Here is a 127,790-nt window from a genome sequence, read left to right on the forward strand (position 1 = left end):
AAATCATCAAAGAACCGTTTTTCCTTAAAAATTGCAAGTAGTACATGTTCGAAAATGTAGAAGTGAGGAAAATTCCAAAAGTCAAATCAGCCGGAGGGGATTTTTCCTTGATAAAAAAAAGTGAGTATGTGTGAAGGGAAGGAAAGCCGCTCTTAAAACTTCCCACTTACAGCTGTCTGTACTGGTTCATCATTTGTAATGCTCGTTAAAGCTTTCTTAATCATCTCATTCAAATGTCCTGAGTGCAGGAAAATTATTTGAGCAATCTCAAATTTTGAGGGTATGGCCAACTTTTGAGATGCTTAAAACTGTTCAAACTTCCAATCAATGACAATTCTGAACCTGTTGCAACAGCTTTGAAAGCCCTATCGTGCGTTTTACCAACCGTAGTCCCTTGTCTTTGGAAAATGCTGGGTTAGGTGTTAACTAAGCATGTATACGGCTGCTTTCCATTCGGGAAATGGGCTCTGTGTTGACTCCAGGTGGCTCATAAATCCCTGAGCGTGCTGCGCGCTATTCCTGCACTTCACATCTGGCAATGTAAGCAGTACATGTGCAACTCCCTCCAGCCGGGACAGCTTGCCTACTTTCTTCCTCCGTGGCAGCGATGCCCCGTGTACCACCTGGGTGTAGTATCTTCTGGGTGGGGTGTAGGAAGAAAGCTGTGCACTTGGCGTTATGTCTGCTACCAAGCTCTCGCTAAAATAACTCTGTGAGTCAGACGGACAGAATGACTGTCCGGCATCTTTTGTTCTTTGCCTGCCTGCTCTTGGGAAGTGTATGTATCCCAGGAGTCGTCTCGTATTCTGTGATCATCTGAAGAGCTGCTATTTGTAGAGGTTTCTGCACATTCATGGGGAATCCTCCTTTAGACTTGTTAGTTAGGAGGTTTCAGATTGCTAACGTAAGGCACTGCTGATATGGGTTGCCGAATTACCGCTGGGTACATAAGCCGGGGGAGCCAGGCAGGCATGCTGATGGTACAATTTGTTTTCTGAAAACCTTAGTTCAATAGAACATTTCCCTTATTACAAAAACGCACCAGCCAAATACACGTACATCTTTTGAGCTTCAGCATTACGCTTGTGTATCCTGCAGGAGATTAAAACATCAGTCATATTCTCCATATTTCATAGTCCTCTAGAAGCCCCCGGGAAGGTGCCCATGTCTGGTGACACTTATGTCCTGCCAATAAAACAACCCTCTAGAAGAAAGTCTGTGTGGGCCATGCAGCAAGATGTCAAATTAATTGTACTGAAATAATGAGTTAGCACCAAATGCTAATTAAATATTGATGAAAGTCATACTTTCAATTATCTTCATTATGGTGCAATGTTTTATGTAGACATGAAATGCTGGGAATGCGGGCATATATTATCGTTAGACTTGTCATATAAAAAATATTAGTTATGTCTCTTCTCTAAAATCCATTTTAGATGCACTGGAGGTCCATGTATAGTATCTTTCTGACATAGTAGATTTTTATTAGGGTTTTTTGTGTTTATCCTTTTGCTCTCCCCTTCCATTAAAAACCCTGCGAAGCAATCATCTTTAATGGAGAGGCTTTGTAAATACGGGCTGTGCCGCTGCTAGCTGTGGTCTGCCCCCACAGCTCCTCGCCAGCCAGCACGCTAACATGTGGCCACTGAGATGGGTCTTGCTATGATATTTTTTAACAAGTTTTTGAACTTTACTAGCTAAAGTCCTTTCAGTCTTTTTGGTTCCCGAGGAAGTAAGGGATTAGTTTCATCTTATGGATGGAAGGTTTCTGAGCATTTATTCTAATTTATACGGTCCTTCTCTGTTATCTTCTTCTTTACAAGGTTTTCTTTGCTCGCCTGAAGTGAGGTGGTGGAGGCTGCAGGAGCTCGTGACGGGTATCTCACCGCAGTCAGGCTACAGGAGCAGAGCTGGAAGGGACAACCTCGAGCTCAGAGAGGACAGCAGCTGTAGGGCACCACAGCAGAGAGAGGGATCCGAGAGCGTGAGCCTTACAGCAGGAGGTTGAGTTGAGGCAGAGGGGCATGGGTAGGTAAGATGTAACCCAGGGTGCTGTGCTTTCAGGAAAGGGGATGGGCAAGAGCTGTTCCTCTCCTCGTGTGCGTTAGCGCAGGGGAAAAGGCTTTTAAGCTTAAGAAATTAGAGGACTTTTTTTGGAAGAACTTCATTACGCAAAAACAGAAGTCCAGGACTACATGTTGCTAGGACCTAATTGCCTGGAGAGTAGAGACTAATTAGACGACAAGAGTCCCAGGAACAGTCCTAGCAGTATATTGTTTTATATGCAGTTGCCTTTGGGGAAGATGGAAAAACTTAGCACAGGATGCACAGGTCAAACATGCACAGTCGCATGCAGTCTTGTTACTCTCAAGTTCCTTTGAGCTCTTCTAGAAAGACAAAAACTTACTTCCAGAATCTGCCTCGAAAATGCTGTCCTAGAAGTTTTCTAAGCAGCAGTAGGGATTTCTTTTTGATCAGGAGACAGAGGGTATGAACCGAGGTGAAAACAAATACTTTCTGGAGACTTTGTGGAAGGGAGAAAGCTTGTACAAGGTGCTTGGGTGGGCCGGCCGCCTTTCCCAGCTGGGCTGGAGGAGAGGTCTGCTTGCTGTCTTTGAGAGTCACGTAATGGTAAATCTGTGCTGGTCGGGGGGGGAAAGCCCCCCCACCCTTTTAGTGCTGTTCTATTGTCTCTTGGCAGTAGCTGGCAATCTTTGCAGCAGGTGAAGGTTAAGGATGCTTACAGCAATGCCAGCATGAGGGGCTGGTGTGTGCCTGTGTCTGGCAAAATACACCCAGTCCCCAAGAGCGTGAATGCTCCTTGTCACTTCTAAGAGGACTGGCTTTGAGCAGGGGGTGGGTGGGTGACGTAAGATTAGAAAGGAGGGTGCAGCCTTAGTGCCACTGTCTAAGTATAAATTGTTCCTAAAAGATAACTCTGATATTATTCACTGCAGACTATATGTGAATATCCAGGGAGAGGCATTTTAAAATGATGGGTGGTGAAGCGTGGCAGAGCAAAAGGCGCACTTGAGCTGAAGAATAGCTATTACCCAGCAGAGCAGAACCACAGTACCAGCTGCCGAGAGGGTAATTCAGTGCTCATCGTGATTTTCAACCTCACTCTAAACCTATTGCTTTGGAAGCATCCCTCATCTAAGGACAAAGTTTCCCCAGACCATCAGAATAGAATCTCTCCACATCCCGAGCATGTGAAATTAATGACTGAATATTATGCTGAGAGCCATTTAATTAAAAACACTTTCATTAATAATGCAGTTGGAGAGTGTATGTGTGTTATGTAATTAAAGATAGTACATCAGTAAATGATACTATGCAAAACCAATTCAAAAAATTTAAATGAGTCATTGTAACATAAGGAACTTAATTCAAGTGGGAATAAAAGTCAACGTGAAATAAGCTCGGTTTTTCCTGGAAGCTGCAATTAATCTGCTTCTGGCAACACAATTCTATACTTGTATTTCAAATAAGGGGCTCTGCTTGTTTTAAAGCTAACTGGAGTGGTGAATCAAAATATCTTTCTCCACTCCTTTTCCAAATAAAGTAAGTATGTCTTGACGCACCGACGAGCTTGGCTGACCCGGTGGGTCTGGGCTGCCTTGCATGCTGTTCGTCTGTGGTGCCCGTTTCCCTTTGAGCAACCAGGTTGGGCTTGGCTGTGGCAAAACACTGTGCATCTGGTATTTATGGTATATTTACTTTAAAGCCAGGAGAAGGAAGTGGAAGAGGGGAGGGTATTCCCTTAGGACAGAGCGACCGCCCTGTATGGCATCTCCTCCAGGAGACTGGTGGGCATGGAAACCTCTTGTTTTCCCCGAGTACTTCAGCTAATCCAAATCTTCAGTGATTGAAGTCAGAAACGCTACAGTTAAATATATCTGACATGAGAAGTGGATTGGAATTAAGTAGTCTTAAGCACTATATAATAAATAGGCTTGCTTGTCATCTTCAGTACGGCAACTTGAAATATTTTTAATCCTTTGGTTTACCTGCTCAAAAATCTGTATTGAATATTCCATACTGGGAGCCCTGGTTAGCAGCGCCAGCCTGCTCGGCATCACCTGCCGGTGCGGCGCATGCTTCAGGTACTCCTTAAAAGCAAATGTGGATGGAGGTGTGTGACTGTGGGATTAGAACAGAGTGAAGGCTCCTCGCTGAGCAGTTCTCATACTAAGCTGAAGCACGCGTGCCCATGTTCAAGTTAAATCAGCTTGACACATTTTGAAAACATGAACTGATTTTTTTTTTTTTTTTTTTTTTTAAAGAACAGACTACAAGGAAACAATGTGAATTGTTGTTGGGCAAGTAGTAGATGACGCTGCTGTTGCTGTGCCCCTGGGGAAATGCCCGGAGCTGGCTCCTGCAGCAGGCTTTCCTGGTCCACACCAGCACCCCGTCCCTGCACCTGTGGGAGTCAGCGGGTGCTGTGGGGAGCAGCACCCACGTACCACCCCGTGTGTGAGCAGGGGCGTTTTGTCTGGCTTGGAGAGCCCCAAATCCTTTCCTGTGAGGAGGTACCCTAGAAGAGCTCAGGGTGGGTTGCGTTTCACCAGGGGCTTTTGAAATGTGGACGGAATTTGCTGCCCACCCATCTAAAAACCTCATAATTGGGGTGTTTATCTAGACCTGGCTGTCATGGCTGCTTAGGTGTTTACCACTTTAATCACAGGGACAAAACCTAGGCTCGGAGCAACGCAAGATACCTATGGTGATGTTTCTGAGTCCCAGCTGGAGGCAAGGGAGAGTGGTTTGCTTTGGGCTTGCCTGGGACTGTCTGAGCTCTAGACTCTGAAAAATTGATGTATACGAGGGACATATATAGAGTCTGGGCACCTGAAATGCGCCCTGTGTCAGGTTCTGTACCCATCACCCTCTCCCCTGATGTGGCTGGGTGCTAGCACTGTGGATCCATTTAATCACCTAGATCTCAAGTCTTGTTTCCTGGGAAGTAACGTCAGCTATAACAGAAGATACAAACCTGACCAATACTAGAAGATCTAAGCAAACATCTTAGTGACTTTAAGTGGTGGTGGTGGGGTTTGGCCATTTTTTATTTCAGGGCTAATTTAAATAACCTCCAAGTCTCATATTTCACTATTCTCTTTCTTGCCGATTTGGAACCAATTATAATGTATCACCTTCCAGGAAGATCACCAGCTTATGTGGAGCTGTTAAGATAAGGTAGCCAAAGCTTAATTGACTGCATAATGATGAAAGAGCCATGTACTGTCTGGGAATGAGGCAAGAGAATAGAGAAAACGGGATTTGCATCCGAGGGGGCTAAAATGTAGAGCTGCCAAGGGCAGATGCGCAGGGTGATGACTGAAGCACGAGATGCTAGTCTGGGATCAGGCTGCTAAGAAAACTGCCTTGTTTCCCAATGACAGTTCAAGGTTAGAGGGGCAGGGTGAGCGGTGGAATGTCTGAGACGTTTCAGAGGCACCTTTTGCACAGTTGTGGCCAAACGGCGTTGTGGCAGTGCTTGCCTGCCGCGGTCAGCTTGAGTCCCGTGGTGTCCTGGGCTCAACCTCTGGCCAGCCCTGCCTGCTGCCGAGCCAAGGGACCGTGGTCCTCCTGTGTGCCGGCCCGGCGTTTCCCACATCACTCCTTTCCCTGTGGCTGGGAAAGGCAGCTGAGCCTTTTGGCTTAAGTAGAGAAATGCTTAGCGTAGTTCAGCTTCCTGTGGCTGGGTGAGGAATCATGGATATGTGTTTTTCATGGGACTCTTTAATGTATTTTCTTCACCCTAACTAGTGTTGTTTTTTTCTCTCTGCTTTAACCTGAGGGCAGAACCAGGGAGAAGTGTCAGAAATGCAGCCAACTGTGTCAAACAGTTTCAGTACCATCGAACGGGAAGGTGCTGATACCTTTTGTGGTCTTGTTTTAGAGTTCTGCCACTCTTTATGTAGGTAGAAATTTTTTTCTTTGCAGTAAACTGTTTCACCCTGAATGTAATTGCTTTTTAATTGAGCTGCAGCTGGTGCTGGGTTTGTGCTGAGTTGGAGACTTAATTACATCTTTGGAAAAGCATTTTTTTTTTTTGTCATTTACACCCCGCGCCCCCCCCCCCCCCCCCCCCCCCCCCCCTTTAAAATTTAGTCTGAGTGAGGTTCTTCCTTGAGAGTACCAGCAACTGGAGGCTTGCTGCTGGCTGAAAACCCGCAGATATTTTGGAGAGCTGGGATGTGGCGGATGGCAGCAGTCCTGGTAGGCAGGTGCTGCCACACCGTGCCGCTGGCAGCATCCCGTGCAGTATCCGTCACTTCTGATGGCACATCTGAGCAGGCTTTGCAGACCCGTGCTCAGTGACCCTCCAAGTGAGGCATGGCCTGATGGAAGTGGGATGTTTCATGACAACTCAACTCTTCTGTAAAACCAGTCCCTTGGATCCCTCTGTTGTGGAGCCAGCGTGTTCCTTGCACGTGCGCTGAGCTGGGCTACGTAGGCAATAGGGAGCTGCCTGGTGAGATGTGGTTTAACTTCACTGGCTCCAGAGACCTGAATCCACCAGGGTTGTGACATAAATCTGCGATGTTTGTTTTTGTAGACCTGTTGAGGGGGTTACGCTAGCTCCTGGACTTTTGTCTAACACGGTACAGGTGATACCCTGTAAGTACAGCTTAGTGCCAGTTGCCAATATGTGAGAACTGTCACTTTATTTGCTAGTTTTAAAACAAAAAAGGAAGCAGCTTCCAACGGATGCTTGCAAGAGAGATGGAATGGTAAAGTCTAGTTTTTCAGATGAGACACGCTGCAGCTAAAAATCTACTTGATTGATGTGTGTTTTATTGAGCTACTTAGTATATTGTGACTTGTTACCATCTCTTCAACTGTGCATATTTGAATAGGGACAGTGGTAATGACAAATCATTATTATACTATAAATAAAACATTACCCAGATTATGCTGGTCAACAGAGCATAAAACAAATAGCAAATTCTAATGTCCTTGAATTACAATTAAAAAAAAAAAAAAAAGGCAGCACAGGATGCAGATTTGCATTGAACACCTTTGCCCAGTTGCTATGAGAGTTTTTCCAGTTGCAACAAGATTATTCAGGGCTTTTCTCTTCCAGTACTGCCTAGAAAACTTCCCCTAAAAAGAAAATGTGGCACCCCGAGGGAGCTCAGAGCAAACAATGCTCAGCTTTTGGCTTTTTTCGGTCTTGCTAGCTGCTGTAGTACAGCATGGCTGGTTGATGTAAGAGCTTGGGAATTGCCGGGCGGGCGGGGAGCCCCGGGTCCCAGTGCAATATCATCAGCACCATGATGATGGAGAGGCTGCGGAGCTCATGGCAGGATCTGACCACCGGCTAGCGTTACGAGATGGAAAGGCTGAGGGTCCAAAGGATGAAATTCTTGAGGGGAAAAGGAAAAAAACCAAACGGAGTTACTTCCCTGTTCAAGTTGAAATGATGACAAGAGAAAAATACTGACTGTGTGTGGTTCCCGCAGCACCACGGTGTGCTGTCTGGAGGAGAAAATCTGATGCTTATTTGTATAATGGATTAGCTTTTTATTGGGATTTTTTTAATATGTATATCCATGGGATGGGGAGAACAACGGCAAGCGTATTTAAGGAGCTTAAATACATATTTGCATTGATATAAATGCATACGAAACTATAATGTTGAGATTTGGATTGAAGTATGTCTATTTTAGATTAAGGTGCTGTGGTCATAAGTCATTATTGCCCATTTGGGGCACTTTCAAGAAACAGTATTTCATATTCAAAATTTTTTATTTTAAAATCTTTTGAATAAGAGTCCTGAGAGGAAACCCCATGGAAATTTGAAATTTGTCTAAAAATAGTCAGCTTTTACACAGGATTTTTTTTTTAAATATGGCCTGTTCTGTGTGAAATTATATCAAATTTAGTTCTCTTTACATGGCCAGTGTGAAATTTGACCTAACAAAGTGTGTCACTTTGGGTCATTGAATTGTATTTGGCTTACCTTGCTAGGTGTAAATAACTTATTAATCTGTTTTTTGATTGTGCTAAGACTGTAAACACTTTTTTTTTTTGCAGTGACTTTCTCAAAACTGATCTGAGAAAAGCCCAGCATAATGCTTTCAAGCTAATTTTTAAAGTATTGTGACTGGAACAAGCACGGCGGCAAGTTCTGTGGCATGGTGGGTTTGGGTACCGAGCGTCCCTCCTGCTCCGGGGGGTGGGCAGGAGGAGGGTGCTGCGAACTTCTCCCATCGCCCCGGCATCAAAGCATGGGAACGCTGGTCAGACGCTGGTGCCAGGGGTTAGCTTCCCCCTGGGAAAACACTCGGACCATGTTAAAGCAGCCGCTGAGTCTCCTTGGGCTTTCGCTGAGCTGTCCCGTGTCGGCCAGGCATGGAGTGAGCCAGGCGGCTTCTCCATTGTTAGGTTTGGGGGCAGGGAAGCTCCTTGGTGGGACTTACTGGTGAGAGATGGCAGCTCTTCCCACTGCTCTGCCAGTTGGAGCTGTGTCCAGGGCAGGATGGGTATGGTCTGGCTTAACCCTCTCCTCCTCCTGCCGTCACAGGCTCCGTTCCTCCGCTGCTCCCCGTACCCAGCGCTGCAGCCATGGCGTGGTGGCACCAGCCCCAGCATCACTCAAAGAGCCCGAGTGTTGTTTTAAGCCAAAAGCTGCCGGCTGGATGAATGTCTTCGCAGTGTCCAAGAAGCTCAGGCACTAAACCTGTTAAAATACTTGTCCCTTGATTCATAACAGCTTTTCCATCTGAATCCCCAGGTGGCCCAGGCTCCGAGTGTTTCCAGAGCAACGTTTGGTAGCTCAAGGCCCTGGTTTGTCTTCCTGAGGTCTGGAAACCTCAGCCTGGGCCCTGGCTGGGCCTGGCACCCGTTGTGCTGAGGAACTGAGCGAAGGCAGGATTGGCAGTGGCCTGCGTGTCTCCCAGCATCTTCCTGCTTGGAAACGTTTTCTAATTTGGAGTAACCTCTTTACTTTAAATGCACCTTGCATAATTATTAAACAGTTCATGATTCTCAAAACATGTACTTCATTTCTCAGATATCGTGAAACTCCCTTGAACCTGTCCTGCCTGGGCTTGTAGCACAGCTCAACATGGTGCGTGCTTAAATATCTCCTAGAAAAAACAAATTCCAGCTGGGGAAAAATGTTCAGTGGTGTGTTGCAGTGCCTTCGTTTTACTTTGTGTCTTTATATAGACAACATTTAAAAAAACCAACCAATATGCTACAAGCAAGTGCCAGATTTAGCAAACTCTCTTTATTTACATACAAATACATGTACACATATATTCTGTATATGTACACATATTTAAGTGTATATACATACATGATTTCCACATACTCTACAATAAATAGCATGTAGGGTTTTCTTTTAGTTGCCTACAGTGCTGAGTAAAAATACATGGCAATAAAATCATGGCTTACAGCTAAGTTACAAAAGCACCAACCACTGAACTCATAGCAATAAATCCAAGCTTATATACAGCCAGAACGAGGACACGCTATACAGAATACAAAGTAGACCATCTTGTAGGAATCAACAGTAATAGACAAACTAAAAAACATCATTTAGACCAGGAGAGACTCTGTGTAAAATAAGATGAGGGAAAATATTTAGATTATTGATCAAACTAAACCACACATTAGAATTTGTCACCTAAAAAGAAAAACAAATTAGCCAGTTACTTGTATATTTTTAACAAGAGTAATTTTTTTGTATGACTCTTCACCAAGGAAATCAGAATTAATCTCATGAGTGAGTCCTTCTGAGCAATCATGGTCATTTGTCTGGGTGCACACCCCTGGAACAGAGTATTTTAATAGTACTTTGCTTAAGCTGTAACTTCCTGGACCCTGCACGTAAGTTTGATCGGAGGCAATATAAAGCACTTCCTCAGCCAGCTTCTCCCATGGGACCTGCGACATCAAACTGTCACAAAGGACTATGACAGTAAATGGGTGGCAGCAGCAGCAGAATCAATACCCAACGAAAGCGTGGGGCGTTGATGCTTGAAGCGGTGGTGCTGAAGCCAACCACCATGGGCTGCGGTGGGAGCGGCATCTGCCCTCTCAAAGCCAAACCCCAGCTGGACCCTCTGTTGTTACAAGTAAGGGTGGTGGAGGGTTCCTATTCTGTGCCTAGGGGAGAGGCTGGCTGAATATTTTAATACTGATAGTAGTTGTTGAAATCTGCTTTATGAGGCGAAGCTGCATAGATTTGTAGATTTTTGTTCTCTTTATCATTGCTTCTGTTTTGACTTAAAGTTGCAATGCAGTACTGAGGAGGACAACTGGGTGCCGTTAAGCAGAAAGCCTGTTGTTCAGGTAGCATCCTTATGCTGGCACGTGTTTTCCTTGCTGCAATACAGTGCTAAGAGGGCTAGATAGCAAAATAATTACTTGCTTTTGCTGAAGCCAGACCGTGCTAAAATTCTCAGACTTAAACAGAGATTATCTTTTTTCCAAGGTACATATATTCTCTATCACTGTAAAACTAGTACCAGTGTATACGTAAACATTTGAGAAAAATAAAAACCAGTGGTGACCACAGAAGGAAGAAACGTACACCAAACCTGCTCACCTGGTGGGGCTAATGAACTAAAGCTCATCAATGTCTAATTACATCATTGCATATCCACGGGTAAGAAGTCTGAAGGAAGAACTACTCACTCCTCACTTCAATGAATACGTACAACTACTACAAGTCAAAAATGCAGATTCCTTTTTTTATTTCTGTCCTAGATATAGCACTTTCTCTTCGTGTTTGGACTTGATTCCTTGAGCCCTGTGTGTCTAACATTTTTTAGGAAACTAGTGGAAGAGCTGTTTTATTTGGATTTTGTATATAAGCACCTGGGAGTCCACTTCATCATTTGTTCTTTAGATTGTCATCTAAAGTTCCCAGTAAGAAATAGGATCCTGCTAAGTGCTGCCGAATTCAAGTAACAGACAACCTCTCTGCCATTGAGTCTAGTGTAAAAAAACCCTGATTTTCAAGATTGATGTTCATTACAGACATAATTTTGTTTGATTTTTGTTATGCATCTGCCTAGTAGTTCCCTTATTGATGACAAGAGCGCTAAAATGCAATGGTCTCAAATGAAAATGATCATTACAGAAATAGTTTGATTATTTACGATACAGCACAAACACAGCTACAGTTTTTAAAGACTTTTTAACCTGATAGGAAAACATATTCTTCTCCAAAAGGTTAATGGAAATGCTTATTTTTGTGACTGATGCTGTATCTCTACCATTACCCACGATCATATCAGCCAGAGGACAAGTATGGAGTCTCACTATGGTAATTATAATCAGGACAGACCTTTTGCACCAGTTTGTAATCTACACTGTAAAAAGCAATGTAAATGCAGATGACTTTAAATGGTTTGGAACACAACCAGGAGACATGGCTTTGGGTCTGCTCTTGATAGCAGATCTTTGAAGGGTCAAAATTGCACAAGGCAGTTTTTTTAGCGCGGTCTGTTTTTTCGTACTCGATTCGGCAATTAAAGGACTTGGATTCCTTGGTCTCCAGTGTTGACTGTGGGGATGATTCAAACTCAACCACCTTGGAAGGTGGCACCAGGCTTACAGAAACATTGCCCAGACCTGTGGAGTTATGTCGGAAATAAACACTGAAGGTCCCGTTGCCGTGATCAACGATTTTCCCTGTGATCAGGAGGTTCAGCTTAACAGTTTTGATGTTAGAGTGGAAGTCGCCCCATCCAAACATTTTCTTGAATTTCCCAGTTTTTACTATAGGTCTACGTTTAGTTCGTGCGAGAGATTCCTGAACCTCCGTGATGTTGGACAACCAATCCCAAAAGTTTTCTATGCTGTCTGAGTAGGACACTTGGCCGTGTTTCAGTACTGGAGATGGCTTAACAAACAGGCGTAAAGGATTGATGATCCTGGAATGGACCACGTTGTCAACCAGTGTCTCTGCAGCATCCTTGTCTTCCCAATCCAGCACGTCTGTGGCTTGTACGACTTGATTAGCGTCACAAAATACCTGTTTCAAAACAGAAGGAAAGAGTTGTATAAAGTGTGAAAATAAAACAGTCAAGATACAAAAGGAGCCATTAATATTTATTCTCACACCAATAAGGTCTGAACCAGTCCAGTCATGTGGACTACTCTAGTGAGTAATTGCTGCCCCACGAAAGCTCAAGGACTTTACTCAAAATGGCTTGTAGAGGATGCAAAAAGTTCAGTGGAAGCCATCCACTGGGACAAATGGGTAAACCTCTGGTCAAGGGCTGTGATGTGCGAGGGCAGACGGGCACCCTTTGCTCACGGGTGTGTTAGATGAAAACATGCTGAAGTAAGCTGGAAAACCTGAAGAGCAAAGTGGCACCACTGCTAAAAGACGGAGTGAAATAAAGTAGCAGAATTTTCCATTCCCCTTTGTTTTTTTGCCCCACTTAACCTCCCCACTGGTTTAGGCTTGAAAACCCTGTCTTACCTAGCTGCTTCTGGTGGTGTAATTGTGCACCAAAATGTTTATTACACATTCGCCTTTTCGGGTGTTGTCTTTTCCTTTTTTTCCACACTTGGCACGCCCATTTGTGCTGTTAGTTTGAGATGGATGACGAAAATGACCATATTTTTGGTGTGTTGGTTTCAGTAGCTAAACTGCCTTCCTAGAAGGCCCAGCCTTCAAGAAGTGCTGAGTGATCCCAGCTGCGCAGCCCATCTCATTTTTCAGAAACATGGCTAGGCTGAGCTAAGTCTAATGCAAAATTGGCTGTAATCAGAAAGCAAGTAACTACTTCTGGTAGTGACAGAATGGTGTTAGTTTCAGAATCAAACGCGCAGGTCTCAGTAAATAGCAATTTCCAATTTAATGTGGAGAAGCCCATGTGCATTCTAACTGTATGCTCAGAGATGTCCCGTTGAAAATGCAGAACTTGAGCGTATGCACAAGGTCAGAAGCAGGATCCCTGTTTCAACAGACTAGAAATGATCATCTAACTTTTTCTTGTTAGGTCCTTTAAAGCTTGAATGTAAGTTTTAGAGAACGTGTTTTTAGGGTTTGTTCTGTTCAGGACCGTCTTATGCTGTCATCCTAATGTACAAAGAAAAACTTTTCCAGCTGCAATTATTCTTATAAAATGTGTGAACAGAAAGGTGCTTAAAGTGGAAAGAATAATGAGTGGTGCTGTGCTGCCCTCCCACCCAGCAAAAACCAGCTGCTGCCTCTTCCTCCTGGCAAAATGCTGCTCCCGCTCCACCATCGAGCTTGCGGTGCCAGGACCCGGGTGTTCGGCTCCCAGCATTACTGCCACGCAGGATGATGTGTTGACTACCCAGGAGGCAACCGCAGCCAGGCTACGGGGAGGGAGTTTGCCTAAAGCAGCTGAAACACCAGGCACTGACACCGAATTCATGGGGTGGGATTCTGTGCTGCTTGTCTCACTAGGGAAACTGCAGCGCTGGGCTTGCTTTTCCCTCTGCTGCTGCTCCCAAAGGCGTCTTTCATGCCCTAGCAGTACTTAGTTTCTACAATATTCATTTGTTACTTCTGTAATTTTTGATTTTTCGTTTCATCATCTGGCAAAGATCAGAAACTCTAAAGCCTTTATCTTCCAGCGATAGGCTCCAAACGCGAACCCAAACCCACTCACCGCATCTTCTTCCTCATTAACCCTAATGTGGTAATTAAGATCCAATGTTGAAAGGTGGCCACCACGGCAACGGGCACAACTAAAATGTTGAAAGGCGGCCACGGCTATCGCTAAATCAATCGGCAGCTGGATGGGAATGTAGTGGTCAGGTGTGTCTCTGCAGAAACACGTTAGTTTCTTTTTCAGATTAGAAAGAGGGGGAAAAAAGACAGCAGTGATCAGTCTCAGCCCGAGACCTTGCACGTCAGCTCCCTGCCTCCACGCTACATTTTTTATGGCTGAGCTATGAACCCAGAAAAATAGGAGAATCTAATGGAAACAGTGACAGATGTTTATCTGTACCAGCACAAATAGCGCTGTCATAACGATGCTGGGGGAAGCATCGTTTCCGCTGTGATGGAAAGCTCCTGGTGAAGCAATGTCATGTTTATGCATGGTTCTTCAGCCACTTCTGAGCCTGCTCGCAAGCTCAAAATCAGCTGGGTGATGCTAGGAACAGCTGGCCATCACCACTGCCAGACATACAGCTCCCCTGCTGCCGAGAAGTCACTCTGTTCAGATGAAACAAGAACTGATGCACACATTCACCCATCCTTCACCCCAAAACTGACCTGAGGCCTTCAGAATCACAAAAAAAAGAGGCTTTGCTGCTGCGTTTCTAGATCCTAGCTGGGACCGGGGGCCTGGCAGTGCTGAAATAGCAGAAACTTTTCTCTGTGTTTGCATGGCTAAATGCTGTGCTGCTGGAAATGCCAAGGACCGTTCAAAACTGTGGGCACCTATAGTCAGTATTGCTGTTAGCCACTGAGCCGGGGCAAATGGCGACTGGAAATTTTAAGGAGAAATCCATAGAAATCAAGCTGGTTCACAGGGGGTTCTGACTTTTCTTGCGTCTGCACCCAGCTCTGCCTGTCCTCTGGCAAGGGCACAGGAGCGCACACACACACAATTGTCCTTCTGGGCTACTTTTCTTTTGCAATGTTTATTGAAATCCGTGCAATGGCTCTTTGGCTTTTCTCCCCTCTCCTTTTATGAAGAGATCTAGAGGGCATTGAGTCATGTGTTACTGGTAATACTCAATGTATGTCTCTTCAGGGGGCTCTCACTCCAAATGAGATAGCAGAGCATTGCATTCTGAACTGCTTTTTTCAGAAGGCTCTGATATAAAAAGAAGAAATATGTAGGTATAACGTTCGGGATGGCTGAAGGGTGGGAAACAAACGCACGCTGGAACTGGGTGGGCTGATTGCATTGATAAGGTATTAGGGCACAACTATTTCAAAACCACGATGGTGGAACTGCAGAGTTGCATCATGCTAAACTACTACTTTTAATTATCTATGTGTTATACCGAACGAGGTGTACTCACAAGATAATGAAATGTCCTGGAACTACAGTGATGTGAACTATTCGTGTGGTGACGAAACAACTTTCATAATATGGGAACATGAAATCATTAATATGTTGAATTATAAAGTTGTAATATTCCTGTTTATGGCTTTGACAGCAATCACTAGCCACTGTTGAAAGTTGTATCCTACGCTCAACCTGAGCAATTTTTTCCTCCTCCTCTTTGAAATGGTTTGCAGACTGTAGGATGCTCCAATCTTGTGCAGCCTTAATTCTTGACTCTGCTTCATCCTACCGCTGTCTTGTTTCACTGACTTCATTATAGGAACGGGATCCAGAGGCTGACAGCATTGCCAGCTCAGTCGGTTGCAGGGAAGGGGACTTTACAGGCTCCGGGTAGTACATTTGTTGTGTTTTGCAAATGTTCAGTAAAATGGTACCTAACAAAGAACCACCTGGTTCTGCTCAGTGCCCAGCGCAGGAGCAGGAATGAGGGTGCATTGTTCAGAAATGTGAATAATACTTGTGCTTTTTTAATGTAAAACCTTTTTTGTGCACGTGCAGATTTGATTTTTTTTTCTTTTTGTATTTTGAATAAAGCTGTCTGCAACATAAGAGAATTGAACTCCAATGCTTCATTTTTCTCTGTACCTTGCAAAGGCCCTTTCCTTGATGACAGCTTTTTGCTATTAGCAAGGATGGGCCGATGCTCTTTGTTCAGCTGTTTATTCATGTTGGTTAGCAATTTCCGGGCAATAAAAAAATCTGTATTAAAAGAATGCAGCACATGCTGGAAAAAAATTACTTCCTCAGCATCTTTCTATTTCACTATAATGCTTCTCTATAGTGGAAAATATTGCTAGCATGGTATTTGAAAAATACTAGCTTAGGGAAGTTAGTGTATACATTTAAATGGATGGCTATTGCTGTAGTTCTCCTCTGCTGCACCTGCATTTTCCCATCCCCTCCAAACCATCCATTTCCAAACAGAAGAAATCACCTAATCTTTTTGCATATTGCAGAGGCTGTAAAATGTCACCCAGTTACCCTAAAGTTTCCATTCGGCTGTAGATATTTTCCAGTAAAAAGCATAATCTTGGACCTGTGGAGAAGTACGGGATCCATGACCCGTAAATTGTTGTTTCCTTTTGCTACGTTAACCACAAGCACAGCTCAAACCAAGGATGCTGGCGTTTATGGAGTTTTAAACTTCAAACCATTGGTTCTTCCTGCACGCTCCTCTGAAAGATGCTGATGGCCCTTCAAAACCTTTCTCTTCCATGGGTAATCCTGACCGTGGTAGGACAGAATAAGCTTAAATAATGTTCCCTGTGAAGTATTTTTGAGAAATGAGCCTGCCTTGATGAGACACTGGTGTCACTAAATGTGATATTTTCTCTAATTGCCCAAATAAATTTGGGTTCATCTGGAAGTTGCTCCCGTGCCTTTCTCTGTGGGCAAGGCACTAAATAAAAGCAGGTGTAACTGTGCAAGAGTTAATTGTTTTGATGCTTTGAGAATTTTATCCAGGTTATTCATCAATCACCAGCAATCATTTCTATAGCTTCACCCCTGCCAGGAATCATTTAAAAACTCTCGGCAATTAGCTGAAATAAATAGGTCTGGTGGGATAAACAGCTCTGAAGCACCATGTAGCCACTCCCTGGTGCTGCTGTGAGCTTTTTATCCCACCAGTGGGGAGGAAGGGGTGACAGGAGCGAGGTAGTACCCAGTAACCTCCTCCAGCCCCCAGTTTCACCAGTGAAAAACTCATACTGGGGGAGGCTTCCAGTGGTCTCGCTTTCTGCTACTTCTATCCCTCAGGCTGTATCTCATGGGTTTATGTTTGTGTCACTGCTGCAGCAGCCCAGGATACTTCTCTGGCTTCCTTGTGCTAATTTCAGCTCCTTACAAGCTGTGTGCTGCACGGATAACGCAGCATCATTGAGCAGTTGCACAAAAACCTCAGTCTGAAGGGGGGGGGGGGGGGGCGGGGGGGGGCAAGAGAAATAGCTCTGCTTTGTCTGTTTGAAAATTCAACGATTTCAACACATTTATCAAATTTTAAATAATTTATGCCTTGACAGCCCTTACCAATTTTGCAAAGCACACACATTAACCGGATACAATGATCTCATATTAGCTTTTTCAGCATCTTACACTGGAGCTCAGAAAGATTAATAAAAACTCAGCCCATCATCAATTAAATGGAAAAACATAAAATTGTGTTCCATTATAGCCTTTTTTTTTTTTTTCCCCAGAAAATGATGACAGGTTCTAATAATTCATCACAACAAGCTGAGCTTGAACTTTACTGATTATTAAATACGTTTTTCCCAAAGGCAGAGGCCATGATGGGTTTTATGGCAGCAGATGTGATTGCTGTCAGGAATGCTTCAAGGAATTCAGGAATTAAGCAACATCTTCTTTCAGCAGGACTATATAAAAGAGCCGTGTTTGTTCCATCTAGTCACAGCCTTATTTTTCAGGATAAGCCCGTTTGCTTTCATAATTGTAAGGTGGATTAACTTTCATTAAGCACTGCAGCTTTTCCTGGGAATGAAAGCTGTGAATTAACAACTTAGGGTACCACACACAAAAATCCTTAAGGATGCCTCGATCTTCAGCTGCCCAAACACAAGCTCAGGTTTTTGCTTGGAAACTCTTGGGGTTTGATCCCTTCTCCCAAGCTTTTGGATTTCCCTTGAGGAAACAAAATGGTGCAGGTCAGCCTGCCCCAAGAAACAAGGCATTGCTTTGCACTGAATCAAAAAGGGTTTCATTTCCAGACAGGTCCTGGCACTTGCATTGATTCTGGCTCCCCCTGACCTTGCAGTCAGCTGCAGCCCCCAGCCCCCTCGTGCCAAGGTGAATTAGATGGCAGTAGCTGCAGCAGGTGAAAATGGGGTGTGCTCTGCTTTATAGGCAGCGTGCAACATCCTGCCACGGTCTGGAGTTTGTGGCTTTTCTCAGAAGGTGTATTTTAAATAAGATAAATACAGAGGAGTTGATATAAGCTACTTATGAGAAATTGTTTTTGTAAGGTAAAAAGTGTCTGTGAATACCTGAAGGCCTGACAGCAGGGTAGGTGGCTCTCATACTGGGAAAATAACGAGCTCCAAAGAAATACGACTTCTGTATTTTATTTCAGTTGTGAAGAAAGTGCAACAATGACTTGAGATATTTGAGATGAAGGTGCTGCTAAAACATATTTGGCTGTTTGCTTTACTTCCTGAGCTGAATTCTTCTGCCGTGGTTATGGTGCAGTTGATGAAGGACCCTGAGGTGCTCAGGGTGATTGTCCCCTTCCCAGTGGGTGGCCAACTCCCAGCCAGCCCAGGGGGCTGCAGGCTGCCGAGGGTGCTCCTGGTGATGCCACCTGCGTGGCAGCCCAGGCTGACCTGTGAGGGATCTGTGAGCCTTCCATGTGGCACTAAGCTGGTGGGAAGGAACAGGGATTTACTTTTGCCAAACTTCAAGAAATGAAAGAAATGACAAAAGACATCTAGACATCTCAGCTGGAGGTTGAGAGCGGAGTCTTTGTGTCCTACATGGCTCTGAAGCAGCGCTTGCAGTTTGCAGCCTGGAAGAAAGGAGAGGTGCGAGCAGCACATGGGCAAAAGCAGGACCTGAATATTACTGAAGGTCCTGCCCATTAGCTTGATTAGTTGAACAGCCCCAGTTTCATTATGCATTTGTCAAAAGCAGGGAATTAATTATTTCTCCATGTAAATGAAGAGGCTACACAGAAATTGCCGTCACCATTTACCCATGCTAATGGGGACAGTGGGATCTGAGTATTTGGAAGAGCGGCTGAACCTTGTAACGGAGAGTGCCCTTGCTCTCCAGGCACCCGAAACACTTTCCTACAGTTGTACAACCTCTCCCTTGATAAACTGTAAATAAATAAATACAGCTCGTTGTTGTGCCTGGCTTTCTCTCTCCTGTGGGTAATGACAGACACTTTGAAATACTCTGGTGCAAAGATAAAATTATATTGGAAACTCAGAGTTCACCTCCTTGATTTCTGTCTCATTTTAAAATGGATCCTCAAGAAAGGCTGTGGGGTTCTGCCTGCTGATCGCAGCAAAGATATCCTTTATGGGGGGAACTGCAGAGCAGGGAGTGTGTTGTCAGAAGCACTGCTGATCTCTAGCTGGACAGTGGCAGTGTACCCCGACTTCTCAAAATCCCTCTATCATGTGAGGGAGGCTGCAATTTGTAAAGTTTTAAAGGATCAAACAGCTATTGCTACTTTCTTTCACTCAGGAAAGGCGGACAGAAATCCCCTGTTCAATAGCTAATATAATTGAATTGCTTTAACAATTTTGTCCTGTCTCCTGTAGTTAAAACGAAAATGACAAGCTGCTTCAGCAGACAAAAAAAGCCTTCATGATCGAACCTTACAGCCCATTAAATTTTCTGCTTGTAAATGTATCCCACAAAGAAATTCACCCCCTGCAGAGGGATGCTGTACTAGAAAGGGAGTGATCGTTGCTGTACCGCTACATCCTGCCATCAGTGACTGGTGATGGGGCTTCCTCCAAAGCCATCGTGCTTCAGCATCACCGGGAAAGCGCCCAAGCGGTGCAAGTGGAAAATGACAGAAAGAAAATGAGGAATGGCAGACTAAAACTATTTATCAATATATTAATTGTGAATATTAATACTTTCTGACATATCATTGTCTGAAAGTCAACTAATCCTGCTAAACACAAGTACACACTTAAAATACCTGAAAAAGAAGTGACAATAAGGGTAAGGCTGAAGCTTTCACTGATGTTTTAGCCTTTCACCTTTCAGGAGTTTCAGACTGTCACAGAAGGCAAGTCAGAAAACACAAATTGGAAACATGAAAGCCAATATGCGACTCAGCACTATTTTTCCATCCTGTAACATGGCAAATTCCTCTTCTGCTCTCACGGCAGGTGCGCAGGAAGCTAATGAAGTGTGGTTCACGGCACACCGCTGAAAGGTGCTTTGCCATTTTTCCTCAAAAGATCTGAGAGAGGAAGATCTCTATCTACATCTGTACATACCTAAAGGCTAGGCAAGGTGACAGGTAGAAATCTTTAATGAGAGTATGAGATGATAACATCCAAATAATCCGCAGACAAAAATATGAATCTAAAATGCAGGGTATGTTGGGAGAAGTTCCAATTCAGGAGATGATTTCATTGCATATTTTTCAACAAAAGATACTTCAAACTCAGTAGAATATTTTACAGGGGGAAAAATCACTTTAAAATTCTCCAATTTGTGTGAGAAAGCGAAAAAGTATTTTACTAAAGCAGCACTTTAGTAAAGAAAAAAAATTGGGAGGAAGAAGAAGCAGACAAGAAAAGAGTGAAAATTTAAAATAAAGCCTGCAAAGATTTCCTTTTTTGAAAAATATATTTGTGGAAAGCATGTGCCATCTTTCCCACAAACCCGACAAGTAGTTTTAGCTTATCTGAAGTGTTCTCTCTCACCTCAATTGGATAAATTGCTTAGAGCATAGATAGTTTTTAAATTATATCCATGCATTGAATTGATCTACCTTTTTGCTGAGAGAACAGAAAATTTGTTCTGAGAAATGCTTCTTGCCAAAAAATGTACACCAGTTCTATTCTGGAAGACTTCACTTCTTTCTACCTGTTTGTTTTTTCCCCCCCTAAATTTAAAAAAGAGATCTTCCAGATGAAAAATAGGTATCTTATTTGTATGTTTGTAGAGGAACAACTCTTATAAACTTGTCTGATATTATCAAGTAGTTTTTCTCTTTGCTGTATGTGAGGCATCCGGCTGCTCTTGAAGGGTGGAGAAGTAACATGTATGTAAGCCATTCCGTGAATGATCTGAAAAAACCTGTTTTACAAAAATACCTAATTAAGTTATGATAGATATAAAATGCTTAGGATTATATATATATATATATATGAAAATGTATTAAATTTTAGAGAATATTTTTTGGTTCATAACAGAACAGGCAAGGAAATGCTGTTGTGGAGTGGGGCAGTGACCTATCTAACCGGCTAACCGTGTCTTGAACCGTGTTAGAGATCAACTGTCCTTCAGCAAGTACAATAAAAAGGTCATTGAGTCTGTGCCATACTAATGGAATAATCTCGATAGGGGGGACTTCTGAAGGACTTCTGCAGACAGATGGCTAAAAGCTGAAACTCTGACTTCAAAAATCAATGTGCATTTATTTCAAGAACAGTTTCTAAGCCCCGTAACTGGAAGGGGTAAGAGGAAACCTGAGCTGAGCCTGTGGGTTCCTGTTTGGCAATGGCTTGTGTCTTCTGGCTGTCCGAGCGCGTGTCAAGGCTGTGGTGTGAGGGACGTTGCTTTTGGCAGGGGTCTTCAAGCAGGTACCTCTAGGTTTTTGTTTCTGCTCTACACACAACCCTCTCCCTAGACCTGGTATGACCATGGTGCCCGACGCAAATGAGATCAAGGTAATTGTCCATCTTTAAGAAGAAAACGCAATTCATGTTCTGACAACACATATAAAGGATCTGATTTTCAGGTGGTTTTTGAGTCAATGGCTACATTTCCTTGACATTTAAGCTGCACCCTTGGTATCTATTTTGCACTAAGCTTCACTGGTGCTATGGACATGTATTGTCTTATGAGACTGAAAATGGTGCTTTTGGGATGAAGATCTGGCATTTAATTATTTTTAGAAGACATTCCTGTTCTCCTGGAAAGCTTGTGAGATGTCCCAGATGTTTTAAATCTCACCATCCCACTTGCAGACGCTGCTCATAGAATCATAGAATCATTTAGGTTGGAAAAGACCTTTGAGATCACCGAGTCCAACGATAAACCTAATGCTACGAAGTCCACCACTCAACCACGTCCCTAAGAACAGTAGCATCTTGCATGACCAAAATCTGAGCAAGCCTCCTTTTACTGCAAATTGAAACATGAGAACTCAACTCCTTCGCCAAGACAGCACCTGCTGACCATCCGTCTGTTGAACTTTACAGTTAATAATTTTCCCTTCTGCTTATTTCTTTAATGCCTGGGAGATTTCGCTTTACATTTGCTAAGATCAGTTCATTAAAATACTAATTTCAAGCTGTAATTATCTGTTGGTGAGCACTGCCGCTTGAACCAGCGGTAGCACTCTGTCGTGGCTTAACCCCAGCCGGCGTCTAAGTGCCATGCTCGCACACCCCTTGGTGAGATGGGGAGGAGAACTGGGAAAAAGGTAAAATTTGTCATTGAGATAAGAAGAGTTTAATAATTGTAATTAAATAAAATATACTACTATTACTACTACTACTACTAATGATGATAATACTAAAAGGAAAAGAGAGACCACAAAAAGAGAGAGAGAAATAAAACCTAAGGAAGAGGAGTGATGCACAGTGCAGTTGCTCACCGCCCGCTGACCGATGCCCAGCCAGTCCCCGAGCTGGCAGCCCCCGGCCAGCCCCCCCAGTTCATACCCTGGCCATGACGATCTGTGGGATGGAACATCCCTCTGGCTGGGTCGGGGCAGCTGTCCTGGCCACGCTCCCTCCCGGCTTCTCGTGCCCCTCCTGGCTGGCAGAGGTGGGACACTGAAGGTCCTTGACTCAGGGTGAGCACCGCTCAGCAACAGCTACAACCCAGCGTGGTGTTATCCCCATCCCAAACCCAAACACAGCCTGTGCCAGCCACTGGGAAGAAAATTAACTCTATCCCGGCTGAAACCAGGACACGCTGATACGGTCTCATGCCAGGAGAGTTCACAGTTGCTCGGGTCCCTTGGCATTCCTGGCAGGCGTCACTGTGCACTCGGCTAGAGGCAGGCTGGCAAGGATTTTTGGGGGGAAATGTTTTAAGAATCACAGTTAACCACTGAGACTATTTTATGTGGTAGGGAAAGCACATTAACAGAAAACTGCTGTATCCATTAGAAATGAACCTGATCTTACTGAAGTTGTCATCGAGGTTTTGTGTGCCTTGTAAATTTTAAATTAAAAATCAATTATGGAACAGCCCTTAATCTCCTCTTCAGAGTTGATTCATATTTGGATACCAGCTCTGAGACCCTGCGTGACCTCCCTCCCCGCTAAGTACGACACAGCAAAGGCTGATTTTTCTATCTTCCTACTCACGTGCCATTATTCAATTTTTTACTGCATTATGAAGAAGAGTTTTAATAATCGAGCCAGATTAAATGCATAAAAGGATGCTTCTGACAAGTTAGAAACAGAGAGAAGCTGTGCATTTCTAGCAGATTTCAAGCTCTGTATTATCACAAAGCATAAGAGATGATTAACAAAGAAAAATATTACAGTTATCTACTCCCTTTGAGAGTCTAACTAATGAACCTCTAACAGCTGCTGTTGAAAAATCAGCAACACTATCACTATCAATTTCAAGACAAAGCACAGCTGACAGATGTTTGAAGTGATAAATCAGGCTGCACAAGGATTAAAATAACAAGCCCCAAATGGCCTTTAAAAGACAAAGGTGCTGCAGCAAACTATTTTCAGCCACTTTGGATACTGTCAAAAGTTAGATCACTGATACAATTATCTTGCAAAACAGTAATGTTATGAAAAAATCTAACAATGGTGATACTTGAGCCAAGTTTTGAAAAGAACAGGTTTTATAGTCATTTGTGGTTTTAATGGCAGAACTGAGAATGCCGTGCTGCCCTGAATATTACTTCTGGGAACGAGTTATGAAAAGTATGCGCTGGGCTGAAGCATAAAATGTAACTGAATTGCATTCTTGTACATTTTAATTAATCCTATTTTAAAGCAAGAAGTTACATTTTAATAGGCAATGAACACCATTATTTAAATAAGGCGTAAGATTTTTACATTGCTTCACTGCAGGCTGCGTTTCCTAACAACCTGTCACTGATGGGATGGAGATAAAGAGCCCATTCCTGGGAGATACCGGGTGCTTGCAGACTCTGCTGCCTTTAATGGGAGACAATTGGAGCGAGGGGAGAGCGAGCCAAAACAAATTTCAAGTTTCTGAACTTTATCTCCGCTTTCACTGTTAAGTGCACCTTGTCAGAGCGTGCGTAACTCTCTGCTGGGGCAGAGAGGAAACGCTTAGTTCAAAAAATAGAAAAATGCAGATATTTTCCTGGCACGGCTCCTGGCTCAGGTGGGGTGCTGCGGGAGGGGTGGTAGGATGGGCGGCGATGCCATGCGGTGCCAAGCTGGCGGGAGGTGATACCCATGCGGAGCTGCCACCTCCCTGGCTGAGCATCACGCTCACACCACGGTTTAAGCACAGTTTAGGGACACCACAGAGATCAGCAGGCAGAGCTCCCAGTGCGAAAGAGCTGCCACAAGCGCTTTCTGTGTGCTGATACCTTGGGAGAGCTGTGGTCAGCCCACGTCCCTGGGCAGCAGCCCTCTGCTGAAGAACCTGTTAACTGGGGCTATTTGGTGACTCTTGGTGATTCTTCCTGAATCCTCCTAGTTGAAGAACGTGTGTGGATGTATCCAAGAGTCCATCAGCTGGGCAGGGATTTGAGGGTGTTGGCTGGTAATCTCAGGTTCAAAGCTTTCTTCCAGAAAAACACATTTTGTTGTTTACTTGAAGCATGACGTTCCTTCCAGGAATCCCTACTTCCCATGTGCACTGTTAGCGCTCGGGGAGGGGGACAGTCAGCCCCAAGCCAGCGCAAACTGTGGGAGCTGCTCGGTACATTCTTGGCACGTCCCTAAGAAAAATACTTCTGCTTAAAAGCTTTGCGATAGAAACACGTGGGAATTACAGGAATACACTGGATTGCTGCTGATACAGAGGAAAAAAGTGAGCTAGCGCTCTGCAAGAAGTGTGACGTGTTGGGGGTTAGGTGACACCTGGCAGGGATTTGGGATGAAGGCAGGGCTGAAGTCCCTCTTCCTCCTCACCAGGCAGCCGGGTGGAAGCTGGGGCTGTGCTGGGAGCTGCGTGCCCCGTGCCTGCCAGGGGAGCACGTGCTGCCGCACAGCTTCGCTCCTCCCCGCAGTATGCATGGAAGACCATGGCAGTTTTCTAAATTAAATTAAAATCTTTTTCCTTTTCAAACCACTTAGCATGAGGTAGCACACTGGGGCACTTTGAGATATTTTATTGCTGCCTACACACATGCATGCATGCTGCTTTCTTAAATGAATTACTCTTTTAAAGAAGGAAGAATCACTGACTGAGCTGCCTTATTATTAAGTTTTAAGGTGAAACAATATTAGCCTTTGCCTAGCAGCAGCCAGCCATGCCTGCAGCCATTGTGTGCTGTATAATGGTATAGTAACAGTGACATCATACTGTAAGGTCCTATAGAAACCCAATTTTAATCCCTTTTAATTTATTCAGCCATGTTTTCTGTCCCCAAGAAGAGGGAAACCAGAATTCCTTTCAGCCTGAACTTTTTTGCACTCTGAGGATTTGGAGAACAGTTTGAGATTAGTTGGTCACATCTTTGCTAAATTAAAAGCTTTCTAAAATAGAAACATTTTCCTTAGCATTTTTTTTTTTAGCTATTTATCAGTATAAAAACCAGGTTGCTTTGAGTCATTTTTAAAACAGACAAACAAACTGCAATTGGTCCCATTCGAGACCAGTGCTGGGTACATGAAATGTTAATTATAAAATGAAATTATTGATATGTTTGAGAACCTTTAAAAATTACAAGGTCTGAATCTGAAATCCAGTCACCATGTAAGTTTTAACAGGGCTTAATCAGAAGTTAGTTAGTCATCTGTCCTGATATAATAAATCCATGATTTGGTTTAAAAAAGGAGAAGCGGTGAGTTCAGTATCTAGTTCAACTAGAAGAGTGTCACATGTGCCTGGCTTGTTCCCTTTCAGTAATTTATGGAGATATTTAATATCTAAGATCTTTCAGAAAGAAAGGCTTACATCAGATGAAAACGCTACATTCTAGCACAATAGGAGTTAATACAAATTGCTGCCATTTGCATATAAAAATATAATTTCAAACCTATTTGCTCCACATATTCTGTATCTGTATCAAACAAAAAGGGAATGCGTTCAACACATCTTTACATCTTTCAATCTTTCTTTTACTGTGAATTACTGCGCACATAACCACAAGTATTAACTTGGTCTCATCCCATGATTTATTTGATGTATTTCAATTGGCATATAAAGAATAACATTTTCAGGTTATATAAAAGAACTGTACTAGCAGGGTGCTTGCAGTTGGTGGAACAAACATTAAAGGCAGATAAATCACCTGCGGGAGGACTGGGGGTGGGGGAAATAGGACTCTAGCACATTGCTTTCAAGGCATACGTCAAAAACATAACCCTAGAAAATGTACAGTCCTAGAAACAAGACAGTAGGAAGCGTTCTCTTCAGATGCATACTAAAGGTGTTTTGGAGGAAAAGCTGTATAAAAGCAGAACCTTAACAAGCCCTCCCTGTGTTAGCATGAATAGTGCAAAGTGAAATGCAAATATCAGTGGAGAAGTGCTGTAATAGCCAAAGGATCCCAAACCTTTGACTGCAAAACCTTGAAAAGTCTGAATATGAGGTCAGTTTAGACAAGCATTCAGTGAGAAATCTCAGCTCTGTTAACTTGTTTGTCTTCACTCACAGCAGACGTTCTTTTCCCCAGAAGTTTAGGTGATGTCTACGTTACCCACATTCCTCTAACGCCCCTTTGACTCTCTTCCCTGCTCCTGGACTTGACTATGCATGGTAACAAAACCAAAGTGTTCCTTTTGCACCTTGGTATTAAAATTTCTTTGGGGATTCTTCTTTTTTTCGTTCCCCACTGTCTTGACCTCCTTGGCAGATAATGAATTTGCTTCCAAAATGGATTTTGCCAATTTAAAATCTACTCTGAAAACAGCCATTCTGCAGTAATCAGTTTTCCCTACTTTTTAAAAAGGAGAACAAACCATTCAGAAGGATCCATAATTGCAAGGAAGACTTACAGGTCACTGCTTAATTCATGCACTGTCTGAAAAGGTTTAGTATAAAAAATTTTTTTTTCATTAAATAGCCAAATTCTGAGTCTGTATAATAAACTAACCACAATTTATAAGTGAGTTTGGGACTGAATGTTAACAAGTGCCATGAGTAATCTCGAACCCCGAAGAAATCAGGGTTAGGAAGAACAGGTTTTTAAAGCAAGAGATATGAGAAGTGAGCTGATAAGCAGAAGGTACAAGAACTGGTGATACGTAAGTGAAGCCAGGCTTCTTAAAAAGTCATGCATTCCTTCTTGTTTCTAATGCAGGTTTTCATACAGATTGTGGAGATCAAAGAAGGAAATAAATCCAAATGTAACTGCTGCCTAGACCGAAGTTGGTAATAAGCATATGACAGACAAAAAAGCAACTCTGCTGTAAATGTTTTAAACTGCCTCCTGTGGATACAAAAGGTGGTTCTACAGGGACAGGAAGAAATCCCTTGTATTAAAATTGAATGTGCTGCCCTACGTGATCAATTACAAAGATTTGCTGAAGTCTATAAATATGTATGTGCATGACTGAATCGGTAATAAAACTGCGATTTTATAAATCTCTGAGTCTCTACGATCAGGCCAATAAACTGTGTTACATCAAATAACATTACAACTTCTGATCTGTATGGAAGTGCCAGTTGCTCCTGATGAACCGTTTCAGGAAGGGCTTCTTGGTCTGCCCCACCTGCTCGCGATGCTGCAGGGATAAGGATGTGGGGACCACAGCCCCATGCCAGTTCCCCATGTGCCTGCACCACCCGCCATTAAACTTAATCGGGACCAGGCATGACCATCAAATTAGACAGAGTATATGCATGGTAGTGTGCTACAGATTTTAGTTCAGAAATCTGTAAATAAATCTGGTTTCCCTGTTCTTCTTGGCTGGGGTTGAAGCAGGGAACCTTCCAGCTCCTGTTTGAGGTGCAGCAGCTCCTTCTGCCCACAAGCCAGGCGCAGAGGAGAGCAGGACGGCTGGGCTCGCAGTGAGAAACAAGGATTATCACTTACACTCAGAGAACAGGAAGCCTGAATACATTACTTCACCGAACAGAGAGCTGATGTTTCCAAATCGTGTTCCAGAAAAGAAAATCTTGGCAGATCTCCTTCCAGTCAGCAAAGGGCAACACCTTATTAATGTAGATAAGATGTATGTGGCTCATGTTAGATGTTGCTTAGGGCTCTGCTGGCTTTCAGCAAAAAATCTGGGTAGTTGAATATGGATCAAAATGTTTAAACAATTCTGATGTGCACTTCATTGCTGCTCAGTACTTGGGAAGAGAGGTCTTCTCAAGGGTGCCAACAGCATGCTTCACTTAGCTGCTGCTTCTCCCTTTGCCTTCATGGTCACTACAAAGGATAAACGTAGCACAGATTGGAGGGAGGAGGAGAGGTCGTTACACTGCTGCATTGCTCCTCTCTCTGGTTTGGGATGCTGCTTGCCTGGCCCCGTAGCCAGACTGTGATGCTGCTACCACTGTTCCTCTATTCTTAAGGTGCGAGAGCTGCTCCTGCTTCCCTGGTCATTGTATTCCTCCCTGGTACCATCCTGCCGGCTGCTGTACGTTGGGAGCACGTCCCTAATTACTTTGCATTAAAGACAGCCAGTCTTCTCTTCTGTGCCCTGGCTTGTCCTGGAAACCCTCTCCTTCCCCGCTATCGGAGAATGGGCAGTCAGGCATGCACGCACAGAGCCAAGAGAAAGCATTGCATTTGGAAGAATGTTAGTACTGAAAGGTTAGATAAAGTCTGATGTTCTACATTGAAAGATGTACTTGATTTCCTACATGGTAAGTCCAAAGCTAAATGTACTATACATCTGGGTCATTCTTTGTAATAAATATGTTGCATTTTGCATGACTGTAGGAAGAAAAGATTCCCTACCACAAGTCAGCCCCATGCAGCCATCCACGAGTTTCAATAACAAGCAACTGCAAACCATGTTGGCTGCAGATTTAAATTCTCCTGTCTGATAGCTACAGGCTACATGCAAATAACTGATACGTGTGATTGTGACAAAACTGAGTTATAACACCAGGTAGTCCTGAGAGACTATGCTCTGTTGCAGGTCAGGAATGGCTAACCACTGCCTTTGGGTTTCAATATTTATATATATTACGTGATAAATGAACGAACAAGATACATGTGTTTTTTAATGCTCCACCCATGGCTTCAACCTCTCGAAGGACCAGCGTTCTGAATATAGCATCTCTTATTTTTTGCTGTGGCTAATACTACAGTTCTGCCTTGGTATACAGTCTGGGAATTTATAAAACAACCTTGTCAGCTGTGCTACACAAAATACTTCTTAGAGAACCATTCCTTTTCTGATTTCCTTCATGTCTACATTATTTACAGAGCAAACAGAGGGAATCAAATCACACAACCTACAAAAAGAGTGAAAAACAGGGCCTCACTTGCTCCCAGTAGTGAAGAAATGTAGCGTTAAGACTTGAAACTCATTTCCAATTTTCTGCGTTCCTAACACTGTCTCTAAACAGTGCATTATCTCACATACCAGATGTGCGGCAGTATCTAGGTACAACAGGGTGCGATAAGTATGGAATTTCAGCCCTATTTCTTCTTTTATGTTTTAAGTCAGATCCTTACTCTGATTTTAATTTAGTTTTTTGTCTTGTTTTCTGTGTGCTTTGGGGGGTGGGAGACAAGTGGGGAGTTTGGCATTCAATTATAGAAATGGAAAAAGAAATCATCTGGGACTCAAAATACCTTAAGTTAAGAACACAAGAGAAATCAACATCCAAACCTCTAATTTTATTTAAAATGGTGTAAAACCAGAGTATAGAAACAACTTATGCTGATTTGATTAACTCCTCTTAAGTGGAATTTGCCCCCAAGACAGCAGTCTCTTGGCTGACACAACAAGCTGCAGCTGGAACTGAAATAAAGCGAAGACGTCTTGAAAGTTATTTGAACTGCTGTCAAATGCTATTCTGAAAATACTATTTGGATATTAAGTAATTTGAACATATTTCAATAAATACCTCGGTTGCTTTTGTGTTACTATGAGGTTCACTACTACTACCACTACTACTACTGCTATGTTCTGTCTCAGCTGAGAGATGGTGACCTTGTAAAGCAGTTAGATGGTGTTGCAAGAGCATGTTTTTCATGTATAAGTAGTCCTCCTGAAAATAGAGGACATAAAACTTTGCAGCAGGATGAATATAAAACTTGGATTACAGCATGCTAATCTTCTGGTATGTTAGTAGTATTTGGGAGCTGGAAGGTGGGAGTTTGAGCTCAAGGGAAAAGAAACCACAGTGGGGGAACACGAGCTTTATTCTTCAAGGCACATTTTTGTCTTGCTGTTTCTCCAGGAAGATTCCTTTGCCTGCAAGGAGTCATCAAGTGGATTCAAAGGAAACTTCTTGCTGGTTTCCGTGGGCTTTGACTGGTCCTCTATGCCTGATCATCACCTTGGTGCTCATGGCCCTGTAGGTGCGAAGATGGTTTCTGTGGAAGTTGAAAAGGTTTGGTTCTTTGCAGGATCAAATGGCTGCACACCTTTAAAGAAGCTGAGCATGATGCGCAGTGCTTCCAGTCACCACAAATGAATGAGCTAATTAAATTATTTTTTTTGCTTGGTATACTGCATAGTCCAATTAAGAATGCTAAGCCAATCATCTTGAAATAAATCAACCATATTGTTACATAATTCTTTTTAATAAACAGAGATATCATCATATGAACTAGGTTCTAAGGGTGCCAGATGCTCCTAAAAAGGGAGTCTAATTTATTTCATTGATTTTAAGTAGCAACCCATTCATGTGTGATAGCTTTTATCATCCAAAATGCTAATTTTTATGAGTTTAAAGTAGTTTTCTGTCTTTCTCATACATAAATGAGAGCACAGAGGAGCTAAATAAGGACCTTCCTTAATTCCCCATCACACAATCACATAAAACTGTTGTCCCAAAACGCTGAATAAACGTCCCTTTTAATATAGTTAATAGGATTGCAATAGAAAAGAGGCCAAAAACCTCTCTTAAAATTATTGTACCCAATATGAACAAAAAACGTACGACCTCCAAGAAGAAAGGTTTTTTCTGAAGAAAGAGCACATGCTGGAGGGTTAGGAGTCTGTAATGAGAAAAGGGGGATGAATTGGATTTATTGCCAGCCCACGGTGCTGCCCAGTAATTGTGCTCAACCCTGGAGGAGAGCAGAGCATGCCACAGCTGGGGGGAACTGCAACACGCTTGGAGTCTCAGACAGACTGGGAAACCTAGTTCCCTTTGTGAAACAAAAAAAAAAAAAAAAAAGCAAAAAAAAAAGCTTCCAGGCTTTAGTTGGATTAACATTTTAAGGATACTGTTGAAGGAGATGGGAAGTAGAGATGTTCCTTTCAAATACTGTCAATGACGTAGACTCCTCCAGAGGAAAGCATAAGGCGTACATCTAACCCGGTAATCAAGCAAGATTGTTTTTAGCTTTCTGCCCTTGGTTTATGCCTTTTTCTCCCCTAGAGAAGATTACACAAAACAAAAAATGTTTTGGCTGGTTTTTGATAGCTTCATTGGAGGGTTGAATGAGTCATACAGAAGTCAAGGTGTGCAAAGGAGCTTTAGTGGATAGTCCTCTTCTAACCCACCAGCAACTGCTTCCCGAAGAAATTGCTACTGAACATTCATAATCTGCACCCCTCAAAGATGCAGGCCATTGGAACATAAAGGAGAAGAAAGAAATGGGATAACTGAATATTTTTGGTGCACCTGTACCTACCACTCTGATTCATTTCTGTTTATTTTGGACCTCAACAAAACAGCTTTTGCTTTGTACTTGTACCTGGACAGTGATTATTGAAAGCTCTTTCTCTGGATGAAAGTTGAAGGAAACCCCCCTGTGGTTTCCATTTGGACATTAGAGGGTTGATGTGTTTTGCTGTCACATTCTATTTTTAAATGCATGACACGGCACAGGTGTTCAGACTCCAAATCCTTAGCTAAATCTGTCATGTCTCTGCAGCTTGTCAGTACATCAGCTAACAAACCGAGGGGAGAATGAAGTTCCCATATAGTAGAAAACTGCAAATGCTTGACAGTAGTTCACAATAATTTCTCTCCATAGCTGAAAAATATCACTACACTTGATAAATTTTCAGGTGTTATAATTGCCTTGAGGTTCATTTGCCTATCTAGATTTTCTTGATTTAATAATTTACCTACAAGCCCTAAACATGTAGGAATCAAACTAACAGATGATTAAAAATGTAAATTGTTTTTGAAGGAGCGAAACTTGTTAGTCTGCCTTGAAATGCAGGCTGGCAGTTTTACCTCTGTGCTTCCTATCCATAAAAGACTGGCTGAATTCAGAAAGATGAGATTTTAAAAAAATTACAAATCATCTTCCTGTGTCTGCTTTAAGCATCTATGTATGCATGTATTTCAGCATATATAGTTTTAAGCTATATCTGTGGGTATTGCTAAAATGTAACACAGCAAAGAATATATTTTAAGCAAGCTGGTCTTGAGTTTTTACTCCAAAAATGAGGTTAGCCCACACTAATGCTGTTCTCAAAATTTTTGCTGCATATTACACATTGCTGATGCAGACTTGAGGGAAAAGTATACCACGTGGAAACTATATAGGGATAGAGAAAGATGGAGGAATGAAGCAGTTCTTACAGAACTGGTGCTCCAGTCACCAAGAAAGTGTACCTTGCTGCTCCCCTCTGGAGCATACTCACATGCAAGGAACGTTTCCTTCTGCCTCTACAAGGCCATTCTCTGTTGCGGTGCTGGAGGACCAAACTCAGGACCTAACCTTGCAAGTCAAGCTTAGATCTCCTAAAGAGACCTGAAGTGAACCATCATGTCCTTCTAGTTAATGTACAGGAAAAAAAGGTGAATGACAACTATTCCTTTGCAGATGATTATTTACATTTTGGCTTAATGATCTTTTAGCACCTGTCGCTAAATGAAAACAGTGGTGTCTGTCTCTGTGATATAGTATTGAACCCCAAGGGATGCACTTGATTCTTGCACAACTAAGTGCAACTAATTCAAGACCCATGAAGTTTTGATTCTATTCCCTATGTAATCCTTACTATCTGGCACAGAAGGGAATTGAGTCAGGGATCCCCTGAGTAATCTGAACCCATAGGTAGTCCACAGGGATGAATAGGTATCATTCAAGGGTACTGAAAGAGCTGGCTGATGTTCTTATGAGGCTCTTCGCTATCAAGTTTGAAAAGTTTTGGAGATGGGGGAGGTCCCTGATGACCAGGAAAAACCCAAATGTAGCGACCGTTTTCAAAAAAGGCTAAAAACAATCTGGGAGATTACCAGCTGCTCAGACTCACTTCAGCCCCTGGGGAAATCACAGAGAAAATCCTTTCTAAAGTCATATCTGGGCACATGAAGGGGAAGATGATGACTGGTAATAGCCAGCATAGATTTACCGTGGATTTACTAAATTTACCATGTTTGACTAAACTGATTGCCAAATATTTATCAAAAAACTAGATCTGTGGGTGAGGAGAGAGCAGAGGAATGTCATCTACTTTACCGAAGCTTTTGACGCAGTCTCCCAGGCATCTCTGTCTCTAAGTCGGGATGTTGCTGCCTTGCGAGTGGACTGCTGTTTGGCTGAAAAAGCAGCCGGACTTGGGCTCAGAAGGTAGTGGTTAATGAATTGTACTCTATCTGAAGGTCAGTAACAAATGGAGTCCTGTTCTTCTTTAAGACTATAGACTGAATTCACACAGTGATTTTGTAGGCTTAAATTTTCATAATCACTGTCCTTATTGAAAAGTTTTGACGTAGTTTGCTGGAAAAGAGAGTATAAATAAAAGTAACACCCCCCTACCCTCCCAAGTAATCTTCCCAAAGAACATGATTTAAACAATTTTGTTTGCTTCAAATTTCATTATAAAGTTATTTTTAAAATATGTTGTCAAAAGTTGTAGCTGTTGGGTTTGAAGAATCTGAAGGAGGGGTGTTATTAAACATGCAGATTTTACACATTAAGGAAAATATAACTTTCGATTCAACAGACAGTGCTGGGTGCTGAGTATCTAAGTCAGCTCCTTCCTCTCACTATTAGCAGTGTGCTTCTACCCCTCAGGGCCCAGCAGTGCAACATCACCAGGGGGGCGGACTTCCTTCACCAGGTTAAGCAAACATGGGTAGCAGAAGAGACACTGCTACTGCCTTCCTCCACTCTTCCAGTACACTGTCTTTCCTTCATCAGAGAAATGCTTGTGCCAAAATGCAGGATACGATCCATTTTTAGAAAAAAAAAAATCCTAGCAGCTTTATTTTTTAAATATGATGACTCAAAGTTGGTTATCTGAGCTACAGGCTTGGAATGGCAACACGTAAATTCATTTACCAATTAATTTCCCTTGTTTCAAATGTACACATTCCTTGAAACAGAAGTCGTATTTGCATGGTGTGGTAGACTTCAAGGACAGCTTTCATTTGCTAACTTCGCAGGACATCATCTTACAGATATATATACTGAATGCGTCATAGGATCAGATGTTCTTCCTTGCTCGGTAATACAGCTAGACACAGACTGCGTCCTATTTGAGTGGTCCATAAGACAGTGCGCTTCTTGAATAAATGACCTAAAAGTGTTTTGAAGAAAATGGAGGGGTTTTTTTTGCCTGATAAGACTTAAAAGTATCCCAGTGCAGACATACGATTAGAACCATGTCAAAGAAGAATGTATCTCAAAACAATTTTTGAGAATTGTATTTACATCTACGAGGATAAAAAAAGATTAATTGTGATCTACTGACTTAATCTTTCACCCTGCAGATGGATGCAGTATTGCAGACCCCATTGCTTCCACACCACAGAGAGGGCTCAACCAGCTGGCCCCAAAATTGAGAATGCAATCAGAAAATGAGCAACCAGATTGGAAAAAGACACACATTTATGTACTTTTATGAGTTACATCAATCACTTGCACTTATTTACACTGTCTTACAGAACATTAGTAAATGCATAGAACATTAATATATTTATACAGCAGTGTAATTTATAAAAGGAAAAAATAGGTACATCTCTGATGCATCTACTATTAAATTTTGGCTGAGGGAGATGAGACTGTTAAACTACTCACCTTGCACACACTACTTAAAATTGACAAAGTACAGCCTAGGAAAGTTATTCTGGATCTTATCCTCCAGGGTCAATAATTCTATACTTGGAGCCTTCTCTAAACCGATTTGTCTGTATTTCAGATAGGAACACACCTTGATGTTTCTAACCAAATTGATGAATTTCTCCCACACATTTATTGTTCTTATTTCTGACTACTGCAAGAAAAACTAGCACCTTGTCTGGCTCTTAATGGGAAGTTTATCTATTAAAGATGATGACTTGTATGAGAAACAGGTGGTGGTTCCAAATAAAAGGACTGTTTTACAACTACTCCAAATGGATTTCTTCAAGGAGTAGGAAATATGAAGCAATATCAGGTTTATGTCAACAGAACATGTGATTTTTTTTTTGTAGCATCTTTCAACAGAAGCTTTCCTTACACTGACAGCTACAAAGGATGTCACTGCTTGCAAAGAAACGTGTCCCTCGGGAATTTGTGGGGTATTTCTTTAATCAGAAATTAGAGACTGAGCAAACTACTTTGGTATACAATCTGTTTATGTGTAATTCCTGCTGTTATTTTTCTTTTCAGCTACTACTGTATTTCTCAGAGCACCAATGTGTGCTCAGCCCTGTACAGAAAACAGAAGGCACCCTTGAAGAGCTTGCAGTGGAAATAATATGTTAGGGAGACTGGTAATGTTTCTAGCTAGATACAAGAATGTTCTCCCTGAGCTCTGCGCTGATCAAAGTCTCATAACTGTACTTGTCCTACCTTTTGGTGTTATGCTTGCTAACTTGTGCATAGTTCTAATACAGTCATGTAGTTCACATTTTCAGAATATACACACAGCGTCCCATCCTCATGGGCTAACTGCCGACATATGAAAAAGAAAAACAAACCTGCCTAGATAGCATGCCCAGAGATGGATAAAAAAAATGGCAGTGAAAGCATTGCAGTTTGAAGCAGAAAGAATTTTCCAAGAGAATTGTTCAGAACATAGTATCTTCCTCCTGCACACAGCTCATTTTCTTCATCTGCAACACTGCCAAGCTCTCTGAGAGTCCTCTATCCTTCGGTGGTGTCTTTTAACCCTAACAAGTTGGGTCAGCGCTGTGGATATCTTTCCATTAAGATGTTCTATGAAAATCAACAGGACAGAGTGAAGAAAAAAAGATGTAAGCTACTCCAAACAAACATGACCAATAGAAAAGATCAATGAAGAGGCAAAACTTGCTGTGACATAATGCTAACATGGTAGTTCCTTGAGAAAAAGGTCCCCAGGAACAGGCAAATAATGCCATCTATAGCAAAGTGTCTCAAGAGTGATAGAAAAGAAGACAGCTAAGCATAACAGGAAGGAATTAAGAAAACTTGGTGTATTATATTAGGAAAAACCTACATCACAGGAAGATATTGATAGCTTTTCCTGGTAGCCATCTGCTAAAGAAAAGAACAAAAGAGCAGGGAGAGCTTGAGAGACGGTAAGTACGCTTTTTCCACAGGTATATAAGAGATGCTTAGGTCCTAAACCCCTAACCTCTAAAACCATTGTGAGGGACGTACGACCCAAGTAGCCCTTACATTTTAAAAACACAAATTCCCCTGATTTTGCTTTGGATCATGCCTCGCTGAGCTCCTGATCCACGTACGGGCTGTCTTGGGATACAAGTCGAGGCATTCCTTCATTGATTTCTGATGAAGGATCCAGTCCAGGATGTGGTTTTCACGCACCTTTGACTAAGGTCCCAGAAAGAAGAAAAAATGCTTGCAACGATGCCTCCACTGCTTTTTATTTTAATTTAGTTTCTAGTTTCTTTAATCCAGTGTCTCCTTGCAGAAGCAACTACATCTTTTAGTAGGTGTGAGAGAAAAGTCGCTTTCCTGCTTGCACTGAATTTGAACATATATGTCCCACCTCCCACCAAAAAAAAACCCAACAAAAACCCCACAAATTTGTACTTATTCTCTCTCTTCCTCCAAAAGGTAGATCCAGGCAGCTTTCAGTCCCTTTGAGGGCAGGAAACGAGCACCCTCTTGTAGAACACTGTCTACCTTGATAAATACGATACTGTCCTGAAAGATGCAGTCTCACTTTCCCTCCTGCTGCACTAATTAGGGGATAAGCTCCGACTTATCTCGCAGAGAGAATGGAGATATTATCACCTATTTATTCATTAGTCATTAAAAGCTGCTCTACCTGAGGCTAACCAGCTTCCCTTAAAAACGCCTGCTAGCCTACTTGAAAGAAGGCATCCCTGCAACCCAGAGGAAGACTGAAGTTTCTGAGAGGGATACATTTGAAGCTGCTGCTCCGTTCTTCTTGGACCTTGCTAGGTATCTCCCTTGCTTCTGCATGGGGAGCTTGTCTCATCCTCAGGCACCATGTGCAAACTGCAGTTGTTTAATTCCAAGCTGTGATATAAAGAACTTCTGTACTATCTTTTAATGACTTTGAATTTTCCAGAAATGTAGAAAAATTCCTGGCCACGTTTAATTAAGATGTTTTTCTCAACTGAAGAAATAAGAAAAAAAAAAACACCTTTATTTGTGTAGGTTTTCTTGCCCAGCTAAAATTGATTACTATTTCTTTTCCAGTTGAGTATTTTGAAGATGAGCCTGAACCAAATTAATTATACGGTAGCCCATGTTTTCATTACAGCCAAGGGTAGATTAAGATGTCTTTTGTAGCCTCTACGTGTCTATATAATAACAACCAAAACCCCGAAATGTGACCACCCCAGGAAGTCTTGGTGAACTTCTGATTGGAGTGCAGGTGTGTTTTGGTTTTTGGACACATTTCTGCTTCAAATATTATTTTAGCCCATTTCCTAAGAAAATCAAGCTCCCTATGATGCTGTGGCCCATTAGCTGTACATCAGTCCCACTCATATAATTGTTCAACCATTCTGTGCATTGCAGTTGGATCTGACAGAGCTGCTGACCTCAAGGATAATTAGATTCCTATTAAATAATTGTAGTGGGTAAGAAAGAAATTGGGACATCGGGCACATATTCATAGCAGAGCAGGCTTTAGTAATACCTGCTCACAGACCAGTTTATCTCAATATTCCCGAAATGCACAGAAGGATATTGATATCACTGGTATCGAATAAGTCGGTTAAGTCACCATTGGTTTGCGTTATCAGGACTAGTTTATTATCTAAATAGAACATAAAGTTGAATCTCCTTCACAGTTACAAGCTTTATTGACATCAATTAAAAATAAATCTAGGAGATAATAGGAACTGGAAAAGACAATCCAATCCATCAAAACCCAAGAAAGATACAATACCTATTACATTTGTATTTTTCACCACATTAATATTGTTATTCCACAAAAAATTTAACTGTGCTGTTCATTGAAAGAATATTGCAAACTCACCAGAAGGCAAATTTCTGCAGAATGGAGTTCTTAGTCATCATAAATACAAAGCAAGCTTATTTTAAATTCACTCCTTCCCCATTGTTCAATACTGAGTATTAAAACCTGCAACACTGAACCTTCAGTCTAAGCAAGCAGAGTAACAGATCCCATCCAATATCCACAAAAAGGTTTTGTTAAATAAAATGTGGAGTTTAAATTCCCTAGTTACAGCACTGTTAGGCTGTCCATTGCTGATAATACATAGGTCATGCATATCTGAATAAAAGGATTATGGGGTAAATACCATAAAATGGATCTGACTATGAGGTATGTCATGTTTTCATTCTTACATTTAGAGGCATTTATTTTAAATCAAATAGGTCCTAACTCAACAATTAATTTATTCTCCTGTCAGACACTCAACTGCCTCGGTATTAAGTTAGTTTCAGTTAGGTGCCAGGAACTAGATACTGAATATTGGTTCAAGAGGCTTGAAAAGTGAGATGGGTGAGGATAGCTTTCCCTCTTTTTAAGAGCTTTAAGGAAAAACATCAGCTGTGATTTCACCAGAGCTGTCGTAGAGAAAAATATCTGAGATTTTGAGTTCCAGAGGGAAGGAGAAAAAGTGTAAAGAAACAAAACCCCTTCTGTGCCCCCAGAAAAGCAGCTGCATCTCTTGGTCTTCATCTAAATTTTACAAACCAGAGCTCACTGCCACAGCAAGACCTTGATAGGAAGAGGGTGTCAGAAGGGAAAAATATGCTTTTTAGAAGAATAGTGTAGCATCTATAGCATCTGTAGTTCTGTAAAACTTACTTGTTTAATAAAAAAAAAAAAAAGTATGACAGCTCCCACATCATTTCTTAATTTTCTTTTCCTTTAACATTAGATATCCACTCAGATATTGCCTTGTAACAAATGAGTTTAAAAATGGACAGGTTTAAATGGAAACACTCTAGAAGTACATTATACAACCTAGGACTCAAAGCCGATAAAGCCTTTGGGTTGATCTACTACCAGAGAGCTTGGACAGACAGCTGTCAGCAAGGGGTACACTAATGGCTATTAACAGATTCTGGAAAGGTAACTCCATCTATTTAATGTTTCCTGTACAAATGCAGTATGTTTTGCTTTAAGTAAAAAAAAAAAAAAAATAAATTGAAAGCTGGTCAGTAGAAAGGAAGGTTGTCTTTCTACCTGCTCCTGTACCTTGGATCAGGTAGGCATCTCCAGGAGGAACAGAAAAGCAAGGAAGCTGCTGCTTCTCCTGGAGGAACTGAGCATCCTCTGCTTGAAAGAAACTTTAGGAGGATGAATCAAGGAGGGAGGGAGGAAAAGAGGTAGCAAGCAGCAGCTCACGGCAGAGTGCAGCTCAGAGAAGCTCCCTGAAGGGCCAGAGCCTTCCTTACAGCAGAGAGCAGACCCAAGCCATGGGAACATGAAGACTGATGGATTTGTCATTAAGCACAGAAGACTGTGCAGTTTGATTAAAAAATGGTTGTTTCCAGTACTTGTAGACTAATTCAATGACTGTAAACTACACAGCAGAAGCAGAATCTGGCATGCAACTGCAGCTGTATCACAGGATTTGTCCCAGCCTGACAAGGAGCTTAACATCAGTATTTTCCTTGCCTTGAATGATGAGAGAATTGAAAGTAGCCAATGGACAAAATTTAATCTGCTTTAAAAGCAAGTGAGGTGCAATTTAGTGAGTGATTCTCAAGTAAGTGGCCCAGGCTAACACACCTGATAACACTTCAGTGGTGCCACAGGGACAGAAGTAACATTATCTGCTACGAATCTTTCCATAAAGCTGATTAGCATTTTGTTAGTTTAATGAGTGGAAAACAAAACAAGCTTTAGCCTTCTCCCTGACACAGTTTGCTCAAGAAACTGAAGGACTGGGCTTTGCTTCTCCCTTGCCCCACATTATGTCACTGCGAAAATGTCTCTGGTCAATTAAGATCAGATTCAGTGGCCCTTTTCAGCTGCTACAGTGCTTGATCTTATTAAAAAAAAAAAGTTTGAAGGCTTGACTGTAATTTAAAAGACAAAAATTTCATCTTTGAATTATTTAAGACATTGCTTCCCAACTTCTTCTATTCTATTGTTTCTGAATATCTTAGAGAGATTTTTATTTGCTTTTAAACCAAGGAGGCTCCAAACTAAAAGCGTATTTTAAGAATCCATAACAGAATAAAGTACAAGAAGAATATTTTATAATTATCCCCAAATTAAACATTAAAATGCATAAAATAAGGATTTTAGTTTCTCACATGCAATACTAACTTTCTGACACACATCTACATGACCTAAAACCAGTAGTTGTACAGTTGTTTCTCCTGCATTTAAACCTGGAGGCTGTTCAGACATATGTAGATTTAAACCTTGCCAGTCTGGTCTCTCGGCAAGATTCAGTGGCATTGGCTTGTGCTGCCACATTTGGCTTCCAGACTGGAGTTGGGTTGAACTCTGTGAACCAAGCAAGGAGTACAGTGGAGTTTCCATGTGCTTATGTAGACCGTTGCCTTGTCATGCAACCTCTGTCCTGTAGGATATGAAATAAATATAACTATATTTTGACCTAAAAATATATTGAAATGTATTGTAAAGATGCTCAAAAAGTTTCTTTTTATATTTTATGTTTTCCTCCTCACTTAAGGGTAGGGATAAAATTATTTCTTTGTCATTCACATAATCTCTTTAGTACAAACCTTGAATTTCCTCAACTTCCAAATACGTGGCTCTGAGATGACCAGAACCCACATATTATTTATTTTACTTTAAATACATACTCTTAATTATATGTTTTCTTGTCTTTTGGAGACAAAAGAACCCAAACTACTGCATTATTGCATTAAAAACATGGATATATTAGAATTTTATCTGAGGAAAGAATGTGGTACAGCACTGAAATTTAATTCGAAAATGTGTACACTGCCACCTGAAAAGTAATGGGTTAAAATCCTAAGTGATAAATCATATGAATCAGCATATGGTCATTCACCAGGGCTGCAAACACCTCACAGAAGCCAGCTTCTCCTCTGACAAAGCTCATCCTTGCCTCTTTGTATCAAGATAGGCCAGTGAAGGAGAGGGTCAGCTCCGCAGAATATTCATCTGGTCCACTGGAGATGAAGTTGAGAAATGTGCCCTGAGGCTCTGTTTTGTCACATTGAGCCAGCCTTTGTTCCTTTGGTTTCCCAAAATAATGACGGCACATGTGTAACACATCTAGACTATACAGTACCATAAAGTCCAACTACAGAGTACTGTAAAATTACTGTTATGCACCTATTCCTGTACTACAGTTTCTGAAGGTTTCTTCTAACAACCACCCAACTGCTTGGAGTACGGAGAAAGTTCAGCTTGGGAATACCTTGTATGATTAGGGCTGCTGTCGGAGGAACACTCACACTCTCAGCCAAAGGCTCGAGAACAAATCACTGGCCATGAGACCATCTAAGCCCCATGGGGAACAGCACTTGCAACTTTAAAAACACATGTAATAAACAACAGGAAGCAATCAGCAGGTGCTTGTAAGAAGAAAAGAGCCAGGCAGCCTCTGAGGAAAAAAAATCCTCAAGGTCCCACGTTTTCCCCTCCTGGGATGCTAAGCCTTGTGGTTCCCTATCCCTCTTTGCGGGATGAAAACAGTAGCAGGACCCAGAACTGCTCACGGCAATCGCCAGGTTCTTGCACTTGTACAGCCAAAGAGACAGACTGAGTGAGAGCTCAGATCTTCCTTCTTTGCTTGGTTGGAAAAATCCTACTTCCAAATACTCTCCAGTGGGAAGAATAACAGCAGAAGGGACCCGCCTCTAACATGCGGAATTTGGTGTTACTGTGGGAATATTCCTTGTCACTGTCAATCTGTCTGTCCCCCTCCTCCTGCAATAACTGCCCAGGCTCAATCCACCTGCCCACAGAGCTGTTTTATTTCCATCATCTTCCTCTTTCTCATATGCAACCTCTTACTCCCTCTGCAAAGTCCCAGTGCTTCCTTTTTTTTTCTTCAGGTCATCCTCAAGCACAGCCAATTCCTTCTCCATCAGAACCATAAAAAGCCCTTAAATCTACATCATAACAGAACAAATATAGAAGCACTTCTATGCACAGTGTTTTATTTTCCTAGATAATAGGTACAGTAAGATGAAATTAAGGTTGTGTTTATCCCCATGATTCATGGTATTATAAATACCTGGTCATCACCAAAAAAGTCAGGAAATTCTCAACTGATCATAAACATGAACCAAACATGATGGATCTAGAGAAGCAGAATTCAGGCATTTAGAGTAGCCTCAGCTCTGCACTGTAATGACACAATAACCATAATTGGTCCCAATGCACATAAAAACTGATTTTTGAGACATTAGATTCTTAGTTTTATTTTTTATTTCTCCCTATTCTTTCATTTTCGCTTCCCTGCTAATAATAGCTTCTATTACTACCAATCGTTTGGAACAAAGAGAAAACCTATCTCAAGAACTACAGCTCTTAAATTCTACCTTAAATTACAGTCAAGTCGTTCAAATTCTGTATTTACCGTAAGCACTGCCATTCCAGGGAGAGCAAAGCATCATACCAGCATTGAAATCTCTGCTGCAAGGACAAAACTACTTAAGTCTTAACTGCAGATCCATCTTCATAGCCCTTTATTTCCTCTCTACTCTTAATTTGTTTCCTTGAACCTCTTAACTGCAACTGAGCTTACAGCTGACACAGAACACGAGCCCACAAGAAGATTCCCTACAGAGGAGGCATTGTCTTCCAAATCCTGACCTGCAGACATCATAGGTTTTTTGTAAGTTTCATCCAGAAATTCATCCTGCCCCCATCCTATCCCCTGCTCACCTGGCAGAGTGCTGACAGCTCCCGTATTTCCGCATGGGACCCGTAGCTTTTCCAGCACCCCAAGTGCCTGGTATGTGGAGTCTGGGAGCAGGTAAACATTACGGCTCCAGCCCATGCTCCGTGCTGCGAGGAGTCCTGCCAGACGGTGCAGACTCCTGGGCTGCAGCCTAATGCTGAGGATCCTCCATCACTTCATTTAGTGTAGGGTGTATCCCAAGAGCATGACTCGACCATGTTGCATGACTCTTCTGCACAGATGCCAGCACATTTTCAGCGCTGTGACTGTACAGTAAAAGTTTCTGAAGTATGAACAAGGAAACAACTGATAGTTTAGATGTATATTGATAATCAGAGAAAACCTGCAAGTGTGAGAAACGCTAAATTGGGGGAAATGCACTCTAAAAGGGTGAAATGTGATTCTCATGGACTTAACAGTAGTGATGCTCTGCTGGAAGCAGAACCTACCTAGCAGGTCCATCCATCATTTTCATTAACTCTGATTCTTCAGCTACCTAAACAAACTACATAAACTACAGCTACAAACATGGGGGGAAACTGAGAATGAAAATGGAATGGGAACAATGAATGAAGTCAGGGAAATACACACAAACATTTTAAAGATTTAAACTGAAAGGCCAAAGCTGCCCCCAAATAGGATGTTTGGAAATCAAGTTCAGGATGAATTTATAATAGTCACATGAATAGGAACATTCACTTTCCTCTTTTCCAGTTCTGCAAGACTTGATCCAGTAAAATTCAGGGCCAGTATTTTTGCTTTATAACGGGTAAATGAGCACTAGAAGACAGATTAACATAGCAAATGCACCATCATGTGAGGTACTCATCGCAGCAAAACTCCTCCTTTTCCCCTTGCTGCATTTTGTTTTGATACATTGACAAGTATGTGTGAAAGACTCAATGTGACAGTCTCCCCTGAGCACCAGAACAGTTTGCTCTGTTTCTGAGGAAGGTGCAACCCACACCTATGGAATTACAGCTTTTGTCTTAAAACCATTCAGGGTAGACTAGCACTGGTCTTTCCTTATTGCAACTATTTACCAGAAATGCCCAAGAATTACCATGTCTTACTCAGCGTTTGAGCCATGTAGTTTTACACCGCACCCACAGACCACAGGCACCACAGTGACAGTTACTACCCTGTGCTCATTTCCCACCCCATGCCACAACAAGCAGCCTTTGCTTCTCCTCATACATTTTTGTTTGCTAAGCATTGATTAAAGGTACAACTTTCAACAGCGTAGGAGGAATTTGGTGCACCTAGAGCAGATGTGCACTTCTCTGACACCCTGAATGTCCAGACCAGCAAGTGGTTTCTGCTGCTCCCTTTTGACTCCCATGCCCGGGTTCCTTTCTTGCCGAAACCAAGGCTCAGGAAGCAAAACAGAAAGGTGGGACCGATCAGCGCATCCCAGTTTAGTGTTTGGGCTCAACTGATCTGTTTCACTTCCCTGTCCATCAGACTGCGCTACCAGTAAAGAGAAGCACTTACAGCACATCTCTGACATGTAGCTCTCAAAACAGTTTACTCTGGCAGAAAATTACTTCCCATGTTACAGATGGGAAGATGGAGATTTGGATTTTACCTGCCATGTGCTAGGGAAGCCCGAGGTATCTAGCAGTCTACTGGACATTAGTCAAACAGACTTGCTGTACAGATTTTAAATAGGTTCTATAGCCTTTCTGTGCCCCAGTCAACCTACAAATAAACTGAAAAATATCAGTTACCAATTCCACAGAACTAGGTCAAAAGATGTGATGTAAGGACAAGTTGAGTTTAGTGTTGTGTGGGAACCTCCTATGTAAACTAAACCTAGCCCTATCTGCCTTTAAGACATAACTCCTCATTCAGGATAATAAATTCCCAAAATGCTGAAACCAGCATTTGTTGAGCTGTCTTCACAAACTGCCTGCATTCCTTGGGTTACTTATATTACTTCATTACACAAGAACGAGATGTAGGTTTACAATGCCTACAGCATCAAGAAAAATACCAAAATAAACCAAATGAAATGTTGGCCCCAATATATTTCATGACAAAGTTCTCCCTGAAATTAAGGGGGATGGAATTTCATCTGTGTGTTTCAAGATGACCAGAGGGAAGCATTTACCTTTCCAAAACAGAGTTGAGAGTTTTGCAAGTTGCCCGTTTCTGATTCTCACTGCAAGGGCATGTTACGCAGACTACATTTACAAGGCTACAAAGACAAAATTAAAGTAGCCAGGAGGAACACACCTCTGTGTTTCTGTGCCTCACATGGTATACATATTTAAATGGAAATGCAGCTTTATTTCAGTTCTCAAGCTATTTCTGCTTATGAAGCAGTATCTGGTACAATAATTTACAAGTTATAAATACTCTTTTCAGCTCAAGTTGTGAAGAAACTTAAATTTTGAGTTTTAAAAAAAATAAAAACCTGTAAAAATTCTGGCTTCATTGACAAACTGTTTTTCATTATTGTTAAAAATTTCAGTCCTTGAGAAGTCCAAGATGAAGAATTTGTCATTGAATTTCATTCATATGAAATGCTATACAAGTCTGGGTAGAGAAAAAAAATCTTAAAATATCATATTTTGTCTTTTTTCCTAATTATTTCTCATCTATACAAACACTATTGGGAAAAAAAGAGCTGCTTTCGGGGGTTTGTGAAATAATTGAATCCTATGGTGATAACTGCCCAATGGTGATGTTAAAGAGAGCTTCTTGATAGGAACGCTGATACAACTTTATGTAGCACTTGAAAATACTGCTGTAATCCCCTCTTAATTTCAGACTGCAAAGATACAAGAATAAACAAACAGTTAAGGTGCCCGATTGCTCTGCAGAACTACAGGGCCTGTTTGTGAGTGTTTGTCTGTAACTATACCTTGCCAAGACAAAGGGAAAGTACCAGCTATCCATAGCTAAAGCAAACTCTGCTTCTTGATCCAAAACCAATATACAGCCCCCTTTATCTTCCCTCTTTCTTTCTTAAAGGAAAGGCGGAAATGTCATAAATTTTGAAGATGCCATATAAGCTATTTTAAACAATGTTATAAAACATGACATTTCAAAGGTGCAAATTAATAACACAAAAAGAAAATGATGGATACTGATGGCATTTATTAAACAAAATTTCTTTAAAATGACAAGTAATATTCCCAGGGAAGTAGCTGCAGCCCCCTCCCTCTAAGACATTTAAAGCTAACTCAACAAAAAACACTAGCAGGCATAATATAAACCCTATAATCCCAATACTTCAGTCTTTTCAATTTCCTACATGCAAAACTCTATTATTCATAAAGAGATAACTAACAGGGCATTCAGCAATTATGTGACAATTGAAAAGCTTACTGAAAATTAATAGTAAAGCAAGAGTACCTACTAATGATAATACAACACAATAAAAAAAATTTTGGTCTTCTTATCAATAACAGCCCAGACATGTACTGACTGTGCATTGCAAATTAGTGTTTTGATCTATATTGACAATATAAGGTAAACCCAACTTTATAAATAAACACATTTATACAGAAGCAAGTTAGCCCTTAGCCTGAACTCAACAGCAGGCTGTTTAATATACCCAAATGTGCAAAGTAGTTTAAGAAATATACGTGTGCTTATCCTGCATGCATACTGGTACACAATCTATTAATCAAAATAACAATCCAGGAACATGCTACAAAAATTCATCTATATTCTTATTAAGTTAGTACTAAACATGAACTTCTGATTGAATAATATTAGACATAGCATTTAAACAATCACCTAACTAACGCTGCTTTCAGAAATTCAGTGAGATTGCCTGTCATAATCTTTAGCAACTCCTCAAATTTGTGAAGTTTTACAGTTTTTATCCTACATTTACGTATCTTGAAGAAGCAGGTAAGTAGATAGTATTTGAAAGCCAAGCAAGCGTTTTTAAGTCAAATCTAATTTGAAAAAGTACTTCTATCTTCACTAAAATACAATGTCAAAATATTTTGCATTCTAATGTCTCCGATTTCATAAAAAATTAATATTGCACCATCAGGAAGGGTTTGATGGTAGCATTTCTTGGTTACTAGAATGTTGCTGTACTGCAACGCTGAAAGACACAATTTTTTCTTTCTTGGCTGAAATGCTGAGCCTTTAGTGTTGTATTAATATTAACCACATTGATCTTTGGTTTAACACACACACACAAAAAAAGTCAAGAATTAGTACCACCACTGCCTGCCTGCTAAAACTGCTAATTAGATTCCAGGAAGCCACCAGTCCCTCCAAATACCAGCCAGAGAACAAAGAATAACACAGAGACTTGCATTCAATGCATAACCAGCAGCATGAAATATTTCTCAACTCTATCTGTAATAAGCTGTAACTTTAACCAGATGTTAACCAGATGTTCTGGTAACAGTATGCCAAAATGTATTTACACAACTTGTTAGTAAGAGATTAGTATTAAAAATTATACCTAAAATGCCTCTAAAATCTCATACATTCTCATTTTGCTTCAATTAATTTAAACTAATTTACGTAAGCTGTAAAACTAGTTGACTACAAAACTCTGCTGGTTTGTATACAAAGAATGCAGAAAAAAATGAATACTCCTGGGTGAGCCGAGTGCCACAAGCATCTGAACACCTGCACTGGCTCTGCATGATTTTTGTTTGATTCAAGGCAGCAATTTAGGGTTTTTTTAAGCAGCCTTCACTCAAGGCACGTAAAACCACAGCAAGCAACTTCCCAACATCATCCGTAAAAGACTGTGTAACAGACCTGATCCCTGTTGATACAAGTTTCAATCAATCCCTTTGATATCCATTTAAAAAAAATATACAGGAGGGCCTGAGTGAGGTTGTAGGTGTGAGGAGGGAGGGTTTTTATTTCGTTCCCTTCTGCTCAGCAACTTTGTAATCCATTTACCGCTGTCCTTTCCCATCTCTCACCCCTGCGCCTTGTTTAGCTGGAAACTGGGCTGCAAGAATGTGAAGAATGTAAACAGGCTTTTATTGTCCAAAAGGATAGGAGTGTGAAAGAAATGTGTGCCTTATCGCAGGACTGCAGCTCGCGACTTCATTGCTATGATAAAGTGCTGGAGCAAAAAACATTACACGACAAGCACAATCCAAAACCGGATTAGAATTTGACATAAGCTTCCTCAAAAACTAATCAATCAACTCACGCTGTAATATTAGACTCCAGTTCTTAAGGAGGGTGTTTAATCCTTTCAAGGTTTATTACACACTCCCTATTGACTACAGTGACAAACTTTCAGATGCAAGGCAATTGGGGAAGAGAGGCATAACTTTTGCCGCACGAATCGGGGGTAATTATGGGAGTAAACCCAAAACTTCCCCACACACAATAATGTCGAAATAATACTTTAATATTTGCTCAAGTGAAGATTGCCAAACTCCTTTGCAAATACCGGGCTTTTTCCCCTCCCTGACCACGTTAGCAGGAGCTTAGGCCGCTCGTTTGTCCGGCCGCGCCCCGGGGCAAGGCGGCGGCGGCGGGGAGCGCCCCCCGCACCCACCCACCGGCTGCGCTGCGATGCGCTCCCCTGCGCGCCTCGGCATCCCGCCTCCCGCATCCCGCCTGCTCATCCCACCTGCACCCCGCGCTGCCCCGCTGCCCCCACAGCAATGCGTAGCCCAACACAGCCGTGTGCGGCAGTTTATTAGCAAAATTAAGGAAGCGCCCTCGCAAGCCAAACTGCCGGGGGGGGCTTTCAAAGCGCAGGTGGCTCTGCTTGCGCAGCCGGCTGCGGCGTGCGCACGGGAGGAAGCACTGGCGGACGGCAGAAAACTTTCCGGGAACGGACAGTGGCACCCGCCCGCCCGCGGGACCCGGCTCCCGGCACGTCCCCCGGGCCGGCTCCCGGCTCGTGTCCCGCCCCCCGGGCCGGCTCCCGGCGCATCCCCCTCGGAGCGTCCCCCGGGCCGGCTCCCGGCGCGTCCCCCCTCGGCCCGGCTCGTCCCCCCCGGGCTGGTTCCCGGCGCATCCCCCTCGGCGCGTCCCCCCTCGGGCCCGGCCCCCGGGGCCGCTCGCTGCCCGGGTACCTGCGTGCCCCGCCACCCCGAGCCCCCGCGGAGCAGCAAACGCGCGGGAGCCCACAGACCCCCTTAAATAAGACCCGAACCCCCCGAACGGACCCAGGAACCGGCGGCGGCGGCGGGCGCGGCGCGGGCTGCTCCAGTCAGCCCTGCCTCAGCCTGCGGAGCGGACCGCGCCTGCCGCTCGCCCCGCGGGAAGGGCGCCGGGGCCCCCGGGTCCTGCGGCGGGGCCCGGGGGCGCGGGGCAGGGCACTTACGAGGTGGAGGACGCCCTGGACCACGACGAGGGGCAGGGGCCGCAGGTGCACCATCCTGGCTGCCGGTCTAGGAGGCGACTCCCCTCGCGCGGGTCTCGCACATCTCCGCTCCGGGGAGGAGAGGGGGGCAGGACTGAGCGCAGGGACACGCCGCCCCGCTTGTCCCCCCTCACGGGGCGCTGGCAGGCAGCGGCCAGACCCCGGCACTGCCGCGCCGCTCCGCGCCGCGCCGCTCGGCTCCGCGGGCGGCCATGGCGGGCGGGAGGCGGGAAGAAAGCGGCGGGAGGGCGGGAGGCGGCGGCGGCGCTGCCGGGCCGGGTGGCCGCGGCACCCCCCGCGGGGCGGAGGGGGGACCCCTCACAGCCCGCCGCTGACCGGCGTGGCGGCGGCATGCCGGCGGCCGGAGCCCCCTACCCCGCCGCCTGCCATGGTGCTGCCGGGGCGAAGGAGCCGCCCGGCCGAGCGAAGTTGAGGAGAGCTGTTGCGAGGGGCGGCGCGTCCCCGCCGGGCGCTGAGGAGACCCCGCTGCCCCGGGCGGGGCGGCCCTTCCCGGCAAGTTTAAAGACGCGGCGGCCCCTCCTCCGCCCGCCGCCACCCCCCGCCGCCCTGCCCGGAGGGGAATGGCGCTCCGCGGGGCCACGGCCCGGCAGCGCCGCGGGGTTCGCGCCCCTGCCCATGCCTTCCCTCAGGGAGCCGCCGCCCGGCTCCGCCGCCGGCCTCCCGCCCTGGTGTAAAAGCAGAGACACAGGTAAAGATTCACCGCACACTCGCCGCCCGGGGCCGCTTTCGTGGGGAGCCGCCGCGGGTGGGTCTGGCTCCCTCAGCCGGGCGGGCGGGCGGGCAGCCGCGGCCCGTGTGGGCACCCTGGGCGTGCTGCGGCCCAGCCGCGAGTGAGGGGCACAGCGGGGCCGCCGGGCCCTGCAGCCCGCCACGGCACCCGCCCGCCCTCGGGCTGCCCTGGGGACACCAGCCAGCTGCGGACGGAGTCCCCTCCAGCGGCTGCGGGGACAGGGTCAGGTTCAAGTGGGCTCCTTGTGTGGGGCCTGAGCGGTGCAGGGGAGCGGGGAAGAGCCACGGCGGAGCAAGCGAGGCCCGGGTAATGGCCTCTGGGCAAGCTGGCAGCCCAGAGGGCGGGGGCATCCGTCTTCAAAGAAGTCACTTGGAGTTCCATCCATTTTAACAAGGTGAATTAATTAATACACTCTAGACCCATTTTTGAGATGGGCATGAGAAGCCTGAAACTTTTGTTCATGTGCCTTCCAGCTGCATGAGTGATGACGACCCTGTGAGACGGCAGCCTCTGAGAGGGAAATGCGGTTCTGAGCGCAGGAGGCCGGGTGGGCCAGAACAGCTAGCCATGGCTAGCACACGTGCCTCCACACAGCCAGGACTGGTGCTGTGGCACCCTTACCGTAACGGATACACCTGCATCGGGTCTGGTGGTGCCGGCATTTGCAAATCGGTAATGCACATGTGATGTGATGGGCAAGCTCTCTGCCACTGGGCTGAAGCGGAGGTAGTGGTTTCCATTTCCAACCCCTGTCTGTCATTTGCAGATCAGTTTCCTCTTAATTGTCAGTTGCTCCATCTCATCTTCTTACCAGCTCTGTGTTCAGGTTACGTTTTGACTACTTTTGTGTTTTCGATTGCTAAAATCCTTGCCAGTTTGAACAGTCTTGCAACCCATTCATTGCACTTGAGGGCAGCCATGCCATGATTTTACCAGATAACGATTGTGGTTATTTAATTGTTACATCCTACTGGTTCCTTTCCTAGCTCTGCTGCCAGGTGTCTGTATCATGTGGATGCGATCGAGCCACAAATTGCGTTCTCTCATTTGGGTTCAGAAAAGATGCTTGATCTATAGCAAAGCAAACTACATATGAACTGAACAACTCTAAAATGGGTTCATTTGCAGATTCAGAGAAACAGAACTGAATATTGACATTATAATGTAATTCATGCAGTTACTTTTTGTAGCAGTATTTAAAAGTTCTTAAAGTGTTTATCTTAGTGGTCTTGAACCTGTTGGGCTATCATTTGATTTTATTTCTAATATAGAATGATCCGCATGAAATAGGTTAGGATTTACCTACTAGAATTTAAGTCCAAAAGTTTTCTTCACATCCTGGATTAAAAATAGTTAAACGCTGCTATGCGTATGTTTAGTATCGAAACCCTGTATTTTCTATGGCACTGAAATTGCGGTTTTGTACATGTAAATGAACCAGTTGTTGGCTTAACGGTGAGGAAGCCCAGCTGGGCTGGGCAAGGCTTTTGTCCCGAGCACCCTGTGCTGGCTGAGCGGGGCAGGCAGGGTGTGTCCGGCACGGCGGCGGTCCGGTGCCGGGGCCTTATAATCAATGGAAACATCTTGAGCGCGACCTACTGGTCGCAGACGGTACTGCCGCCGGGGCCGCGCGAAGGTTTTATTTCCTCGTGACGAATTGCATTATGCAGCTGGGTGAAAAGACTGTTATGCAATTAGTTAGAATTATGAAGACTAAATTCGGATGAAGTATTTAGATAGATCTTTTTTTAAAATGAAAAGCTGTGCTCTATAAATTCAAGGAAAGCTGAATTTCTGTAATTGGCTTTTAATGGAACAATAGTGTTTAAACTAAAGTACTGTAGTTCTATCCTATTAAACACAAACAGACTCGATTTAAATGACATTAACTTTGTCACACAAGCTATCAGAAGCTGGCCTTAAATCATACTTTTTCCAGATTAACTAGCAGTAAATATTTGTAAAGTGCTTTGAAGATGAAAAGCACTATGCACAGTAAGTGATAAATATTATTGTTATTTGTATTACTTCCCAGAAAAGTCACAGTAGTATTGGTTAAGAACAGAATGTAAGGCCTGAGCTTTGCATTCCCTTGCTTTGGCGTGTTACCATGATCTTCAAACGTCATTTAAATAGGGAAGAGAAAATTTTCTGGCCTAATTTTAAGGCACAATAACAAATAGTTTGTTCATCTCAGGAAATAACAGTTGTATGCTGCAGGAAGTAATCCTAATCTCTCTAGAAATGGATTGATGAGCCAGCTGTGGAAAAATTAAACTAAGAATTCAAGGTCCTACTAAACCATCTTGGCTGCTACAAGACAGTGAAAAATAGCTGATTAACGCATGATCTCTAATGCTTGTGCACAAAGTCAATAGTAACTTTTATCCCTTTATCAAGTGACTTCTAAGCACGAAGAAGTAAAACCTGTAGTTAGCATCAAACCCATCTGTCATTCAAGTGCAATTCCATTCCCAAATCTCATTCCTCTGAGTTAATTTAAAATACTGACATCAACCTTTGCTCTTCTTAGCCCTAAGACTCCTGTTTCCAAATATTAGGAACGCTGGACTGGAAAGAGCAGGCGGTGTCATTCAGTCCATCTCTTTTGACTGCAGACAGCGCAGCATAGGTTCTTTTTGGAAATTCTTCAACGCCGATTATTAAATTAACTAGTTAGGACTGGGGGGAGTCCCACGCCGCATTAGGAAGCTGTTCCAGAAATTCACTCCTCTGGCATTTGAAAACCTAACTGCTGGATTCCACATTTACTGTGTTTGATACCTGCTTTTATACACACTTGTTCTTTTACAGTCACTGCTTTATCTTAATGAGCTCCTTTTCCTCCTTCTGACAACGCATAGCCCAAAAAATTTATAAGGTGCAGATTGCCTCTCAAATTTTATTAATTATGTGAGCCAGGCAGTCTGTCTCAGGCAATAGAACTCCATTTCCTGTGTCAGTCTAGTAAAACTTTTCTTTTGTCTATTCCCATTGGAATTAATCTTTTTTGAATGTGGGTGAATATCCAAATTTAGAAGTTAGTAGCCTTGTGGAACATTATTAATGCCTAATCTATCTCTGTTGGAAATATACTCTCTGATCCATGGTGTTACTGTATTTTCCTTTTCAAGAATATATCATCACAACCACATTTTCTCTCTATCATTCCAGTTGCTCCAATATGTTATCCAGATCCTTCACACTGCTGACTGCCTACCGGTTCTGTGTCAGCACCATATTTCAATAGCAAGGTCCTAAATTTTATGCTGGAATTGCTAATTAATTTATTGAATAGTAGTGGTCCCAAGACCAATCTTTGATGAGCCTATTATTTAGTTCCTTCCAGACCTTGAATACAACCTGTTAAACCATACCTTACCCTCTTCACAACTTTTTCCTAATCATCTTCTCCAGCCCATCTAATTTTTTCCCACATGACATCCAATCACATTTTGATTGAACTCCTGATAGATAACTCTATTTCATTTGTCTAGAAAATTAGTTACCTAATCAAAGGCAGGTAATGAAATATTCATCATAGTAGAATGATAGATTATTCTAAAAAAGAAACCATACCAAAACAAAACGCGAACATTGTTTCCAAGACTTTTTTCCTCCTTCAGATTGCTTTCAGCAGCTTTGCATATTTCTAAATCTCATGTTTGCTGATACTGTGTTTCTGTTCCTTTCCGTAGTCTCAGGGGTAAGAACTGCATTTGCTGTTCTACATGTATACCATTCCTGATTTTACAGATTTATTACAAATATCTTCTACCTGACCTGCAGTTTCCCGTCAGAATTCTGGAGTGAAGTTTGTCTGCCACTGCTTCTGCATCTACGCTTGTCTGAATATATCAGCCTTTGGACTTCAGTATTACCATGGGTGTTATAACTTCCACTTCCATTTTCTCTTGCCCTTCGTGTTAGTTATATTTGCCCTAATATTCAGCGTCTTCATTCATATCAAAACCTAAAGCAGGAGATTCATTTGAGGGCACACCTAGACTATCTTTAGTTCTTTTTTCATCTCAAAGAGAAAGTGTCTTCATTTTCTTTCTCTCCCTATACTTTTGTATGAGTCTGAAGAATCTTGGCTACTTTTTCATGTGAATTTTTCTGATTCTTCACATTTTCTGACCTCTAATAAACACATTAACTTTGGTTATCAATATCTTTGCCATTTTTTGTGGTCTGTGCTTATCTTTAAATATTAATTTTTATCTAGTCATGCCTAGCACACTTGACACTGAGACATTAGGAACTTAAGTTGCAAGCATATTTTTATTTATCCATTAATTTCATTTGAACTATGTGAAGTTTTTTTAAAGATTGTGACAAGTTGATTTTCTGCGATTGGTTTCTCTAAGTATTCTAGCTACACAAATAAGCCTGTTTCAGCTTCCCAATTTTTTGTTATTCCAATACCTAATTGTTTTCATCTAGTCCATGAAGGAATATTAGTACCATTGTTTCCCCAAGCAGGATTTGGCAAGCTGACATATTCTGCATCAGTACTCCCGGGTCCTCCTGTTCTTCAGAATCCATGCATCGCTGCCAGAACATTTTAGTTTGTTCTCTTGCTATATGTATTACTTTCATACAATTTTAAAACCTTAATTGTGTTACTTTGTTCTCTAAAGCTGCATTAACATCAGCACTTTCTGTCTCTGCTATCCATCCTCTTACCTTCTTGGGTTTTTTTGTTCATTGTTCCCTCATTTATCTGAGGTGCTCAGTTAAGTTGACCTGTAAGCTTGGCTTGAAACAGGTTGCCTCTCCACTGGAATTTTCGATCACATTGGTTAATTTGGCTTCCACACACAGTCTTTTTCTCAGTGCAGCTAGTGTACTGGGTTTCTCTGTGGTCACTCTGAATAGAGAGTAATACTCGCTACTGCTGTTTGCTACTCCTGCACTCTAGTTCAGATCCTCAGAGGAGTTCATTACACATTTATATTTAATGATTGGTTTTAGAAGGTTATGTGGGACCACATCTTTATGTGGTTATGAGGTTTTAGAAGGTAATGAGGAATTGAGCTATTTTTCTTCTGTACCCTTTAACTTGATTTTGCTCTTGAAAACCATTTGAAAGAGAGATTAGTCACCAGTACTTACTAACTCCTTTTGAGTTCCTAGAGTTTACATATATTAAGAGAGGTTTAAAAATCCAAGCAAGTGAATTATAACTGTTTACCAATAAGAACAGACACAAAGGCACCTCCAGATCTAATTCTATGGACAAATAGAACCTTTCAATCAAGCAAAACTTTTAGTAGACATGCTGGCAATACAGGAAGAAGACTGGTGAAAGCAGATACTAATTAAAACTGAGAGGTATGCAGCAGTGGTAACAATACATTTTAAACCTTTTTGTGAATAAAAAGAGGCATCTTCAAATCAGTAATCGTTAGTCAAAGTCTAATGCTGGGCAAAATACTTGAGCAAATATTAAAGTAATTGATATAACAAGACCTAGAAGACAGTTTGGTGGCTGATCTTCCTGTTTTTACAAAAAGACTAGACCAAACTTAACATTCCAGCATTATTTTTTTTCCTGATTATATATATTTTCATTAATAATAATATTTTATTATGTGAGGAAGAATTTGCAGGATTTCAGCTGTAAAAGTCACAAGAAACGCATGTTATTTGTGTGCTGGGTTTTGTTTTGTTTTGGGCTTTTTTGATTATGTATTTATTTATGTATTTAGTTTTGTGAATCGAATGTTTTTTGGTGTTGAGTAGTTCTCATTCAGGGAAGCGCTGCAGCCTGTATTGAAGTCCTTTTCAAGAAAGCATTTCAGCATCTGCCAGACTTCACTGACTTTAGTCACCTATAAACATTTTCAAACAGAGAAACTTTAACGAGCCATACGAGTGACTGTGTCAGGTGATCACATTATCTATTTACTCTACTGTATCCCTATGACATATGTTCCTATGTCAAAGTGCAGGGGATACTCTAGGCATAGATTAATTCTGATATAAGATAGTGCTTTACACTTGGTAGAAATTTAAAATTGCTTAAATTATCTGCATTTTTTATTTTAAAATCTACTAGATATAATATGATTTACTAGAATCGTTAAACTTCCAAAGTTTATAAACTATGGCTAGACACGTCAAAACAGGAACATGGAAAATATTTTGGAAGATATCATAATGAGAAAAAGTAATGATGAAAAATCTGCTTTAAAGGAAAATGAGTTCTCTGTAACTAGGTAAAAAGAGCTATTAAATAAAATTGAGTTTAGCAGTCATGCTAGCTAGAGTTACTGCAACACTAAATATTCACATAGTGCAATCAAGGCATTTGAGGGCAGAGTGTCCTGGCATTAATACTCTCAGGTGGCTGGTTTTTTTCCCTACCTTCAGAATCTTTAATATATTTTCCTCATCATAAATGGATATATTGTTTCATTAGTTATTTTTTTGCAAAGGAATATTTTATCATTTAGAATGGACCCTGGTGTGAGATTTATTTATGCTGTGGCTACCTTGCTTACTTTAGCTCCAAGTTCTAAAATTGTTTTATCTTCGAAGATCTTTTTTTGAGTATTTTAATTTTTAAACTATTCTTTTCCATAGGATATGAATAAACTAAATCAGCACACATGTACCATGTGGTTTATGTTTGACCCAGGAGACAAGCAAATCTTCATTATGACAAAAATATTTGCTGTGTAATTCTGCTAAAAAATATCCAACTTAATATTACGGGGAAAAAAAAAGTACAGAGCCATGCTCTGTGATGATGACTGACTTCAGAGATTAGAATTTGCTATTTCATTCATTTAGTATTGAAAAAAGTTTCAGTGAACACTTCCAAATCCACTTCACTTCCACTTTTATTACACTTCTAAGTCACAATCTCTTTCATAAAAAGATGCATTTTTTTTACTGTCAACTTTCATATGAGGAGTGATAAGAAAAAATCTGTATAGATCATGCACAATTACTCAGTATCAAGGTGAACTCTGGCTAGTTCTAAGAGACAACACAAATATAATATTTTAAATGTTTTTTAGAGTTTTAGCAAGTCAGGGATATAAGTAGCTTAAAGAGATGATAACATGCCCAAGTTAACTTTTTCAAAGATAGAGAAAAACATCTCTCTTTTTCCCTCAAAGAGGTCCCATGTAGTTTTTTAAAGTATCATTTTTCTGACCAAATTGACCAAAATGGGTATCTCTTTATTTACATAATTTCCAACTTAAGCAGTGACTTGAATCTCTGATCAAGGCATTGTGCTCTGCATTTTTTTTCTTTTTTTTTTTAATTTTCCCTCTGTTGTTTTAAACATCTACTCCTTTTACAGATGCGGTAGCCCCTGGAGCAAGCATCAACCCACTACATTCACTTTTAAATTGTGACCCAGCTGGGTTCATAGCTGCTGGGGGAGGAGGGAGGTACCTTGAGAAGGGCAGTACAGGACTGGGGAAATCAACACGACCCTCCTGTTTTATTTTAGAGCCCAGACCAGAACCACTAAGGAGCTTTGGATGAAGCTATGTTTTGACCCTCTGGAGAAACAGCTTCCCTCAGTGGACGAAGAGAATAAGAAAGGCAGAATCTAATTTCCAGCACAGTTATTTTGGAGAAGTGGCAAAGCCTGCTGTGAAGGTGCTCAGTTTGTTCCACATTGGAATAAATCAGAGGGCCTAAGGAGTCTTCCCTGAAACAAGGTATTTTATTTTGTTGCTTTTTGTTTTTCATTTGCTGGGATTTTGTTTGAAAAATCCGTGACCTCTGGAGACCAGGTGCTTGAAATTCAAACAAAAGTGGAAAAAAAAAGAAGCTTGGCTGGAAGAAATTGTTTGTGTGCTGGACCAGAAGCCCAGGGCCACAGCCATGGGTTTGCAATTAAGTTTGCCACATATTACAGTCAATGCCGTTTTTAGCTTTGCCTCTTGCTTTGAAAAACCTGTCTCAATAAGCTGTCTAAAAATGGTATATTGAGACCAGCTGGCTTATCAAAGGATAGGAGCAATAATTTATGAGTGACCTATTAACATTTCCTGTACAAGGTCACACAGCAATTTGTTCTGTGTTGACCTCAGATTTTACTCTACCATCCAGCTCAGGGGATAGATACCTGCATGAAAACTGTAATACAGCAGTGAATATTATGTTACCTTTGAGAGATCTGGAACAGACTAAGATTCCCGTTCTAGAAAGTGCGGTAGCAATTAGTTCCGATGGTCTTGAGGAGGAGCCTAAAATTACGTCACTGGATATCATAAATATCATTAGGTCTGATACTGCTGGACTGAAAAGGAGATATTATCCCTCTGCTCACAGGGAGACAAAGCTGTAAACCTGGTGTGACTGGAAGATGAGGAACCAAGTGTTCTTGCTGGTAACTGAAGAGGTTTTCTTTCACTTACAGTTGAAAGAGGCATACATGTGTCTTGTTACATTCATTTTTATCCACCAAGTCTTTAGCAAATGTCACAACTCATTTTTCTTGCTTGCAGAGTTCTGTCAACTTTCTATGGTTGTAAGACTAAGTTGAAAAGACCCATGAAAGCCTCTGCCATCTTTAAAAGTCTCAGAGTTAGATAAAGATTTGACAGATTAATTTTTCTTTTCCTTTCAGAGTGGAATCAGGAGGGAGGAAGAAACGAAAATGCCCAGGTGGATGAGAAAGTTAGGTTTCTTAAATCAGAAGACATTTTTCACAAGTGTTACCCAAATTACAACCTTAACAGCCGCCTTTGATCTGATGATTAGTGGAGGTAAGTACTACTGTAACTTTTTAATCAGCAAATATCATCAATAAAGTAATGAATCCAGGGAAATATGCTTTGTAGGATTAATAATTCATAAAAGATAGCTTGGGATTTCATGCAATCATGCAGTTCCTCCTTTATTCTCAGATCACATAAGGCACATTGTAGCCAGATTGTGAAAAGTTTAGTGTAGCAAGTAGAAATCTCAATAGTGTATTCAGTATTGGAAGGCCTACAGTGCAAAATTCATTTTAGGAGTCAAAACCATTGGTACAAACAGATAATGCTCCGTGCTTTGTTGTCGGTATCAATGCTTCCAGTCATTTCAAAGCAATAGTGGACATAGGTTTAGGAAGGTGTTATCTGACATATATAGACTCCTTTAAAATTACTTCAGAAAACTTCTAAGCAACCAGGAATTTCTGTTTATTATTTGCGATTTCCACAAGCTTGCAGCATTTGTAACAGTTTTCTAGAAACACTTACCATAGTTAATTTTCTAGGACAACCAATATTCAAGATGAAATCTGTCGATACTAGTGCTTAATACAATGTGTTTGGCAAGACAAACCTTACCGTAAGGACTGAAAGGACACTGGGCTATTAAAAAAATGAAAAATTGTTACAGTGAGGTGGCTTACATCTGCTGTATTTGCCATTTTCCGTCTCTTCACAGGGGTTGGAGTGGCTTTGAAAATGCTTGACTACTTTTACTGCAGGCTTCTTCTAACACCCCTCTGTGTGTGTGAATATGCAGACCCAAGCTTAGGCCAAATGGTCTAGTTCAGTGTCTGACCTGTAATCCTGAGGTTAATTTATTCCTCTTTAGTGATCAAGAAGAACTGGGAAAAAATGCTAATGATAAGTTGGTTTACATTTACAGTATTGGAATATTGGAACACTTTTAAAGGTCTGCCAACTGAGAAAAGGTGGAAAACACCAATTTAGCTATTCCACTTAATAAAGCAGTGGGTTTATGCAGTTAGATGTGATTACACAGTAAGACATGGAAATTTCTTCATCTCACAAAAGAGGCAGAGTGCCACAGGTAAGGCTATTATATTAATTGTGCCTTTTTGTTTCTTCCTGTGTTTACCCTGCAGTGTCACATCTGGCGCACGTTGCATAGGCTGCTTATACACAGCAACATTTCCTATGGTGATGCCTTCCCAGAGTGTGCAGGTTCTTATCGATGAGGCCTGACAGTGGTTTATCCTGCAATTGCTCACCAGGGCAGAGACAGTTAGCTACTGCCTCTTTTCCTTCCACTTGTGACTGCCTAATGAGACTCAAAATATGATCAGTCACTCTGCAGTATGTGTTCAGTATTAAAAGAAAATCACTGACTGTAGGCAGGAGGTCATTCAGCATTGCCACTAACAGCTTTTGATATTTCTGCATTAAAACCCAAGCCAAACATTATAGGCACTGAACCATCTGCAGGCATAAGTAGGCTTATTGTTGCTTAACTTCTTAGTGCAAACGAAGAGTCTGTTATGTACTTATATCTGCTTTTGTGTGATCAGTGCTCCTAAACAATGAATCCTCTGCTGCTTTCACTGCTGTGTCAGAGTTGAATGAGATGCAAAGAGGTTCTTTTATTTTATTAAGTGTGTGTTGTTGCTCTCTGCGCCCTCACAGCGACATGATCTGACAATAAAAGAGATAGCTTTTCATAAGATAATGACAATAGTTTTTTCCAGAACAGCCTGTCATACCTGTAACCCTCCTCCCAGCAGTTCAGCTGTCTGTGATCCAAGACCCAGCTTGCACACAGCATGCTTGTGTAACGCTGGCTTAGACTTCTGAGAAACCTGCTAAACCGATAGAAAGAGCTGCAAAAGCCTGCATAGAGCCATGCAAAACAAAAAAAAGGTGAAACTGCAGAGATAAGGTTGATGAGAAGGGTATGGTTGGCAGTTCAAGGATTGAAAAGGAAAAACAAACATGGAAAAGTACATGATCCTAAGTAGAAAACAAGGAGGCCAAGGATGGCAACTCTGCGGCACTGAGAACCAGCCTGTCCCAAGGACAAAAAAAGAAAAGCTTCCTCACATGATTTGCCTGCCAGGCAAATGTTCATTGGATGTCATCTACAGAGTGGTGAACTTCTCAACCATTGGATTGGTAGCTCGTTAATCCTATCAATCATTTGTATGTATTTGACTAATTAATTGGTCTGTATTTTTACATGGTGTGTACCCTACTTCCAGAATCTCTTTGTGCATGTTAGAAGTTGCCTGAAGTGACCCAGAGCAGGAGCGTTACATACACAAGAATTTGCCTGCAGAGGAAACCACATCAAATCATGCCTTCTCTTTGCCTGAGTGTGGCTTATATCCTCAGCTGATCATGTGCCCACATTTTTCTTTCTCTGTCCTAATTCCTGCTTCTCCTTCAGGGTGAGGCCAGGTTATATAAAAAACCCTTCAGACCTTTTCTGCTTAGGCTTTTGAAGTTCAACTGTAGTTTCACCAGTCAGAGCTTCACTCGTGCATCACAGATGGCTTCTGTAGCTGTACTGCCTCTTCGCAATCTAGGTCTGATTTTCATGACTCGGCTTCAGTTCCAAAGCATTGGTGCATACAAGGAAAGAACAAGGAGGACAGATACTTATCTGAAACTTTTCTGGCAGTGTTAGAACGGAGAAATTGTTTTATAAACAGTGACGTGAAACAGTTTTGTAGGAACTTACATAAAGTCAAGGGCTGCCAATATTAGAAAATATGCTATGAAAGACTGGATGAAATCTGAGACATTTTATTTAGCAGTAAAATTATGAAGGATTAAACAGAGTGAAGTATTTTCTCTTTAATGGTGGAGCAGTTCTAAACTTCTAGCTGTGGTGATGCTGGTTATATAGTGCATAATGTGTGAACTGTTTCTACCTCCAGCAGCCTACCACATAAACCAGATTTCCAATAATTTTCCAAAGTTAATGGTTGCCTGGGGCTTCTGTGTTTGTAACGGAGACTTCATCAGAACAGCATGTACTACTGAATCTGGTTGGATTGCTGAACTCTAGGCTGCTTCATTGCCATAATCTTCCACTGATGGCATTTGGCACAGCTGTGGAACCTTGCTGAAGAGGTGGTACACAGTTTACGTTATTAACCTAGAAAAATTATGAGGACAGCAGAGCTAAGGGATGTTTAGAAATTAGCAGTCACATAATCTCTCTCGGGTGAACCCCCCCGCAACATAATATCAGCATGTCTGAGAAAAAAATCAGAGAACTTTTTAATGATATAAAACTGCTTTTGCTGAAGGTTTGAAGGAGGACTGGGAGATACAGTCACAGCAGGCTGCCAGAGAGCATTTTGTCCCAGGTGGGTATACAAGACAAGACTAAATCCTTTTCAGACACTGAATCAATTGAGAAAAATGGTACATATGGTAGCCTGGAAAAGCTGAAGGCGAAAACTAGAAGTTGCACATCCACATGAACACAGACAAAATTCAGTATCCAGATTCTTTGTATCCATACACTTATCTAGAAATTCATTCTTTTTCTAATTTGTAGACCCTATTTTTGCTTCCTAATAGTGGGGGTAAGGAGTGAGATTGTGGTTCCCCATAGATTTCGATCTGTTGTTTTCTAACTGCATTTAGGTGTCAATTAACCTAAACATTTGAAACTGTCTAGATCAGGTATTATTAGCTGCAACTCAATGGCTGTTCTGTTAGTGGAGGCAGCACAATTATATTCTTGCCTCTGCTAAACTGTGCCTTAATTTCTTGCATGTTTCTAGGTATGGAACTATTTCCCATGTATGACTCAATCTGAAGTCAAAATCTGCTTGTTTTTTATGGTATCATAGTTCATCCATACATAAAATATTATTTTTGTATCTATATTATGGTATGATACACACACATATATATAGATAGATCACTATATATAGATAGATCTATCTATCTATATCTTTTATATGTATGTGAAGAATCTTCTGCTATGCAAACTCACCCACCCTGCTTTGACAAATACTATACTACTATTAAACCTCTGTTGTGTTAGCCATTTATAACACTGAATGTAATCTTTAATTTTCTAAGTCTACAGAACAACGTATTTCTGAAAGCAGACAAATTAGAGCTCCAGTTCTAGTGGAGCAAATTTTGTGTTCCTTTTGTGCTGAGATACGTTACAACAGAGGTTAAACTGGGCTATAATGTGAGGAGACAGAAAGCTGGCTTGTACTTTAGGGACAGCTGGTGAATTCTGGCATGCCTGCTCATGCACTATTAGCACTATTTAAATATATAATGACATGAGATCCTGTTGCCCCTCTTTTAACCTTATGTTTTTAAGTGCTACTTCAGAGAAGATTCCTCCCTCCCCCCCATATTATGATACATCAAATTTATTAAGACCTGAAGAAATAGAGGAGGAAACACTGGGAAAAGGAAGTCAGGGAGAACATAGAGATTAATGATCATACGGAAAAAGAAGTCATAAAAAAAGAAGTCAGAGGACGAGAAGAGTATTTATCAGAGATAAAGAACTGTGTCATCAGTTGCCATGCTGAATATAAGGTGTGCTTAGAAACTTGAGAAGCAATTGTTGCGAGTAGAATACATTAGGGCAGAGTTAGAAGCTGAAGAAAAGGAAAATCTGTTAGCCTGTGTTTACAGTATTAGGTTGATGCAGACCTTTTACTGCCATTCATCACTATAATTGTTACCATTTAAATTGTCATTACCTTGGGCGGTCTTTAAATCCCATCATCATTTTACTCCATTAATACTATTCAGATTTTTACATACTTCTTTGCAGTTCATCTGTTTCAACTCAAAGCAGGCAGAATTTCAAAGGCATATTGAAATTTGGACTTTCTGAGATGGTCTGTGACAATAACTGCCTGGTGATGCTCTTCAGGAATGAGCAGCTGTTTTCAACTTCTGCTCCTTGACAGATGGACTTCTAGAGACTAAATAATCCAAGAAGCTGCAAGGAGAAGCTTGGGGGAGCACATGCTCCTCCTGACAGGCACTGTCAGTGGGAGCTGGGTAGGGAGAGGCCATGATCTGGGTGCCCAGACCTCAGAGGCTTGAAGAACCCTGTGGCTCTAGCACATGAACCCACCAGGAGCATAGGTTTCATAGTGTTTCCATTGATGCTGTGCACTCTGGCTATCATACCTCTAGTGTGGCAACCATCCAAACTACCCTTACAAGCTCAAACCAAATGGACTTGCTGCTTTAAAAACATGCTTTCAAATGTTAGAAGGTGCTCCTGAGGCATTGTTTTATTAAGATCAATTGTGTGTGTGGTATGTTGTTTGACAGAAGGGTTTTCTTTCACTAGAGTACTGAAGCAGCTGCTACTTGCAGCATGGAGAAAGTGGAATTTTAGCTGCTGCTGAAGGACAGAAGGTGGCTAATGAGGTCATTCCAGGTAAGAAAAAAACATTAACAATCCAAACCAGATTTTTGTTCCCTTAACGTTTATTTTGAAATGGCCAAGTCATTCTGGCTGTGGCACCAACATGACACTGGGGGTGCATGAGCTGGTTGTTGACTCTTGGCACTTCTATAAAATTACCAGTCAAATAGACTGTTAAGCTGCTATATTGTCAGAAAGTGAAAAAGATATATCCAGGCTCCGTTAATAGGGGTAGGAGAAAGAAGGGTGCCTATACACTGTGAAAACTGTTATAAACACACCCTAAACTTCCTAACCTGAAAGAACCACGTCATATGAATTGAAATAAGCCTTTCATAGAAGGGCAAGAAAAAATGCACTTTTGTTGTCCACAGCATTTGATATAATTGCTTACTCCTAGGAGCAAACCATGGACTACAAGTGCAAATAGCAGTGCTCATAATCTCAGACCCATTTTGGTTTTGAAAATGCAAAGAATTAGAATTGAGAAGGACTGAAATATATACAAGCTACATACTTGAGTTTTGTTTCTGTTAAAATTATCATATGGAAACCACAGAGTAGTAAAATTTTGGAATTCATTATTTTAAATTTGTTAGGTGTATACTCATAGATATACTGCAATTGCCTTTTATACAGGTAGGAAGGGAAGAAATTTTTACGTATGTGTGTATATTGTTTGATAGCAGGAAAACATCTTGCGTGGTCAAGAATTCTGAAGAGGCAGGATAGAAGAGCTGGTTCTGTTGCTCGAAATGATGCCTGAACTGTAGATACAGGGTTGGAATTCTAAATTTACAAACCTTTGAGTATCTGTACCAAGAGATTTCATTCAGCTTATCTCTGCTTTCCAGAAATCTTTTAACTTCTGCAAAACATTAGTTCGAAAAAAACCCCAACCCAACAAAAAACCCACAGCACAAAAACCGCAAACCCAAACAACAGACCAAGAATCAAGGAAAACTTCACTCTTTGACTCAGCCCCTGAAGGGCTTCTAAGAGACATGCCTACAGTATTTTGCTGTGAGAGAATACTTCGGGATGTGGGTTTACAGACAACTGCCTGAAAGTTCCTTTCCTCAGTCGCGTGTTGCACAGAGCCGGTACGGGCTACGCAGCCACATGCTGCCATCTACTGCCAAAAGGCGCCATAGGTACCCCGGAACAAACCTAACAAATGCCATCAAATTTATTTTCATTACTTTTCCTTTTAAATGATACGCTGTAGAAGACAACTCAGTAATTGAAATACAAAGTTGAGCAAAAAAAATCCCATCTGTTCAGAATCAAAAAATTGCAATGAAAATGAGTGAAACAAGTGTTATAAATCACAATAGTATGAAAGTCATCAATATGCAGTATGTAAAATTCGTGTTTCACTTTAAAGGGAAGATAAACCATTTCTTTATGAATAAGTTTCATCTTTTGGTGGGTTGACCCTGGCTGGAGGCCAGGTGCCCATCACGGCTGCTCTCACTCCCCTCCTCAACTGGACGGGGCAGAGAAATTATAATGAAAGGCTCATAGGTCGAGATAAGGACAGGGAGAGATCACTCCCAATTACTGTCATGGGCAAAACAGAGTCGACTTAGAGAAAAATTAATTTATTGCCAATCAAATCAGAGTAGGGTAATGAGAAATGAAAACTAAATCTTAAACCATATTCCCCCTACCCCCCCCCCCCCCCCCCCCCCCCTTCCTGGGCTCAACATCACTCCAGATTTTCTCTACCTGCTCCCACCCAAGCAGCACAGGAAGATGGGGAATGAGGGTTACAGTCACTTCATCACATGTCGTCTTGGACTCTTCTTTCCCCTCCAGGGGAAGGCTCCTTACACTTCCCCTGCTTCAGTGTGGGGTTCCTTCCACAGGAGACAGCCCTCCACGAACTGCTCCAACGTGAGTCCTTCCCATGGGCTGCAGTTCTTCATGCACTGCCCCAGCAGGGCGCACTCCCGTGGGTCACAAGGCCTGCCAGCAAACCTGCTCCAGCCAGGGCTCCTCCCTTCACAGGGCCACAGGTTCTGCCAGGAGCCTGCTCCAGCATGGGCTTCCCACAGGGCCACAGCCTCCTTCAGGCATCCCTCTGCCCCGTCGTGGGGTCTTCCATGGGCTTCAGGTGGATATCTGCTCCACCGTGGACCTCCAGGGACGGAGGGGGACAGCCTGCCTCAGCATGGTCTTCACCCCAGGCTGCCAGGGAATCTCTGCTCCAGCACCTGGAGCACCTGCTGCCCTCCTCCTGCACCGACTTGGGTGTCTGCAGAGTTGTTGCACTCCCTCCGTCTGGCTGCGTTGCCATTCTGTAGTTTTTCCCTGCCTTCTTAAATACGTTGTTCCAGAGTCACTACCAACGTCGCTGATGGGCTTAGCCTTGGCCAGCAGCAGATTCATCTTGGAGCTGGATGGCATTGCCTCCATCGGACATAGAGGAAGCTCTCCACCTTCTCACAGAAGCCGCCCCTGTAGCACCACAGCTACCAAAACCTTGCCACCCAAACCCAATCCATCTCTTTCCCCACATGCTGAAAACAAGAGAAACGTGCAGCATTTCCCTCAAGTAAGATACTTGAGAATGAAATGGCTCTACAGATCTGAAAGCTAAAGACTGTGCAGCCAAAGGGGACTGTTGGGTGAACGTGTGCAGTAAACAGTACTTAGCGTGAAAGAGATTCAGTTGCAAAAATGACATTTGTAATCCCTTCTGAACCTATCTAACTTCACATACTTGAATGAGTAATGTGTCTTACCACTTTTAACTCTCTCACTCAGTCTCTTGGGACCAAGTCTGTAAGGCATGAAGGCTTGTATATGTGCAGTCAACACATCACCTGGGGAGAATGTATAAGCAAAAAGCATTCTTCAGTGATTTTAATGAATTGTTCTGAAAACTGTTTGTCAATGCATGATCTGTTTTGGTTTCCCAGAATGCTATACAACACACTAAGAGGGGCGGCAGGGGGAAAGATACTGTGGTTCTATGAAAGTTGCCGGCTAAATTTTCCTAAATAATTTGCATATGAATGAAGAAATATATGCAATTCTTCCTGCGTTCTGATGAAAAAGAGACCCACATAAAAAATCTTGACAACTTGGTCATATATCTGGATGTTGACCATAGAGTAAAATAATTCTATTTTTGACCAAGCTTACCATCTGCCGTTAGTGAGTTGATGTATTTGCATTTGCAGAAGAGGTTATGGAGCTGGTGCCAGGGGGGTTCCTCCCTTTTTGGTGTCTTTCTCTTCCATCCTTGTTCGACTAAAGAAGAACAACAATTCCTGTATGATTTCTTATATAATTCCCATGGAAACTCAAGGCTACTATGATGGACCAGTTATCCATGGCTGTGTCCTGAACCAGCTTGTGGAGTATAATTGCACAGGACATATGCAGCAGTCAGCAAGCTAACTTGGCTACCACCCCTGTGGATTTCTTTCTACGTGTTTCTGTTTGGAGGTTAAAGAATTTGGCTCAGTGATGTCTAAATGGTGGCAACCTGCTGCCCTCAGACAGCAGAAGTGCATGAACTACCACGGCATAAAAAGACCAAGCAACCAACAGCCTCTTTTCCTTCTCCACCACTTTGGTTCATGGCTTTTCCTACTAGAATTTGACTGTGTGAGTGCCCTGTATAAAGTTCATCACTCTATTCAGACTTTCAGGATAAGGATGAGGGCATGGGAGTATCTGTCCCTACTCTTTGAGTGAAGTCCAAAATCAGACGGCACCTGTTTTCTAGATCTGGATGGGCTACAATCCAAGTTATTTGAAATGTCATGAACAGCTGATCTTGAAGCAAGGACTGTCAAAACACTCATGTTTTACAATCTGAAGTCCAAACAAATAATAATGTTCTGGTATACTGAAGCAACAGAAAACTTCCTTTTTTTTTTTTTTTCCCTGTTGTTTTGTCTTGAAATTCTGTTGTGAACAGTATCAAATACTACTGCTTTCAAATTTCCAGTGTATGTTCTGGTTCAGCCATAAAATCAAGCCTTGACTCTGAACCTGCCCTACACCTGAATCCAGATCTGATTACTGCCTCCTGAGGCTATCTCTAATGAAAAAAATGGTAGGAGGTGAGATATGAAAAAGATACAAGCTTGTTCTAAATTAACCTCCAACTAAAGAACATTCTGAAAGAAGCTAAAACCAAAACCTTGTAAGGATACATACATATTTTATGAGTCTTCTGTATGGCAAGATTTGTGTCAGTCTTGCCATAAGGTACAGATCAACCAGATACAGAAACATACAAGGTTTTAATGCTGTGACCAGCCCTAAATAATTTAAACACAACTTTGTCCTGTATTAGGACCCGTGCTCTCTCATGCTAAATATTCCCTCAGTTTTTGTACATGGCCTCATGGGGAAAAAAAGGACATGCAATGGTACTGAAGATTTTATAGAAGTGTTGCTATCCTTTCTGATTTGTGTAGGCAGTCTCTTTGGATCCTGGGTTGGGGGGCTATCTCTGGTAAGAAAGCAAGTTCCTTCTAGCTTTTAATCAGCTTTTAAGCTGAGGGTTTGGCTAAATTTATGGGGCAGAGTATTTTATTGATAGAAGAGCTTGCTAGACCTCTTTGGCAACACTCTCTTTTTCACTTAAAGACCTTGGTGTAAATCTTTTTAATGGTTCAGCTACAAAAAATTTCAAAGAATCTTTCCCCACTTCTTACCATTGCACTATCATCTGTGTAAATCATCTTGCTTACTCATTCTCTTAGCTACTTTAGATTGTTAGTCTTAATGACAGGATTGCAGTAAAAGTGGAAAAAAAGTATTTTAAACTGTCATTAGTCCATAAAACTTTGATCATTTATAGTAAGTGGGAATTAATCTTGGACTTTTAAGAGAAGGGAGAGGTCAGTTAGACCATCCCTACTCAGCATGCACCCATGTGATAAAGCACAACTCAAGGGAAAAATAGAAGGTGGAAATCTAAGTATTAAATGTTCTGAGACTTGAATACAGTTAGTCTGTAAGTTATAAAATATGATATAATAAGAACAACTACTGAGGGCTTTTTCCTTGAACTTTTCCTGTACTTTACTTCAAAGTTGCATATTTTAGAGTAAAAGTTGTTTTAGTGGCACAAAGTTTGATTTCAGTAAATCATTGTCACCATTCAGCAGTTCCTGACATGTAAATGTCACGCTTATTGTAGTACCAAAAAAGGACTTTTTGTTATATATTCTGTATTTGCATTTGTTTTTAATAACTGTGACCATGTGTGGGAAACTTTTCCAGAGTAAATCATAGAATTATAGAATGGTTTGGGTTGGAAGGGACCTTAAAGACCATCTAGTTCCAACCCCCTGCCCCAGGCAGGGACACCTTCCACCAGCCCAGGCTGCTCCCAGCCCCATCCAGCCTGGCCTGGAGCACTGCCAGGGATGGGGCACCCACAGCTGCTCTGGGCAGCCTGGCCCACCGCCTCGCCACCCTCACAGTAAAGCATTTCTTCCTTATATCTAATCTAAACCTATCCTTTTCCAGCTTAAAACCATTCCCCCTTGTCCTATCATTTCATGCTCTTTTTCAAGGCTCGTCTCCAGCTTTGAGTGTCCAGTGCAGAGAAATTTTCCGATATCATTAGCATTTTTATAGTTAAATCTTTATAAAAGGTTTTACTGAGACAAAAAATTTTCCTTGGGACTTTGTGCTATATTAATATGAACCTTAACCACATCCTCTGTGTTTGCCAAGCTTTATTGGTATTGATAAACTGGAATGCATGACCAGACCTTACATATTCTAAACCCAGGCTTTTGATGTAATTTTAAAGATATATCATTTGACAGATTAAGAGTCAGTCACTTGAAATGTCAATACTTTGCATATGAATTCTCTTTGAACTTTAAGATGAATTTTGGATTATCTGAAAATACAAGTACTGCTGAAGTGTGCAGATTTCATTCAAAACATTTAATTTAAAAAACTCCACAGAGTTCAAAGTGCTGCATAAGTATATGGGAATTTGTCTCTTAAAACAGAGAGGTGTATTGTGATCATTAATGAATATAAGTTGTTTTGTGCACATAAGCATTGGGCTAGTAATGTGTGTGGGTTTTGTTGGGTTTCTTTGTTTGAATATATGTATTTTATAGCACATCTGAAGATTCGTTCCTGCCATTCTGTCAAGCATCATTCCAGTTCACTCAGTGACTTCCCTCCCCAGCTCTTTCCAAACTTATGCAAAACCCATTTAGACTCTATTTTTATTGTGCTTAGTTTCAATAAAACCAGATAATTGTGGTAAGAATTTGATCAAAATCTGACTGTCCATTTTAAATGAGTAGAATATAAAAAATACACTGTTCTGCCTCCTACATAGAATAGTCAGGCCGATTTTAGAATACCCTTGCACTTTGCGTAGTTGGTGGATTTGTGAAGTAGTGCGGTGTGCTATTTCGTTGTTCTGAACTCATGCTTTTGTTTTGCTGTTCCTCTTACATGAAAAACAACAAGCTTTAACAGGAGTAACCATCTATGCAAATGGAACAAAATAGCACATGGACTACTTTCCTTAAACATGCTTACATCTTTCAGGCAAATGCAAAAATTGTTCTGAGCAGAAATTGTACAGGGTGTGTACTGTGCTGAAGAGGTTTGCCACATTTTCTCTTTCCCTGGTAATTTATATAAACTCAGGTTGCATAAAAGAAGAGGTAAACACTGGGTAAATATCTTTATTGAATTTCAACCTCGATTATGAATAATGATTTTGAAGTCATAGAACTCAGCTTACAATATATGCATTTCAAAAGGGCTTGTTCCTAGCTTACTTTGTTTAGCAGCCTTGCAAATAGGTTTTTATTATTGATTTTTGTTGTTGTGTTTTCCTACAAGATTTACTAGATGTACTGGAGGTGTCCTTTGTACAATTTCATTTTCTTTTATTGGTTCCCTTAGGACATCATTATCCTTTGAATAAGCACAGAAAAACTCTGTTCTCCTCCTGTTTGGATTTCTTCCATACTCTTTATTTCTATTTGAACAACAACATTGGTCAGGGAATTCAGAATTAAGACTGTGTTTCACATTCTCTTCCTTGCCTAACTGTGTTGCAACTAATATTGTCCTCAGGGTATTTAATAAAATGAAACAGGAATGCATCCTGACAAAACAGTAGGGCCATGTGTAAGGGGCTGGAATGCATAAGATCACGTATTATGTGAAAATGTTCTTAAACTCAAAGGAGCTGATAAGAAAAGGTTTGCAGTCAGAATTAGTCTGAGAAAGAAGAATAGGTCAGAATTAAAATAAAAGATCCATAAAATAGGAGAAAACTCTTTTGAAGTTTATTAGTCTTGTGGCTCTCTTCTTCTTTTCTGCCCCTGTCTATCTCCTGCTTTCCATTTGTTAAGAAAATGCCTTTAAAATGAAGTTATAACCCAGTGGTGCAAGCAATTTTGCTTCAGTCATGGCAAAGAGAACAGAAATAAGTCTTTTAGCTTGTTTATTGCATAGGGATGGATGGTTTCTGCTGTGGTTTCAGGAAAAAGAGATATTTAATGGAACATTTTCTACTGACCCTAAGATTTCAAAGAATTAAAAAAAAAAATAAAAAAGAGAACACAAAAATCTTTAAATTAAAAAGCTCAGTGAGAAGATTTTTTCATCCTCATTGTATTTGTTCTCTAAAGGTTTGACTGCTGGAAAGGGAAAAAAACAATCAACATTTCAGCTGGAGTAGGAATGAGAGAGAAAAGCGTCAGGCCTTTCCAAAAAAACCCAAATGCAAGCTGAAATGCATCCTCTTAGTGCAGGTTGTAAGGGATAAATTCTGCCTTAATTGCAAGGATGCAAAAAGTCAGAAAACTGCAGAGCTGCTTGAAGTTGATGCATCGCATCATGTAATAGCAGTCAGAATGTGCTGTTGCAAAGGGTCTTTTCTTTGTTTTTCATTTTATTGTTTTTTAATGTAAACCTGATTTACTTCTATTTAATTGTATGCTGCTAGTCCTGGTGTAAGCCATGAACTCTTCACTCTAGTAGAAGCACCACAGAAAGACTGAAGTGAGAAGCACTTTCAGTAAAACTATTCCCATTCCTCTGTTTTGGTATCATGTCAAACCCTTAATGTTTACTTCTTTATTATGCATTTGAGTTTGAATGAGCAGCTTAGTGAGGTTCCATCTGCTCAGTTCTGGTAGAGTCCAGGAGGATGTGAAGGATTGGGTTACAGTGTTTGAATAGCAGTAGATAACTCCAGTACTGTGGCCAACGCTCCTTTCCCTCACTTCATAGCTCTGCAGATTAACTGGCATTAATGCAGGCATTCACAGCTGCACATGGAATATTACAGAAAACATGATGGCTCCATGTTTGCTTGCATATGCTCATTTGCCTACAAATAGGTATAGAGTCTTGTTCTGGTTTTCTTTTTTTTTCTTTTATATTTTCTCTCTTGAGAAAGTTTACAAGCACGGCAAAAGCTATTTTGGTCAGCGTACAGGACTGTTATTTCTGTTTCCATTTGTTTGCATTAAATAAAACCTTTTAAAGTGTTTTCTAAAGACTCACTATGGAGGTCAGACTAATGAATTTGTAGTTCCCAAGTTATTCCATTCAACTTTTTAAAACACAACAGTGTATTTTCTCTTTTCAAGACTGAATTTCTCAGATTTATTAGACAAATCAGGTTATCAGACTTTCTTTATTAATGATGACTGTTGGACATATTCAGCTTGAGAACAACAAGCTTTACTTTTACTTTGGATTCAGTTGCATCTGTTCCTCAACCTCATTGCAGTTAGCTGTTTCATCTGTACTGAAAGCTTGAGAGTAGTCATCTTGGTAACTTTGATGTCTCAATCTTTGACTAACTTTGGTGTCTCAATCTAAAAGCCTAAACTGGGAACACAGTTGTCCCATATGATTTAGTGTCAGGATCTAGAATTTTGAAGTTTTAGTCACAGGTAGATTACTTTTAATTTATGCCTGACCACAGTTTATTGCATCCCTGATCCCTATCTCCCTGTTCTCTTACATATTGCTGAAGAACACTTATGTTCTAAATTTTGCTGCAGATTCTCATTCTGTGTTTGATAGCTTTCACCTTTTTCTCTTGGATCTTGAGATCACATTTGATCCTAAAAAGGAAGTAGCTTTCTTTGCTGAATGTTCTTATTTTCATTTTTATTCCCTGTAGCCTCTGCATATTTATAACACCTTTCTGGGGTAGATTTAGCTCAGTGTGAAACTCGTTTCTACCAGCTTTTAATCTTTACTTGAAACACAAGTGCCAGGTATATTTTGAATTTAAAAACCTTCTAAACCTAAAAGATGTTTTTGGCCCAGTAATAGCTAGTATTTTCGAAAGGTTAAGCTGCATGGAAAATGTGACAAGATGTACTTATAAAATTAGTGATGAATCTAGCCTGTATAAATTCAGGTTTTTGATGTACATTTTAAATATATCACATTATACAATTTTAAATCAGTTGTCTATGTTGGCATATACAACTGGCAGAGATGACAGGCAGCTGCTGGGTCCAGATCTTGTTTGTGATTCTGCAGCCTTTACGGAAATGTCATGGCTGGATATGGTATTTTGTTGTATTAACACCGATGTAAATTTCAAAGAACCCTTCTTCCACTGAAAGAAGGCAAGAAGAATATCTCAAAATAAAGTTGATTTTACTATTTTGGACCAGATTCAGACTTAACTGCTGTGATACCTGCCTGAGTCTTCAGCTACTCTGAAACAGTCAGTGTTGTGACCTGCAATATTGAGGGATCTTGGTTGCTACCAACCCAACGATCCTCTATGTGCTACTTTTATTCTGGCAGCTTAATTCAGTTCTTCCTTGGTGAGGAGGAACACAGTCCTTTTTCCTCCCTCTCTGCTCCTGAAGGACAGAGCCACCACGGTGGCCATCAGTGGGGAATCACTGCCCTTGTATGGTCCTAAGGCACTGCAGGTATGTGAGTGCTGGCTTTAACAGAGAAACAGGAATTCAAGTGACAGTTACCTGATTTCATCCTTTGACTAACTTGGCTTTGTCTCATAACACAAGGAGAGCCAGCAAAGCGTAGTTTTGCAGCACGCTGGGACACAATCTAATTTTGGATGGATTCTGTGTACTGCTGCAGGGACCTACTGAATTGTTGTGCTATCCCTAGTTATATTATTTTGCTTGAGGTTGTGCTCAGATTCTGCTTAAACAATAATTAAATTTCATTTGTAGGGGATGACTGAACGTGTAGAAAGACAGATAAAATAATCAAGAACACAATTATTCACAAAATCAATAGAAATTCTAATAATCTTATAAAGTAGCACTTCATTTCTTTCATAAAACTGCTAGGTTGTTTGTATTTCACATTTTTCTTATGTACAGGTCAATTCAATTTTAGGTAATTAAATACACTTTTTCATTCTTATTTGCCTTCAAAGGCTACCGTACATCACCAATTTATATAAACCACACACACATATTTTTAACCTTCCATACTTGAACAAAGTGTTTTCTATTGAGATTTACAGGGTCACACCCGTGTATATTACTGAATAATAGCCAATTTGTTGTTCTAATCTGTTATGTGCTTTACACTTTTGATTGACCTACAACCCAAATAAGTTAATCTTACTTAAAGATACTCTTGCTGGAAGATTAGAGGCTTGTGTTAAGAAATCAGATTTTTTTCCTATAACTCACAAATGCCTGACAGTCTTTAGAGGAAGTATCACTATTCTAATCTTTTGAGACTTTTTAAACACTAAACTTTATTTAGAATTGTAACACCTCCATATATAGGAAAATCTAAACCAGAGAAGCTCTTAAGTTAGCAATATTAAACCTCCATACTTTCACTGCAGTAGAACAGATTAAAAATTATCTTTATGGATGTGCTAATGGCACTTAATTACCAGATACCTGCTGATATTGTCTTCATTCACTGAAAGTGAATGTCTAAATGGATTATAGAATATATAAATATTTTCAGGCCATCTATTCATCTATGAATTCATTTCTTTCCACAGGTCTGCTTGCCAGACGAAAACAGGCACAAAAATAAAAGCACATAATGTGATTTCTGCATTTTAATTATGTATCCAAATATAAAACACAGACTTATACAAAGATGAACATATACAAATATATGTATTTTTTTAAAATGAGTTATTAAGCGCCAACTTCTTTAATGAAATGTTGGGGTATGAAGATGAGCAGAATGAATAGTCCAACTAAGGCAATAGACTGTAGCACTGCTGTTACTGTCAGTCACAAGTTTAAAATACTCCTGATCACAAGCCTTTCTGTCAGCAACCTTGAATTAAATTCCACAAAGATCCTAATTAACACAGAAATGTACAGTAACCTCGTGAAATTGGAGGTTTGTTACTGTACAAGGGACTTGCTAAATCTTACATTAATTTAAAGATGAACACCCAAAGTTAATAGCTGCAAGTTAGTGTCCATATTGTTATTCATATTATATTATATGCACTAAAATTATTTATTTTGCCAGGGTAAAAAGTAAGACAAACAAAATGAGCCCCAACAAAACTGGATGCATTTATATATTATTTCCTAGATTTCTAACAAGCATCGAAGAGCCATCTGCAGAGGGCTCAGGCACCTTAGAATATTGAATGCTTCAATTTCCTCTCCGTTACTACATCACAGTGCTCAAGGCCACTTCAGTGCCTATTTGTCATGCTTGTAAGCACCTGAAATCTGATTTTTCTTACTCACTGTGCAGCATACACAAACACCAATATAGAAAGATCCATAATGGGATTCTAAGGTTTAGTCAACGTGACACTTAATCAGTACCATGAAACTTTTTTTAGCTATACTTTCATATACAATCAAAACAAGACATACTATCTTAATTTTCCAGGTGAGACAGAGCTATTAGAAACTGAAACCTATCCTTAAATGTTGAGGCAAATGGAGCTGTAGGTTTCATTTCTGCCCAAAATAGGAGCATAATGGAGTACCAATCTTGAAAAAAATTGTGACTCGGACATTATCTGATGTAATATTACAATTCTGCGTGACAGATTGACTTGTCAGAGATTCACAAGAAAGCTCAAACCATGTACCATATGTCATCAAGTAGCCACACAGAAGGGGTTTTGTTATTTTTCCCTGGTCAGCACGGAACTCTCCCTTTTTCTTCCAGGCCTGTATGTTGTTCAGCTGCTCTGCTGACATTTGGTTGTGGAACAGCAGTTGTGCGTTCAGGGACCCTCTCAGTGGAGATTGCAGAATATGCTCTTTTGAGTGAAGCTGCTGAAAAGTGTATTTCAATTCTATGTCTTTGGACTGGAAAAAGGAACAGACATACTGAGCAGATCATCTTGGTTCCTGACTCCTCCTCTCCGTGACCTGGTTGCATGGCTGGTTCAGCAGGGATGGAATATACATCCGTCAGTATCTTTACGGAAGTAAGCTGGTGGCAGCCACACAGAGGTCATACACTCTGTTCATCACTTCTTAGCTTATGTTCTCCCCTATACATTATCCTTCATTAATTTGATCATGTTCTCAATTTGGAATACACAAAGCTGGTCTCTTACGGTCCTGCTCATTTCAACGCTGGTCAGTTTTAGTGCACTGTTGGTCTAGAAGTACATACACTGAAGCGTGTCAGGATGTATTTAGTTGTTAAATGCTCGTATGTATTGTCATTTTTATTCAGCATCTGAGTACTGGCAATTTTTTGTCGATAAAAAACTTAAGTTCATTTTCGAAGACCCAAGTCTTGTTGAAATTGAAATTAATTTGGGTATTGACAGGTAAGTTCCAGCAATTCCTGACTGTACAGTTTTAGAAGCTGTTTCCCCACCTGCATGTCTTTTCTTGTGGCAGAGTAAATGGCTAGCAGAGCTGGCAAAAGGAACTGGATCTTTAACCACCACAACTAACAGTCTGATGGGTCCTTTGAAACTGCTGTTGATCTTAATCTAGTTTAAGCTATTGTATCAGTCCAGGAACACTGGTACCTCCAAGATTTAACCTGTTTTTGCTGGTAGAGACAGTAACTTTCAGCAGATGGAGGTGGTGGGCCACAAATTCAAAATCACTGGTGCAGGAATTGCTCAACCTTGTCTTTGAACAGCTTTCATTTTCTGCAGTACTTAAACCCTTAAGCTTTCTTTTTCTTTTTTTCTTTTTTTTTTATCTTTTTTTTTCACATTTGGCATCTGTTAAACTACTTATGAAAGAGAACCAGATCTGGAGGGTAATGGAGTGAAATTATTAGCCTTTTAGAATCAGATGATAATTAAGCCAACATGAGAAGATTACTAACTATAAATAATGCCAGTGAAAATAAGTTTGCTAATTCTTATTTACATTATGGCTACTTTACTTTTGGACCCCTTTACACTCTTTGAGGACGCAAGATCTTTAAAGTCCATAATGGAAATGAGAATGGGCCTTTTAAACAGTTTTAATTAAAGAGTTTAACCAGCTTAATTAAAGCATTTCAAAAGCTGTGGTGTTTTCCTAACAGCAGTGATTTGTTAAGTCATTTTTCCTATGTATTTCCCACCCTGGGGAGAGCTGGGCCACACGAATATAGGTGAATACACCAAGATGTGAGCGAGAAATAGTTTCTGCACAGAAGAGGATCTGCTTACTTGTAATATGTTAGTGACAGCTGAAATGTGCCATCAATAGATTGTCTCATGTAATGAAGAACACTGCAATGTTACGGCATTTGCTGGAATGTAAAGGCACATCATAACATTCATTATATTTCTGCTTCATCTCATTACAGATGGTAAAATAAGCAGTAACATGTTTTATGTAGCAGAAAAGTAGCCTTTGATTTTTATCCTGATTCTAGCTGGATTCAGCTATATTTAGTGCAGTGCAGGAAATGCCGTGGATCGCTTTTGTTGGCTGTTTCTCTTTGGGTCTGTATTGCTGGCCACTGCTGGTGCTTCAGTGCTCCTGATCTACACTTGGCTAGTCTGGGGTTGGTGCTTAACACCTAGCTGGTATAGATACTGAGCGTTCCAGACTGCCTCTCACATCAGCCAGAAACTCTCACTTACCCTGTTATCTTCCACAGCACCTGTTATTAAAGCCTGTCTTTTCCACTCAACATTTTCTTTGAGCAGTGTGGCAAATAAAAACAACCAGTTGCAGTGGTAACAAAACAACACACAGCAGGGCCTTACCACCCTGCAGCCTGGCTCCTGTTGCCCATGTATATATCATGAATCAGTTTGTTCTACCTCTTACCACGATGCTAAAAATTCTATCGTGCATTTCTGATATGCTCATTACTATATATCCATGTGTTTATCATACACTCAGGCTGCAATCACTAGTAGAACCACTTGTTCTTTAAATGTTACCTTTGAAAATTTCAGGGTTTCCTAACTTCTTCTTATACTACCGCAGGTGTCTTCGGTAGACTTCTATTAGTTAATAAGATACAGATACCCTGTGTCGCTGTTACCTAGTTTGGCATTCACAATCTTAACTCCCTCTCCATCATTTCATTTCCACAGACACAGTAAAGGCTATGTATTTCTCTACACAAAGTATTCTTTTAAGTTACAATTTTTAACAGATTTTCCACCCACCCCGACATTTCAGATGGAACTCGGGGAAGTTCTAACAGTTGTAGAAAATAGTGCTGAAAGGGGTCTTGATGAAATATGCATCCTGTGTGAGGTTTACTTTTACTTTTCTTGCAAAGGCTTGTCATGTTTGTGATATGTGACACTTCAAAAATAATTTTCTGCTTGCCATTCTCCATCATGTGTTTGTGCGGTGGATTATTCCTATCCATGTGGAGTACTACATACACTTCTATATTGATATGCATCTTTTTAAGAACACTTATTCTTCTTTCTGAATTAATCTCTAGTTCTAATTCTACCCTCCAAAGCTATCAGCTGTAGATTTAAATCTTAACCCATCATCCAAACAAATCATTAAAGCCTTTTTACTAATTCAGGCCCAGAATAGACATGAGAGGTCCTTCTGATAGAAATAGACCCCTGCCTCTGAATTTCTATTCTTGGAAATCTCCTTTATAGGCATGTTCAGTCCCTCCTTTCTCCAGGAATCTTTTTCGCTCTCCCATTGATATGTATACCTGGATGCCCCTCATTCTCATCTGGAATAATAGATGCTGGCACAGCCCTGAAATATAGATTTTTTTCTGTGGGGTCCTTGCATTTTTCAAGTTTTTCTTATTATTCTGTTCTACAATCTCCCTTTCCAGAGAACCATAAGCTCATCATTTCATAGAATCATAGGAAAAATTAGACTGAAAAGGACCTCTTGGGTTATTCAATACATCTTCCATTTTCAAAGCAAGGCTGACTTCAAAGTTAAGACCAGACTGCTCAGGGCCTTTGCTCTTCAGGTTCTGAAACTCTCCAAGGAGAAGGCTTCCACAGCCTCCCTAGACAACGTGTTCCAGTGCTTAATCATGTTCATGGTGAGGAACATTTTTCCTTAAGTGAAAAAGTAAATAAATTACTCTGTTGCAACTTGTGATTACTGCTGCTTGCCCTTTCATTGTGTGCCTTTTAGAAAAGCCTGGCTCCACCTTCCCCTTTAGCTGTTGCAGAACTGCTGTTAGTTTTCTACCTAGTTTGTTTTCTCATCTCTGCTTCAACCACTGCTCTTCCCGTAGCCTGTCCTAGGTGTCATGTCCCAGCCCTCTTACTATCCTAGTGGCTCTCTGCAGTGATTATCATTGCTAAAATTGCATCTTACCTTTGATTCTAATCTAAAGGATTAATTTGACTGAGAATATAAAGTGAGATGATCCTCCCACCCCTTATTTTTTACTGTTTGGTAAAGATGTTATCCTCTTCTCATCCTGCATTTTTTCTCTTGATACAGTGTTGGTATTTTAGATAAAAATGAGCTCTGAGAGTTTGTTTTCTCTACTTCTTTGTCTGGAGACTTCATTACGTTTTGCTGCTTTTCATACCAAAGATGTTATTTCCCTAGGAAAACTTAGCTTCGTGACACCCTTTCAGGATAGAGCACAGCTGTCTGATCTTATCTGGGCCTGACAGATGCCTACCCTTTCTGCCAAGCTCAATTCTCTTCTTGAAAGAATTACCTTCTTCTGTAATCTTTGCATTTAAAAATGATCTGCATACATATGCTTGGAAAGTAGGGTTTATTTTAATAATGTGAAGGAAAGACGATCAGATGTTAGAAAGAGATGCTATAACAAGTAGAATTACTTTTATCACTTACTTATTTCATCACCCATTTCAGTGTAATTGTCTTATTTATATTGGCATCTCCTTTGGAAGAACCGATAGCAATTTCCAAATGTTTAATTAAAACCTCACAATGCTACTGTGATGTGAACGTAGTAAATGGATGTGAGAAGATAAGGCCTTTCTAAAGCAACTAGTATCTTCAGTGTTTTGTTACACTAACATATTATCTAGCACAAAATAGGGGACACTTTCTTTGGTGCATCATAGTCTACTTGTATCAAATCCATGCAAGAGCTAGACTTCTTTGGTACTTTGGGGAGTTATTTGTTTGCTTTGTTGTTGTTGTTTTAACATAAATTATTAACCTCATCTGGCTTCAGAGATGGTCCAAAAAAATCCAGTGACCCAGTGATATGTCTGAGGGGTCAGGAGAGAGAAGCTGGAGCAAGAACTGCCCCTAACTGGCCTTCTGCTGGGGAAAATGTGCAGACATCCATCCTGATTTTCAATTAGGCATAATGTAGGTACCATACCATACAATTGTATGAGGACTTTTCCTAGTTGCCTAAATAATGATAAATATCTAAATATTCATTAAAACAACAATTAAAAACCTTTTAGTTCCCCAGCTCATGCGCAGTGGCACCATAGTTCTTGCAGACCTGGACAGCTTGGGAGTCTCAAAATAAGACACCAAATACGCGTTGTATGCACTCCTGGCAGGAGAATGAGGAGGGTTACAATGATCAGAGCATTTGTAAGGGTTAGTGTTGACCAGGACTTGAACTGGGATTTCTCTTGGCATCGCAGAGAATATCCTCCTTGGTGGGCTGCTGCTTACTCTTCTGTATCAATGCCCTCTCTTTCTCCTTCCTCTCCTGCAGAAGCTGGTATTTGTTACTGTGCAACTTCAAAAGTGGGATGAATTTCTGAAATTTCTGAAACTCTCTATGGTGTTGTAATAGCTAAAAGATTTCAACTGAAACTGGGCTGCCTGGCTGTGTATGTATATCCAAATGTTGAAAAAGTTTTTGTAGAAATACACTCAGAGCAGCCGGCTAACTTCTCACCGCTAACTAATGGGCCTTTTTCCTTAGCTTTCACAAAACTCTACAGCATTCTTTATCCCAGTAGTAATTTTCTCAACCTCCCCCACAATCCCCATGTTGACTCTTTAGAAACACATTTCTTCAACCTTCAAAGGATTCCTGGTATAATATATCCCCCAGATCTTTTGCCTTGGCAGTATGCTGTTTTAGCTAATTTTATATAAACTCTTTCTCTTAGTCTTGTATTATCCACTAGCTTTTACTATCAATCAAGATGTTACTACTTTCTTTTGAAAAGTGGTATCGACAGCTGTTTTAGGTTCCATATTTTTTTTGTGAGATTGTCTCAACATAATGTCCAGTGTCTTGGTGTGCAAAACCCTAAAACACAGAAACAGCTTTTTTTTTGTGGAAGGAAGTTGAAAGTCTATTTTGACAGAATCTGGTAGGCAATGGCATCGATCATTTTTGTGTCTTGGATTTTCAGTAGACTCTTAATTTATGGTTAACTTTTTATGGCTTCTGTGAAATGGCTTATTCAGTCTCATATGGCGTAAGGGGGGAGTATGTGACGATGTAAGATTAAGTACAATGCACAAAGATTTATTATTTACTACTTGCCTTTCAGAAAGGGCCACAGATTGTGGCAGTGTTAGTGAGAAACATTTTGGTGATGAGAAAGTTTTTTCAAAGGGTAAATCTGGCAGAGTTTTATGAAGTTTTTAACGAGTTTTCTCACTTGACTGAGCAGCTTTTCCTCTTGCAGTGATATCCCATTTGCTGCCTTAGGTACCATGAATCCTTCTGGCCATAAACACGTAACATCCAAAGAAAAGTGCCTATGAGGAGACAGGGCACTGAGTGCTCACACTATGGGCTCTTTTGCTCACGTACTGACTTGTTTAGTCTGATGTTGGAAACCGCTGAACTTCCACTGGTAAATCAACCTCTTCCCTTCTCCCTCTATCCGTCCTCCATCCTTTCCCTCCCTCCAGCTCCCCTGTATTTGGCACTTACAATGTTGTGGAGGCCCTGAGCAGAGGAACCTTCTTGTTCATTTTTCCAAGCTTTCTACCTGCTTTCCTCTTCTACCACCAATGTACGCCAAGTGGCCTAGGTGAGATGCATAGCTCACAGATTGAGCTCTGCAATTTCATCAAAGCACCTAGGACACATCTTTAGTGCTGTATGAGAAATCTGAGCCTCAGTGCATCGAACTTCAGTAGTGGCAGTAGATGAAGGGCATAAGTGGCTTGTGTTGGCTGGATAGCCCAACCTGAAATACTAGGGTAGATGCTTAGTATGACTTTCTCATAGCTGAAGAGAGGGAGGCCTTACAGAATCAGAATGCTGCCTCGAAAACGTAACTGGTCCACGGCTAATGGTTTAAAAGCCACTGGTCTTATGCAACCATTTTGGCAATGCCGTAGTATGTACATACATACATATGCTGCTGAAACCTTGTGTAGATAAATTTGAAAAAGGTAAAGAAAAAGATTAAATATCTGTATTTTCACTGAGATGGCTAGAGAAGAGAGCTACCACCTTAGCATTCATAGTTTATTGTTTAAATTACTAACAAAAATACTGAGTATTTTAGCAAATATAACCACATTTTGCAAACAAATACAGTTTTTTTGTAAAGAAGCAGATTTTCCAAGAAGGTATTAGAAAGGAAACTTCCGTTTTGTAGAACAAAAGTGAAAACAGTAGCTAACATATGAAAGTACGCTGACTTACATTATGATTAATGCATAAAAACCAAGAACTATGCTCAAATGCTTCCTTAAACTTAACTATTAAAATCAAACAACATGATTTATTAGTTTTGCTTGGTGTTGGTTTTATACTGTGACGTAGCAGGCTAAGTACAATGATTTATACAAAGTACTATGCTTGGAATATTGTAACAATCATTTAATAGGATCTAAGAGCAAATGGTGTATATCTTACTGTTTCTGATTTAATCATGCATCATGTAAATTGAACAGCCAAGTGTTTACAGGAAAATAAAGATGGGATTGGCATTAGGCATGCCTCTGTTCATACAGAACAGAATGCACTTACAAATATGTCAAAAAATCAATGTCTTCAGCAGAACAAGAGGACGCTTGGCACCTCTGGAAAAACTCACATCATTCCGATGCCTGGCCATCAAGTAAGGTACTTGCTTTTAAGACACTCTCAAAATTTTGGCTTATAAATATATATTTGCGCATGCCACAAACAATGCCTATCCATGAAATGATTAAAAAAAATCTAACTGATAAGACACACAAACTCATACAGTAAAAATCAAATAAAATACCTAATGACGAGTGAGCTCTTTATATGTGAAATCTGAGCACTCAATTCATCTGTGTCTCTAGAAATGAAATTCTTTTTCCCCAGGTTTATAGAAAACCCATTACACAGTAACAGCTCAATCCTGTATCTTCATTTGCTCCTGAGGGCAGAGAAGTTTAACATTATAAATAAACTTCAGCAAACTAAAGGATCTGTCCCCAATTCTCCCCATTTAAATACATAGTGTAACATATACATAAATGCAGGCTTGGGGTCTGTTCCTCAGAGAAATCACTGTCGTAATTGTTTTGCATAGATATTACCTGTCGATACCATGAATATTTGGGCCACAGTGCTCTGGGGCCCAATTTCTGCCACAATCAATCAGTGTTACTGAAATTCCAACATTATTTAGTAATTGAAACCCTGAGCATCATACCAGAATCTTCAAGCCCAGCTGAATTCGACAGTTTATCCTGAGTAAGGAGAGAGGAATTTAATGCTACACTGAGCCACATTAAACAGGAGAGATGGCCAAGTCTTAACAGCCTGCTCCTGCTTTTGTCATTGAAAAGCATTTTGTGTAAACGTTATACAAAACCAGGGAGATAAAAACCCATTTAAAGTGAGAACACCAAATTCCTGTAGGATTGTGTAAATTATTCATGAGTTTCAAGTCATGAGCTTTCAACTAATACTATGCTGCAGAACTGGACCTCACTTTTTATACTAATTTCCTTTAATAACTAAGTATAGAGATATCCTATTAAATCCAAATATGCTGCACTTGCCAAGAACTACACTTAAAACTTTTAAAACTGCAAGTCACCAAATTCTGAGAACTTGAAATAATTAACTTTATTATTAACTTTATTGTCTTTCTTATGAATCACATCCAGAGGATATTTAATGCAAAATTTTCCTTAAATTGCTTCAGGCTGCATTATTTTTTGCCATTTTAGGGCATCATACTGAACGATACAGATAAATGAATAATTAGTATTTACTGTCTGTAAAGCAGGACAGATGCTTCGGTTTAATGTGTTCATAAGAATGTAGAGCTTAACTGTAGGATCAGCTTTAATTATAATACAAACTTTTTCAAATTAATTTAAAAAATAGCCAGGAAGACATGTCTGTAGAAATCTATACCCACATGCACATGCTGGCATAATACAAAAATTAAAAAGCACTTTGTATAAAGCTGTAAAGAGTTCCAGCTTCATGAATCAATGCCAAAGCAAAGCAAAAATCATAATCTGGCAGCACAGTTCCCTATTAAAAAAAAAAAAAAAAAAAAAAAAAAGAGAAAGAAACCTTCTAAACCCAGACAAACTCTTCTCAGTCCAGGAAAATACAGCCTGCAGCTTTCAATAAGTGAATAGACTTGACATGATGATGTGGATTTGCTGGAACTTTGCTTCGGTGTTTTTCTTGATGAGGATTTTAACAAGTTGATCGTGGGTTCTGTAGGTACAACAGATTTTTCCTCAACGTGATAAAGGAAAGGTGGTCAGTGTGCGGTGGGGAGGAGAGAAGGAAAACTAAAGACGTGAAGTTGCATGAGCAGTATACCAAGATCTTGTTCTTGCCAAGTTCTTCGTAGTAAATGCCAGAATTTGCTTTACACTTATTTAGGGGGAGAAAATTCTATACAGAAATTAAAGTGAGCAACACAGTGCAGCTTCTTCAGTCCTCACATTTGGCTACAGCAGCAAGGCTGGCCAGGAGAACTGAACAGATGGCATCAGGGGAGGAAAAAGGAGACAAGTATTCTTTGCAGCACTTCTCAGTGGTACAGCTACCAAGGTTTTAACGAATACAGAGTGCCTCCTGAAGTTACAAGTTAAGATTAATTAATGCCTAATTAAATATATTATAAATGACTATAAAAACCATTGCAAATGTAAACTAGCTATATATTTTTTAAAAAATCCACTATTACTGGGGTTTAAGATTTTAGCCTGCTGCTTCACTAATGTTCAAAACTGAAAACATAACATGCATATTTGCTTTTTTTAGACTTACTTCTACCAAAAAACCCCCAATGCAAGTTAATAAACTGAGGAGAGATAAATGACATCAGTGATGTACCGGCACAATTTGGGAATGACCTGGGTGACAGGTAAGTGTAGAGAGCCCTTGGGAAACCCTCCCTACCCTGCGCTCACCCCACATATTTAGCAATATCCCATGTTATTTAAAGCACTGGCAGGACTCGCACCATTAATAAGAAAAGAGCATCGCTTACGCAGAACTTCTCCACTTTCCTCTCCTCTCCTGGCTACGTCCCGTGTTGATGCGCTGCTGTGCCTATGTGCACAGTGAATGGTGGCCCTTTCACGGGAAGCTTTCTGACTTTCTGTGAATGCCTTAAAATAACCTTCCAGCATCACCCAAACCTCTCAAGCATGTCAGCTGTCGGTCTCGGACCCCCACCCCAAGAATTAGCATGCAGCTGGGGGAGTGGGCGGCAGCGCTGTGTGCAGCCCAAGCAGGGCTGAAGGCATATGGCACGCCGTGTTTGTGACAGCTTCCCCTGACAGGCCACACTGTGTGTTTGGAAGTTCAAGTTTCATCGTGTGACACAGGTTTAGGAGACCTCAGGCTCAGGGCTTGGCTGCTTCGGTTTAACGTTTCTGGCACTAAAATAGCCGCCGCACCAGGTGCGACTGCCCCAAGGGCGCTCAATTCCATGTGCAAAATGCCCCGAATAAACCTGTCACAACGTGAAACGATGCGCACAGGCTTGAAAAGTCTCTCCCGTAGGGCTGCGGTACTGAGGTGTCACCATACAGCAGGGGTGCGGCGCCGGTACCCGGGGCGGTGGCGCAGGCAGCGCAGGGGGGCTCGGCCGGTTCAGTGTCCGCTTCGGGCAGGAGCCGCCGGCGGCCTCTCTCCGTCCAGGGGCTGCAGTAGGGATAAAACCCACAGGTTAGGGGGCACCGGAGCCCCGGCCAGCCCCCGCCCGCGGCGCAGAGCGCCAGGCGGCCGCGCTTACCCGCTCCCGCCGCTCGCCCAGGCAGAAGGTGCAGATGGGCCGCGGCGCGGCGGCGGCGGGCGGCGGGCAGGGCAGCGGGCCGGGCGGGCAGGGCAGCGGGCCGGGCAGCGGACCGGGCGGGCAGGGCTGGGCGGCCGCCGTGCCCTCCGCCTGCCGGCGGTGCAGCCGCAGCACGTTGGCCAGGTGCGAGATGTAGCTGGCGGCCAGGCGCAGCGTCTCCACCTTGGAGAGCCGGCGGTCGGCCGGCCGCGTGGGGATGAGCCGGCGGAGGGCGCCGAAGGCCGTGTTGACGCTGTGCGTGCGGTCCCGCTCGCGGGCGTTGGCCGCCGCCCGCCGCCCCGCGCCCCCCGCCGCCGTCGCCCGCCGCCCGGCCGCCGCTGCGGCGCGCCCGCCGCCCCCCCGCCGGCCTTCATGGCGCCCGCCGCCGCCCCGCCGCCCCGGGACTTTTATGCGCGGCAGGTGCCGCATCGCCGCGGCCGCCACGGCCCCGTGCCCCGCGACGGGCCGTGCTTGGCGCGGCCGCTGCTTTTAGCCGGGGGCCGGCCGCCGCCGCACCTGTCGCCGCGGCCCCAGGGCTCGGCCCGGCACCGGCGCCCGTCGAACCCCCGCGCTCCTCCGCCTGCCCGGCGCCTGCGGCCGGTACCCGCGGGGAGCACGGGCTCCCACCGCTCAGCCGTGCGGCACCGGCCCGGCGGTGCGGTGCGGTGCGGGTGCGCACGGGGCAGCGGGAGCGGGCTGGCGGAGCCGGAGCGGGTTCCAGCTGCAAACGCCGCTTCATCCTCCGCTCAGAACCTGCACCTGCCTCAACCATTTACCTATGGAAAGGTCATCAGGAGCACTAGTCGATTACACCTCTTCTCTCCATAAAAATCTGACAGCCTGTCTGCGCCCAGGAACTCATGAAAGGTCATGGTGCAGGTTTTCTCCAATGAATCACCTCTACCTGATTGAGCAGCCTTGACTGACTTTTTTTTTATGGTCCCAGAAGCTTATTTGCGGTCATGATGTTGCCTAAATGTTAATCCTTCTTCCCAAATCGGGGCTGGATTAGCAGAGTCGTGTCTCTTTAATCATGGGCACGCACGCTGGGGATAGACAGCTGCTTTGACATATTCGGCTGGCAGTCATGCCGGCCCGAAATACAACCGGCAGGCAGGGCCACATCCACGCACTGCATTCATGTGCTGGGATGGCAAAGCACTGGTTTATGTTTGTTGCAGTCGCCCTTTGGGCAGAAGGTGTAGGCAAAAATGAACAAGCAGGTCTGTCTGTCAGCCACTTGCAGCTGTACCCCACCTTGGCGTACTAATGAGCAAAAATTCTTGAGTGTGGTTTATATTTATATTGGGATAGAGAGAAGAAAATGTTTTTGGTTTCCCATCCCACCATGTTTATGAGGTTTTTGTGATTTATGTAATGAAGTATCAGTGCAATGTACTTAGCTCCAGGTTGAGATGCTTTGATAGCAAAGGCTGCAGAAATACAAGGCCAGATGGGCGGGCAAGCACTGTGCCATTGATCCAAAGGAGTGCCTTGGGGGTGCAGAGCAGGATGTGGCCCTTCATCATCACATGCTGGGGAAAGCCTTGTTCAAAATCATGCAAGTGGTAGTTTTCCCTAGAGTACGTGAATATAACGGTATCCAACTTTTGTAGTGTTAAAAGCTCCATCTTCTGCCTGCTTAACCTTTCAAAAAATAAATGATCTAGAAAGTTCTGAAGTTGAATTTCAATACTTAGAAGTGCTGCTTTTAGTTTCCTGAGAAATGAAGTTCCCGGGTAAGCTTGCACTGTCTTCCATGAGGGTTCCTCCCATTTAGTCAGATACAGTATTTCTAGAGTGAAATTCTAGCTTAGTTGAAGTGAATGACAAAACTCCCATTGACTTTAATGGAGGAAGGATTTTACCATTGATATGTTCTGGTTGCTGAGCAGTGCAGATAATTGATTGTTTGTCACACTCAGTCATTTGCTTACCAGTGTTTTTCTGTCCTTAGTATTTCAGTTTCTTTAGGTTTTTTTTAGTACTGGAAGTGAAACAAAACAGAACAAAACCCCCTCAACCAAAAGAACCCTGAGAAAAAAACTACTACTAGTGTTACCAAAATCAGAATTTATGGCTTATTGATAAACTAGAAGCATGAGAAAAGTGATGCTTAGGAAGAAAATCATGCTGTGTCTGCAGAGAAAAACAAAACAATTTTCACTGACATTGCAGCAATAGGTAATTCAGAGGGTAAGGACAAAGGGGTGGCCAAATGGTTCTTGTTCTGTTTTCAAGGCAGTTTGAAAAAGTAGAGCAAGAAATATTTTTTTCAGATAAGGACACTTATGAAAAAGGCCAAAATGATGGTGACTTTAATTACTAGGCTATTGATTGGGATAACATTTATGTGAGTGCTAGGGGGAGCATATTCCTCAAGGAAGGTGCAGTAATGCAGGATTGCTGTTATTTTACAATTTGCTGAATTGCTAATAGCAAGCAAGAATGGGACTGCATGAATGTAAAGCAGAACAGTGGGCACTATTTCCTGTGTAGTGATAAGATTTTGCGTGAAGTTTGCCTTCTTGCTACATGGAGAAAGATATCTGATATCCATTGTAAGAAAGCATTCAACCATATTCAAAAGACTGGAAATACATAGTATCTGAATGATACAGTTGCAGTCTAGTGGCAGGTATTTCTTTCATTTGCCTTTATTTTTTTTATTTAGTGGCTCAGAATGTCTGTGGTCACAGCCAAGAAGCCTTCCAAATGTATAACCATTTAATAGAAACTGTAACCCAAAATTGTTTCCACTTGTAAAAAGAAAGATATTTAGAGACAAAAATGCCTTTAAAAAACAGAACTTGAATGTTTACGGCATCATTCTGCACCTGCAGGTCTCATCGACTTCAGTTAGATTCTCTTGTTTATTCAAGAGCAGAAATACAGCATAATATTGCATAATGAATTGGCTGGATGGTCGCACTTGAAGAGTCGTGATCAACAGCTCAATGTCCAAGTGGAGACCAGTGATGAGTGACATTCCTCAGGGGTCCATATTGGGCTGGTGCTGTTCAATGCCTTTGTCAGTGACAATGGACACTGGGATGGAGTGCACCCTCAGAAAGTTTGCTGATGACACCAAGCTGAGTGGTGCAGTTGACATGCTGGAGGAAGGGGTGCAGTCCAGAGGGATCTTGACAGGCTTGAGAGGTGGGCCCGTGTGAATCTCATGAAATTCAACAAGGCCAAGTGCAAGGTCCTGCACATGGATCACAGCAAGCCCCAGTATCAATACAGGCTGGGCAGAGAATGGATTTGGAGCAGCCCTGAGGAAAAGGACTTGGGGGTGCTGGCAGATAAGAAGCTCAACATAACCCAACAATGTGTGCTTGCAGCCCAGAAAGCCGACAGTATCCTGGGCTGCATCAAAAAAAGCATGGCCAGCAGGTCAAAGGGGGTGATTCCCCCCCTCTATTCTGCTCGTGTGAGACCCCACCTGGAGTACTGTGTTCTGCTCTGGGGCCCCCAACACAAGAAGGACGTGGGCCTGTTGGGGTGAGTCCAGAGGAGGCCACGAAGATGATCAGGGGGCTGGAGCAGCTCTCCTGGGAAGACAGGCTGAGAGAGTTGGGGCTGTTCAGCCTGGAGACAAGCAGGCTCCGGGGAGACCTTACAGCGGCTTCCAGTGCCTACAGGGGCTTGTAAGAAAGATGGAGGCAGACTTTTTATTAAGACCTGTAGCAATGGGTTGGTGGGTTTAAATTTTAAAAGGGTAGATTTAGATTAGATATTTGGAAGAAACTCTTTACTGTGAGGGTGGCGAGGCGGTGGGCCAGGCTGCCCAGAGCAGCTGTGGGTGCCCCATCCCTGGCAGTGCTCCAGGCCAGGCTGGATGGGGCTGGGAGCAGCCTGGGCTGGGGGGGGATGTCCCTGCCCGAGGCAGGGGGTGGAACTAGATGGTCTTTAAGGTCCGTTCAGACCCAGACCCTTCTATGATTCTATGATAATCCCACAGACAATTTTTTTTTTTCAGTAACAGGTGGTATATGTTTCTGCCTCACACCATGGTGCTCTTCTTTACGCATGCCATGTTTTTGAAGGACTATACCCTTTATTGTTTGTCTTCTCCATCAAAGTCATTAAACATACATATATATATATTTATTTATTTCCTTATACAATATTGCTCCCATGTTTGAGAAGGAATGTATGTGTTGTGGGCAAAAGTAGCACAGATCTGTTGTACAAATTTCCAAGCCACTGACTATGCATTGTGACCTACTGGTTTGTGTTTTGGCAAGCACTGAAAACACGGGTCAGCCATCCACGTGCAGGGATACCTCAAGTGGCTACTGGGCTGCTGTCCTCACAGGGGAGGAATATTGACCAACCCTGAACTTTGGTATTGCTGTGAGTGCACGTGTGAGCTGTTGTGCCTTGCGAAGAGGCACCAGGCATGCAAGCTGTGCAAGCTTGTCTGGAGCAATCCACAACGCTCCTGTTCATCTGTATATATGTTAATAACCAGGATACTTCTTATGCAGTGCTTAGCTGATAAAGCAAGTCCATGGCATATTTCAGTCACATTTGACAGATTCAAGGGAGAGCCTGGAGGACTCTAACAAAGAGAAGCAAATAAAGGATGTTGATGGCTGGAAGTGTCCACACAGTTGAGAAAACATTTGACAAAATGTTATTCATTATGCATCTGTCTGTGACTTTGGCTGACTGTGACAACTACTTCTGTCCTTCACAACAAACCTGGATGATGGAGTTGTCGTTTTTATTGCAGTTCTTAATAAATGTGACTGCCATAAAATACACGTTGATTGAAAAATCTTTTAAATGGCTTTTTACCCTATACAGGTTCTGTAAGAGAATGATTTTAAGGAGAGAAAATTGAGTAGTCAAAATATGGAACAGTACAAGAGATTTTTTTGGAGAAGGAGGACTTGCACAGAGCACATTAAATGAGAAAAGGTTAAACATGAGGTGGATTTAAAGCTTCATGTGTTTAAGTCATGTCAGGTGGGATGGTGAACCTTCTGGATTTTAATAAATATCCTCCACACATTTTGAACTAGCAGTCTGCTACTGCAGCGCAATTTCCCAGGTAGGGGAGGAGCAGGACCAGCTCTGCTCTGGACTGCTGGTAGTTGATTAATGTGGGATCTAACAAGTCCCTTCTTGATATTCTACCCAGCCAGATTTAGCATGACACTTATCTCTTCACTTGCAATCTCTTCACTTACAATCTCTGTTCTTCATCTGAATTGATCTGTGCCATGATTCTCCGGTGTGTTAATGAGTTTTCTGTGTGGTGGAGTGCTAGAGGCCTTGTTAAACTCCAGAGACACTCTGCCTACTGCATTTTATTTATACGCCCACTCTGTTCCTCTTGACAAAAAGAAGCTGAGTTGTTTATCTTAAGTTTTTGTCAAAAAATTTGTCTTACAGTAATTTTCTCTGCTCTGGCTGCTCACAGAGGCAAATCTGAATATATTATTCACCTGTTATTTCAAAACCGTTTAAACTTGCCAAATCTAAGTGGTGTTTTACACGATTCTGCTGATACTCTCAAAGTTGTTATTAACTGCCTCAGAAGTAATTTCTGATTGTGGTTGCTTTCAGCAGAATGATGACAAGGCATATTCTTTTCTCTGTCAAATTGAAACAATATAAGGACAGTATACCTGCCCTCAGAAACAAAATGTTTTGCAAGCAGTATTTGTGCAGTCTTTTTGTTCACGAAAGCTGAATGCAGCCAGAGCTCCCCCTCCCTGCTCCCTTATTTCATTGCCTGTTAAATCTAGCCTAATCAAGCTTGATTGGTGCTTGGGAAGATGTTGTCTGTAACGTTCAGCTGTGGTGTGTGGTTTGGAGGCCGAGATCCTTTGCCAATCCATTTGGAAATCCACATGTTGGTAAGAATCCAGACCTCTGATGAAAGCTGTGGTTGCTCATGGCTCTTTCTGTAGCTGGCTGGCTGGCTTGGAGGGGCTCTTCTACTGTCCTCTGCCATGCAAATCCATGCTTCAATCATACACTGCTGAAATGTGTTCCGTTTGGTTTTAAAGAGGCTTGAAACACCATCCAGCAATGTGTCATGGACTCTTAAAACTTTTCTTATGACAAAGGACCAACAGCTTGTTCTTTTTCTGTCCACTTTCAGATCTGTCAGGGTGATGATGAGTCTGTGTAATGTCTTACTACCCCACATGCCATCTTTTTGCCTTTTCAGAGACTAATGGTTTGCTAGGTCTGTTTTGCAATGTCTTATGACAGGCATCAGCTTGTATCACTGATGGGGAACCTAGTTTTTCTAGCTTCCCTGGAGTTTTGTAGGTCACTGAGAAGTATAAGGGTAGAACAAATATTATTAAATAAGTGTAGAATAATCATACAGACCAGTGTTTGGGTTGTTTTTTGGTGTTTGTTTTTTTTTTTCTTTAATAAAGGTGAAATGCTACTGTACAAACACAACTGAATTTCTTTATTAAAAATACTTGGCTGCTGTAATAATGAACATGCACATGAGATGCAGAATTGTCTGCTTGTGTAGAACAACTATTGCAAACACTTCAAAATGCTTATTGTGATTTGATTTGTTCCATCTTCCCCTCCCCATGATTGCTAGATCTTGCAGAGAAAGCTTCTTTTTTTCATACTTGCAGTTTTACAATATCCTTTTATGAAGAGCACTATGCTGCACAAGGTTTTGTAGATACTTTAAAGAATGTATTTCCAACAATTTCTTTCAAGTGCTTAGAGCTGACAAATACAAGATATCCAAAAACCCATGAAAGAAATATAATTGACTGTATAATTACTGGAGCTTCTGCAATATAACCACAACTGAAGTTGTTTGTATGGTTTCTTTCCCTCTTCTTAGCTTCTTGAGTGTTTTATGAAGATACTCAAAATCTGACGTTCTTCAGATACTTCACTTTATTCTCCTTAGCACTTCAATTGAACACTTACACATCTGTTAACAAAGACATCTGTGATCATGATTCCATAGTTCAAATTAGATTAGAGGACAGATTCAATTTCAGTCTTTCGGGTTCAAGTCAGAACTGACTTCATTGTCACCGGTCAAGTTAATCTGTCTGCGCACCAGTGTAGCTGCTGGCATAGTCAGAACAACTATCAGTTGCTGAACTGTAGACAAAATTTTAAGGTTATTACATAATTGCTGACTGTCATAAAACAAAATACAAGAGTTGGTCCTTGCCATTTAGCCATCCCTTTGGTTCCAAACTGACATCACGAGGAAGCCCATTTTAAGCTGCTGTTGGAAATATTTCAGTGATATTAGAGGGCGCATGAAGGTAAATGCCTTTGTATTCTCAATTTTTAGAGAAGTTGAAGCGGAATATATGCATGTGTGTGTGTTGGCCTATAAAAACATAAAGCTATTTCAGTTTCAAAGTTGTAAAGAAGACAGCCAATTTTTCAGTGCCATGTAGAGAAATAGGTGTACTGGAGCCACTTTTCCCGGGGCAGCCTGGCAGATACGTGAGCTGCTAATGCCTAATTGCATGCCCAGGCACAGCCACCACTGCCCAGCAGTGTCACACAGTGCCAGCGTTGCCTGGTACCTGTCTCCTCTGCTCAGCATGAGGAAAAGGCAGTGGGTATGCTGGAACTGTTTTGTGAAATGGTTTCTGTTTACTGGGCACTGTCTGGGTAACGCAAGGGCACTCAAGCAAAAATGTTGTACAAGATTCAGAACTAAACTTTTCAGACCTGTTTAAATAGCCCCTGTTTAAATACAGTTCAGCATTTGCAAAAAGCCTGAAAGATTTATAAGAGACTGAAACATATTGGTGGGCTGTACCAGTGAAGAGGTGGATACACAGGCTGTTTGTAGCATCTGGCAAGGCACTGCAATCATCTGATCTTCAGCTGGAGAGGACCTATGTTGGGCTATTTCAGTTTGAACAAATTAGATCAGCCCTTAGATATCTCTGAGATGTTCTAGGATCTCCTTTGGTCTCAGGAGCGGAGTATGGGAAGGGCAGTTTAGAATAAAATCATCTCATCCCTGACCTTTTACTCACATTTGAGGCAGTGGGCGTAGATACTTTTACCTTTCTTTAGACACAAATGTGGAAAGTGTTCTAAAATGTTCTTTTAGTCAGTTACTAATTAAACCTAAAAGAGTAGTCAGATAATTTCACAATTTGGAAAAAATAAAACAAAACCTATCAATGATCCACTTAAAATAGAATTTTCTCTAAAAAAGTGTCCTTTAATTGAAGAGTGTTTTGGAAGCCTAAATCTGTTTCTGTTGGTGAATATGTCTGTTCAGTGGTTCTTTGGAGCTGGAATAATACAGTTTAATAATAGTGAATAGGTGAATTATGACAAAGGGTTTTCAGTCTGAAAGCTTAGAAGGGTATTCTGTAATGCCAAGCAAACATGGAATGATGCCCATATTATGCTTTTGGTATGAATTTGTAGCTTTATCATTGTAGATAGGATCACGTAAAATCAGTGTGACTAAGCTATTTGACTAGGGGGCTGTGCAGACTCTCAATCTGCAAGCATTAAGAATGAATTATATTTTGTGTGGTTTTATACCTATAGATTTTTTTCTTGATTCTGTTATATGGTAAGTCTTTTACATATATTACAGATTGCACACCAAAGATCAAGCTCAGACACAGAAAACCCTGTACAAAGATTATTTGACCTTTCTTCGGGTGCCTGTGGGGATATCACTTGGAAAAGATAAGTCACTCTCATTAAGAATCCTGCTGACAGTTGGCAGACCAGGTGGTCCTGCATAACACAAGTGCAGGGTCTCATATTCTGAGTCTTTAAAGATTGTGCAGGTATAAAAAGTGGCTTACTGGTGCTCTGAATTAAACCAAACAGTTTTGTTTTAGTTTAAACAAGTGCTGTTTGCCTTGTGTTTTCTGAATATGCCCTGCTTTCCGTCTGAAATGTACCCAATTTACTATCTTAATAGCACATTTTGGAGTCTTGTAGATCTCTTCTTCTTGCTTTTCTTTCAAAATAAATAGAGTTTCCAAGCTGCTTTATGGGGTCCCAGTAGGCTGGAGAAGCCCACTGCTGGCGGCCCACTGTCTAAACCCAAGCTCCGATTGTGCTGCGGTGGATCTGCACATCCATCACAGTGGATGCTGCTGAATCTTTCTTGGTGATATACAAGCTTCCCATAATAAACAACTGCTGATTAGCATCACAGGGTTTTTTTTCCCCACTTCAGACTGTCACTAACCACTCTCTGTCCAAGACTTCTGCTTCACTTAGGGCCAGCACACGCTGTCATGGTGTTTTAAACACTGGTCCAGAACTACCGGCTTGTGTGCAATCTTGGCTTTCATGAAAAAAGTGAAAATGCAGATAATATTGTAATGATCAAAACTTAAGATCCTGAATTGAGCTTACCTGGTGGAGAGCTGTCTGAATTCACAAATACACTGCAACCATACCTCTGTTAAGTGTTCTGAGTGAACTCTTCATCTTTATTAAAAAGTTGTCTAATTGAGTGATTAAAGTTACGGCTTTGCTAAAGCCCTTGCTGATGGGAGATTTTTTTAAAAAATAATCTTTTTGAAATGAATGATATTTAAATGCATTTTATTATTTTTGCCAATTCTATTTAAACCCCCACTGCAATCATTGCTGTTACTTACATTGACAGGAGAGAAAACAGTAGGCCAACATCTTTGTTTATAAGGGTAGAGTACATATAATTTTTTAGTGTGTCTACTGTCAGTTTTCTTTTTTCCAGTTGTACTTGCCTGTTCTTTTGGACATTTTGCTCTCTGTAATAATCCACTGCCAAGTCTTACAAAACAACGTTTCCTTTTATATTAAGAATACTACCAGAACCTTGTAAAGAGGAATTCTGTTCTTGTACCTGGCATTATGAGTGTGTTGTTAAAAACCCTGCAGTTTGACATACCTAGCAACTATACTGAAAATTATTTCTTACAGGAAATAATGGCTTTCTGCTGAAATCATTAAAATGAAATTCTTGACTTGTCTTGGGATCTCTGAAGGTATGGAGAGGCAGACTTGCATAGTTCTATGCCTGTTAGGCATATCTGCATTCTGACCTGCCTTCTAGGCAGACCTGAATAAGTTGCTTGCCTGAAAGGTGCTGTACAAAGACTCATAACTCACTTTCCAGGCAGGCAAGAACAGGTACCTGTCTAGGAGACATCCCCTTGTTGATGACCTGCCTCTAAGGCAGATCTGTCTAGTTATCTTTTCTGTCTTTGAAGCAGCTCCGTACAGAGTTGTGTCCTCAGCAGACTGAACTGCTGCCTGCCTGGGAGGTACTTGGGTTGATAAGCTTCTTTCTAGAAAATCCTGAGCAATTATTTACCCAAAACATCAGCTCTCCGAAAGGGACATTTAGAATGTGAATTTGTAGATGATGTTTTTAGTTCTGACCAACTGCTGTGTCTGGTATTCACTGTTAACCTCACCTGTATAAGAAAAATAAAAATTATATTTCTCCCATGTTTAGAAAAATAAAGCAGCCTGTCAAAAATTTCTGCTAATACAGTACAGAGCTCACACATGCTCACGCTTGCTTCTGTGGCAGTAATCTAGCTGACAAACTTGCTGAAGGGAAGAAAGGAGTGGGGAGACTTCTTTTTTTAATTCAGAATTGCTGTTCTGTGTTGAAGGACTAAAGGGGAGGTGGATACTGTATGTTTCAATGTTTAGTCTTAAAAATTGCGTATGATCATTATGAGTCAGGGAACCAGTTCTCAGTCACTTATACAATATCGTATGTTCATTTGTAATAAAAGAAATGCTTTATTTTACTTGAACAAAACAAAAAAAGCCATTACAAATTCACAGTAAAATACACTTTAGTTCCTTTTTGTTTTCTAGAGAAATTGAGATTGCAGGTCAGACATTAGACTTCAGAAAAAAGTGGCATGTACATCCTTAAGGCCATAAACCTGCAGCGGTAAAGTCACCTGATAAGGGCTAGATCAGATATTAAGTGTTTTTATGTTTGGGGCAATATTGTTGTGTACATATATCAGTGTAATTCTGCAGTAGCTTGGTTGCAGTCAGTGTATAGTCACGCTGGCAGTCATGGAACGAGCACAGAAAGAGGCTCTTTTTTTGGCTCTGCTTGTCTTTTATAAAGGAAGCATAGTCTTCCTTTAGATATGTTAGTCCCGATTACAGCATGACAAATCCCATGTATTTGGAAAACATTAGGCTAACTCAAGAAGTGCAGCAGTTAACGGTAGGTATTGCAGTACCTGTTGCTACTACTCTGTTTCTTCCTGTAGTCTCAGCCAGCTCAGTGGTGGACTAATATCTCCTGCCATGGGTAGTTTCTCCCTCTTTCAGTCACCGTAAATCTCTTTGCTGGGACACTGTTTCAGGGTGGTACGCTTCTCTGAGCAAAGGTGTGGCCATCCTCAGCCGGAATGCAGGAGCACTTTGTCGAGGGACAGGTGTATGTCCCAAGCGAGCTGTTCCCAGCTTGTGGCTGGCCACTATACATTTGCGCTTGCATCACACACTGGGATGCATGGACTGTGTGATTTCTGCTGCAGATTTCCTGTGTGGAGTAGGGACTAAGGAGTATTTTCCACTTCTCCTTATAGGCACTCTAGTGCCTCTGTATGATAGAAAAAACATGATTAAAGAAGACAATCTTGTACTTGGAATGGAAAGCGGTGAAATTTATATTAGTTTTTCAGTTCTGATCTAAGCTAGTTTCATAGTCTGGAAAGGCTTTTTCTCTCTCTCTTCTGCTCAAATTAATTTCATCCATTGGGTATGAGGAATAGAAATTAGGAGCCTTGAAGTCATGCTGTGCTATCCAGAAATACAGTTATGATCCCCTTTGTTTTTTTCCTCATCTTTCTTCCCCTCAACCTCTTTCACCCCATCTTTATTCCGGCATATTTTGACTAATGACTATGGTTGAAGAAATTGAAATCTGCTCATGGGTATTTCTCAAGCAGACTAAGTTTGTCAGCTAAATTATTCATTGTGAATTAGCTCCTTGGAGGCAAGGACTATACTTAGTGCGATGGTGACTGGACTGGACCTCTGGGTACTGCTGCAACAGTCGGATGTAGCGTTGACAGGATTCACAGTTTCCAATGGGCACAAATGACAACGTGGATTTCTCCAGCACGTATTAGTAGTGTGAAAGCAAAAAGCATGACCTGCTCAGGAGAGGGGAGTTGGGTGCTTACAGGGAGCAAATGCCCAGTTGCAAATAAAAAGTTGCAAGTGCTGAAATGTAATTAAACTGTTTATATAACATTTGAATGTAGGAAATGTATTAAAATACTGCCTTCGTGGGAAATAGCTGTATCCAACCACTACCCAAGCATGTTATTAATCAGGGTTAATTTATTGTTCATAAATCAGACTGAGATTCTTGCAAGTCACCAGATGGCTTGGTACTGTGTGTCACTAACTGGAGTAGCTTTTGATCTGCAAAACTAAAACCATGGTTATTTGAATCTGTGTTTTATTTTCTGCAAGACTTGGAAGTGTTTCTAATAAAATGATGTATTGTTACATATGTATCAGTTGATAATGTGTGGCAAGCTATTCGTCCAAATATGCTTAAATCATTTTTGAGAAGTAATTCAAATAGTGCATTTTAAAACACAAGCTATATTGAAGAAAATGTACTAACCTCATGTTTTCATCAAAGACTTTGTAAGGATTTGGGGTTTATTGGTGTGGTGTCCTTTTCTAGTCTCAGCATTGCAGACCTTACCAAACGTGTTGCAGAAAAATCCTGTGATGCTTGTCCATGTGTATTTTGAGAAATGGTAGGCACTAAAGAGAAGACTTTAATCGATATGGACAGAAGAAGAGTTACAGAAATCCAGTGACTGTGTTAGAGAATTGAATCTGCAGTTGACATGGGCAAACCCCCTCTGAACCCTCCAAGCTTTAATGAAGCTTCTGAACCCTTTGATTTTTAGTGAAATTGAGAAAAAGTAACACAGATCTGAGCTCACCATAGTTTTTAGATTGAGTTTTGTGAAGTCCTTGCCAAGCTTTTGCCAATACTGTCTATGTTCTTCATCTCTCCCCTGCATAACAAAACACATCCTCACACAGTACGCCATCGACTCCTATACACAATAAGAATGATGAGTGCAATTACCACCTGGAAGTGAGGTGGAAAATCCTCAGTTTTTTTCTCATTTCATAACCCTTCACTGGATCAAGTCAGATACTTAGGAAATTTTAGAAACTCTTGCCAGCTTCTTATGAACAGCATTTCTTACACCTTGTTCGAGGTTACTTTGTGGGGTGTGCACACCTAATCTGGTGCACTGGGTATAGAGTAAATTGCCTGGAAGTGCTGTTTTAGACATGAATGGGGAATATTTACTTCCATCTTTTAATCAGGCCAGACTTTTTCACAAGCATTATGGTTTCAGGGTGAGCTATGACCTGTTTTCCATCTTCTCCTGGCTGTTTCTTTTGAAAGATGGGTCTATCTCTGTGCTCCTTTACAAATGAAATTCTGCCGCTCCTCTTGTTTCTAAATGAAATCAGCATTCCATCCCATCTCCTTTTTACCACCTGTGATATAATAATTTAAATGTTTTTGGAAGGTAAACCAACCAATAAATTTAGTGGTAGAGAGAAACGTGTTAGAGTAAGCATTAGTCCAACAAAATACAGAACTCCTGAAGTCTGGTTTCCTATGGTTTTGTGCCTGTTTTGGAGCTGGGATATGACTGAGCTCTGATTCATGCTGCAGCTTCTTTCTTGACGGAGGTGCAAAGTGCATCATTGCTGTCCAAGTGTTTGTATTGACAAACTGTGTTAGGAACACAGGGCATTGAAGGCTGCTACCACTCTGTCGGGCTTGGTTAAACTAGCTGAAAGATTAAAAAGTTACTGAGCAGAATGCTAGATACACGCGTACAAAGAGGATGCTTGCATACATTTGTTTCCCTGAAAATTCATGTAAAAAGCCTAAGACGTGTGATCCCCTGTGGACTGTACACTTTTAGTAGTCCCTGTTTGTCCCTGGCATCACTTTAAAACTAGAGGTAAGCTTCCTTTACCTTCTCTCCATCAATCTGACTGACATCAGTCGTCAGTCTGTCTTTTATCCACAAAGCCTTTGTCTGTCCTGGGGCCTTGAAACTGCTCCCAACTGGTTTCTGCACTTGCAACAGGTAGTTGGTTTTGGACTTGCAGCAGGCAGCTCTCTGCTGCATCTTTTCATTAAGAGCAAACGTGCCCTGGTACAACGTGTGAGGCCATTCTGCCTGTCTCTGCGCCTGGCAGCCTTTGCTGGATTTTAAGCCCACAGCTCACAAAAAAAACCCCACAACACAATAGCAGGCAAACAAACCAAGACACATTTTTCTGTAAAATAATTAAAGTCTTCCCCACTTTTAACACAGCATGTAAGGAACCTATTTTCCAATTATGTGCACTGAGTGTGTCTCTCACAATTACTGCATCCCTGAGTTATGGGCTCTCTTCTCTTGGTGCACGTCCAGGAGTGCACCTTGCCCAAAGGCAAGGTGGTACCTTTTTCTTACTCTGAGTTTACCTGTAGATTGGAGAGCACGAGAAAAAAATGTGCTACTGGCATGGCCAGCAGCTAAATGTCAAAATTTGGCTCTAAGACAATACTATTTAAACTATTTCTCTAAGTAAGCGCTCCTTACACAAGGAGGGATTGAAGGATCAGACTCATAGCATTGTAAAATCACTCTCTTAGGAATTTTCAGAACTGCCTAGAACATTTTGAATCTAATTGTCCAAACCCTCAGGCAGCTTTGAATATCTCAGCTCTAATATATTGAAGTAACAGTCACTGATTAAAAAAAAAAAAAAAAAAAAGAAAAGAAAAGAAAAGAAAAGAAAAAAGAAAAAGAGAGGGTGATACTCTGTTATATCTAGGCAGTTCCCCTCAGGGCTGGCAGAATAACTGGGGGCCGTGCTGCAGCCTTCTGGTGGCACTTCTGTGGTGATCAGGGTCACACAGGGAGGTGACTTCATGGGCACCCTTGTGCCCACAGAAGCCCAGTGTCTATGCATCTGCCATAAACCCCGTGCTTTACTGTTATAATGCATTTTTTGCTGGCAGGTGTTGCTACTGTATCAGTAGACAGATCAGCTTTCCCTGTCCGAGCTGCCTCTGTGCTGGGGCTGGTTTCTTTAGGGGGCTGCTGAGGAGCAAATCTCCCAGTATAGAGGCAGCCTTGGAGACAATGTAACTTCGAATTTCCTCCTGATCTCTGCTTTAGATGTGTTTCTAAAGGTCTTTTATCTTGCTTGGTCAGATTTATTTCCTTAGGAGAATTATTATCATTTCCAAAGATACAGCGACTTGCTTTTTTTAGCGCCTGGCTGTGTGCACGGAAAGATGCTCTGGGTGGTGACGTTCCCGGGGCAGCCTGCACAGCCTCCAGCACAGGCTCCACGAGATGGCAGTGCCTTCCTGCTCTTAAAAACAGCTTTAACTTTATTTTAACCTTGTTCTAAGTTAAGCATTTCATCAGGAGAATTTCTTCTGAACAAAGATTGTATTTTCCTTCAAAAAAACTGAACAGGAAAGATATTGGGTTTATTGTCTTTTTAAAAATATAGAAGCTGCAAAAAAGCTGGAGTAAACTTTGGGGTTTAAAGCGGCAACTTCAAGGGATCTTTTTCTTAGTGTGTCACCCCATTCACCACCTCAGGTTCCCTCCCCCCCCCCCCCCCCCCCAACTGCAAATCTTGCAGTTGTGCAAGGGGACTGCTGCAGAAATTTCATGCAAGCATCAGAAGCTGGTCACCTGATTATATGCGAAATTCACATTTTTAGAATTGTGGTGATTTTTTTTCTTTTTTGAAGAAATGTTTTTCAGTTAACATCTTTTCCCATTTCTTCTTTTTTCTTTTTTTTTTTTTTATTCCAAAATCTCCAAGGACTACAGTCAAGCCACCGAGTGAGCACAGGGAGGGGAGGGGGGATAGGATGAAAAAGTGAATTTTGCTTTTTTTGCTATCAACTGAAGAACACCTTGGAATGTTTGCAATTAGATTCTTTTATAAATATTATATTACAAGACTATAAACACTAAAAAGACATTTTGTAAATACTTGTTTGTAAGAATCATGCTTTTAATTCCTTTAGATGAGAGTCTCTGAGGATAGTACAGGAATAAATTTAGTGTAAGTAGGATGAACTACCTATGCCATCAGTTTTCTCCAGTAGTTAATACTACATTTAAACTGATAATGATGGATTATTTTTTTTTAATAACTTGTTGAGATATTTGTAATTTTAAAAATTACCTTTTAATGTAATCTCTGCTGCCTTATATGAGCTTATATTATGTGTGTTGTTATAACAAGAAAAATGAAAGAGGAGATAAAACTCCTGAAGACAATTTCTATAAGGTCGACAGGTAGGTAAAACCTTAATTTACATTGCAGACATTGCTTGGGACTCAGGAGAGAATAAATACATGAAGACAGCCCCTTCCAGTCCTTGCAGTACACCATAGTACTGTCAAGAGCCATGAAAGCTGCGACTCCTGCCCTTTTAGTCATTGGTAGTGTAGTTCTGTACACAACCGAGTAGGAAATGCTTCTTATTTCCAAAATGAATTCCAGTCAGAGGTAGGCTAAAAGCACCATTTATTTAGATTAAAGATCCTGAAACTATCATGTTTGCAACCATTTGTCACAGTTTAAGTAGCAGTGCATAAATGTCATGCTGTTGGTATACAATTTAATCTCTGCTGACAACAGCTCCATTTCTAAAGTTTCCTCGGCACCTTTTTATTTTAATGGTTTACTTTTCTTATAAACAACCTCTGCTGGTTATGCAGAAGTGGGAGGGCTCTGTAAGTTGCCAGAGTCTCCTTCATATAGGGAAAAAATGGTAAAGCATCAAGGGCAGTGTGTATGTGACAGCACCAGTCAAGCGGCATTTGCATCTGATGGCATGTGCATCTGGCTAAATGTGTGGGTTTCTATTCTGCAGGAACATGTGGTGTTTTCCGATGTTTCAGGTCAGAACAAACTGGGTAGGATTTGTTTTGCTGACTCTTCTGGTCTTCACCTCACCCTTGCTCCCTGTCCTGTTGCTTCCACTGTACAAACCAGAGGAAAAGTAACTCGTGACAAGAGTTCGTTTTATCTCAATGATCTTTGGAGTTATTCTTTTAAAAAATATGAGCAGTGATTACGATTATATCAAACACAAATGCTTAACTTCTAGTGGATGTCACTCTTACTGTACTGTTGGCAGAATGTTTATAGCTGTAGGCTTTTACTTGCACTAAAGCATTTGCCCAGAGGGAATAAGCTATAAATCCTAGTGTCTCTTTCCAGTGATAATGTCCTTTATAAACCTCTTGCTTTGTCTTCTATCTATGCTTGAGACTATGCCCAACCTGGAGCAGGTGGATGAAAACATGGTGAATTACATGCCGTTAAACTTTGCTGAGCTGTTTCATTGCAATCAGCAGGATTTTTACAGAAAATTTATCTTAAACAGAAAAAATAAAGGTGTTGCTATATAGAAGACTACACTGATACTCAGAAGCGTATGTTGCAGCAGTCTCATTGCTTCATACTATCAAACAAAGATGTAAAAAGATGTTTACAGTCTCAGGGCATTTTTCCTAACCCGAAGTGAGAAGAGGATGCATTTGAGTTCAGGATATCCTGAAAGAATTGGAGATCTGTTTTAGCGGAATACTTTTGATACAACTAGATGTGGCTCCTGAAGATTAGGGTTAATGTGCTTCTTACAAAGTTACTGATGAGAGTGGTTCATATCAGTACTTCAGAAAAACTCTCCAGCCAGTGCTGCCAGGCTTTTGTAGTCATCATCCACCGCTTTTAAAATGCCTGCAATTGTTCTCAGTAGAAAAAGAGCAGATATGCTTGAGTAACCATTGTACCCACAGAAGAAAAGTTTCAAGCGTATGGAAACAGAATCGGTCCCAGCTGACACATTTAAGCTGTGTCAGTGCTAAAAAACATTATAGCCTCCCGAGTCTGCGGGAGAAGTGCCATCTCTTGAGCAAAGGTCACTTCAGCTGGAAGAAGCTGTGAATAAGTAGCAGCATCAGATTCAGGTAAAGGAACAGGACTGACAGAAACTACAGGCTGAGACCAGAGTTTTGTGGTAGGAACTAGGGACCAGGCAGCAAGAAAGCGCAAAGAGGTCAGGGGTTGCTATATGCAAATACCTTATCCAAAATGCTATTAACTTTCATGTCCAGAAGCAAACATTGTATGAAAGTCTTGATAAAGGAAAGCCAGTGCTACATCTGAATTCAGCTTGCAGCTTTCTAAAGTACACCTCATAGAAGATAGCTGGCTGTCTTGTTGGATTATAAGAAGTCTGCGCTTTGCAGACTGGTGCTTTGTATCCTTTCTGGTTCATTTGGCTATTCAGTTTACCTTGCAGCACTGTTTTTCGCACTATTGTAATGCTTTTACTGCACCAGCTCTGCCACGTGACTAGAAACATTGCAGCATCTCAACACTCATTGCACAAACAGTATTTCTGTTTTCTTTTCTCTATTGAGAATGGACCTTTCCTTGGCACCAAAGTCAGTCCTCTTTGCCCTTTGCCTTTGTGCCACACTGGCCCATTTCCCTTCCCCCAGCCTTCCGGGCAAGCTCTCACCATCTTCTCCTCAGCCCCACCAGTGTTGGGACAAGTCCTCTTCCACCTCACGCATTGTCCAAATGGATCTTGTGATCCTCTTTTCTTTTCTGATCCCTTTTGCCAGCCAGCCATCCTTCCCCCAGGCCTGAGCAGGGCTGGCTACTTCACATGTTATTTCATGTAGAGGAAAAGTCACTAAGAGAAGAGATTCTGGTAGCAGCGAAAAGGCTAGATTGAATGTTTAATGGACCAGTTTTCATCCAAACAGAACCTCTGGACCAAATGCATCGAGAAGCCCTGTTCTATAATTTCTTATTTATATAATGCTGATACAGTAACCCTGTCTTGTCTCCTCCCCACCTTGTTGTTCTTTAACCACTGCCAGGTTGTAGTCATAGTGATTTCACATGGCATTCCAACAGACATACTTTTTTTCCCCCAGTTATCTTTTCCTCCTCTGAATGAAGTCAAGATCCCAGAGTCCTCTCTTCATAAGGGGTTTGGTAGCAAGTGAAGGGAGCTGAAATTTTGTACACATACTAAATACATTGTGAATTTCAAGCAAATCCTATTTTCCTTTCAAAAACTTTCCCTTTTTTAAATTTGAAACTTTTATTTCTTCAAGGTCACTTCAGATTTAATTGACCAATATGATATAAGCAAAGAGCTAATTTAATAATCTAATATGGCATTTTGTAAAATTGCCTGACAAATATATTGTAAGTATGATCACATCTCTCTGAAATGAAAATCAAGACCACTCAATGTCCTTTTGTCAAACTGATTGTATCTAATTAAAAAAGAAAGAAATCCCAGCGATGCAGCTTTTCTTCCCATTAACATGCACTGCACAGGTTACTACCTAATTTAATAGAGAATGTTGTCTTGCATTGCTCCATCCCTCATGAAACTGCCCTGTTTAGATGAAGTTATAGGAAATTTTGAGTTAGTTAAAAAAAGAAACAGCAATCCCCACCCTAATACACAATAATATAATTTGACCATTTATTTCCTTTTCTTAATAAGCATATCCAACTTGGAAACAGATGTACTAGCCCTTGGCCTCATACCTCTGCTAGCTTGACTCTCTGATTTCTTGGTAAATAGATAAACATGCCTATAAGATTAAGTGACAAATTCACATCAGCACCCAAAGCTCTTTGATCAATACCACTAATCCGTTAAAGATTACAACAAAGAATCTTAGGTTTCTGTCCCTTCATTCTGGTATTGAATGTGAACTGAAAAATAAGGGACTAAAATGTTTCTAAAATTAAATGAAAAAAGAAAATTACCCTTTGCACATTTTGAAGATAAAGAACCCTCATTAGTGCTTCTGCTAGCCTGGACAGACTGCCTTTGAAAGCAATTTAAGTATAACAAAGTAATTTTCAAATTAGAAAAGGAACGGCAGGTGTATGAAATGAGACTGTAACAGGGGCAGCCACACAGCCAGATCCGAAGTCCCATCTATCTCCTGGATCTGACAACAGTTAATTTGACCAAATGGCAACTGTACCTGAAGGAGAGGCAGCAACAGCTGAATTTAAGCCAAGGCAAACGCCTATTGAGAACTTAGCATAGGATTCAGAGTCCATTGAAGCTGGTGGAAATTTTTCTGTTGACTTCAATTGCCCAAACCTGGCCTTCATTGCTTTGAATAAATGAGAGTTTCTGACTAAGCATCTCCTCTTTCCTAGTGGAAAGAGCCCCTGTGAGAAGCTTCACTGATTTACAAGCTGATGGGACTCTGCTTTAATTTATTTAAAGTTATTTATATGTGTGAGAGTATGCTTGGAGAGTCAGGTTCTGTGGGGATGAAAGTGGAAAGGATGCTTACCAACATGCTGCTAAGGTGACCCAGGTAAGTGTCCCCCACTGTCTGTGACCTGTTAAATAGTTTTGAAAACACTCCTGACTGTTGATAAGAGGCTTGCTTATTGCTTTTGGTTTGCTTGCTTCTGATTTCCTTTTGTGTTCTCATTTGTATTTCCTCCCTCTCCTCTACCATAGTCTTTTGCTTGTTATAATTGAAAACTGATAGGAGAAAGGTAACTTTCTGTAAATGTTCCCTGTGAAATAATGTTTAAAAATGTAGTACTTGATGAGCCTTTGAGCTGACTACTGGGGTTGTTAGATCAAGGTCATAATGAGTTGGTACGTTTGCTTACTACAATATATAGGAGCCTAATGGCAGCTGCAATCATTTACTTTCACTCCCTGGCTCTTCGGGAGTTATTTGTTTGGTTACATGAGTTGTCAACAATAATGCAGATGGGGATGAAACCTGGAGAAATTAACATAAATAGTGTCAACATGCTGTCTTCTGATGTAGTGCCAGTTTCTTTAGAATTCGTTTTATTGCTCTCAATATTTTCTTCTCATCGTCACTACCACAGCATAATTTTAACACTGAAAATTAATTTCGTCTAAATGTACCGTCCTGTTCAATCAGTGATGGAGGGTTCATCCAGTCACTCCCTCCTCCTCACTTTTCCCCACCTACTATGCTATCTGCTGTTTACTGCTTGTTCTCTGGACTTTCACACCCCCAACATTTGAGAAAGACAGAAAAGTGCCATGGTATTTCATTTAGTTTATTTTAACTCTACTCCCTTGGGTTGTGAGAAAGTGAAAATTACTTTGTAAGAAAAGACTTGGCTAACATAAGAGAAGATATCACCAAATGCTGAATCTGAAAATCGAAGCGTAGACAAGGTGCTATTCAAAACTGGTAAAGTCATTCCTTTGATCTTCAGGCATGTTGTTTCATGACCAGCATCTCCTGAACACTGCTGTGCATTTTGAGGCTTTGTTGCTTTCCTTTTTCACCTCTGTTGAATTTACAATACGGTTGCAGGTTTCTGTGGTAGAAAGAATGGCACTTTCATAGGATTCCTGTGGGAAGTTACAGTAGGGTGAACACCACAGGGGAAGGATACGATTGATGTCTTCTCTTGAAAGATACATTTTAATCTAGTTTCTGAGAAGAATTCTGTATCCTGGATGAAGAGAGAGAAGAGAGCTCAGGGTGGGTAATAAAGCTCATAGTTTCCAGCTCTGGGGGCAGGAGGGATGGAAGTAGCACTGGTTTGAATGCAGAGGCTGTACTGTTACCAGGATTTGCTTGTGTCCCTGGCCTGCAGGCATTCATCCAAGGTTTCTCTCTGCCCAGTACATCCATTCCTCTATCTCTGAATTCTTTTGCATTATTACAGTGTCTGTCTGGCTCCTTGGAGTGAGTTCCATCGTGTGAAGTGAAATGGGTAGTAGGGAGATAGGGGGACCAGAGAAGAGATAAAAACTAGGCAAGAAATGTAAAATAAGGGGCTGAAAAAAGGGCACTCCAGAAATACAACCACTCTGTTCTAGTATTTATATCTGCAAATTGCAGCTGCAGAGTCCTACTAGCAGCAGCAGGGCTGTCTTGCTGAGAAAGAGCAGGAGGAGAATCTGGTAGAAGACTGGGCTGTTTTAACTTGGTGGGGAGAGGAACAGGCAACTGCCCCAGGTTGGTGGAGAGCCAAGGGCTGGGGCAGGTGTAACGAGGTACCTGAGAGAGTGGTGGACATTGAGGTCGAATCACATCTACCTGGAGGCTGAAGGTGATGCCAAGCAGTAACAGTGTATGTCTTGGTCTCTGCTATTTTAAGTCCATTTGAGTGCTGAATACCTTTTGACAAAATAAATCATGCTTTGTTTTGAAGATTTTTTTCTGCATCACAACCTTTTAGTAGTGCCTCTCATCTTCCACAAAAAAAACTCTGTTGGAGGCAAGTCTGGCAGGCTGTAGTGGCTATTATCAACCAAGGGGATATGATTGAAAGACCTGTATCGGAGTGGTCCTCAGAGCCTGTGTCAAACAGAAACAGCTTCAGGCAGGTAGCTAAGAGATGTGGTTGAGGGTCTGTCTGACAATCTGAGAAGGGACAGGTGCCTCCTACTAGAAATACTTTAATTTGGAGCGAGTCCAGAGGAGGCCATGAAGGTGATCAGGGGGCTGGAGCACCTGGGATGACAGGCTGAGAGAGCTGGAGTTCTTCAACCTGGAGAAGAGCAGGCTCCGGGGAGACCTTACAGCGGCTTCCAGTGCCTACAGGGGCCGCCAAGAAAGCTGGAGAGGGGCTTCTTACAAGGGCGTGTAGTGATGGGACGAGGGGGAATGGCTTTAAGCTGGAAAAGGGTAGATTTAGATTGGATATAAGGAAGAAATTCTTCAATGTGAGGGTGGCGAGGTGGTGGGCCAGGCTGCCCAGAGCAGCTGTGGGTGCCCCATCCCTGGCAGTGCTCCAGGCCAGGCTGGATGGGGCTGGGAGCAGCCTGGGCTGGGTGGTGGTGGTGTCCCTGCCCAGGGCAGGGGGGTGGAACTGGGTGGATTTTAAGGTCCCTTCCAACATAAAAAATTCTATGCATTTCCTCCCTCCTGTTGATACCTAGTAGAACAAGGAGGATTCATTTGTTATCTATCATTAGTCTGTATTATCATGAACAAACTGCTAACCCAGGCAGCCCCAGACAGATGATTTTGGCACTTAAAATGGGATGTAGGGAGAGTCTTCAAGAAACTTGGATACCTGTCTGCAAATCCTGCAAGATGTCTAAATCCATTTTGATACTGTGCTTTGAATAGCAGCTGGTCTGTATTCTTCAGCTGGACATACTCTGCAGACTTCCTCAGTGCGTGGTAGGAGATATTCAGAAAAATGTTATCCACCAAGGGAACATCAGACCTTTTCTACAGATTTTTCATTCTGAAATATAGATTCTGTATTTTTCACTCTTTGCTTCTAGAAAGTGTGGTAACAGTTCTGATTATCTGAGTAATAATGATACTTGGACTACCATTTGCAGATATAATTGACATAACCAAGAAAATGGAGATGGTAAATATATATATCTCATATGTTATTGCCTTTCAGACTTTTTCACCTATGTGAGCAGGCGACTTTAACATTATGGGTTTGAGCATTTCTCTGCCTGGATTGACTCATTACAAGGGCAGTCATTATGTTCCCTCCAGACAGATTTGCCTCTATATCAATTTAGCATACCTTTAATTACAACAAGGAACCCTTTAAAATTTCATCTGTGTTGTAAGGGTTTTTTTACATTCTAGTCTGAATTCCACCCTGTAACATTAAATTGGACTAATTTACATACAACTGACCTTGCCTGAACCTATACTAATGTTAAAAAAAAAAAACAAAAAAACCCCCAACAAACCCAAACCCAAGCTTAGAGTATAAAGTCAAGCAAGTCAAACACTTAAAAGTCCCAGGATCAAGGACACTTATGAAACTTTAAATCACCCCTTTCCTCGTTCCAGGTGACCTTTGTTTTGCTCAATATAGAGTTCCCACTGAATAAGTAGTGGGTCAGTATTTCTTTTAGACATTGTTCTTCTGTTATTTACTGAGTGCTACTGAAACCTTGCATCCACAAATTAAAGAAAGCATAGTCTCCTGGTGCTTTTGCATGGTCCTTTCAGTGTTGTATCTTGCTGATTTGCAGTTGTTTGTGAATTAATTAACATGGCATCCCTGCAGTTGAGGCAGTGTTGGCCCCTGTGTCAATATGAACTAGGCATAGATTAAAAGTGAGTGCTAATATTGTAAATCCAGTTTGAAGTGACTAGTGTCTAGTTTTGAAAAGCAATGTGTTTTCTGTAGCATGTTATATGTTCAAACTGAGTTTTCTGTTGGTCTCGGTTACAGATGTGATTGTTCAGCTTGTCTGCAAATCAAACCCCAGGTGTCTATGCTTGAATTCATGACCCTATCACTTCAGTGAGGTGGAACTCTTAAAAAATTACAACTTCTACATGCATGATTGTATTATCGGAAGCTGTATGTCTAAGGGAGCTAAACTAAGCTCCTATGTGCATTTCTCGCTGCCATCTTTATTTTTGGAGAACTTGATTTCTACAACCCTAACAATTTCTTTTGACTTAGTGTCTTGTAATGGAATTCTCAGAGGTAGTTTTTCATATGTGTGTACATTATATATCTAAAATGTAAATATTAAAAATTATATGTATACATGCATATAAAATATATATTCACAATTCCACTCCTCTGCATCCCAGCCCAGATTGACTTTGACCTTTTTCCCCTTGAACAAGGCAGAAACACTAATTGTAGAGAAGAGGTAAACTGGCTGCTTTCCATCCAGCTGTGTGATGCTTGTTGACACAAGTATTTGTCTTCTCAAATGAACAGCGGCATAGAAGAATGCTCCAAGCTCTTACTGTGCTGGGGTGCCTCAGGGTTTGCTCAAGAGTGGTCAGGGTGCTGTGTGGATCATGCAAAGTCCACTTAGGCTAAAGGAGCTGTGAGGATATATATAGCTGATAAAGAAGCTATGAAATTCTGATGGGTTTCGAAGTGAGCAAATATTCTCAGAGACTGAAAATGTGGCCAGACTTGAATTAGTTTAATGGTAACAGGAATTTCCTTCTGTGAAATTTCTGCCCCTGCTAAAAATCCAGGTCTCTGCCTCAGAGCATGAAAGTACTAGATAAGGCTGTCCCAAATGTTAACATGCACCAAGTGTATTTTCACCAGACCTCATGCCAAAAAAATGACTCAGCTGCTTTACTCAAGATGAAAAAAAAAGTCAACAAACATCCAAAACTAAATGTCCCATTTGGAAAATTTGAATTGTTTTAATGAGAGAGATTTATTTGCAAGGAAAAACTGGATCTCAAATAGAAAATGCTAAGTATGCTTAACTACAGCCATCGGTCGTTATGAAGCCACTGTAAAGACCTTCCTCTGGGTCAGATACAAAACTTTTAGGTCATATTTGAATACTCCAGTAACATGCAAAAAATTCAGATGTGCCAGTTTTCCTCCTACATTTTTTTTTTTTTAGCAAATAAGACTTCCAGTTACCTGTCCTGTAAGCTTCTGAGAGATTCTGTTTCCTTGTGAACTCAGGTTGGATTAAAGCTTCTCAGCACAGCGATGAATCATGCCAGAAAACAGCCTGGAGTTCTTACTGGCATGCTGGACTTCCCGCATTGCGTTCATCATTCTGCTGGCCTTGGGCTGGTCAGGCCACCACTTCCAACCTTTGCTTCTCCAAACATTTAGTTGCTAAACATGGATGTGTTGAAGCGTGACCTTTTCTTTGCCTTTTTCCTCTGAGCTTGCACAGCTCTTCCCTAGCTATCCAAAATCTGTTTTCTTTGTATATATTACTTAAGGTGATTTGCTTTCATGGTGTACCTGCATCTCCAGAGAAAAATATAAATTAACATTAATTAATATCGGCTTTACATTCTTCCCCCCCACCCCCCCTATGTCACTCCTCCAGGTTTTCTTCCCTTTTAATTGGGAATGTGGTGTAAAGGGCTGATTCTGTAAAGTCTTGCATTTCCCAGTCCCCTTTTATTTCAGGGAGTGTATAACACTTTGCAGGACCTCCACTCAGGTTGGGATTCAGCCATTAGATTACTGAATATTCTTCAAAAGATAACCACAAAGATCTCATTACCTCAAACCCTTTTGAATGAGGCAGCAGGAAATATACCACATGAAGCAATCATGCGTTATTATTTAAATGGCCTAAGATAGATCCTCTTTTTCTTTACTAGCATCTTTGACTTCCCTTCTTCCTGTAGCCAAGCCACAGAAAAATTACATTTTGTAGCATACGTTTGTACATGATGCTCTCATTTGGTTATTTCTTTTCCAAGTGAAAACCACTTTCCTCCCCCACCCTTTTCGAAAAGAAAATTGAATTTCTAGGAACTTAATGTGCAAACTTCACTGTTACATCCTGCAAAACTGAGATTACTAAGTGGAGTCAGAAAAGAAAGCTGTTTTTTTTTAATTATGATCACTTAATTTTAGAAACTTTAGATAGTCATTTGTGGTCTAGTGAATGCAGGGAACTAAATCCAGAGTGAATGCCAGAAGCAACAACTACAGTCCTTTTTTTTCCTAATTGAATTCTTTGTCAATAGGTTCAAATTCAGAAGCCCAAGTTCTTAGTCTCCAAAATTCAGATACTTGGAACATTAAAATGATTAACTCACATTACAAGTATATTTACAATGTTCATGTCAACTGAATAGTGTGACAGGCTATAGAATTCCTTCCTTTATAGTAAGGAAGCAGTAGAGCTGGGATTTTTAGTTTTGTTCTTTCTTTCTTCAGCCTTGAATTGGTAAATGGTAAACATTTTCAGTAGGGGAATGCAGGCAGAGGGGTGATCAGCACTGACAACATGCAGCTGTGGCCTTGCCTCAGCGGCAGTGGGTTGATTGACGTGGATGATGTGCAGCTGTAGCTCGTTCCTGCTAAGTGGTTAAATAGCCCCGAGGAGTGTGGGAGAGGGGGTTGGATGGGGGAGGAGCAACGTGGTCTGACCTCTGGGAGAAGGAGATCTAGCACAGACAGTAGAATCTGACCAAGGGTAAAGCCTTGTGGCAGCCTACTAGTCTGATTGCGCTGCAACAGTTGGTGCCCCGTGTGAGGCTGAGTTGGACTCTGCCTACAACAATTTTCCTCTTAGAGGAAACAATGGAAAATTTCTATTATTTTAATAGATTTCTGAAAAATTGTGAGTGAAAAATTTCCTACTATGTTGGAAAATATTTCTGCAAGCTTATCCATACTAGCTGTTTTTACTTTTACTAGATAAAAAAATCATTAGTTCATAGAAAAATTAAGTGTGTGTGTTTTTTTTAAACTAGGTGATTGCTGTTTGGCAACAAACAGAAAATTAAACTTCAGTAGCTCATGGAAAGCTACTGTATGCATTACAGAGATTAGAGGGAATACTGCTATGTGTATAGCATAACTGTATGGTGTTTTTCAGCTGATTTGTAATGGAAGACTGCAGTGTATAAACACCAAAGTCTGATATAAATGCACTCTATGTTACCAGTATAAAGAACACTTCGATTTGATGATGCCAGCTAACTTGCCTGCTGTACTAGATATAGGCACATAGGGTGTCTGAAACAAAGCTGAGGAAACAACCTAGAGAGACTGCACTTGCTTGCTAGTTTTAATTAGCCATTCTCCTCCCTCTGTTCTCACGCAGGATTTTCATCCTTCAAATATATTTTAAAAATTCATAATGTTTACTGCTTGTTCACACTGCAGGCCATTTGATTTTTTTTTTTTTTATAGTCTTGCTGGAAAAAAACCCCTTATACCCTGTCTTGCATCCCTTGCTGCCTTGGTCTTAGTCCAAGTTGCTTGGTCATTTGTTATATACGTCATAGGAGATCACATATCCTTTGTAGCATTTTTGTTCTCTACTCCCTTGAACTTCTTTATGCCTCAAAGAATTTGCTGCTTTATTTCTTCATAAAGAATATCAGCCTTATTTGTCTACTAAATCACTAGGCTACACAATTCAGTAAATAACTTGTTTTCCTTATGTTATGTCATCTCTATTTCTATACATTCTTTGGATAAAAATGTGGCAGTTCAGGTTTGTCAATATAAAAACATAAGGATTCTTCTGCTAAAGTACCTTTAAAAAGGGAAATTGTACAACATACCTTGACAATTCTCTTTCAAATTTGAAAATGTGTTTCTATGCTTAATGAAATCATGCTTTTAGTGTATATTCCCTGGAGCCAAAGGGGTTTTAATGTGGATGTAGAATGTAGTATTTTTTCCACAGTTCCACATTAGCTGTTGTTGCTCGTTGGTTTACACCTGACTTGTTTCAGCTCCCTGAAGGTATACTGATTGTTAGTTAATGATGGTTAAAATTTCCTGTCCGCTTTGCTTGAATTCCTGGGCAGATCATGTTACACCTTGGCGTGTTGTGTGTGCCTACATGTGCATGATATGTGTTTTCATAATTTTGTGAAAGATGATCTTTGTGTGCCCGAGTACATCTTTCCATTACATTATTTTGAGGCACAACAAACCTTTTGTTCCTTCAGTTCTTGAGAACCATTGTTGTTGTGCAGTAATAACTACATAATAAATACCTAGGCTGACGATGAGCCTGCACTGTGCTGGATGCTCTATAAGCTTACACAAAGAGTTAGTAATTTTAGGTTGCAAATTCTCTGAGAGTAAGAAGTCATATGTAGAAGAGGCTGTATTTAATAGAATATTTTGATCCTCTTTTTATGAATGACAAGAACTGAAGCATTCAGACAAGTGAGTGACTTGCCCAAGGTCAGAAAGGAAACTGGAGCTGCCCACCTCATCTTCCTAGCTGCAGTTTCAGCAACTTAAATGTACACTCTTCCTTCATGTAAGTTCTCAAGTATAGTTCTTTGGTGCTTCAGGCACTTTTCCTGAATAAGAAATTTGTTGAATCTTCCCCCTACTGCTCCTTTCCCCCCCGCAAGCCCCAGTTTGTTTTGAAAAATTAAATATACAGTAAAATTAAAGAAGATGCAATGAAAATGATTTTCCATAAAATGAGTGTGGTAGAAGCAGATGGAAATATAAAAACATTCTGGCTTTGATTCCATGATGATTTGTGACCTCTTTCTTAAAGAGTTTTAGAAGATTATTAAATTGAAGCACAGAAAAAAAATATCAGCTGTTAGAAAGAACTGAATTTTTAGCTAATTTCCAAAAAAATATTTTATAGGGGTAGACCCAGATTAGCAAAAGGAAAGTATCTGAGTACGTATTTTCAAAATGGACTTCCTAATTATTTTTTTCACCTAGTTATATGGTACCCATGAGATGGGTGAAGCAGACCCTTTTCTGGTCTAACATTTCCACATTGACAGGCAATGCGAATAAGAATTTGACTGAGCCAGTGCCCTCTGTCCTCTAGCCTGTCTTCCCTGACCTGTTTTCTTCTTTTATCCTCATTTTTTTTGCATATTATGAAAGAGCAGTCTGGTAGAATTCTAAGGTTTCAGATTATAATCCACTACTACAGGTTATTTGGCTGAGGGATGCGATGATTGTTGCACATGAATAGCAATGCTTTTTTTCAGTACAAATGTAAGGAATTATCTTTACAATTGAGTTATCAGTAAATTCATCACCAAGTAAGCTATTAATGAATTAATAATGTTTATTTTTCCAGAGTATTGTTATTAATTTCCAGTACACAAGGTCATAGTGGGAAGCATCAGTCCCTGCTTGTGGAAAGCCAGAGTAAGATCCAGCTGGTGTGATTTCACTACAGATGATTTTAGCTATTCCTGTAGCTGCAGTGTGTGAGACATGGGGCACTTCCTAATTAAGCTTCTTAATTGTTTATGAAGGTTTATGAAATCTGATGATTTTAGATGTGTGTGGGTGTCTGAAAAGCCTTGCTGTAACATAAAAAATACAGAACAGCAAATAGTATATGTGATGGGGATAATGGTGATTCCTTGGGTTTTGCCGGTGGTTGGGACCAACAAACAGTAATGGTAGCCTTGCTGGTGGCCTCCTGTTCAGTTGTTCCTGTTCCAGCTCTGATCCCTGAGAATAAGGACGTCTGTGCTAATTTCCAGACCTGTTGAGTCTCGAGCCAGTAAAGCACACAGTCTCTTGCATTGGAGCTCCTGATCACGAGCAAAACTACAGCAACCTGTGAACTACTGCACAGGATCAGGCCCTTTGCTCCCAGCCAGTGTGGCAGTGGTCCATGGGTTACCTCATGGTATCGAGGTGTGTGTGGCCATGTTATGGGTGCCCTTATTTAGCCTTTCCATGCTATAGCTTCGTTCAGGATTCCTTGTTGGTCTACGAACTGTCCTTTTAATGTTTTATTTTTTTTCCTCTGTCCCAATTAGTTTGTAAATGGAAGTCTCTTGTTACCGCTAATGTGCTCATTTAATCTTTTTAATTTCTTTTATCACTTCTGCTTATTTTGGGGGGAATTGGGCAGTTCATAATAATTCCTATTAGCGAGGTGATCTAATTATTCACCTGAAAAATTCAACTTTAAAATAATTCACCTCTCTAAAAGGTATTTAGAAGTGTAACTGAGATAAGTGCTTGATTCTGATTCAGTTAAATTCAATAAACATCTATTTATGCAAATCAGTTGGCCTTACAGTTCAGACATTCAATTAATTACAAGATTGATATGTGAAAAATTCACTTGCATAATCGTTAGGTTTCAAATTGCCTTATGGAGAGGGCTGTAACATATTCCCTTTTTATAGATGGAAAAGAGGATTGCAGGAGTGAGGTGATTTACTGATTAAATTAACCTGTGAGACACTGGCAGAACTGGAAGTAGGCAGGTAGTGAGCCTTGCCAAGCCCCATCCATTGCTCTGAGAGTGACCACAAGCTAACTTCAGCTGAAAACTTACCTCAAATAATTACTTATGTAATGCTCCAGTTCAATATATATTATATACGTGATGAGTACTTAGGAGATGGAATTACTCACGCATATGTTATGAAACTGTATATATCACATGGGTTATAATTAAGGATATTTTTTTGAAAATAGAATATTTATTCATTCATGAAAATGAGGATATTTATACTTTATATAACTTTTTAATTTTTTAAAGTTTTTTTTGAAGGTCTAGACATATACTTTGTAGGTAAAATACTTGTAAGAGTTCCCCATCTCAAAACTTTTGGCAGAGTCAGTGGACTTTGTTAGGTTCTGCAGCTAGTGTAAGTGTCAGAAACAGTGTCAAACTATAATTTCCACTCCATTATGGAGAAATTGTAAGTGCAGTATAAATGAAATTAGAACTGGGTGAGAATATATGGCTCCATCATAAATCAGCTGATATTTCAGGTGTAACAAAAAATAAATGTACAGGCAGAATATTGTAATTGAGTCACGTTCAAAAATATTAAAAAGCTTCAAAGTGAATAATTGTTTCTCTTGTGAGTTCCTTCCCAGCATTAAGAGAACACGTGTAATATTGATGTATCGCACCAGTCGTCTGGAATGCTCCTTGCTGCTGGAGTAAACAGAGTCACTTTAATATTTTTGAAGGTTTTTCTACATTGTAAGAAGCATCATGGGAGCTTATTAGGTTCATTAGAATACTGAAGAAATGTTAGCAGCAGTTCTAAGTGCCTCTTTCCTCCAAAACAAATTTTGTTATTTTGAGAGGAAAAAATACAGGCAGCGAGCACTGGAAAGAGACTCATGCTGGACAAGATGAGGAGAAAAAACTGTAGCCACTGTTGATGTTTACAGTTGTGGAATCTTCCGGTAAGCTTTTGAATTTAGCGAGTCTGTGTGTTTTCACTCTTAAAGCTGCATTTTTTCACGTCATATGAAGAAATACCTAGCAAGAGATAAAACACTAATATAAAGTTCTGGTAACAAGATGCAGCTTTCAAATATCTCAGCGGAGAAAGCATTGGGGTGTCTGGGGCATCTGTTGATCTGACAAGTTGTATTCTATACAAACAAAATATATACCTTAAAGAACTGTGTATCTCTCCTCCACTAAGAGTACTGTCCGAAGCTGATGCTTCTTGTCTTCAGACAATGGTAACGTGAAGAGTTATGCTGGTCCAGAGCACAATCTTATTTTATTTAGCAGTTGGGATCCAAGATGAAAGCCTGATCATGCGGCTGCACAAGAAAGCCTTCACATAAGAGAAAGGTCCTCCTGGAATCAGCCTGGATGTGAGAAGCCAGAGTAAGGTTTGAGTCAAAGATGATACATGTGATAAGTATGTGAGGATACTGCTTGTATCTCTATTGGAAGTAAAGGCCCTCTGGAACTGATTTGAAAAATTTTGGACTTTGGCTGACAGCTTGGCACATAAAGGATGGCAGAGAGCATCTAGGTAGACCTGTCTAAGCAGAGTAGTTCTGCGAAACATTGGCCTGAAGGCGATTACTAAGTTTGTAATTTTGAAGGCATTATCCAAGTAGATAGTGAACTAGGAGCAAAAATAGTGACAATGGATGCAACTTTGGAATCACATAGAAAGTTGGAAGAGGGGTAGAAAGTCTCATTTAAAAAGTGGTGAAGGAATGAAAATTGGGAGGTGACAGGGTCACTGGGGAATCAAAGGAAGGCAAAAATTCAAGTGAAAGGCTGGTTGCAGGAGGGAGTCATTCACAAACAAAGCAATGCAAGAATGGAAGATAATTCAAGTTTCAGAGAGTATGTTAAGACAAAGTTAATGGTAGCTAAAAGCTAGGTTGCACTGGGTCTAGTTTGAGTCTGGAAACGAACAACTCTAGTAAGCTGTGGTAGAACAAGAAGGTCAATGAATAGAAAGAAAAGTGATAGACTAAGAAGCAATGGGGCTAGTAAAAATGAAGCTTTCACAGGTTTGTACTGAGAGGGGGTCACTACTGTGTGATAATTACTTGAGGGGGGGAAAAAAAGAAGGAAATGCAGAGTGTGAGGGAGATCAGAAGCTAGGATGGGCAAGCAGATGAGTTAGAGTAACAGAGAAATCTAGGTACCTCTGGCATGGAAAGAGGTAAGGCTTGAGCCTGGTTCTGCAAAGTGAAATATGGTGCCAGCAGAGTTATAAGAATCCCTCCTTCTCCCATTTCCTTCTGTCTGCTAAGGGACATTTAAAAATTGTTGTAGTTGATAGCAGAGTCCAAAGGTGAGAAGTATTGTTAAAAAAGAAGGCTCTGTGTACTACACCAAATGTGGAGTAATAACAATAGCAGAATGCTCAAGCAGGAGCAGTAAAGGAGCAAACCTCAGTCAGCATTGGACAGAGGTTGGTTGCTTCATAAAGAAGCTTATGCAGACAGTAGGACTCTGACCTTCTGATAGTTCATCCTCAATTTCTGAGCTGGTGTTGTGGCTGTTAAAGAAGTTGTGGAACCCGGAAGTGGCTGGGGCTCAGAGCACTTCCAGCCACCCATTTTGTCTTTGAGCACCCAGGATTTCCAGTCCTTGAGAGGGATTTCAGAGTAGTTAATTACATTGGCTTTCTTCTTTTTTTTCTTTTCTTTTTGTTTGTTTGATTTGGTTTGTGGTTGTTTTGGGTTTTTTTGGCATTGTCTTATGTGAGGAGATATGAAGCACAGTAAGATCTGTCCTGTTGCGCCTAACTAGAAAGGAAATCTTTCTCCTCCAGTCATCCTTTATGTGAGTGTTTTGAGTCCTTGTCAGAATGATGTATCCCCAAACAGCATCAGTACTAATGTGGATAGTGAATTCTGAATAGATTTTTATGACACGTATATCAGAGTTTTGAAGATCACTAGGGAAAATATTTCTGCTGACTGCAATTTGATGAAAAGCATACAATGCCCAAAATAGCTCTTGATTTTGGTTGCTGTTGCAGTTACAGGTATCAGAAAAACAAACGGGTAAAGTAAAATGTTTTCTCCTGTTTCATGCATATATGCTAGCTCAACTGTGAGATGTAAATAGCAGTGATTGTCCCTCAAAATAAAAACTTTTCAGAATTAAAAAAATAATAATCCTTTGGAAACCTCCAATAGAATCATTGATTTTGACTGACTGTAGAAGAATTTCTGGAGTAGCTATGACAGTAAATTTGCAAGTCTCTGTGATGCGGGGTTAAAACAAAGCCCTATTGATAGTGCAGAGGCTTTTTATTTCTTTGTCTGCAAAATGGCACAGAACAAATTGAAAGATGCCTTCACAGTAAGACATTTTGTTCTTTGATTTCAGCTTTGATTCTCTTCAAACATGTGGAATTAGCACCTTCATTTAGATGTTCTCAGAAAGAACAGAAAATAGATGAATTTTGTGATTTCAGAGTGGTCCTATGAAAAAAAGATAGTGCAATGTGGGAGAAGGATGGTTTCATTATTTATTCTCAGGTTGGCTTCCTGAACACTGAAATGTTAGTGTTCTTGAAAGACAAGTTGTTCTAGTGGAAATTAATATAAAAATGACATGGTATAGTAATTACTATTGGTAAGTAGTTTGGGGATACATTAACGCAACAAATTTCTGTTTGTAAAAGGCAGCGATTTTTCCAGGTGGACTTGTTCTTTATAGTCTCTGTGCCTCAGTTTTCTTGTCTGTAAAATGGGGATCCTGTACATTAGCTGTTTTTTGGGATTCTTGAGTAATGTGCTATAAAAATGCAAATTTTTGTATTTTTTTCACTTATGGGTTTAAAATTCCTTAAAGCAGTCATAAAGATAACCATTTTAATTTCCCTTTGCCTTTTAATTCAAAGCAAAATAGTCATTCAAAAGATGGTAGTATATGAGGTCAGTTAAGTTCCCTTTATAGTCTGTGTAATTCATTTCTAGAATAGCTGAGTCAACCATTTATAATAGTCCTTAAAGTTCTTAGCAGTAAGCCAGAAAGCCAGTCTTCAGAAAGGTTAAGAAGACCAAAACATGATCTTTCTTGGCGTAGTAGCTGCTCTTGATAAATCTCTTTTCATTTGTAATTTATTGTTTGCACTTGGTGTGCCTCTGCAGCTCCAAGGCTTCTCATCTGCTCGGAATAAGCTTGTTCTTAAGTTTAGGCTGACAACCCAAGTGCTGATGTTATATTTAAGTAATAAAGGAACAGGGACAATTTGGTTTGATCATGTGAATCATGTGAATATCTGCAGATTGAGTAAACTTTCACCACTAGATCTGTGTGTAATGATAAATAAGTGATAGACAGTATCACTTATCTATGGTTACTCTATGTGGGATGCTGGGCTTGGCAGCCCAGCATGGTGCCTATAATGTTCCACCAGTGAAGCTGAACCTATACTGTCAGTTGCCACACACAGATTAAGAAAACATAGCAGAATCCATAGAGTGCCACACTACTATACTGTATAGAACAGTGCTGTGGAGCTCTTATGTCGTACATTTTTATTTGATTTTTGTATTTACCTAGTGCACTGACAGCACATAACAAATAATAGGAAAGTAATACCTGTGGAGATATTATTTTTTATTAGTATAAATAAATAAATTCAATCGGGCGTAATAGTTTCATTTATTGGAGAGACTAAGATTCATTACTTTATTTTTTGGTCATTTAAGTAAATAAATTATATACTGTGTGGCTCATAATCTTCTATGAAAAACTTCTTTGTTTTCTTTCATTCTAGCAATTCATAAACACGTTAAGTAAAATTCTGTATTTAAATAACATTAAAATGGTGACACAAATTAAAGTCACAGCAGCATGAAAAAAGTACAGTCTGCCAAGCTAAATTTGAATGTCCTAATTGTGATTATTTATGTTGCAATCTAAGTGCTGAACACGTTTTTGTAATGAATATGTTTGTAAATTTCCAATGGGATTTAAATTTTTTAAAATACGGAGGTAGTGGGAAAAGAAAAGCTACTATGACTATAACTTTCTTGCTCCTCTGCTGACACAAACAGCTACGCAAACTTTAAAACTGTTATTTTATCAGAATGCATTTAAGGAGTGAAACACAATGGGTGGTGGTGTTGTGGTAAGATAATCACCCCCTGAGGTGTACTGAGACACAGTGTGGCTGATTACCTCTAATCCTGTTGGGATGTAATTATTTCATGGTAACGATATTCTTGGAACTGCCTTACTGCTGTTATCAAATTTCTTTTAGCTTTATATCTAAACACATTAAACAATGACTTTGTCAACTTTGAGGTCCATTGAGATTAACCTATCTTTTCACAATGTTTAATTGGCATTGGCAGTTGAAAGACTTTTTTTTTTTTCCAGTCTAGTTTCAATTTCATTGTAAGATTCCAGCAGAATTGAGAGCAGAACATTAGAAGACTCTGATCCATCCAAACGAAGCTGCAAAGCACAAAGAATTAGGAAATTGGTCTGGCTGGCAAGCAGGGATTCTAAGAAAATTAAAAATAGGTGTGCACTGAAGTTGTATTGGGTCTGCAAGCCTCCTATTTTCAGTACAGGGTAAGATGATATATGGATAGTCTCAGTTATAGAAGCTCACCAGGAAAGGCAGCCTGGAGGTCCTAGCAAGGCCTTGGTGATGGGTTCAAGAGAAAATGCAGCTCCATGCAGGATAGTTTATCTTGCTCTTTGGTGCGTTTTGCAGTCTGTAGTGAGTTTCTTGCTACTGGAGTAGCCAGTAAGCGTTTACAGGACAGCTAGATGAAAGCTAGTGTGTGTGCCTTGGCTGCATGGTAAACATGCCATCAGATTCTGTTGATATAAACATTTGCTAGGTGTTTAAATGAATACATTTGCTTGGTCAAAGTCTGAAGTGTTTGAGCTTTTCCACTTTCCTTCTGATCTATACCCCTGGTCAGCATGGGTCACATACAGAGTGAAAGTGCAGGAGAATGGGAAAACACTGGAGTCCAAACACTGATGTCCACTTCTGCAGTGTTTATTTTTTGTGGCTTGTGAAGGCAGCTCTGATCTCTTCAGCCAAACCCGTTACTCGAAGGGAAGCTGCTCGGTGAGTGGGTATTTGCAGATCAGTTCCCTAACTTTTAACTGGGAGAAGAGGCACATAGTAGAAATTCAGAGTAAAACTTCCATTTCTCTTGCTGTCTTCATCTATCATCAAATCAAGATATTAATTCCAGGAATCCTTGATGTTATATCTGATTTACGTCATCGGAGGGTATACTTAGACCACAGGGCAGACACTTCATAGTTGGGCTTTTGTGCTTGAAGACTTGCAAAAGCATGCCATGGGTTTCCTCCAGCATGTGTGCCTGCCTGTACTGCACACAGAAATCAAGACAAATGGATGAGGAGAGCTCTAACTCCAGTGCTGAACTCAAAAGCTGGGTTGAGGAGCTGGAAACGTTCCCTGTCTTACATCTCAGCCAAAGACACTGCAGCTCTGGAGTCTGTCTTGGTGGTTTGTAAAACTGAAAAATGAATCTAGGAGTTAAAAATGGATTGTGCTGAATTTTGCATTTTCGTGTAAGAGAGGGAGAAGAGCAAGAAATTTGTCAGTGGATAAAGGCGTATTGTTAAGTCATCACATTTTGAAACTATTGAGCCTTTCCTGGAGACGAAGAATTATTCTGCTAAATCCTCTGAGCCCTATTAACTTAAGCAAGGATAAAGAGTTGAAGAGTCCTTTTGGGGCAGAAGAGATTATAGAATGGAACAAAAAGATCCTGAAGCAAAAAATACTAGAAACAGTTATGGGGGAAAAGCTTAGAGTAAGATTCATGCTTTTTTGTTGCATAAATTTATGAAAGAAAGACTCAGGAAACTGAGAAAGTTCGATCACTGTTTATATGCTATGTCTAAAGCAGAGTAGGATCTTTCTACATTATGATAGCAAAAATTCAAATGGTTTGGTTTTATTTGTAATTAGTGTATATGTGAATGTTGGCTTTTAGGGATGATCTTCTTATAAAGAAAGGGGAAAGGACAAGCAAGATTAAATGCTTTCTGGACCTCTGCCCATTCCACAAATCACATTCTCCTCCAGGCTTTTTCAGAAGAACATCTGTGTTTTCTACTGAATGGTTTACTCAAAGATGAGTTACATTCATTTATTTTCTAAAGTAGGGCTTGTTTGCACTCTATTTGGAATAGATTTCTGTCTTATTATACTAAGTAATCCAGATCAGATTATTAGATTAGGACTGAACATGCATAAGTGCTAACAGAGCTGTTATCTATCATGGATGAGTTTCTCTGTGAAGATGACTATTTCCAAAGGGAATAAGCAAGATTTCAGAGTATGTATGTGAATAATAAATTAAGATACAGGTAGTGCATTTTAATAATGAGGAGGTAAAATCATAATTGAGAGGCTCAAAACTGCTGTGATTTAAAGTAGACTTTAATTGATAGAGATTTGCAAGGTACATGACCATTGTGCAAGTTAAGTGTTGAACTGAGAGAACAGAATACTTTTGAAAATTATTTTTGCAAGAGAGGAGGTGTCAGTTTAAATGAATTCAACTCCAGTTCCATCTGGTACAGTTAAATTCTGCCTGAATTCTCTTTGGAGTTTAACTGTTGGTTGGTGGTGGTTTTTTTTTATTCTTACATACAACTTTGATATAAAATCATTGAAATTCTGATCTGAGTCATTGGAGGTGCTTCTTACAGAATATTCTAGCCTTGATAGAAGCCATTTTCATTATAAAATCAATTATTAACTATTTGAAGGAACAGGCATGAAATCCAAAATCACAGGTCTTGGTGGTAACGATAGGATTTTTGCAGATTAAAATGTTGACCTCTTGTTTTGGAGATGGGTTCTGTTTTGTGCCAGTAAGATAGTGAATCTCCTACGACCAAATTTAGGAGTTCACTTTTGATCTGTGGAAGTTTTGTTTGAGAGATGAGACCTTGATCTAATATTTGAGTTTTACTTTAAGTTTGCTGGGTTACTGAAGGAAGAGTAATCAGGTTTAAACGCTGCAACGGCAAACATTTGAGTAATAAATAGAGTAGTGAATAGGAATATTCCTTCTAGGAGTTTAACTGAGCATTCGTTCTCCTTTCTTACCATTGACATAAAAAAGTACTGGAACTTATTGTGGCCACTACGTGATATGGTATGTCTGCTGCCTGCTTCGAAGGGAGAGAAGGCTTTGCCTGAAGTGTGAGTTTGTACTTTTAATGGAGGAGGTGGCTTGTGATCCTGACAAACAGGTGACTGTGTTTCCAAACACCAAAGCGGCTGAGGATTTCTTGGATCCACAGATGTCATCCATATACAACCAGGTCCTATGGTAGTGGGGGAAAGAATGAAATCAAGGAGAGAAATAAATCAGGAGCGGGGGAAAGGCACTGTGACTATTAAAGATGTATCTGTTTCAGAAGCAGAAGAATCTGAAAGCTGCCTTCATAGGTGAAAATGTCAAATTGCACCAGGGTTTAGAAAAGAGAATGAGTGTTCTGCAGGCTGTAGAAAGCAAGCAGATAAATTATATGCAAGGAACAACAGGGACGACAAACAAGCTAACAAAGCAGCAGAAGACCCTTTCAGTAGGGATTTGGCCTATTGAAAACTGCACTTCAACAAACATGACTATAAGGATTTGGGAGGGGAACAGAGGGAAGCACTGATCTGTCCTGATAACTTTCTCAAAAATCCTTTCTCTCCCTTCAGTAGGAGAGGAAAGACAGAAGCACTGTGGGTGAATGCTGCTTAACAGGGCCTGCTACCCGTTTTAGTTACGCTTCATAGCAGATGTTGTACCAGTTTTCCTAGTTCAATTTGCATGTGTGTTTTGATGTGACACATCAAGCAAAAAGGCTTGCTTATGAGGATGAATTGCAATAACAAAGAAGCATTTTGCAGATGTGCTGCAGCTCTAGTTTCAGTGCTGGGGCAGCTTCTTGTACTCTTTTTGTAGTAAGTAGGGAACATCTTCACTTTTGGAAGGACTTGGAGAATTCCAGACCTCCTGCTATCTCTCTTGATCATCATCAGCAGGGACACATGGCTCAGGAGAATATTCAAAATCTCTCTGAATTTTAAAAAGCTGAATGAAGGCTGTACCTCTTGCAAATGAAGAGGGAAAAATTTTATAAAGTGCCGAAACCTCGTTTCTTCAGAAGTTATGAATACAAACATGCACAAGATAAAGAATTACTCTTTCCTTGGGTTTCCAGCACCAGAGTCGGGGATTTTGCTGGAGACCTTAATGATTGCTTTTTAGGCCAATACCTCATTTAGCCTAACTGAAAAGCAAAGGCTTTTAATTTCTAACAGTTATTTATGATGGAGATACCAAACTGAAACCTTGGTCTTGGTAGGCTAAACCCCTTTTCGTTTTCATATGAAAAATGGAAAAAATCTGATGCTTGAATGACTTAATATAGATTGTTAATAAGTGTTGTCTTAGTACTAGATAATCCCTGAGATGTCCAGAGAATTGTTCTTAATTCATGAAGTCAGAGTGCTTGCTTTGGAGAGTTTACTACCTTTGAGCAAGAGTGTTACTATGGTTTAAAACCTGTTGGGCTGGCAGAATCCTTGTTTAAGCCCTGCCTCTACAGCCTTCCTATTAAACTTATGCCTCAGGCTTTCTTCTTATAAAACAGGCAATTATTGAGTTGAGCAGATGTGTATTTATGAAGTACACTGGTGGTACAAGTACCCTGAACACCAATGTGTGGGGATTTTGGGAAGAATACTGGAGTTGCCATATATCTGCAGGAAGGTGATGGCTTGATGGTGCCTAGGTGTCCTGGTGCATCAGTGGAGGAAGCAGGTGAGCTGGCAGGAGCTCCTGGGCTTGACATTACTTGGCTGCCCTTGGAGGTAGCAGCAAAGCAAGTCTCCTTGTAGGCCAGCCAGCAGTGGAGTAATAGGTCCCTTGGAGAATTCTTGTCATCTCTTGTCTGTAATCCATTACCATTTCTTTTTTCCTCATCTTTGGCATCCTGGTCCATATGGCTGGCATGTTGTGGTTCTCATCCTATGAAAATTCTAGTACTCTCAGGGAGCAGGCTGCTCTTATTTTGAGAATATCAGATGGTTATGAAGGGTG

General features: G+C 41.1%; 2 protein-coding genes across 2 annotated transcripts; both read right to left on the reverse strand.

Annotated features, from left to right (window-relative positions):
- Positions 1–9,225: 9,225 nt before the first annotated feature.
- NXPH2 (neurexophilin 2) lies at positions 9,226–64,283 on the reverse strand. The gene is made up of 2 exons (XM_080399686.1): positions 49,483–64,283; positions 9,226–12,004 (listed from the first exon to the last, which is right to left on the reverse strand). Exons 1-2 carry the CDS (start codon positions 49,534–49,536, stop codon positions 11,261–11,263), a joined length of 798 nt encoding a protein of 265 aa, XP_080255812.1. The 5' UTR covers positions 49,537–64,283; the 3' UTR covers positions 9,226–11,260.
- An 18,885-nt stretch (positions 64,284–83,168) lies between these two features.
- Positions 83,169–102,605, reverse strand: LOC308068681 (basic helix-loop-helix transcription factor scleraxis-like). The gene is made up of 2 exons (XM_080399687.1): positions 86,904–102,605; positions 83,169–86,812 (listed from the first exon to the last, which is right to left on the reverse strand). The coding sequence occupies exons 1-2, from the start codon at positions 87,369–87,371 to the stop codon at positions 86,762–86,764; spliced, it is 519 nt and encodes a 172-aa protein (XP_080255813.1). The 5' UTR covers positions 87,372–102,605; the 3' UTR covers positions 83,169–86,761.
- Positions 102,606–127,790: the final 25,185 nt, after the last annotated feature.

The sequence above is a fragment of the Falco punctatus genome (genome assembly GCF_963210335.1).
Source record: "Falco punctatus genome assembly, chromosome: 8".
NCBI classification, from domain to species: Eukaryota; Metazoa; Chordata; class Aves; order Falconiformes; family Falconidae; genus Falco; species Falco punctatus.

Excerpts from the sequence above, each read along its gene's own strand:
- NXPH2 (XM_080399686.1), bottom strand. The coding sequence starts at position 49,536 with ATGGTGCACCTGCGGCCCCTGCCCCTCGTCGTGGTCCAGGGCGTCCTC. Across the intron at positions 12,005-49,482 it reads TCCAGGGCGTCCTCCACCTC|GTATTTTGTGACGCTAATCA; the intron begins GTAAGTGCCCTG and ends GTTTTGAAACAG.
- LOC308068681 (XM_080399687.1), bottom strand. The coding sequence starts at position 87,371 with ATGCGGCACCTGCCGCGCATAAAAGTCCCGGGGCGGCGGGGCGGCGGC. Across the intron at positions 86,813-86,903 it reads TGGGCGAGCGGCGGGAGCGG|CCCCTGGACGGAGAGAGGCC; the intron begins GTAAGCGCGGCC and ends TCCCTACTGCAG.